This window comes from Pleuronectes platessa, chromosome 21 (genome assembly GCF_947347685.1).
Source record: "Pleuronectes platessa chromosome 21, fPlePla1.1, whole genome shotgun sequence".
Taxonomy (NCBI): Eukaryota; Metazoa; Chordata; class Actinopteri; order Pleuronectiformes; family Pleuronectidae; genus Pleuronectes; species Pleuronectes platessa.
In genome coordinates this window covers 16,931,917-17,051,554 of record NC_070646.1, presented here as the reverse complement: position 1 = coordinate 17,051,554, position 119,638 = coordinate 16,931,917, and the positions used below count along the sequence as shown (strand labels likewise).

The 119,638-nt window shown below is 41.6% G+C and overlaps 7 protein-coding genes, 1 non-coding gene and 1 pseudogene across 14 annotated transcripts in view; 3 read left to right on the top strand and 6 right to left on the bottom strand.

Annotated features, from left to right (window-relative positions):
- Positions 1–1,668: 1,668 nt before the first annotated feature.
- On the bottom strand, positions 1,669–53,954 carry LOC128426693 (caskin-2). Of its 4 annotated transcripts, XM_053413717.1 has the most exons (22): positions 53,863–53,954; positions 49,357–49,830; positions 45,483–45,709; positions 42,828–42,894; positions 31,886–31,937; positions 27,009–27,106; positions 24,781–24,926; positions 24,219–24,314; positions 22,712–22,845; positions 16,183–16,291; positions 15,751–15,859; positions 15,476–15,570; positions 13,799–13,916; positions 11,253–11,381; positions 9,990–10,111; positions 9,599–9,680; positions 7,562–7,635; positions 7,373–7,483; positions 6,113–6,214; positions 5,864–6,002; positions 2,441–4,955; positions 1,669–1,911 (listed from the first exon to the last, which is right to left on the bottom strand). In XM_053413717.1, exons 4-22 carry the CDS (start codon positions 42,844–42,846, stop codon positions 1,815–1,817), a joined length of 4,347 nt encoding a protein of 1,448 aa, XP_053269692.1. In that variant the 5' UTR covers positions 42,847–42,894; positions 45,483–45,709; positions 49,357–49,830; positions 53,863–53,954; the 3' UTR covers positions 1,669–1,814. The 4 variants fall into 4 exon arrangements, with proteins under 4 accessions (XP_053269692.1, XP_053269694.1, XP_053269693.1 ...); XM_053413719.1 differs by lacking the exon at positions 42,828–42,894; XM_053413718.1 differs by lacking the exon at positions 45,483–45,709 and having other exon boundaries at positions 42,828–42,897.
- A 727-nt stretch (positions 53,955–54,681) lies between these two features.
- Positions 54,682–72,187, bottom strand: LOC128426395 (zinc finger protein 91). 2 transcript variants are annotated; one of them, XM_053413243.1, is made up of 8 exons: positions 71,356–71,563; positions 69,665–69,867; positions 69,005–69,106; positions 68,769–68,864; positions 67,762–67,872; positions 67,551–67,674; positions 66,119–66,229; positions 54,682–55,841 (listed from the first exon to the last, which is right to left on the bottom strand). In XM_053413243.1, the coding sequence occupies exons 1-8, from the start codon at positions 71,378–71,380 to the stop codon at positions 55,801–55,803; spliced, it is 813 nt and encodes a 270-aa protein (XP_053269218.1). In that variant the 5' UTR covers positions 71,381–71,563; the 3' UTR covers positions 54,682–55,800. The 2 variants fall into 2 exon arrangements, with proteins under 2 accessions (XP_053269218.1, XP_053269217.1); XM_053413242.1 differs by lacking the exon at positions 54,682–55,841 and having other exon boundaries at positions 60,792–66,229; positions 71,356–72,187.
- A 140-nt stretch (positions 72,188–72,327) lies between these two features.
- kdelr2b (KDEL endoplasmic reticulum protein retention receptor 2b) lies at positions 72,328–78,019 on the bottom strand. The gene is made up of 5 exons (XM_053413244.1): positions 77,752–78,019; positions 76,230–76,330; positions 75,821–75,979; positions 74,721–74,973; positions 72,328–73,624 (listed from the first exon to the last, which is right to left on the bottom strand). The coding sequence occupies exons 1-5, from the start codon at positions 77,840–77,842 to the stop codon at positions 73,590–73,592; spliced, it is 639 nt and encodes a 212-aa protein (XP_053269219.1). The 5' UTR covers positions 77,843–78,019; the 3' UTR covers positions 72,328–73,589.
- A 5,818-nt stretch (positions 78,020–83,837) lies between these two features.
- Positions 83,838–88,717, bottom strand: mettl9 (methyltransferase like 9). 3 transcript variants are annotated; one of them, XM_053413886.1, is made up of 6 exons: positions 88,483–88,717; positions 88,063–88,305; positions 87,065–87,255; positions 86,778–86,987; positions 85,411–85,595; positions 83,838–85,304 (listed from the first exon to the last, which is right to left on the bottom strand). In XM_053413886.1, the coding sequence occupies exons 2-6, from the start codon at positions 88,237–88,239 to the stop codon at positions 85,075–85,077; spliced, it is 993 nt and encodes a 330-aa protein (XP_053269861.1). In that variant the 5' UTR covers positions 88,240–88,305; positions 88,483–88,717; the 3' UTR covers positions 83,838–85,074. The 3 variants fall into 3 exon arrangements, with proteins under 3 accessions (XP_053269861.1, XP_053269859.1, XP_053269860.1); XM_053413884.1 differs by having other exon boundaries at positions 88,063–88,717; XM_053413885.1 differs by having other exon boundaries at positions 88,144–88,717.
- Positions 88,718–90,404: 1,687 nt separating this feature from the next.
- Positions 90,405–93,010, top strand: LOC128426840 (vacuolar-sorting protein SNF8-like; annotated as a pseudogene).
- A 1,344-nt stretch (positions 93,011–94,354) lies between these two features.
- LOC128426997 (zinc finger protein 135) lies at positions 94,355–101,548 on the top strand. The gene is made up of 7 exons (XM_053414075.1): positions 94,355–94,543; positions 95,719–95,921; positions 96,683–96,784; positions 97,624–97,719; positions 97,900–98,010; positions 98,296–98,419; positions 99,141–101,548. Exons 1-7 carry the CDS (start codon positions 94,516–94,518, stop codon positions 101,171–101,173), a joined length of 2,697 nt encoding a protein of 898 aa, XP_053270050.1. The 5' UTR covers positions 94,355–94,515; the 3' UTR covers positions 101,174–101,548.
- A 799-nt stretch (positions 101,549–102,347) lies between these two features.
- Positions 102,348–102,420, bottom strand: trnar-ccu (transfer RNA arginine (anticodon CCU)). Its single transcript has one exon. It is a non-coding gene; the product is annotated as a tRNA-Arg (tRNA).
- A 585-nt stretch (positions 102,421–103,005) lies between these two features.
- On the top strand, positions 103,006–112,431 carry wdr45b (WD repeat domain 45B). Its single transcript, XM_053413805.1, has 10 exons — positions 103,006–103,422; positions 104,563–104,637; positions 106,308–106,409; positions 106,976–107,063; positions 107,459–107,553; positions 107,753–107,943; positions 108,062–108,147; positions 109,381–109,482; positions 109,627–109,748; positions 111,401–112,431. The coding sequence occupies exons 1-10, from the start codon at positions 103,356–103,358 to the stop codon at positions 111,505–111,507; spliced, it is 1,035 nt and encodes a 344-aa protein (XP_053269780.1). The 5' UTR covers positions 103,006–103,355; the 3' UTR covers positions 111,508–112,431.
- Positions 112,432–115,698: 3,267 nt separating this feature from the next.
- LOC128426965 (forkhead box protein K2) overlaps positions 115,699–119,638 on the bottom strand; it is a 9,766-nt gene continuing 5,826 nt past the window's right edge. Inside the window, exons 6-9 of the mRNA XM_053414025.1 lie at positions 119,600–119,638; positions 119,256–119,513; positions 118,952–119,149; positions 115,699–117,340 (exon numbers count right to left, since the gene is read on the bottom strand). The exon at positions 119,600–119,638 is cut by the window's right edge and continues 164 nt beyond it. Coding sequence (XP_053270000.1) covers positions 117,126–117,340; positions 118,952–119,149; positions 119,256–119,513; positions 119,600–119,638 — 710 coding nt within the window. The 3' untranslated portion in view covers positions 115,699–117,125. The remainder of the gene's footprint in view (positions 117,341–118,951; positions 119,150–119,255; positions 119,514–119,599) is intronic.

Sequence of the window (119,638 nt, the reverse complement as noted above, 5' to 3'; positions counted from 1 at the left end):
CGACTCCCTGATAAAGTTACAGTTCAGCTACATGTTCTCACGGTAAACGTTGGGGGAGAGGTTTATGAGAGCAGTTATAAAACAAGAAGGTAAATCAGGGAGTGCAAAGAGATGAAGGAATAAAAGAGGGTTCGTGGAAAAGCAGTGGATTCTCTGTCAGCGTGATGAAGAGGAGATGGACCGATGGAGGCAAGCAAAGGAAACTACATGGAAGCAGAGATATCAACTCTGTGATAGACGTGGCCTGTGTAAACCTGAAGAACCTGTGTCACAGAGCTGCTTCTGTTATTACATCATTATTTCATCAGGCCAATTAGAGACTCCACCTCTAAGCTGTGTCTAAGTGACGTTTTAATTCATTCTAAGACTCTTAAGTTTCCTGCTTTAAAGTTCACATGTCTACGTGTAGCCATTGCTTATATTCAAAAGGGGACTTTTATTTTGTAGGAGCATCTTCGATACAATTGCGTCTTTAAAGATAAAGATGCGATTGTGTATGTGACCCCATCCTCATCCCTGACGTTGAGCCTTCTGTGATTGGTTAGAGGAGCAAGGCTCCCTCAAAAGTATCTCGACGTTATTAAAGAGACACACTCTTGTTTAAAGTTTAAGTTAACATAAAAACTGTAAATGTTAAAGCAAGAAACTAATGCATAGTGACACTGGAATAAGTTTGGCAGACACATTAGTAAAATAATAAAACACAAAGTTACATTACATTTTATAATATACATTTTGTTACTCCATTTTAAATAAAGACTAGGGAAATAAAAATAAAATTTCAGCAATATTTACTGTTAAGTTTTATAGTGTCTCATTTTAATGCAGTATAAATTCATCTGTTTACAATAGTTTTTTTAAATATAAAAATGGACTTTACATATTCTGGTGGTACGTGACACAGTGCACACGCAGCTCCTCTGTAGAAACTCCTCCTCTCACAGTGCATGAGTCATGTTTGAATAGGGAACGTGTTCGTTCAGGATGTTGACCTTCCCTGAAAGCGTTGGAGAGCATCTCCCGTTCTTTGGAAACAGCACATTTACAGTAAGTTCTCTCCGCAGCACCCTGAGGCGAGCTGTGGGGAGGTGGGCGGAGCTCCACAGACCCTAAATCACCACTCGAAGAAGCAGAACTTTTAAAGAAGTTTCCTCACACAGAAACGTCTTGATGTGCCGGCAGCAGAGGATCCCAGACTTTGGTAAAAACGTATCTGCTACATACACATATATGGAATACATTGCTTTTACCACAAGAAAGATATTTTCCCATCTTATTGACAATAAGCAATTATGGGAAAGTGGTCTGAAACTTTTGGAACCCAGTGTATATAACAATTCTAATATACACCAGTGCTTTAAACACTGGGTCAGTCAATAGGAACGCCATTTGTTAAAAAACAAACATATAGAAGTATAAATATATTCAATATAAAGATATCTGACTACACACATACACAGTGCCACCATAGATTTATCTATATATTTACAGGTGACGTGAATTAAATGGACCCTCTTTCCCTTTTAGTGTTAATGTGCTGAACATACACACACGTCTGGAGGCTGATGCTGCAGCCACTGTCTGTTATCGCTCCAGTAACATTCCCAGGTGTGTGTCCTCGGGCGAAGTGCTCGCGTTGAGAAAAAAAAAAGGGGGGGGGGGGGGGGGGGGATGATGCTGAGGAGAGGCTCGGTGGGGGGGGAATCCTCACATGTGCACTTTAATGGTCCGTCCAGAGTCCTGCTGCGGCTCTGAGCTCCTCTCTCTCCGTGCTTCTCCTCTGTTTTCTCCCTTTGAGGAAAGAGGCCGGGAGGTCACTCCAACATGGCGTCCAGCTGGTCGGCCAGGTCGTCAAACATGTTGCTGATGTCGTCCAGGATGTTTCCTGCTGCCTTCACGGTGCCGTTGCCGCTGAGGAGAAAGAGACAGGACAAGGTTTCAGATACAGAACGTAGAGTCAAGTTGTCCTACAACAAGTTATTGACGTAGAAAACACTTTGATGTTGAATTTTCTCCATTGTGGATTAGAGCTTTTTTGTGTGATAGTTATTCACTTTATCTGCTTTCTTGTATCATCTTTCTTATTCATGAGACATCTTTGAGAATAATAATTCTTTTAATACATATCAGCTGATATATCACAATAGGAAATGTATTTGTTATAACCATCAGGCTCAAGTTTTATAAATATAGTATGAAGAAATACATGAGCAGTTTTAGGCCTCTCTCTCGTCCAGTCCCTTGCATGGGAACGTCAGTGGTCAACATTTGTTTAACTGTCCCTGAGAACAGAGGTAAGCTTCACTGCTGTACTTTAAGACGCCTGTACTCTTCACGTTCACATTTCCAGTGATCTACATGACCGTGACAGCCATTCTGTAAAGCAGGCCTACCAACGTGTGTGTGTGTGTGTGTGTGAGTAAAGATCAGGAGTGTTTACCTGTCCACACTGCTCCCCTGTGCCAGTTTGTTCTCCACCACTTTGAGAGCAGCCTCCAGTGACGTGCTGGTCTGCTCCAGCCTCTTCTGAGCCAGCAGCTCCAGACCAGCCACGCCGGGCTGAGCGGCTCCTGCTCTCCCGATCAGGCCCGGTAGTGCCGAGGCGGAGTACGAGGGGGCGGATGAGGTGACGAACCCGGCACTATGGCCCATACTGAAGTTCGCTGTTGATGGTGAGGCCGTGCTGTGCTGGGCGAGTCTTAGAGGAGATGCACACACACCGGCAGCTTTCTGTGGACTCTCAGGCTTGGACCCCATTGTCTGAGGAGGTTTCCCAGCTTTAGGACTGGGTAGACAGGTGTGTGTGTGTATGCTGCCACCCAGCTTGGGTGAGACTGTATGAATCTGTATGCTGGTTAGTTTAGGAATGGCTGTTTGTGCGCTGGCTCTTAGTGGAGAGGCAGGTGTCAGTGGGGTGGTGGGTCTGCTGTTAGCGGCTTGTTTCAGAGGACTGGATGGTTTAGAGAACACTGGCGGCTTCGGGCCTTTTCCAATGGAGCCAACTCTCTGGAAAATGCTTCTCAGAGGTTCTTCATCGCTCAGCGTCCTCAGGTCCCCTCTGTTGGGAGTGGACGCCTCCTCTGGCGTGGATGCGTCTTTGTCTTTGTGCTTGTGCCGTCTTTTCACTGTGTCAGACTCCTTCAGGTTGAACTCGGGGACCTCCAGGCCGTTTGGGCTCTGGAGCGGATCCTCAGGAGGAGTCTTAAGATCAGCGTCTGCCTGGGGGACAAGTGCGATCCTGGGCCGCTGTTTGATGGTCAGGTTACCCTCCTCAGCGAAGGGCAGGTGGTCACCTGAGCCGCGCTTTGGAGATGCATTAGCACTCTTTGATATTCTATCTCTTTTTCTGTCTCTCTCTTTCTCTTCAGGTGTTCCCTCTGTAGTTCTGCTTCTTTGTCTGTCAGCGTCTCCTTCTGCCCTCTCACTTCCTGTCCTCCTTAAGCCACTTAGGCCCAAGGCGGGCACAGGTTTTGTGTGCTGTAGAATGATGTGAGAAGGAATCGGAGAGGAAACAGGGCTAAAAACAGGGGTGACGGGGATGTGGGTCGGTGGAATGTCTATCCTCCTCGATGGACTGCTGCTGGCGCTGCAGCTTCCTTCTAGCCTGGCTGCGATGCTCCTCACGCTGCCAACGCTCTCAATCTCCACGCTTCCCATCCCCTCTGGCTCCACCGCTTTCCAGTTTCCTGTTTCGCATGGTGGGCTGCCGCTTACCGAGCTCATCCTCTTCGGTGGAGGCGGAGGCGGCCCTTTGCGTCGGGAGCGCACAGCGAAAGAATGGCTGCGGTTGATTTGCCGTTGGGCCCCCGTGGTGCTGGTGTGCCCGCGTCCTGGCCTGCGGGACAACGTGGCGTAGGAAGGCATGGCCACAGAGGAAGCAGTTGAGCTAGATGGAGCAAGGTCGTCGTCGTCATCTGGCTCGCCATCGGACAGGGCGTAGCGTGTTAGGCTTTGGGCGCGTTTCTTGTGCGTGCCCCTCTGGGCGCCATCAGCTTGGACCTGTCCAGGCCTGGGCCCCAGCACGGGGATGGCCCCTGCCAGAGTCTTTGAGAGGCCCTGTGGAGCCCCGCCGACGCCTCCTGCCAGAGCCTGCAGGTAACTGAAGGCCTTCTGTGTGGGGGATGGCTGTGGAGATGGAGAGGATGGTGAGGAGGACGGCTGGTGCTGGGGCTGATAGAGGCGGTTAGACTGGACGTGTTTGGCCTTGGGTGGAACAGCTGGGTAGGCAAAGCGAGGCATTTTGCTAGGAGTTAGCGGAGGTGTGAGAGGTGAGAAGAGGAGTTTGTTGGGAGTCGCAGACCGACTCTGGTGATCCCACATCTCGGTAGGTCTCTGTCTACCTCTGCTTCCAGGACTACTTCCTCCTCGCTTTGCCTCCTCGCCTCCTCCACTCTCCAGACTCTCCTCAGACCGACTGGCTGATGACGGCATGGCATGGTGCTCATGAGAATGTCCAGAAGTTCCAGAATTCCCAGAATGCTCAGAGTGCCCAGAGTGCCCAGAGTGCCCAGAATTTCCAGAATTTCCAGAATTTCCAGAATTTCCAGAATTCCCAGAATTCCCTGAGCCACGTGACCGCATACTAATGCTCTCCTGACTCACGGACATGGCCGTCATGGCTGCTGCGGAGCTCACACCCCTGATGCCGAATGCTTCTGTGGCTCCTCCACCCGCCCTGCCCATCATGGCACTCTGCAGCTCAGCGCTCAGCTCGCTGTCCTGGAAGGATAGGAGGGCCCTGGGGGTGCGAGGGGAGGAGCAGCAGGTTTCAGACGGGGCATCAGAGCGTACGTGAGCGTGCACGCTGTGCATTGGAGGGTGTTCGATAGCCACCAGCTCCAGAGCTCCGGGGGGCTTACGTCTGAGAGTGCCACCTCCGGTTCTGTCAGCATTGTGACGAGAGCGCTGAAGGTCAGAAAGTCTCTTCACCGCCAACATGAGCTTCTTCTGATGACCTGAAACAAACGGATGACATTAAAGCCTAAAGCGCATACAAGTCAGGTTTGTGTAATGATTGCTAACTAGTAGGCTCTGTGAACCTGTTGGCCTGCAGTGCCTGTCTATTTGCCAGTTTTTCATCACCACAGCTTAATTTGCGACGTTATTGTACGTAGATGTCAAATGTTGGTCCTGTGATTGTCTGGGGACCTGTTCAGTGTGTACCCCGCCTCCCGCCCAAGGTCAGCTGGAATTAGCTCTAGCCACCCCACAACTCTAAAGTAATTACCAGCATAGATAATAAAAAATTGTCTGGACCTAAAACTACTAAACAAGTATCACAGTGTGTGTTTTGTGTGGGGAAACGTTCGACTTGTGGCACAAAAGAAACTAACCGGACTCTAAACACTATTTGGCACTGATATCCACTGTCTACACCAGAAACCACTAAATATTGGTCGTAGCCCACGAGGCTATCAGATGGAAGGATGGTAGAAGCCCTCTTTGGCCACAAGTGGAAATAGCAGGATCATTTCAGAGTTTCATTGGACTCCTTTGGGCCAGTTGCTTTAAAGATTACGCTCTTGACCTTGTACAGTAGTAAAACTGTGAGTTTACTGAATTAAACATTATTCTTTTTTCAAATATGTGTTATTTCTCTTGTCAGAATGTACAGTTTCACTTTAAACGTAGTCTATTCAAATTTCCATGTCTCTAATGAATCTGTAAGATATTAATTAAGACATGTGATAGACACTAGTAAGGTTCGTGTCTATCAGAGGCTTCAACTACACTGTGTTGTGTGAACTGTAAAGTTTGTTCTTGTGAAGTTGGTAAAAAGTAAAACTGCCTCAAATGGAACATTTTCATCTTTTGATCACACCATTGACATCTACAGGAAATATCATCTGGTCTCATCCCTCACCTAGTTTGGTGATGCCTATCTCCTGCAGGTCCTCCCAGGTGATGTCTTTGACAATAGTGATGGAGTCATAGCCGTTGTCGCACAATCTCTTCTGGTACTGAGGAAGTCCAATAACACTCAGCCACTCCCCCAGATCCGACTGCCACAACAAACAACAGAGACATGTTCATCCTGTATGTTGTGTATTTATATGACTGACCATGAGGGCAGTTAGACAAAAGAGAAACTAGAACAGAAGAGTTTTCTCACAGGAATGTAATCAGGCAGCCACTCAGGGATACTGAGCTTTCCAATCTCCGTAGAGATCTTCTTTCTGTGGCCAGGTTTGGTGACTCCGATGGCTGTCAGGTCCTGGAGAACAGATCACATGGAAACAGCCAGTCAATGAACAACTTAATAATAACAACAGAGGAAAAATTGCGTTTTCATTTTATTTAACCACCACAGCAGTTAATTGACTGCTTTTATATCACTTTTTTATGACAACTCAATAAGCTTTACAAAACAATCCATCCAACAATTGTCACGCTTTTCTGTCACACATCATTCACACACTTTAACGTAAAGTGTCTTGCCCAAGGACCCTGGGGAGTGGAGGAGCTGGGGATTGAACCACCAACCTTCTGGGTAGTGGACGATCCGACCTAACTTGTCCATGTGTTACCAAAGAGCTAGAATATATACGAAGCTGCTAAACAACACGTTTAAAATGTGGAAAAGCCAGAGACAATTCTTCCAGTTTGCATATGAAGTCACAAACATTTGATGGAGGGTAGAAAGTTTTCTTCTTCCCAAACCATTATTCATGTCATCGATCCAACTGAAAAACCAAGCGGAGTGTTTATCAAATACCAAAAGTTGTTGCTCATGAGGGAGAACAATGCAACAATTGGATTCTGTCCAATCACAAACAAGAAGTGTTGTCCCTCTCTTTTCAAAATCTTAACTTGTGTTAAATGTTGTTTTGTGAAATGCCTTTCTGCGGTGCTTTCTAATAGGATTTGGGTTTTGATCCTCAGGGCCACCGTGGGAAGATGAATCAAAACATGTCATATTAGGTTTCCTCTAAGTAAATGAATTGATCTTGATTTACGAGAAAAGAGGGAAAGAAAAGGAGCATTAAAACAATATGGTGATGGAGGGTGTTTAGAAGTGGGCAACAGAGAGTTGGTATCACGGCAGAGGGAGCTCACTATCCAGTATCATCAATAATATAATATTCATGCAATTAAAAACTGAAAACTAAATTCAACATCGCCAGCTTCTCTGGGTCATTGACATGAGGTTGGCTTTCTACTGCATGTTATGTATATTTGTCAACATATTTATCAATTTGGATGTTTTTCCTTCTTACCAACAATCTTTTATTTTAAAATCACTTGGCTTGTCGACCTAGGGTTGAAATGCTTTTCTTCATTTGCTTCTGTGCAGTTATTATTGTAGAAAAATAACCAAGTTAACAAGCTATGCCAATAATTGCAACATGCTCAATGTGACTCTGACACACACCTCTGGGGTCATCCTGCTGATGGTGGGCACATCATATCCTGAGCTGATGAAATTGGATGTGTAGTGTTCCAACTGGAACTCGCACAACCACTGGTAGATGGCCTCTGAGTCCTATAGAGGAGGGAGATGTATGAGACTTAACACACATACACACACATAAACACAAACACTAAACTTTCCTCAACGCACCTTGCCCTCCAGAAGGTGTTCTGGTCGTACGAAGCCTTTCTGAGGAGTGCCATTGACCTGCCGGCGGGAGCCACCTACAAAACACACATGATCAATCCCACACGGCGACAGATGCTTTATTTAGTGAAGGAACCAATAAAACACTGTTGGCAGAGCAAAGACTTAATTAACATGTGTCATATGCACAAGCAGTTAAGTAATACAAAAGCATACACCACACAGCTGTCTGCAAGTGTGTGTGCGCGTGTGTTAGATCTTTACTGGAGACTTCAGTTGTGTTATCTACCTGATCTGAAAGCTCACTGAAGCTCAGTCAGGACACACAACTACACATCTCTGAGGAAAGCACCTTTTCCACCATTTTCTGTTTCATTGCTTCCTTTTGTTCAAGGAAATGATTCGACCACAGCATTCTCTACGTGAGTATGTGGGTATATAATATTTTGCATATAATTGTTTTCCACTCATGGACAATCTCTTGGCGGACAGCACTCGAGCACAGTCTTGTTGGAGTCTCTGTTTTGCTGCTAGGTCTGGAATTAAACCTGCACAGCGTAGGTCAGACAGCATCTAATGAAGAGAGGTATTTGTCCTCAGGGTGAGAAACAAAACTTCAGAAACTTCTGGGTTGAGGAGAGAGTCTGCTCTTCACAAAGCCCGACACAGAGAGGAAACCATCAAGTGGGTACAATCGACTCATGTCAATATTATACAAAAATATTAGAATCAAATTCATAAAATGAACCTTTAGTTATTTTCACTTTCAACCAGAAGACAGATCCTATTAAATTCTACACTGACGATCGGAACACTGAGTTTAATCTTCACTGTTTCCACTTTGTCTCGACATTGTAACAAAAATATTGTAAAATGTTAGTAGCCCCCCGATAAAAATATAAAATATCTCCTCAAATCAGTACATGACTTCTTACCCTTCAGGAAGAACAAGAGTGGCAGAGCTCCTGATACTTGGCCCTTCATCCTTCCTCCTGATCTCTCACAACTACTTCACACTCCTTCCACTTCCTCAGTTTACTCAGTTTACCTGCTCCTGTTTTCTGTCCTTCTCCTTCGTTTAACAGACATGTTTTGCCTCTTTTGCTTCTGTTCCTGTCTCCTCCCTCTGACCACCCCCCCACTCCACTCCTAATTTCTCTTGTTCTTCACTCCTTCAGGCCTCTTTCCTGTTTTTTATCCCTAGTTCAGCAGTGACCTTTGGCTACCACTAGCAAATAATTTTTTTATGTTTGCAAAGCCCCCTCTGTAGAAATAAAGGCTTAAATACGGAGAATACCACTGTTAACTGGTTCGTAGTGTTTCCTCAGAAAGACAGGCTGCGTCACAGGGAGAAACCAGTGGTTTTATTGGTATCTGTGGTGACGTGAGGTTAAGTCCATTCTCTCTCCCTCAATTTCATTTCCTTTCAGTCAGATGCCAGTAACAACTCAATCTGCAGAACAAATGCACTCGTCCTGCACTGCATTCCTCAGGTGAAGTGATGTTAAAGATCGAGTTACTCACCACAATGTAAACCTCAATCCTCAAAATGCATCTTAGTGTCAAATAATGAAATGGTGTCTATATTGTCCTTCTGAGCTTTTTCTTTTGCAAAGGCAGGATTTCAAGATAGAACTCAATGTTTTAACCCTTCAGAATAAAAATTAGAGGTGCAATGGATTATGAAGACCACTCATCACTGAGTAAAATGTCTGAGAATTCAAGCATTTAAGGAAAGTAAATTATTATAATTAACTTAAATCATAATAGTAAAGAAAACAGGGGAAAAAAATCTAATTTGAAAAGCAAACAATAAAGTTGTAATTTTTCAAGACTTAAATCAAAAATGTTTATGAAAGTAAAGAGAAACTGAATACTTTGAGAATGAATTCAAACTCTTACAAGAAAATGTCATAAACATGACGAGAGAAAACTCTTTTTCAAAAGGAATCTAGACAGACAGAAAACATATAATTTGAATAAACAGTGTTATTATCACACTGAGGAAGAAAATGAGTGATATTTCTTTCTGTGACTTACCTGCGGATCCATCAGCCTGTTTGCTGCGATCTGCTCCTGAAAGGTGGATGTGGTCTCCTGATTCACCAGCAGAGGGAGTCAGCTGCATACAGAAAACATGGAGGAAGTTGACATGAAGGTGAAGGATTGAAAATATCCACATGGGCAAGTAGATACTAATCCTTTATTTTGAAAAATCACTACTTTATACTAGTGAAAAGAATCTGTCATGTTTCTACATAATACAACTGGGTTTTAGGGAATTTTTACAACAAGCAAAAGTGCATTTGAAGACTTGTGATGGAGTGAATTCAAGATTGAGGTATCAAACATCTGACATGCAGTGTGTATTATAGTGTTACAAGACTATAGAGATCTATGGCTTGATCTTGTTCGCAGGTCATGTCAATACCTTGCCAGTGTCAGCGTTGTGGCGAGTTCCGTTCTGTTTGTGGCTGCTTTCCGAGCTCTGGCCACTACCGGCGCTGCGACTGCTGCCCACACTGCCCGCACTGCTAACACTGTGTCTGTCACCTGAGGGAGAAATGACGGAGGGGAAGCAGAAAACAGAGAGAGGTTGTAGGGTAAAATGAGAAGAACAGAGAGAGCACGACTGTAGCGTGTTATTCACTGACAGAACTCTTCCATTCTTCCCAAGAGATAGATGAAAAGATTGAGTGTCTGCGTGCACCTATGGGGCTAATACTGGGAGGCAATCAGTTTAGTTTAGCTTAGCTTAAAGACTTGGGGCAGGTGCAAACATTTTCTCTCCAAAGTTTAATAAAGGGGCAACAACTCTACAACTCAAGTAATATATATTATTTAGAGAAATGTAAACAGAACAATTCGTGATTTTTTAAATATTTACATTTGCCCCTTTTAAATGACCTTGTATTTAATAGGAACCAGAGGTTGCCTACTTTCTGTCATTATTAAAGTAAAAATGCAAAAATAAAAACTACAACCATACATATCATAACTTACCACTGTATGAAATTATTTAAAATTATTAATGTAAAATCTTCATGGTGGAGGGAGGCACACAAGCAGCCCAAACATTAACTTGTGAATCCGGTAAATCAGAAGAAACACAGAAGTTAAATGATGACTGTTCACTTACCATTATGTCCTGCTGCAAGAAAACACCTATGGTTACAGTTACTGGATCATTGAGGGTGCGGGTGGCAAGGGTGGGGATTTGCAGGGTGACATCATAAGGTCAAGACTTTGGGATATAAAAGGATAAAGATGGGAATAAGCTTCCTTAAAGCAGCCCTGTTAATCAGAACGGCAGGGACGGAAGCTGGTGAGGTTCACACAGGGTCAGGGTTTGGGGGGATTGCAGGGTTGTTTGGGGCCACACACTCTTACCAGAGGGGGAGCTCCTGAGGACCCAAATGTCCTGAGTGGGGCTAGCAGGACTGCCAGGTGATACACCTAACAAACACACACACACACTTTAGGCGCACACTCACGGTCACCCTGCACTCACTGCAGAGCCGGGAGTGGATCTATGAAGCCCACCACAGGACTGATGGAGAGGAAGCTAAGATCGGGGGGGTTGTTCGGAAGGGAAATGTGAAAACTGGGAGGGCTCGAATGTGTCACAGGTGGTGAAAAGAAACTCGGACAACAACAGGGGCGTGTGTGTTTGTGTGTGTGTGCGTGTGTGTACCTGCTGGATCATAGCCAAGGGTGAACGAGTCGTCAGACTGAGGGGTGGAGCCATGGCTTGAGGGCGGAGCTCTGGATGCAAAGTGTTGTCGGTGGCAAGGCAGTGATGCTTGACGGACGAGAGTGCCCCCTATGGGTCATGGAGACATGGTTTTGCTTGAGGTGGACATGCATGAGTGAAGGAAAGTCGATCATGAACATGCGTGTGTGTGGGTGTCAGTTTGGCGTGCATGCATAGGTATATGAACATGCTGTAACACTGCGATGAAAGCCACCTTCATTGAAGCCCGGAGACCACTCGTGAACTTTATCACGTGCTCTTGTTTGTTGAGTACATGGAACAACAGCTGAAAAAGGGCAATTCACTGTAAATCCTCTCTGGTGTTACATAAGAAGCTGTTGAAAGAGAGTGTAAGATCACCAACGACGCAGAGAGGGCTTACTTTGTTGTTGGTCTACGGCTGCTGACACCACTGACATTATCACAGAGCTCAGGCACGCGCTGACACACACACACACACTGCTGAGTTTGCCTCATGAGCAAAGAGCCTGTCGCCGACTTTAAGTCAAACTCTCTTTCTCTTGTATCTTCTCCCGCAAGCATGAGCATGCGCCCACACACACACACACACACACACACACACACACACACACACACACACACACACACACACACACACACACACACACACACACACACACACACACACACACACACACACACACACACACACACACACACACACACACACACACACACACACAGCACATAATATCCCAACGTAGACTGTGAGGGTTTTAGCACTGAGCTGACACTCGGCAATCTGGCCATAGTAATCCTATTAATGTGTGTGAGTGTCTAATATGTCTGTGTGTGTGTGTGTGTGTGTGTGTGTGTGTGTGTGTGTGTGTGTGTGTGTGTGTGTGTGTGTGTGTGTGTGTGTAGCCTGGCTTGTTGAGGAGCTAGAAGTGATTTATCACGTGCATGTGTGTATTTGTGTGTGTCTATGTATGTTGCTGTTACTGAGGCCCTCACTGTGCTCGTCCCACAGTTTGAATGTCAATGACTTTGCAGCTGCAGAACAAACATAGGGCTCATATTTCTTTTATTCTCAGGGATTAAATCTTTACAAGCGCGCTGAACCCTCCAGTGATCACGCATGCCAACATGACACAAAGCACTGGTGGACAAGTGGTGAGATACAGTATATTCTTAGCCCAGATATAACCATTGACATGGGTCAAGTTGGCCCTGTCAGCTCAACCCCCCGATGAACGAGTCTAATTTGGCCCTAGGCCCGAGTATAACGATTATCTGTAACAAGCTGTTTTTGTGTACCTGCACTGTTTCATAGTATTTTTTTATATCACCCAGCAACCATGTGAAGTATCCCAAATAAAACATACCTGCCTTGTTGCTAATGCTAAGTGCTAAAATACTGATGGTGGCTCCTTCAGTTGTGACTTCATTGATCACTTGTACCATCAGTGGGACCTGCAGCCCCTTCCTGCTGTTACTGTAGAGCCGATTCAGCTCATTCAGTGTTTGAAAACACAGTGAGAGCAGAGGACTGAGTGGACTCGTTTGAATTGAATTGAGAAGGACCAAGAAGAGACGTTGGATCTAGAAGAGATGGTGGAGGACTTTCCAGAGTGCTGTTCAGACAGGTATATGGAACACTTTGTGAAAAGGAGGCAACTACTGTGTTGCCAAGCAACCAATGATTTTGTCAGTGTTTGTCAGCTGCTGTGGAGTTGTCCTCATTTTCTCCACATTGCAACATTTTGATTTATAAAGTTCATTATTGCTACATTAAGCCTACGCACACCTGCTGTGGTGTCCATGGACTATTAATTATAATTAATGTTATGTATGTAGGCTGGAAGGCACATGATTGGAAATCCTTGTTTGTATAAGATGGAAAACGAATATGCTTTGAAATACCAATGCATTAATACCTGGTGGCCGAAGAATATTTTATCCTTTAATTTATTTAATACATATTTTTCATGTCTTTCTCATATTTTGAAATCCATGTTAATAAGCTGTTAAAATCTTGTTACTTTGTACAGACACATGCTTCCGTGGACCCCAGGTCTGTCCTTTCTTCATGTAAACGTTGTATTCGTACCTCATTGCATCTTAAGCCGTTTTCAGACACGAACTCCGAACTGAACAACACAATCAATAAAGTAGAGTGTCCAGGTCAGATGTGCAACAACAGAAAAACAGGAGCATTCAGGTGAGGGTTGGCTGCTCGGTAGAACAGGCAGGACATAAGGTATAAATTCTGCTGCAGAAAGCACATGTTTTTGTTCACAGCACATCAACATTGGCTCTACGCATATGCCCCCTCTGTTATGTATGCTGATATTTTGTATTCCTTTTGTGCGTTTTTCCATTTTCACGTCCGTCACATTATCGCGGTAAATCCTTCTGACATTTTCTTGTTCTATTCCCACATGGGCTCACCAGAGTGCTCGCAGGGAAAACTCTGAGAACTAAAAGTCTGTGCAGATGTTGTGTGTGTGTTGTTGTTTGTCTACCTGCTCGTCTGCTGAGAACCTCCACCACTGAGGGCGGGAAGAAGCCCACTCGGTCCGTCCCCCGCTGCGTGTCATGGACGTGACCTTTCCACCGGCCGTCTGCGTGCTGCTCCACGACCTGACACCAACAAATCATGAGCATCAGCTGAGACGTGCGCGTGTCACTGAAACCAGCATTACAACATTGCAACACTGCACAATCACTAGACTTTTATAAATATAAACAACCCCTGTAAAAAAATTCAATAGTAACTATAAGATAATTAACATGACAAAATGAAGGCCGAAATTATAGTGGAACATTCTCCCTTTGTCAACTGTGCATAGACTCTTAAGAATGCATGTAGTGCATGTGACTCCTCCAGGCATGCTTTTAAAACCATAATGAGAGAGCCAATGAGAATACAGATTATATTCATTGTGAGTGTTAACAAAATGCCACCTCTGCCCGCCTTCTCACACAATACTGCACAACAACGCACAAGTTCATACAGGAGTCAGGGTCGTTACAAAGGCTTGTATCAAGATATCAAAATACACATCGGTGAGCAAGTAAACAGACAAATGTTCACCCACGTGAATTAGTGCAAAACTCCTGCTTGTGTGCACGGAGGGAGTGAGCAAACAACACCGGTAATGAGAGAGTGACAGCAACAAGTCTGTGCCCGTTTCTGTGCTGTGTTCTCCTGCTCAGGGTACACAAAAATGATCCTGCAACATCCCACACCAATCCACCACAACAAAGTCTGCATCATATAATCCTCACGCTGCCTGTGATTCTCCTGCCACTGACAGAAGCAGCCGCAAGAAGGAAGAGAGGGAATTTTAGCCCAAATGATTTTCTCAGCAGCTCCCAAGGACATTATATGTACACTGTGGATAACTCCTACAAATAGAGCTTTGTAGATCTGTGTATCATCAGTGTTGCTGCAATTACCTATAGTAGCAAACATTACCAGAGCTGAGGCCATATATATTTTTTTGGATCTCTTAACCTAAAACTTCAAGTGCAAACTTTCTGTCATCATATTAAACAGATGTTTTTTATTTCTCAATGACTCAGAACACACATTATCTTTTCCTCTGTAATTTCTTTTCTCTCTGATTTAATCGTTTTCGGCTCAAGATGCCAAGATCAGGCAGTGCAGTATCTTTGTTCTTTCAGATGATGATCAAACAGTCGACAAATTCTTGGTCGACAGACATGACAGCTCACAGATAAAATTACAGCTCACTGTCTTTCATAACTTCCATGGCAGAGGTTTCTGGTGCTGTTGACTTCCGCCACAACCACAGTGACATCAATAGTTTACAGTCGAACTCCTCCGGAGGTAATATCTGAAAATGGTTTGTGTAACCCATATTATCGGGTTCTGCCTGAGTCATTTTTTCAATACCGCTGAAAAATTGTGTAGAGCACATAAATGAACTGCCATCCGGTCTCCTGCTTAATGTCTCAGTGCTCCAATATGTTTCTGCTTTACAAATAAATAAGGCAGGTAAGGAGCCACTGTTCACAATTTATCTGTTTATCTAAAGCAGCAGTGTGAGTCTGCAGAGGAAACTCATCAAGCAAAACCAAGAATGCTGCAGAGTGACCCTCCTGTTTCCTGTGCTAGACAGCCAAAAAAGGGACCTGCTCAAACAAACATAAACAACGCAGACAAAGACGTGTACCATAATGAGCTCTCCAGCCCGGAGGTTAAGAGCCGTGGGGTCGTGGAGGTTCCAGTAATCCTTCACCGCCCTGACCTGTAGAGAACTTGATGCCTCTGCAAAGACACAGATAGATATAGAGTCACATTATCATCTTATTTTACTATGTTCTGACACCTTTTCTCTGCCAATTATCATCCATTTCCTGTCTCTGTCTTAACCAATAATCCAAATTTCACAAAAGCACTTATAACAAGCAATGTATCAAACACACATTGTTACGAGGAGCTACTCACCTCTGAGCAGCTGTTTGATTTCCCTGCTGGCTGTGGAAGTGGTGAACTGGTTGACAATGTCCAGAGCTGTCTGGTTGTAGGTGTTGCGCATGTTCACGTTGATGCCAGCCTAAATAACCAATTACACACACACACACACACACACACACATATACACACGCCCACACACACATTAGGATCACCGTGGGTGAGATGCACTTTTAAAACAAGCCCTCCCTTAAAAGCCTCCCTCCTTCATTAAAGAATAACACTGTGTGCGGTGTGAAGTTTTGAGCTTTGTCTCGCTGCACCTTCAAAACTAAAATATCACAATCAGCCTTCAAAATCCCACAGCAGCTGAACTGAACATATATTTGTGTCGTCTTTGCTTCCTCACGACCCTGAAACAATAAGCGGTGTAGATACTAGATGAACTGATGGACTTTCACTTACATCAAGCAGCAGACGCACAACTTCAGTTTTGCCGTAGAGGGCAGCTTCATGCAGCGATGTTCCTGCTTTGGTGGATCTGTTGATGTCAATACCAGCTTTCAGCAGCAACCTATGAAATCAAATCAGAAACATGTATGTGTGAGGGCCTGGGGAACACTCACAAACAGATTAGTCCACTAGACTGTTGCAGACATCTGCTAAATCTCATTAAGACCTATACGCCCCAACTTATCAACCCACCCCCACACACAAGATAACTGATGCGTCTCTGGTCCTGTCAGATGTAGGAATGCTGATCGCGTTGGATCCAGAGAATGGTCCACGCGGAGGAGGAGAAGGTCCTGGACTTGCTATGTGAAGGTTGCATCAGGTTATGAAGACGTAAACAACACTGAAATTCTACTTTCAAGTTATTATCCAGCTTCATGCGTGTGCACGATGTTTTCTTTTCTGTGCATGTTAACTGCAAGCACATTCAGGTCACAGGACGCTACCCTGCTGTATCTGCTTTCTTCAGAATTACAGTATGTTTCCAGCTGTCAAACTAATTACAGTTAGACAGAATAAGTCACTTTGTTAAAGCATCAGTTACAGGCTACAAAGCAACAAGGAACATGGAGACAACATTGTGGTTTTTGAAAAAGTCTTATGGCCACTTAAAGTGAAAAACAATAGTGTTTGAGATTAAAGAGATAATATTACCAGAATAAAGTTGGAATTTAACAAGAAAAAATGTTTTGGGGAAATATAAGGAGAATTCCTGCTTCCCAGAATTTCCCTTTTGATCGAAAATCTTGGAAAAATCTCACTGTTTTTTGAGACACTATGACACCACTTTGAATAGGCAAATCTGTGTGGTCCTTTCTTCAGACTAGACAATTTCTTTCCCAATCTTTTCAAAGTCCTGATACTTATGATGTGTAATGTAACTTTATTCTTGTAAATTTCCAACTTTTTTCTTGTAACATTAAAGAGAAATTATAATAATATTGCAACTTTATACTGTGAACATTACAACCAAATTCTCGTAAAATTATGACTTTTTTCTCAGAAGTGTAAAATATGTTCAGTAATATTATGACTTTTACGACTTGACTATTCTCTTCTGAGATATTTATTTTCCCTTTAAGGGTGGGGTTCACATCTGCTTGACATCTGTTATAAGGGCAACTGTTAGTTTAAAAAAAATAGTTTAAGAATAGTTGGAATGCTGTGAGACGATGATGAAATTATTACTTTAGGGCAAAGAATCATGAATTTTTCTCACAAACTCAGCAAAGTCAAAATTATGAAACATTACTTGTAATTTTATAACAATCCATAGTATTACGAATGTGAGTGGAAATTGTGCTTGAACTGTCTGTGGTTAAAATGTCTACTGGTGACTAATGACATATAAATGTAGCTTCACATGACAAGATCTCACAAAGTAGGGCACCTAAGGAGGGTTGGATAGATAGGAGAAATCTTAAGACGTGATGCAGTGTGATGAAAAAGGAGACCGAAGCGAACCTTTTGTAGTCGGCACCTTCTTCTTTTGCTCAGCAGCAGCAGTGTTAATCTGGCTGATGTGAAACCTTGAGAAGGCTGACTGTCTGAAATGTCTGTCATTAAGCTTAGACTTCTTCTCTGTGCTGCAGATAAGCAGTTGGTTTACTCTCATGCTATATATTCTACAGAAACTGCACTGCTTGTCGTGGAATGCCATCAGGGCAAGCAGGGCAAACAGTGCTAGACCTGTTAAAGGAGTAGTTCACCCAAACATGTAATTTCACTCAGAAGGTGGTAAACAGAGGTAAACAGCGTTGCAGTCAAATCAGAGGTAACTGGTGACCACTTCTTCAAACGTAAAAAAACAAAAAGCCCAGACATTCAAATTCGACTTGACAAGGCATCAAAAGCAGACATAAGTACGCCAATATGGAGGAGAGGGGCGAGCAGCATGTTGGGGACTTGCTGACTAGTTTATTGCACACGTTGAACATTTCCCCACACAAAACACAAACAGCGATGTCTTGTAGGTGTTTTATCTCCAGACAACACTTTGGCTAATCTCTACTAACAGCTACAGTCTCTATATGGAAGCAGTGGGATTGGTCAAATTAGAGACAGAAACTAGAAGGCTTCCAGCCCAAAAATAATGTCGCTCCCCTACAGATACACATTCTAATGCAGAATCTGTTTATTGAAATTATGGTATTGCACACATTTGTATATCTACAGTTGCAATCACAAATATTCAACCCCCCAAAGATTTTAAGGATTTATCAATTAAAGATGACTTCTTTATGAGTTGAGTGATACAGAAAATCAACACGGAAAATGCATGATGTAGTATTTGTGTGCAGCAGTATATTTTGTTAAGATAGCCATGTCACAATTGTTGTTTTTAAAGCTGAGTTGAAACATTATTAAGCCTTTGGGAACTCTATACTGATCCTTAATTTGCTTCAGCTGTGATGCATATATAAACCCCACCCATGAAGGGGAGTTGCATCATGGGAAAGACAAAGGAGCTTCCACAAAAGCTGAGCGAGGAGATTATTTCATCACACCTGAAAGGCCTTGGGTAGAAGAAGATTTCCCCAAAAATTATATTCCAAGAGACACAATTGGGAACATTATAAGGAAGTTTAAAACTGATGGAGCAGCTCCAAACCTGCCTGGCCGTGGAAGAAAGCCCAACATTTCATCAAGGACCCTCAGCAACTTAGTCAGAACAACTCAGATAAACCCCTGTGTGACTGCAAGACACCTACAGGATGACCTGATGAAGGCTGGTACAAGTGCGTCAGTGGCAACTATAAGACGTGCACTGAATAAAAAAGACTTCATGGCCGGCTTCAAGACACACTCAGCTCTTGACCACAAGGAACATCAAAAGTCGACTCGAATATGCCAGGAGGAATTTGGATAAGACTACTGAGTTTTGGGTGACAGTTCTATGGACTGATGAAACCAAACTGGAACTGTTTGGACGTATGGACCAGCGGTATGTCTGGCGTGTGAAAGGCCAGGCTTAGGACCAGCAGAGCTTGGTTGACCACCAAAGCTGGTTGAGAAACAGATCCTGGAACGTCCTGGAGTGGCATTCACAGTCACCAGATTCAAATTTGATTGAAAATCTTTGGTGGGATTTAAAGAAGGCAGTTGCAGCATGGAAGCCATCAAACATCACTGATCTAGAGGCTTTTGAACTTGAAAAATGGGCAAAGATTCCTATTGAGAGGTATAAGAAGCTTGTCCGCACTTACCGAAAACATTTTTTAGAAGTTATAAAAGCTAGAGGATGCGCCACAAAGTACTGAAGCTGGGGGGTTGAATAATACTGCACATGCACATGTGTTGAAAGAGTTACATTTTTCATTTTAACTTCAAAGTTAAGTCAACTTCTTTTGTCAAAATAACTAAAATACGCATCGATAAATATCTTTTGTTGTTTGATGAGTTTTTTTTGTCATTTATTGTCATTATCTGTCATCCACATCACTATAATGTCTATTGAGGTGAGGGGGTTGAATATTTCTGATTGCAACTGTATGGGCAGATGTATGTGGAAACTATCCGCACGGATTAGAAAATTGCGATTTGTCATCTCTGTGTAAGATCTGAACTAAATTTGAGAAGTTTCAGACAGAATATTGTGACACATGTGGTGCAGCAACTTCAGGGACATTTCAACATGTAAGACGTGTGTGTGTGTTTGTAATGGGTGTGAGAGGGTGAGGCTGAAAACCAGAGCAGAGAGTTAGAAGTTAGCAGTACAGCCTTTAACAAGCAGTGAAATGCATGAGCAGTTAACGCAGTTTCTCAATAAATAGAAGACCCAAGCCAAGATTTCTGTGAAATTTTGTTAAAATTAGCGCATTAATGTAAAATCATGGCGAAAGACATATCATGTGAGGTCACAGGGATCTTGAGCTGTGAACAACAAACACTAGCTATGGTGCTCCTGAGATATTTTTTTCACGAGAGTGAGACAGACAATGTGAAAACATAATGCCTCCAGTTGCGGCTGTTGCAGGCACAGAGGCATACAAACTAAGTAGAAGTCTATTGCATAAGTATGGCAGTCTTTTAAGAGACATAAATCCCTTAGTGGGAGATGGCAGGGAAATTCTGCTGAGTAAACTCTGAATAAACTTCTATTACTATTCAACATTCCAGTTCAGGGGAGGCAGATTGGAGGATGAGGAGGGCGTAGCAAAAGTCTCCTGATAATTCAGCGAGGATGGGAGTCGTTAGCTGCATGTCTGAGAGGCAGGGTGGAGTGACTTGGCTAAGTACATATTTTCATATATGCTGGCATAGAAAACACCAAGTCCCTATAAGCTGCCTGAAGAGTGTTAAGACACATTCTACAGAGTGGTATGTTGAAGCTTGAGATTGACTGGGTTTGCTACTTGAGGAGAAATGTTGAGGACCTGCAGCTGTGCATCGAGGACTGACACACATGTTTTTTTGTGTGGTATCAATCATAGTAGCAGTATTTATCATAAGATCAGTGGTAGTAATTGCACCAGCTAGAGTCCAAGCTGTTAGTACTGTAAGTAGTTGTAAAGGGGATGTAAAGTAGTAGAAATCATAGTACTGATGGCACTGACGGCCCTAATCATAGCTATAGTGGTAGAAATAGTTGTCGCCAAACTAGAGGTGGTTTAACTGGCACTAGTAGCTGTATAGTATTGTCAATGGTAGCAGTAGTTGAAGTAGTTGTTTTAGCTGGAGTGTTGTTACTATATAGGAATTTTTATAAACAGACTTTCCATGTGACTAAACAGAATCTGTGGGTGAGGGACAACATTTTGGGGCGGAAAGCCCTCTGGTTTGCATTTGAAGTTTGCCTGCTCAAAAGCTTGAGCAGGAAAATGCAGGTAAACAATCCATGTGGAAAGCAAAAGATTCAGAACACATTGACTGAAATGCATCAGCCGGAGCCCCCAGAGGCTAATTCGTCATCAGACGACAGCCAATAAGCTGTGAGATTACCGTATAGTGGCACCGATAGCAGTGGTGGGAGTAGCACTAGCAATAGTATATGTTGCAGTAGTATTAGCAGTAGAAATTATATAAGTTCCAGTTTTAGCAATTTAACATATAGCTGCTTTTAGAAGAGCACTGAAATGAGGACAATCGCCGTAAAAGGCTGTATGTTAGAACAAATGTCTGAGTGAGAGGATTCAGACTTTGTCCGGATTTTCGTCTGCCAGCCCCCTGGTGAAAACTCCAGATAATGCCCATGCCCATGCAATAACACAGCAGGAGATCCTCTGCAGGATTCACCACGAGCAAGTAGGTGTTTAAGACGGTTCTGTTGATGACCCAATTGTTGGGACGTTCTGAGAGTTCATGCCGAAAACGGCCTGGGTGACTCTAGTGGGGAGTGCACTCGAAAGGTCGCAATGGTGGATCCAGTATGGCTGATTCTATATCTTGCGGGCTGATCGTAGTGGTAATGGTGGATCCTGTGTCGCGTTGGCATCATATAATGCTGGTGGACCACGACCAAGGTCCACCACTGGACCATAGACTTAGGTGGACTATAGTGGATCCGATCTGGATGGCGGATCATGATCTTGCTGGCTGCTGACCATAGACCATGATTGCAGCAGGACCGTTTGACATATAGTATTGAAGTTATCCTTCAAGATGTTGACCCTCATCAATGCTGCTAAAAACTTTAATCTTGATGATGTTTTCCTACACTTGACATCTATTGCACTTCTGTCCGTCCTGGGAGAGGGATCCTCACATGTGGCTCTCTCTGAAGTTTCTACATATTCTTACCCTGTTAAAAGGGTTTTTAGTAGTTTTTCCTTAATCTTGCTGAGGGTTAAGGACAGAGGATGTCTCACCAATGTTAAAGCCCTATGAGACAAATTGTGATTTGTGAATATGAGCTATACAAATACAATTTGATTGACTGATTGATATTATGGTTGATAGTAGCAGTCCACAAGTTGTTGTATAAGGAGCAGTCATATCAGAGATACCACCAGGTCTAGTAATAAAAGTAGCAGTAGTGGTATTGATAGTTATTGTAGTAGCAGTCTTAGCACAACTAGGTAGTAGTAGGACTAAGAGTAGTAGTATTGATGGTTGCAACAGTAGTAGTTGCACTTACAGTTGCAGCAGTAGTACTAGTTTTAATTGCTTTAGCAGTAGCACAGGTTGCAGCTGCAGTAATATATTATTAATAACTATTAATGTGGCAGGAGTAGCATAAGTATCACTGGCAGAAGTAGCAGTATTGGTAGTTGTAGAAGTATCAGTAGACGATATAGGAGCAGTAGAAGTAGCATAAGTAGAAGATCAAGGAGCTGTAGTAGTGGCCATAACAGTAGTGGTATTAGTAGCAGTAGTGGCAACAGTAATGCAGAGGAAGGACTGGTGGTAGCAGCAGTATTGATGGCAGCAGTAACAGCTGTATTGGCAGTAGCGGTAGTCGAAGTAGAGAGAAGCTGTCAGAGAGATGAAAGGGTAGAGAGACGTCTATTACAGTGCAGACTGCTCCTTCCTGTCATCTTACTTGATGATGTCTTTGTGTCCATTCCTGGATGCCAGGTGGAGGGGGGTGGTGGTTGGAGAGTCGAGGCTGTTGAGCCCTCCGTCCCCTTCTAGCAGCGCGGTCACCATGTTACTGCTCAGCAGCAACTGAGTCACCTAAAGACAAATCAAGCACACCTAAATGAAGAGTTGGCTGTAAGAAAAGCAGAGTGGCAGAATTGGGGCAAGACTTACAGAGTTAGCGACATATCAATATATATGCAAAACCAGGCTATATTGGGTGACTTGTACTGTATATGGGGTCAATGTAGTGCAGAGGAGCTTATCCGCTACTCAGCAGCTGTCCAAGGGTACAACAAACACACACAGAAACACACATACAGACACACAGACAGACAGACACAAACACACACACACACACAAACAGACACACAGACAGACACACAGACAGACAAACAGACAGACAAACAGAATGGGTCAGAGCCCCGGGTTTCTGTTCTTTCACAGCCAAACTACAAACTTATACCAGATGAGAGAACGGTTTAACAGTCATGGTAAGAATGTGTATGTGTGTGTCTAACTCTGAATTATAGGGCCAGCTACACATCTGACAGCCAAGCTTATCCACCAGTGTGACAGACATCGGTGGATATGTGTGTGCTTGCGTGAGTGTGTGTGTATCGAAAAAAAACGACTGAAGTCTAACGCCCTTTCATCAAAGAAGCTTAGTTTATCTGGGTTGCTTTATCTAAGCCGTAGTTCATGTTTGAGATGTTTAACGTTCCCCTCAGAAAATGACTAAAAAGGATGTTTTCACTTGCAAATAACTGGATTAGAATAACTACATGAATAAAGCAAATCATTTCATTGAGGTTAAGTCTCCCAGTTTGCAATGAAAAGAGCTGCAATAGGACAACATTCTTCATCGGGCACTGGGTCTCTATAGAGGCTTTTCTGCCTGGAAGTTTATACCAATTAATATCAAACAGGTCCAACAGGTCTATCTCAAGAAGCCATTTCCAGAAATACTGACTAATTCAGATCGGATGTGGTGGCATTTTCATTACTATAGGTATTACATTTTGGTGTATTATCATTATTATTCCATGGTTTCAAATATGATTATTGTCTTTATATGTTTGTGCATCCTATTGTACACTTTGTATCTTAATAAATAAACAAATTTAGTCTCATCACATTTTTTTATTTATAATTTTAAATTAATAATTAATATTAGTTTATTATATTACATCAGCCTCATCTTGTATTACTCTATTGCCACTTTGTATGTGGAAAATAAGAGATGTATGGTTTCTGTGTATAAACATGGTTTATCTTGCACCTAAGTTTCGATATTGATGATGCTGACACGACACCCATCAATCTTATCAAACTAAGGCTGTCTAATACATTGTGTGGATTGTACAAAATGGCACAAACTTACTTTTTAAATGAAATATCAACATTCTTATATGTTACAAAATGAACACATATGCACACACACAAACTTCCCACAAATGTTTTTATACCTTTAGTCTCCCAAACTCACAGGCCAGATCTAGAGGAGTCTTCTTCGCCTTGTTCGTCATGCAGGGGTTGGACTGATGCTGCAGCAACATCTCAGACTGAGAATGGAAGAGAAAAAAAAGAACAACATAAGTGACATCACGTCATGTGTGTCACATTCCAGCCTTCCCAAAACATTGTGTGTGTGTTGATTTTTTTTTTCTTTGAACAGAAGTAAAGGAACACGATACTTCTGGTCTAGCCTGTGTCAGTATTGAGTTTGTAGTACTATGGAGGTCAGGGCTGGCTATGGCTTACATGTTGAGGTGTGTGTGAGTGTGTGAATATGTGCATCTTTCCGTTAAGACATTCCAGGAGCCCAACAGATGAGGCTGGAAGGAAGGAATGTGTGTGTTCAGAGCCTGTAGACCCTGGTGAAAAACCTGTGGCACTGCATTAATGGTATTACTGGTATTGTTGGTGGACAATACAGGCTGAGACACAAAGGGGGTAGATTTCAGTGAAATGTGAGGACTGGCAGGGCCTTGAAACTTTGCCTTTGGCTGCTGCGGTGTGTGCACTCACCACCTCATAATGTCCATACTGAGCGGAGAGGTGTAACGGTATCTGTCCATCATGGGAAGAGGAGTTGACTGAAGCATTGGCTCTTAGCAACAATAAGACAGAGTCGGCTTTACCCTGCCATGCTGCATAGTGGAGGGGACGCATGCCTAGAGACAGGAACAAGATGATCCAATGAGATAGGAAAGAAAAAACAGTGAGATATGCAATACTGATTTTAGATGTCAAAGTTAATTTAATAGTCACAGGGTGAGCAAGCCCGCCTGTGAAAACAGTTGTCATATGTCCTCTGTAGCTCTAACAGTGCTTTGACCTGATGATGTCATATGACATCACCAGGGCTATCAGGTTATCTTTGTTTAGGCTTTGAAATTACAAATGTTTAACCCAAAAAATGAGTCACAAAGTTGGGGCATGAAGTTTGAAAGATGTCCCTGTCTACCAAGTAAACTAATGCAAGAAGCTGTTGAAAGTGAATTATTAATTGCCACATCTGTCAGTTGACTGGAATGTCTTCATCCACCCATGTACATACGGACCTCTATGCAGACAACTGCGCACATCCCAGAATTTGTGACCAGGCTGACTGTAAGCGTAGACTGTAAATGTGCCACGTACATTATATCCACCTACTGGAATGTGGGATCAGCTATGCATGCATGGACCCCCATTTAAGAATTAATGGAACCATGCGCATGTACGTGTGACCAGACGGGGTACACAACTCTCAGCGGACATGGAATGCAGACAGTATGGTCAACCCTTTGAGCAGTATTGTGTAGGATGTAGTGTTTTAGAGGCTCATTTAATACTATACTAGAAGTCAGGATATCTCTACCTCTGCACCTTCAATTTTGAGCATTAATTGAAAAAATATTATTAAACCAAGGAGATTGTGTTTTGACTCACATCAGATTGTTCTGTCTTTTAATTTGTCAACAGGATTACGCAAAAAATGCTGAAATGATTTGACACCAAACTATGTGGAGTGATGAGGCCTGGGCCAGAGATGAACCCACTATACTTTGGTGTGGATCCAGTTAAAAAGGCGGCTCCAGGAACTGTATATCACTTTCCATAACATCGAAAGATTGACATTTTCAACAATCTCTGAGTAAGTAAGATTCGGATTTGATGTATGGCAATATATGGTGTTAAGATCAATGAGTGCGTGCAGTCTGGGGCCGATCCAGATAATAATCCAGATCTGACAAACATGTGCAGGATTGTTCAGCCTTGACGGAGATATGCGCTCTACTGAGTGTCATTTCAGTTTACTTCCCCATCATCACCTAAATGTAATGCTAAACGGTTTGGACAAAAATGGAGCACTATTGCACGGAGGGATACGACAGAGATTTGCATATGCACACAATGCATGCAGATAAAAAATATAAATTGTTCGTTTTGACATTTTCCTATTGACGGAGCAAAATGTCACCTTCTCATTTCAATAGATAAAACCAGATCATTTTGAAACTCGCCATTTATTTGATCCTCTAACTCTGAAAGGGAACAATGGAAGAGATAAATTGCTCACGTCATAATTTCCCAACTGAGGGTCTACATTTCATCTTGCTGCTCTGATTAATTACCACAGAGTCTGATAAATCTCCACACATCTCGCCCTGGGAAGTAGTTAGTAAAGTTACAGTGGGCTCACTCCTGAAATGACTGCTTTTACTGTGGAATATAGTGGCTCAGCTCTCTTTCCCTGAGGGGTTAATGTCATATTTCATTTAAGTGTAATACTTTTCTCTGACATAGGCAATTTTTATTTTCATGGTGAGGCTGCTGTGACAGGCTGCAGGAAACCTTCGAGTACGAAAATGTGACAAGTTGGCATGGAAGTGGTAAAATTAACATTGATAGAAAGGGAAACTATTTGAATCTATCGCTGACCTCACAGGCATCAGATATTTGGTTACGAGCCCTGTATGCCTCTTTTCTCTGCAGCTGAGATGCCACTCCTGCACAAATTCTATTAAATCTGTTCCATTTGAGGTCTGGAGATATTTGTCGCTGCACTGCTGTCAATAAATGGAGGCAGACTTCAAAGTAAAGCATATTTATTCGTATGGGTCCAACTTATTTTCAGCTGAGAGTGTCAGAAAGCTATTGAGATAGTTTCAGGGTTGATTTAACCTCAACTGACTTCTCAGCCATGAACTTTTAGTTATGGGCTAGTCTGGGGACAGTGGTTCAGCTGGTCAACATCTGCATCATTCTACCATTGATGTCCTTGATGTCCACCGTGGCCTGGGCCTCCAGCAGCAGGGACAGCAGCTCCGTGGTTCCCGTCAGTGCGGCATGGTGCAGGGCGGAGAAGCTGTGGATGAGAGGGAGATAGAGACAGAGGGGGAAAGACGTGAGAAAGAAGGATAGGAAGAAGGAGTGGGCTTATAAATCACACTTAATACTTCAGAGAAGGATTCTAGAACTCAACACTGAGTGTTTGTTTCTGTCTGTCTGTCTGTGTGCATGTGTGTGAGTTCATCTAAGCGACAGAAATTAAATGTGCATGTGTTTGTCTCCGGTTGTCTGTCAGATTGCAGCAGGGAGAAATTAAAGACATAAATTCTTGGCAACAGATTTTTCTTTCGCTTGGAGCGACACAGACAACGTGAGTGTTCAAGGGAATGTAACCCTCCGAGGCAACACAAGAGCAGAGCCAGAGCTAAAACACACTTCCCTCAAGTCGGAACAAAATAATGACTAACGTAGAGGTGGGGGGGCTTTCAGGTGAATTCGCACAGCCTCAGGACCCGAGCTCCCGAGCACCAGTGGTGATAAACAGCTCGGCTACATTTGAGGAGAGAAATTACTGTGATAGTCTCAGCCCATTATGAAACTTTTACTGGAAGCAGCACCAACAAACAAACATTCCATCATGCTGTATGTTTCAGTGAATTGTTGTAGCTCATGTTGTAATGTATGTAAGGTATTGTGAAACTTGTCTCAGTTAGGGTTGGATACCCAACTCTGCCCTTTTCAGGGGACCAACCAAATTATGTTGGTCCAAGCAATTCGTAATTACAGGTACACTTTAAATTAAACAGTGTCACATTTGTGTTAGTTAATCTGTGGTTAAACAGCTTCAGTGTTCGAGGTAAAAAAGAGAAAAGCCGGCCAGGGCAACGCGTCTGACCTGAGGAAACAGAGCATCCCCAGCTACATTAGCAGGTCTACAGCCAGTACCACAGAAGTAGAACCCTCCATGGACAATGAAACATTGAGAATTTTGATCAATTAGACGGTTGCATTCAATTATTGTTGGACATAACTGGGGCTTTTTTCCCACTGCATGGATGATCGCTTAAAAACACTGAAATCCTCTCCACACCCTGATTGCCATCCATGAATAAAGTTGTGCGTCTGTGGCCCTCACAGGACTGTAACAAACACAAACAATCACTTCATCCTAACCGACCTGCCTACCTGTGCTCTCACTGCACATGACAAGAGCCTTCAGCCAGAGACACATACCCCGTCTCGGAAAAGTCAACTTCTAGCAGATGCTAGACAGTTCACGTGCATGTGTTTTGGGTGCATAGCTTTGACGAGAGGGCCGGTGTAAGGGTGTGAGATGTATCAGTTGCTCATTTTCAGTGTATCCTGCTCTTGTTTGCTTTTCCAGGATCGCCAACCAACATCTTTGCCTTTTGCACAATGGGCAAATGGCTGTGTCCAAAATTCCTTACCATGCTATTAAATACACTAAAACAGCATGTGGGATTTTTTTTATCACGTCTTAAACCTAAGTATGAAGCAAATAGTACGTAAATAGCACAGTATTTATGGAGATATATAACAGAATGCACTGTGGTTGTGCAGACAACAACAACTAAACAGAGAATGCTGCACCTATAGAGAGAGTATAGTACTGTAGTACAGCTGAATTCCTGGTACAGGTAACGGGTAAAGCTAATGAACTCTCTTTACTTCTAAAGGCTCACAGCATGGATTTAACCGCTGTTAAGAAATAAGTGACAAGTGCAGACGGTAAAGGGGGACATGTGTACAGATGAATAATACAACTTTGCCATTGTGTTGCTTTTGGACATAGAAAAGGTTACTCACAACAAAAAAAAGAAATGGACCTGTTTAGACCTGGGTTTAACATCGGTCTCAGGTGCTCTGATTGTAATGACAGGTATGAACCCGCACAAGACGCATTGAGACCGCATTTGAGATTCATTCACTCAGGCCATATTCTGAGGTGGTCTGGTTATATTTATTCTTCCCTATGTTTCAGATACATCAACAGAGATTTTCATTGTATTTTCAATTTATTTCAAACAAAAAAAAAAGACTTCTAAAAACATTGCATTTGGAAACAATGTAGCTACATGTGTATTTGTGTATGGAGCAGGGAAGTGAAATTCGATCACAAGTGCTCATTCTAATGCCAGGTGTGAACAGGGGCCAATGTCACAGTGTTTCTGTGGGAAGTCAATCAATGATACCAGAGTGGTTTCAAGACTGAAGATGCCGGCTGTATTTGAATGAATATATGCAAACCCACCTTTTTCTGAGAGTTAAATAAGAAGTTTAATAAAAATACAAGTACTGAGCTGGAACAGGAAATTGGTCTAGTTTACCCTATAGACTGAAAGCAGGTCCAAACAGCAAGACTGGTTCTATCCTGAATCTACCGATAAATGAGTATCTAAAGCCGCAGTTCGGTTCAGATCTGGATTTTGAGCCAAATTTGGTCATGGCTTCCTTTTTTTCTTATGTGTTTTTTTGTGTGGGTGTTTTATGAAGTCAGGTACTCCCAAAAAACTGGTTTACTAAAGTGAACTCCCAGTGTGACGCAGTGGGATGCCAGGAAATTTAGAGATTATGAAGATGTGTCTGTACCGTCATACAAAATCTAAGGGATCTCCAGACAGTCAGGTGACTTATCTTATCAGTCACATTGTTGAGGCCTCGATGCTGCTCAGCCACAAACACATCTTAATTTATCATTTTATCTCCTCTCCTTATTCAGATACTGAGTCAAACTTTACCAACACTTACTGAGACACGCACAGTCTGAATCTGTCTCTCAGGAATGATGTTGACTCAGTGACAAGTGACTGTTTGCTCACCTTCCCCTCTCCTCTAACCCCCCTTCCCGCACTGATCTCATATATCACAGGTAGAACCCTCCTCTGTATCACTCTCTCTGTCTATCACTTACACACACCCTCATGGATGGAGATGTTTAATTTCAACACCCCTATTGTGTATCACCTCCCACACACTGCATTGACCCAACATGTAGACACACGCATCCGGCCTAAGTCAACACACGCACACATTGCACATATGCCCACACACAAACACACACGCACACACGCACGCACGCACCAGCTTGCATGGGGGATTCTGCATGCTTGATGGCCTACCTCGATAGGTTTTTTAAAAAGTACAGAGGCTGAACACCTTGAATTAAGATTCTCTCTTTGAAAAACATAAACAGAGTGGAAAATGGGTCGGACCACAATGAAACCGCTATTAGTGATTACAGGGCAGGTTGAATTGACTAATCACTGGCTATTCCTGGTCAGTGGTTAGCAAAGGGCTCTTGACACAGCACACCACCACATGTTAAAGGAGTGTACACAAGTTTCTAGTAGATATCCCATGCAAGAATGGACACCTTGACAGACGTAGCAACAATAGGGGATGGACCTTCACACTGTCAACTGAAACCACTCCAGCTACCAGTGGTGAACCCCGAGTGTTGAGAGCTGGGCATTCAACTCATCAAAGTACTCCAAGCTATAAATATGTGAAGTTCATTGCTGACTCTTTGGCATTCATTTCACTCAACATGAAAATGTGTTTGAACATGAATCTGGAAAAACCTAAAGCTTGCTTTTTTTTAACCTATTTGTCTATAAATTTTTGTCTTGCAGTGTGAGAGTTGCAATTTATAAATGCGGCAGAAAAAGTTCCCATTTTACTTTTCAATGTTCCTTCCCCCAAAGGGACTAGACCGAATTTCTGTTCAAGAATCAGTGTTTCACCCACAGGAAGATAAAGTAAACAGGCTATCACCTCTTTAAGTGCATATTTTTGGGGGGAAAAGTAAAATCGTGTCTCATTAATGCACCATTTCTACACTTATTTACTTTATATGAAACTATTTTAAGATACGTATCGTCTGTTTTGAGTCTTTTTATTTATTTATTCATTCAATGAAAGAATAATCTGATTGAATGACTTTTTCCATGGTTTTAGGAGAGTAACCTTTTCACTTCTGAAGACAACGTGACTGAAAATGAAGATAAGTTTAAAGGAGATTAATTATAAAATTGGAATTTTGCAGAGAATGATAATTAAAAGAGAGAGATTAGATTGAATACTTAAAATGCTAATATATGTGGCTTTCTCTGAATGACCTCCGGAAAATGCCCCTGCAGTCGGGGACGGACCTTCTACATATGTAGATCCCTGCAGGTGATTCTTTGGTCAGACGCATTCACAACAACAGGAAATCTGTGGAGTGTACAGGTGAGGGGTGGTGAAGCATGTAGGAGGCAGTAACGTATTAATTCCACTGCTAAGGGCCTTTGTTTCATAGTTTGCTCTTCCAGTCACTCATGATGAATGCATGACTTTATGTGGAGTTTTTACCTGGGGGCTGCCAGGGGAAACTCCAGAGAATTTCTTAAGTTCAGTAAATGTCTGAAAGCAGCTTCAGTTACAAGTTTCTTAAGAAGAAAGTGTAAAATGAGGAGAAGTTATGCTAAATTTAATTGACATTTTACCGCAGAATAAAGTGTGCCTCTCAAATTCTTATTTTTGACAGGGTTGTTACACAAATTCTTGGTTCTACCTTCAACAAAGTCAATTTCCTTTAATTTACTACATTGATGATTACTCTGACGCACTATGTGTCAGTACATGTGTGAGTGTGACTTGGTTATGAGTCACGCTGTGGAGACTACAGATGAACAGGAGACTGCCAGCCAAAGGTAGGGCATTGTTTTTTGTTTTCAAACTGCACGTCAATCAGGACGTAATGACTCTTGCATTGCATTCTTTTGACTCAGCCTCACGCTTATCTCACAAGCTGGGACACACATGAGCACATCCACACGTACACTCCTCTTACCCGTCTGAATCCTGGTAGTTGATGTTCAGCCTCTTAGTAGAGCCCAGCAACTCTGGAAAAAGACAGAGAGGGAAAAACGGTGGTGAGGGGATGATGACCATTGGCATATGGTGACATATTTGTCTTTTCATGTGAGCTCTACAGAAATCCCTAGATCGCTGCAGGACACTGTGTGTTTTCTTTCCCCCGTGTTTTCTTTTCCATGTACTTCTCCCCATCATCACTCCTTCATTCAAACAACCTGACAACCCCGACGGGATGGAAAGCTTTCCTCACCTCCTGCTGCCTCACACATCCTTCTCTCGATGCGTCTGACACGCTCATGGCAGCTCAAAGATTCAAAAACAAATGATCGTGCCTTGCAGAAATGTACCATTCCGCCTCATTTACACTGACATCTTAGATCTTTAGAGCTGATAGTGACTGCCATGAAACACAAGCATGCCATGACAAAACACACATATTACCATTCATTTATATGATGTTTTTTCCCTTTTCCAAAGCAGTACTTATAAATAGGCAGATATTGAACAAATTGTTTTTCACTCACCGTGGAGCAGACAGACTGCTACTTGTCCCATCACCTCCTCATGCATTCTCATCTCCAAAAGAGAAAATAATGTAGTCTCATCTCTTGACTCTAACTAGTCCTGCTTCCACATACCCTGCCACATTAACCAAACTTTACAAAAAATAGGTGGCTAATAAAGTTCAATACAATATCTTTTTTAGAAATTCTTGCTCAATGTCTCCAAATTAGTTTTTTTTAGACGAAACTAGCTTCCTCTTCTTTGTGCATAATCCTCTTTCCCCCCAACTATCCAGCTCCAGTAAAATCTGACCATCATCCCAATGCCTTACTCAACCCTTAAATCCACATGTGAAATCATATCAAACCAGTCTTCCAGACATCAAATACAAAACATCTATCTCACACGTTCATCTTCAAACCCTGAGGAGGACTGGAAACACACTGCTAAATATGCTTGGGCGTCCCACATCGGAGATCTACTGTAAAGGCCCTACTGTGCACTGAGACCCACACAGGAACCAAACTGCCAATTCAGAGCCAATCATCACAGTCAATCTCCCTCACTGTTTTCTCCCACATAGGTGTGGAACATCACAGCACTGTTCCAAGTATGTGTGTGTGTGTGTGTGTGTGTGTGTGTGTGTGTGTGTGTGTGTGTGTTTCAATGTGACTGTGTGTTTGTGTGTGTAGGAGAGAGTTAGGTACAGTGAAGACAATTTGGTACAAGTGCAAATTAACTATTTACGCTTCTTGTTCCATTAGCGAAAGAGCCAAGCTAATCAGCTACCAAGCCTGATAACTTTCTGGTCATCTAGCTACTCATTGTTTTGATTCCCCTTAATTGTTTTTTGGGCTTCTATCAAGAACTCCGATATATCTCTTTTACACCGAAACGGGTAAAAGCAGTCACTGACGATCAGGGCCAGAGCTGATTAAAAGCCATATCATCTGACCCAGGAGTGAATGCTCCTTGCATCCATTCCCTTTGGAGACAAACGCCAAATGTTAGTCTGTGTTAGTGGCTTTTGGCCAGTGGACAAGGGGCTTTACAATTATTGTCCATAAGAATGATGGCTGAAACTATGAAGCCTCACTCGATTAGTAATTAATCAGAATGATCTTGACAGAAAAATGGATTACGTAATTTCAAAAGGGAATGTTTAACAGCAGCAGCTGCAGAAAAAGGCTTCTTATGAAAAAGCAAACTCTTGTGATAAATATTCCATATAAAATGTGGAGAAGAATAAAAGAATATGAAGCAGTTTGCAAATTCATTGCATATAATTGGGTTCCCACTGGAGCCCCGATTAAATATTGAATTATGTTCTTTCTGGTTTATTGATGTTACTTTCCAGCTCACACTGGGTAAAAATACTCAGATTTTCAGTACATTTGGGGTTTTGTGGACTGAAAAACACAGGACCCTGAGTAAAAGCACAAAGAAAGTTTTGACAGACCCAAAATAGATAAAAAAGTGTTATATTCAAGGAACTTTGTCCTGGAACTCAGTTAATGAAGAATGCAGTCTCACTCATTACGAAATCAATTCCCACTGGAGCCTCCCATGTCAGAAATGCAGAGATTCACGGCACTGCAGTGGCTTTTCGTGGAAATTATCTGCCAAATGGCAACATTAATGTGCACAACCTGGATACAGCCATGCTTCATATTTGAGGTTATCCTTTTGCGGCAGTGGAGTGAAGTTTACCAACAGGCCTGTGGTAGAGCTGTTGCAGCTTGAGACTCAACTGCATAAAAACAAGAGCCTGAAGGCACAAAAAGCCACATTGATAACGAGACAGATAGAGGGGTTGGGCGTTGGGCTGCCTGCCAAAACGGGGTCTAAACAGTCCCAGTGGTATGGAGAGAACAGGGCCCTTTCAGGAGTTCTAGTTACAACATGAGCCGACATTCCTCACATAGCACACCCACCATGCTATCCTACTCGCTCGTTGTCTCTCTGGCTATGTATCCACAAGCCTGTCAACTACCTTTTCTCTGCACTGCTTGCTGTTCCCTCCTTCCTGCTTCTGCACAAAACTAGTAGGGGGGCTCCTTCTGACATCAGAATCAATTAAATTAGCAGCATGCTGACTTTATGTGTGTGTGTGTGTGTGTGTGTGTGTGTGTGTTTGCATGTATGTGTGTGTGTTTGCTTGTGTGTGCTCCCTCCCCTCAGCCATTGGAGCCGGTGCAAACAGATGTGTTGTAAATCTCAAGCATTGTGTTTTCTTGCAGAGACAGGGGAATTATAGGCTCTGCTCGCTACTGAAAGCTGACGTCCCTGCAAACAAAAATGATTGCAGGCTAAGAGTTGTCTGTTTGGAAGCCCTCTATTGTCTTCTATGGTTACAACAAACAAAGCATCGAAACCTTGAGATGCTGTGTTTTTGATAGCCTTATCAGATGCCTATGCAGCGATTCGTACTACTGTTGTTGTGCTCCCGATGCACCTTCGCATTAACAGCTGAGGCGTCCCGGACAGAGAAAAGGGATCTTGAGTCTTTGATGTGTAGAGTGTAGTTAACGGCGCACAGAAATAAGTGGAATAAAGAGAGGAGGAGGAGAAGTCAGGGAGAGAGGGCGATCTATTCCTCTATTGAGGAGATTAGAGGGATGTTTTTTGGCGTCAGGTGCACAAACAAAGAAAACATGCAAAATACTGAAAACGTGAGTGTGCAAACAGCCCCGAACCTCTACAGAGGGAGAACAGCAAGCGATGGGAAAACCTGGGAAATGAACATAAAAAGGAAAAGACAACCAAAAAGAGAAAAGACGGCTTGCATTTGTTTCGTCTCGAACAAGACTCCAGCTGGCAAGAAGAAGCATGTGTTGCTTTGGTTTGCTCGGCTGCAAAGCTTATTTCAATATGTCTTTGATCGTGGTCCACAAAAGCGAAGAACTGAAGGGGAAAATGCATAAAAATTAAAAAATACATAGTGATCAGAGGAACAGAGTCGCATCAGAGTTGTGTGCTGCTTTTGACTACAGGGAACACGGTCTACAATACACAATCAAATATTATTAACATTCACCCCTGTCCCTTTGTTGGTTTGTTTGATTGTGAGCAGGATTACACGAAAAACTATTGAATAGAATTTAAAAAAATTTCGGTGGAAGGACAAGGGCAAGTAAAAACACATTCAATATGGCACTGATCTGAAGATTTTTTTTTTTGCTTCCTTTAACATTTTGAGACCTCCAAGGGAACAACACATGGATCACGATGATACAAATATGGGGACTAATATCTGTGAGTGTGTGCAATTTGGTGCACGCTAATCGAATTTACCTGAACTTTGGGGCGTTGGCGGAGATATGTGTTCTACTGAGTGCCATCCTAGTTTTTAGCTAATATATTACAAAAATGGATTAGTGCAACTCTAAAGATGTAATACTGGTGAGTCCAACTGTCTCAGTTAACAAGGGAGCAGAGCAACAGTAGGCTGAAGTAATGAGTGTATTTACATAAAAGTCTCCACTAATGCATCCTAAATATTGCTTCTGTGTTCTACTGATGATAAATCAAGTGCAGCAGAGTGCAGCTTGCAGACATTTGCTATTTCTTTAACTGGGTGAACATATCTGAAATGTTTGTCTCTCGGCTACTTGTCTTGCCGAGTTCCTTAGACATGCTGTTCTAAAAGTGGATCATTCACGTATCAGGACTGACTTCTGTACTTCAATGTCTCTCAGGAAAAGAGAGAAAAGCCTTTGCACATCTGTTAATAATAATAATAATGTAAAAATACAAGATATAACAGTAGTAAGTTGCAGACTTTGGTCTTTGAATATTTTTAAAATGTTCATTCTGTATCTGGAAAATATTCCTTGTAGTTTTACCACAGGGAATCCAAACCCACTTCCACCCACACAGGCTTCTCATTAACAAAAGCAGAAAAGGACATTGATTCAGATGCGGCTTGGGACGAGCCCCCGCACCACAAAGGGCAGGCGGTAGCCGGCATACAAACGGCAGAGCCACGGCGGCCTGGAGCGAGACCAAAATACAGGGGAGGGAGGAAAGGGGGTAATTTAAGGTCATCATCTGTCTCTGGCGATAACTGGTTTGTGGTCAGGTGAGGACCTCATCAAGGGAAACACTTATCCAGGGAACACATCCATCTAACTACACTGATTACTGAGAGGGTAAACACAGCGCCTTAAACCAAACCAACAAGGCAGAGTGGGGACAGAGCTTTCCTCCAGCTGTCCCACATAATTCCTAATAAGGCTCCAAAAACATAAGGAATGCACACAATTCTCCCTTCAGCCCCCTGTTGTTGTTTCTCATAACGTGGACGACAGTAACAAAGGTTAATGCTAAATACAAATCATACAAAATGAAGGAAAGAATGAGAAAAAACAACAAACAAGTTCCATAATCCAGGAAGGCGTCTGCAACCTTAAATTAACTTTCAAATCCCAGCTGAGAGTGTCTCCTGCTTGGCTTCAGCAGCGCCGGCGTCCTTGGCAGGAGGTGAGGTGGTGACCAAATCCCTGTAGGAGTGTGCACGGCGCAGGCATGTGTATGATCGTAAACGATGTGATCAGACGTGAAGTGACACCGAGTTGGAGCCATCAGCCACCTCTTTACCGCAGATCCAAAATAAAAGTCCAGATCTAGTGGATCTACATTCTAGATTCTTTGTCAGCACGTAAAGGACCTATATGACGGATTATGCTACACAATGTACGTCTGAACAGGAAAGAACTTGTCATTGCTAGCTTACTACTCAGATCACGATATGGTTTCTGTCATCATGGATTAAGTGTATCTATAGTGTGTACAATAGCTATAAGGCTATAAGGAATAAGGAGTTCAAGGGGACAGTTGGACCATGGTGGAGGTAAGCTCTCTACTGAGTGCTATTCTGATTTTGCAAAGCAAATGTTTAAACTGCCATAAAATACTAACTGAAGTTGAATTTTGGCGCTGTCTGTCAGAAATGTTCGGAAAGGCCTCTCATTGTCAAGTGTAATCATCTGTAATCCTGCTAGGACATAGACTGATATGTAATGCATGTTAACGCAGATAGGTGAATGGAGGCCCAGCACAGCTGCCTACAAAGGCAAAAATAAGCCCTAGAGCAAAACTCAGCTTCAGTCTTTAAATAAGTGAGTGAGTTGCAGCCAAATGAGGCTCCCTGACATGGTGCCACCTGCAACAGAGCACCTTTTGTTTTACCTTATACCAAGAGACTATGAGTTGTAATGCCAATAAAAACAAAAGTGGTTGGCTTGTATGCGTGTTTCTGTGTGTTTAAAACAATGTGTTGAAAGCGTATTGTGGGCTGTGTGCATGTGCAGTGTACCAGTGTTCTCCTTAAAACTACAGAGGAGATGAAGACGGTATAAACAGTGCACACCAAACGCCCAGGGGCACACAAATACACCAAATTCACAAAGTGACACACTTTAGCATCATCAATTCTTCATCAATTGCTTCATAGCTGCATCGTTTGCTATAAGAATAAACGTTGGAACTGGGTCTTGAGAAAAACCCTTAACATCAAAACAGACCCGGGATGTATCATCCAATAAATTTGCTCCATTGTTAAAAATGTAGAGAATAATCTCCTGTGGTGCCGCTGGCAACTAGGTCAGACACATTCAATATTCGCTGACAATGAGCCAGTGTGAAAATGAAACAGATGATCTGCAGTGATGTGTTGCGTTTGTTTATAAGCGTGTGTCTGTGCACGTGAAACATGTGCATACTTCCTTTTAACCAGTGTAAACACACCTGCCGGTTTCATATTACATAACATGTCTCAACCCTGCACCTTAGGGATCAAATCATCTGTTTACTCTGACTTATCCCAATCACTCCTTTATTTCCATGTGCTCTTTCTACTACACATAATGCGCTGGGTTGAACAGTTTACTACCTCAGTAAAATAGCCTTGGAGCCAACAAAAAAACTGTGATGTTAGTAACATCTAACATTCACTCTGGATTGTACAACATGATGCTATAAACTTGAAAGACAATATAGATTTGGCCAGCCATAATGACCACAATATTAGATTTTTATATAATTTCTGTATGTTGTGGAAAAGGATTTAACTCTTCTCACTAGCTCTTGCAAATATTACATGTTATTTGGCAATACAAGTGGGAAGCTGGTGAATGATCAGGTATATTATTTGTAACTCTAAGCCCAGGATGCTCTTTTTCTGCATGCCATCATCTTGTGACGTCAAAAGGCATATGGGACAATCCAATTCTGAACAAAGTACACACAGTGTGTACACATACATTTTGTTAAAGTAGTCAAGTTTAAGTGCAAACCCCCACCACCCTCCCAGGCACATCATGCACATGCATTGAGACAGTCTAGTCTTCAACCAACGGGGGCCCCTCTCAGCTCAGGGCCCTAGGTAATTGCCTGCTTTGCCTTCACTGTTGCAACAACCCTGATAGTGAAGTAAAATGGATTGAGGTGCATAGGAAACCATTTCAAATTAGAAAAAGCTACAAATTAGATTTCCTCAACACTGCCTGAATTGATATTTTTGGTCCAGGATTTACAATTGGGGTGCTTGGGGTATATTCATGTACTTTTGGTACAAATGGTGGTAGAGGTAAATGTGATACTTTGTTTTACACAAACAGTTTCCTAATTGTTTCCCATGTTAGAATCAAATTACACATAATATAACCAGGAAACCTCCTCTGAAATTAGAGCACAGCAGGGTTAAAACATGTGTTTACTATAATAGGATACTGCCTTACCAACAGGTGTTTATCCTCCAAAAGGCTCAATGAGAGTGTAACACATAATGTCCTCATTCAAACAAGCTCTCCACTCAAACATTTTATAAGACTGCTACAATCAATAATTATATTAATCCCACGTCAAACACACAAACAATAACACCATCCATTTTAGTCTAATGAGATATTCCATTCCCTTTTTCATTTCTCTGCGTTTAGCAGCAAGGTGACTGAGAGATGGCAGAAACCAATCCCTCTCCCATAACTGCAGCTCTTACCGAAGAGGACTGGGGTGCAATGAGAGGAAATAAGACACAGGTTCATGAAGAGTTCACCTGCATGGAAAACGTTTGTGTATTTGTCACCCAGCTTATGCAGTCTCATCGCTGTCTGCTCTTTGATGCTATGGAGTTGTTTCGTGTACAGTGTCTGCTCTCACCTTTTGGGGGTTTTAATATCATTCAAACAAAGACCAAACTTATCAAACTCACTGATGACTGTGGGCACCTCGCCATGGGATTTGTTTTGTTTTATATTGTTGAAAATGAAGTCGAGCTCGACTCAATCATCTGCTGTGTCATTACCCCTCCAGACAAAGTCTTGGGTTTCCAAATAGTTTAATTATTCCCATTTTAAAATAGTGGACAGAATCTAAATCTTGATGCCATATCTGATCATGCTGCTGAAGTAAAAAAAAACGATTGACTTAGCATGTGTTACTTTTCTCACTCAACCGCTGCAGCGAGTTAGTGAACTGTTATGTGATTATTGGACTTAGGCAAACACCAGCATGAGGTCACACACTCTAACGTGTGTGGAAAAGTCATTACAATTCTCAATTAGCCAAAGAGGCATGGATCAATACACTCTTGCCTACATACCATTATATGCTACTTGAAGGTTCGTTCAGCACAAAGGATACTCCCTGCTCATGGATTATTCTAGTTTTATCAAACACCAAGACCTACAGAGTGGTGTAGTAATTACTTGACTAACCTCATTCAACCATCTCAACACAACGCAAAACAAAGCTAACCCTAACATAGCGCTCGGAACTGAGTCTTGATATTTTTTGTTACCAACCAAAACCAGGACATTAAAACTATAATGTACGGTTGGTACTGATGGTCTAGTCACATTCATGGTCTTGTTACTTTGATCAGATCTTGAGATGTTGAGTTGAACCCAATCCTGGAACACAAACACCACACCCTCACATTGACACCATGAACAGCAGGCACACAGAGAGACTCACAGGACCACTATAAATATTTTACAGTCCATGGATCCACCAATGTGGTGTCCCTCTCAAATTTGTTCAGGCAGTCCCAACAGCCAGTCGGACAAATAAGAAATTCATTTGGCATTGATTATACCTGCCCAGTTATCAATATAACTGAATCTGCCTTTATCATAGCACTTATGTCAGGGTTTCTAGATGAGGTTGGTATTCACTCATAATTAATAGGTTCTTCCTTGGGACATGCACCACCCCTCTTCCAAATTCCGTGGAAATTGGTTTTGAATAGAGCTGTGAAAAATAACGCGTTAACGCGTTATGATTAAATTACAGGATTAATTCGTTTTTTTTTTTTTTTTTACGCATTTAATGCATGCGCAGAAGGACCTTCCAATTCCGCCGCCTCTGCACTAGTTGCCGCTCTAACGCCGGGTTCACACCGGACGCGGAAGCGACGCCGAAGCGTGGCGTAAAGGCAGAATAGTCCCGCGACTGCAACCGCGGAAGGCAACGCAGCTGCATCGACGGACTCATTTTGGTTTATACTTCTCTAACGTGCTCTCTTTTTATCTTTATGACTGCTTGTGTGGCTGTAGTGGATGGGCAGAGGGGGACATTAAATAATGTGGTTGGTAAAAGTGGTAAAATTAAAACTCCAAGACAACAGAACGTGAATACAAAGTATGGGATGCATATTTGATCATTTATATCATATAAAATATGTCATCTATATCGTTTAAAATCATTTTTCAGTGTGTTTCCTGTCGCGATACGCTCGCGTCAAGCGGAAAAAATAGACTCGACGCCGAAACGATCGCTTCACGGCGCTAGGCAGCCGCGGCACAACGCTACGCTTCAGCCTCCGGTGTGTTCAGCGCTGCGGTTTAACATGGGAGTGGATGGGAGCCAGAGGATTGGCGCTGCGCTTACGCCTCGCTTCGGCGTCGCTTCCGCGTCCGGTGTGAACCCGGCGTAACCACCGCAACGCGAAGCATGTGTTGGTCGGCGAGGGGCGTTCAAGTGGAATGCGCCAAACCAGACTCACTCGCAGGACACATTGTGCAAAAGAAGCGGTCAGCTTTACTGTCAGAGAATTTGAACAAGTTAGTTTGCCTCACCAACTGGCTAAAGACCGAGTAGCTAAGAGGGCCTTTAGAGGCATTAGATTGTATCATGGTGTGGTTAATGGTTGTGTGACAAAAAATATAAAAAATGTCAACCATCCTATGGCTAAGAAGCTCAAATAATTTCTGTTTGATTTAAAAAAAAAAAAAGTTTTATTCAACCACACAATGGCTAAGGAGCCCGAATATTGTTTAGGATGAAGATTATATTAATGTTCCATATGGAAAAGCAATGATAACTGCTGAAGAACTGTTGAGTTGCAGCACAAAAGAAAAGTTAAATGTCATAAATCTTGTTTTCACAAAAATATTCCGAGAAAATCGGTAATGTGATTAATCATGATTAATCCATAGAAACCTGTGATTAATTTGATTAAAAATTTTAATCATTTCACAGCTCTAGTTTTGAATAATCGTGCTAACTAACGCTAATGAAAACAATAACCTCTCTGGTGAAAGCATTTCCCACAGAATTAATTAAATCTAAGTTTACCGTCACGCCCAACAGATTCTGAGAGATAGGTACACAGACTACCGAGTAAAAGAGAGTTTCTCATGAGAGAGAAAGACTGCAACTGCATTGCAGACCACAAGTGCAGCTGAAACTCTGAGGTCTGACTGTCTGCCTTTACAGAAAATACGTTATGGAGCATAGCACAGGCATGCTATAGCTCAAAGTAGCGCGGCACACACCAAGTTAGAGATGTACTAAGTTAATATGAAAATTCTGTTCATATTGAAACTGGCCAGACAAATTAGAATATGGCTAACCATCAGTATCACCATGTAAAGGAAACAAATTAAGTTAAAAACAAAGAAAAAGAGAGATTTTGATATCAACTGATATTAAACCACTGGATTGAAAAAAAAAATCAACTTTTGCGAATTTGACCATTAGAGATGCTTTCAATGGATGTGTTACATCTTAAAAACCTTCATACAACCTGTTTCGGTCTGCAGAGAAGCCAAATAAGCAGACACTAATTGAAGAAAGGTTGCAATGAAAATCTGAAAAAACATCAGTGAAGCCTTCTCTGATTCACCTTGTTCGCTCCATATTTGCCTAACATAGACACACTGATCTGTTCACAGAGTATCATCCAAGACTCTATGAATAGTGTCTTATTATGAGGCACAGTCACTTATCAAACAACTACAAAGCCAGGGGATATGAAGAGCCACCACGGTTGATTGTTGTTGATGGTGATTTCTATTCGCATCCAATTCAGCCTCACAGATGGGAAGAACAGGTGAATGAAATGAAGGGATAAATGAAAGAAAATATAAAAGACTGGGATAATGTAGAAGATTAAAGTCAACACCAACCTCTCCTGCTGTTTCTCATTAGTGCTAAGAGATACTGATGCAACCCAGTTCCAGATCAGTAGACACACTCCTCACACAAATATGCAACACAAGAACACAAACAAAACTTCCTTGTCAGATAATTACATTATCAATGTCTGTACATGCATAAAACCACTTCCACGAGTACTCAAAGTACTCCGCCTACAGATATCTTTATTTTTGTTATTGTTGTATCCATCTTATCACAGAGCCAAATCCAAACACATGAATAAAGTTCGGGAGCATGTAGAGGCAGGGCAGAACTCAGTGACACCGTGCCTCACAGGCTGAAGGCTACATTCATTCACCTGCCTGACTGACAGCTTGTTTTTCAGTAAAAGAGGCAAAGAATGATGCTAAAGGAAGATCAGCGCCATACTAAACTATGTGCACCCCGGAGAAAGTAATAAAATACTGGTCGGGCTAGATCAAATGACACTGTGGATTGACTCTACACATACACACAGCTTAATTACTTCAGTAATTTCCTCGACAATCCGAGACAGGCTACCCCATCTGTCAGGAGGAAAGGGGTCAGGATTAATGTGTACTTTCGTGTGTGTGTGTGTCTGTGTGTGTGTATCTGATACCATGCAAGAGTAGTTCACACTGCTTGGCTGCTAACCAACTGTCTGGCTTTAAAGTAGAAGACTGATTAGCCCATTTAGCAGGTTTTCCTTATTGGGTTTACACATAAATTACAATACTGCTACAGAATTGTAAAAACTAAAGAAAAGAAAAACAATCTATGGATCTGTTTGGACATGTGCATTATTTATAAGTGCCTAGAGAATGCACGTACTGATATTGCAAACATATGCATAAGTACACATCTCCTTAAGTACCTTACCGACTTCTAATCTGACACTAGGCCAGATGGGTTATCCCTAATTCAAGGTAAAGGAATGAAGGCGGGAGGGAGGCCAAGATAAAGGATGGGGGTAGGGGTGAGGGTGTTGCTGAGGAAAAGACGGATCTGCCAAAAGAATATCCTGCACTGAATGGGTTAGGATTAAAAGAAATCAGTTCAGCATTTACACTTATTAGCTTTTTTATTAGCTTCTTAATAAGATGAGTGTCCAATTCAAGCTCCTCTTCTGTTTCTGACCTATAGTGAGGAATAGTGCCCAGTGCATTGTTGTGCCAAATTTGAAGATATTCCCTTAAGGTGCTCCTGAGATGCTGCATTCATGAACACGGGTTTGACATATAGCCTAGAAACACAATGCCAATGGCAACATCTTTCATCAGTGCAACATTAACATTTAACTCATCTCCATAAGCAGATTGTTGATGTGAAAATCTAGAATCTGTAGCGAGAGTCAAGAATTTGGGGCTGAAGGCATTTCCTTTCTAGTTTAACCAATCACATTTGAGTAGGCATTGGTTGCCTGCAGGTAAACAGTCCTTCTAGAAAGCAGAAGTGGTGGAACACACTGACTGAGATGCAAAATCTTTTGTCTATTTATCTGCCTTCGTGCAGATAGCTGTTAACAGAGATTAGCCAACAGGAATCATTCTTTGTGTTTTGTGTAGAGAAACATTTGACTCATGTGGGCTTATCGGACTTTAAACAGTGTACACCAAACGGAAGACAGAGTCTCAGTCTGGATATCCACAGTCTGCACCAGAAGCCCCAAAATATTGCCCGTTGCACCGTCAGTCTAATTCATTGTTTGACTGACAAATAACTTTATGTATATGCTTAACCACTGACCATAAATCTAATACCTGATAAATTAATTTGTTGATTAACACCAACAGTTGGCAATGCCTGTGTCAATTAATTCATCTTTAAAGTTTTAAACTGTTGGGTATTCCCCCCCCCACACCCACCCACCCCCGTTTTTTCACAAGCAGTCATCAGGGCCTCTGGTGATTATAAAAAAGAGGGAATGTTATTAGGATATGTTAATAAAAATGAGCTGTATGAATCAGCTTAAGTTGCCATCCTGACTTTATGGCTTACTGTGTGTCAGCTGTATGTCTGGTAAAAATGTGCCAGAGATTTGGGAAGTTCTGAGTCATCAATATACTATGTATGGCTTATATGGCCAACACAATAGATGTTCAAATATGATCTTTTGCCTTTGTGTCATGGCTCTTTGTCCATCTGCCCATTGAGAATCCCCAAAAGGCCTCGTGTTTAGCGTGACAGAAGAGAGGGTTGGGCCGTGGGTCAAGATGAAAGAGAGCATGTGTTGCAACAAAAGACATTGTAATCACAGAGGCCTTTGAAGAGCCTCTAGTCTCTAATGGACCCCATTGAGGGAGGGTCCAACAACACCCTCTTCAGGCAGCGCCAAGTCAAGAGGGTGTGAGAGGGCAACACTTTGGGCAAGATGACTTTATGAGTCAAGCTGTCACTCTAAATGCAACAGAATATAAATAGCTAACAGAAGCCTTAGCCTGCTTTGTAACACACATACATTGCACTCTCCCACCTGGACCACAGGGATGATATGCATATGATACGATATTTTATCTTAATACTTTAGTTTTAATTTATTTTTATATATTTTTTTAAGTTCATTGCCAGTGACTGCTGAATGTAATTGTTGTGCATATGACAATAAAGAATTGAATCTTGAATCTTGACACCACTGTATCTCCTGTATACACACCGCCACCCACCTGACTTGACAGCTTGCAACAGCTAGGCAAAAACAGGGAGACTGTTTAAGGCGACTTAAATTGACTGAGCACCCAGCCTGATGTCAGCAGATGGCTGATTGGAGAAGAAACCTCCCATCTCAGCTCCCCGTCCATCAGCTACAGTAGCGCTGCTAATCCCTCCAAGTCTCCTCTGCCACCTTCCAGCCTGCTCAACAATTGGGTTCCTGCACCTAAGAGAGCTCCTGCTGTGTCAACACAAAATATTGTGTTTAGGGCTGATGCTGGTTTTATTATGATATCCTCTTTAGCAAAGGTCAATATTTGCAATATAAAATTCCAAGTCTCTTTACTTAAGGCAAAATGAGATAGGAGCTACGTCTGTTTGCATTTTCATCTCATTTGTAGAATTGTTCAGATTAAGAACAGGAAAAGTTATTGATAAGGACATATTTCTAGTAGCTCAGGAAAGGCTGCACTCAAGCACAAGGGGTGCTTTGAGCTTAAAGAGAATGTCAACAAGTTTAGTCTTTTTTCCCTCGTTCAGCTTTAGTATGCTAACACTGACAGGAACGTTATCAAGCCCCCTTTCCAATGGTCAAAAAACTCATGAACACCCACTAATATCTGGCTTTTGTCTGTTATGGCAATGGATCAAATCAGCATTCACTCCCGAACAAATGACTCAACCCAGACAAACGTTTTTATCGGGTTTGGCTTCCTCCTCTTCCTCCTCCTCCTTCTTCTTATTCTTCTCCCTATCAGCAATACATGTTTGTCTACTTAATTGTTTTTTGCTTCTGGGGAACAATGTGCAACAGCATTTTCTTGGTATTGTGCAAAATGAAATGATGCAATGCTGGCAGGGAGTTGAAAGAGCTTTTCAGATTCTGGTTCGTTTGTGACGTGGAACATGACTCAATCGCAGTGTGCCCACGTTTAAAAAGAACTTGCATGAACTCGCTAAATTTTTTGTAAAAAAGGTAGTTGTTACATCCATCAGGGTGAGATCAGAGAAACATGTGTTTTTCTGTGTTTGTCTGTTTGTGAGTAGGAGTATGTAAAAAGTACCAAACTTGTTGGGGCATGGAGACTGGGAAGAACCAATTTACCTTTGGCACAGTTTGTATTCATGTATTCTGTTAAAAAGTTAATAAAAGAATAAACCAACTCGATATTTCAGTCTTCTGAGACTACAGCCTTTTGTAGCATCATACTAGGATGAAGCTTTAAATCAGCAATCTCAACCATTTCCCAGATAAGGAAGGGACAGGAAGCAATCTATCGCAACATACCAAACTAGGCAAATATTGAATATTGGTAATTTTCCTCAACTTTGAATAATTACTCACAAATAGTACTGGACTATCTCCAAGGATCTCTTACACTATCGAAGTGTGAGTTTTCTATTATGTAACCCAAAGGTTATTTCATGCTCCCTTTCTCTTTTTCTCTTAAGTCCTATGCATCCAGTCAGACCAGATGACCAGATGCCCCTCTTCACCAACACTGTTTTTGTCTGTCCTCCACATGCTCACTCCCTCCCTGACCCCCAAGGCCCCCCGCCACTCCCTACAACTTCAGGGTGCAGTCCCAGGGCAGGTGCCTCCCTCCTCCATCTGCACCCAGCCCCGGCCCAGGGCTTAGCCTGGGGCCTTGGGAATGTCCAGCATGTCGGCCTGACACCAGTACAACAGCTTAAAAAGCACCTGACCTCTACAGAGGATTTTCAGTTATGAATACGTTTTGTTTGTAATCACAATGTCACTTAAACTCTCTTACTGGTCACATAAGGCTTTGAGTGTAATCATACGCAATCACAATCTTTGTGTTCGACAATACAAGAAAATACCAATAAAAGACACTATAGGCTGTAATGCTGTATTTGTGTTTTGCCATGTTTTTCCTAACAATACAAACATGCTGGAAAAAATAACATGCTAAATATTTAATTTCAGCAGGCGGCCCGAAATGTTACATTTGTCCTTGGGTGCATGGCACAGGGATCATATAAATGAAGTATTTTTCTTTAACGTATCATTATGAAGGAAATGTTGATTGCATAATGGGACCACTAGAGAATTATGATGTTGTGTTTAGATTCCTACGCAATTCTGTCTGCCACTGGGTATGTTATTATGCAGAAAAACTTGGACTTGATTTATGGCACATACGACGTGAATCGGCCATCTTGCAACCAAAACAGCAAGAAGGAAGAACTTTTGATCTCTCTGATTGCTATTGTGGCTTCACCGTATGCGGTGGAAATGGCAGAGGGTGGAACTATGGAAAATAGTCTATGGATTTCTGTGCTTATGTGTCTGCTGCTGACAATAAAGTTTCTTTCAGGTTATATATTTGAGGACAACATCTGCTTCAACTGGCACATTTATCAATTCGTCTTCCATGAACTTGAACTTGAACTTGAATTTCAGCTGAATCTACATTAAAACTCCCTCCAGCAGTTTCATTTAAACTAGTTCTGAAATGGACACTTCACCTTCATTCACGTGCTTTCACTTAATCTGAGGCTACATCCATGTGCCTACATTTTAGTTTAAAAACAGGATTTTCGGACTACAACAATCTCCGTCTACACAAGCGTTTGGCACTGAATCAGTTTTTACCCCCGTCCATACTAACACATCTGAAAACGCATATGACATGACCCTATTCGTATGATGGTTTACACAAGAAGCATTTGGTTGTTAATTGCAGAAGAGGTATACTACCAACCGAAAAGACACAATCAGCAAGCAGTTTCTGCCCTTCCAGAATAAAACGCAGCCAAGGAGCTTTCAAACTGAAAAAGGGACCTATAACTTCTGGCTCTATAACGGTAGGTGCATCCATAGCAAAGTCGATGCGTTTTCAAACTGAAATGTGGAAGTGTGGATATTAGTTACCAACACATACACATCAATAAAAAAAATTCCCTGTTTCAATTAATTTAATTATTGATTAAAGTATGTATGTATCTTTTTCAATATGGGTTTATACATTTTAATGGAAAAGTCATTTTGAATCCTCCACAATACCCATTTTTGAGCCGCCCAGTTCAACCACAATGTGCTGCTATTCCGAAAGATATGAGGTGCCTTGCTCAGGGGCACCTTGATGGTGGTTAATAAAACAGAAGAGAACGTTACTCATTTACTTTTCCAAGCCAGTTTGGCAGCGATTCATTGTTCCCAAACCAAAGTACACACACACAGCAGTAGAAAAACAGACAATATCACTTTCAATATTCTCTGCCAAGCAGCTCTCACTCTGTGTAGTATGTAACAGGCTTTTTCCTGACAGCCACAGCTTTGTTCTCAGGGCTTGTCATTTAGCATCCAGCCATGCTGATGAAAGCCCAGAACAGATAACGCCACAAAGAGAGGTTTCAACTTCACAGCCTGCTTGGCCTTGACTTTCCCTGGGCTTGGATAAGGGAGCATCCTGTCATTTGGGACAACGCTACTGTAAAGAGAGCTCGCCTGTCGCCTGACTTGGAATCTACGTAGATAAGGAACTCTGAAAGAAGAAGAAAGCCCCCTAAAACCCACACAGCAAGACATGCGAGCTGCAGGGGTCTGCATTTAGGAGATAAGTCTGTGTTGTGCCACAGTTTGAATCCACTTAGTTTCAAATTGTCCCTGACCTGTCTGCTGCGGGGGGCTGTGTTATGTGGTCGACAGCTGAACCCGTTCCTGTGGTTATCGCAAAGAAACTGCACTTGGTTTAGAAGCAACGGCATAGCCACTGGCAATAGCTCTGGCTCTGCTATCATTGTTCTGTTTCACAGTGGAAAGAATCACACTCCCAGGCCGGGAGCACAGAACAAAAACAACATTGCATAGAAATAATAGAAAACCAACAATCCCCCTGCCTCTGTGGGCTCCATACTTACTGGTTTTGTTGCACTTGACTTTGGAGAGAAGCTTGTGAGCCAGCAGGAGATCCCCGCTCTTCACTGCCACCAGCAGATCCTGTTCTTTTCCCATGATTACAGACTCAACCGCAGACGCACTAACTGCTCACAGTCGGCAGCCTGGGTCACTTTGGTTTGACTTTTGAATGCTCTTTCAGGCGGACGGGTTCATCAAACGTTTGTCAGGAAGTTCACAGACAGTTGCTGAAACCCAGCCATGAGGTGGAGTTGTGAATACTGAGCCTCAGCAGCAGCTAGAGAGAGGGAGCATGAGGCAAACTGGCCCAGGAGGTCTTCTGCCTCACGTTGTTGGAGTGTGGATCCATTCTCTGGGATGATCGTGGTCTTGGAGTTATAGTAGAACTGCTGGAGGGTCAGTTGCCTGCAGGGCTGAGAGTATGTTCACAGTGTGCCTCCTTCAACCTGGAGGCAGCAGCCAGACCTGCCGTTACACTACAAAAGAGACACAGAAAAATCAATTTGAGTCTCTGTGTGATCACAGAAAAATATTTGTTTTAACTATGAACCCAGGGTTTTTTGTCACCATATGATTATGTAAGACTGGGTATCAAACCTCAATACTTCTTCAGTACTGACCAAAATACTTCCTGCAGCAGAGACTCAAAATCTCAAAAAGAATCAGGTTGTTTTTATAACTTAATCTTTGATCACATATGTTCTATTTAAATCATAAGAATACTAATTTCAGAGCATTTGAATCAGGCACAGGTTGTGTATGGCTGTTTGTTTTTATAATTTATTATCTATATCCCACAAAATAAAGCATCATTTGATTGGCTATTGCCTGCAATTAAAGCAAAGCAACGGAGTCACAGTACATTTCGGCAATGCATGATGTCACTGCATTCAAAGTGAAGGAGCCGAGTTCTCATTGAAGCCTCTAACACACGTGTGAGTGCTGCGTTAACTCCTAACATTAATATTGGCTCGGCCTCAGTAGGCCATGACAGTGTGGTAGTGAGACAGCAGGCTCAAATCCAAGAGCCTGAAACTGAAGCAGCTACACCGAGTCCAGATATACTCCATTCTATTATTCACCCTTTGCCTCTCCTTGTGTGACACATCAAAATGACTGCTAAAGAAAAAGGCTCATAGATCATGAGCTATCGACCAATGATAACATTCTTAAGATACATCAGTGTCGATATATGCAACTGAACAACAAAGTTAAGAAAAGTTCCATCCATCAATCCGTTAACCACACAGCTTATCCATTTTAGGATGGTGGGGGGGCTGGAGCCAGTCCCAGCTGACTTTGAGTTAGTTACAAGACGTTGTAGCACAAAATTGTCGAGTCGTACAAAGTGTCTCATAATAATACATGTGTTTTGAGAGAAAACTGACTTTTTACAATGTAAAATATGTCCTGCTCTCTGGTGCTTTAAATTCATTAAAATCTATATCATACCTGCCTAACTTCAGTATCAGTTGGGCAAAGGTATTGATTTATCTATTTTTTTATTTGTTTTTTAAAATCAATGAATAAGTTGTCAAACCACTGGAAGCTTAAACTACACATGAGGCCTCAGTGAAGGAATGGTTTTTTCTCCCTTTTGTTTTACTCAAACCTACGTCCATTTTTCAGTTTTCATCTTCCCCTGCTGCCTGAAAACATCAATGTTGATGGCTTCAGCCGTTTTTCAGACATGAACTCCTGAAAAAAATCAAGACAATTTGGTCCGGACATTGTCCAGATTTGTCCACCATAGTTTTCATACATGAGGAAAGCAACAGAAGATTTTCTGACTCATATATCTTCACAACAACAGAAAAATCTCTAGAGCATTGAGACGAGAAGGGACGTCTGAGTAGAGCATTCAGGGGACAGGACATGATGTATTAATTCCGCTGTGGAGATCACATTTTTGTTCACAGCACATCGACACTGGCGTCGGCCCAAATCCTAGTTGACATCTTTGTCAGTGTCTTCCATATGAATGCCACATCTTTTTCATCTCTTTATTTTTTTTTTTTATTATTATTCAGTTTCACATATCCTGCATGTTAGAAACATCAATAACAGGCCTAATTGCTCAAGATGAATCCTCCGGACATTATTCTACTCATGGGTTTTACTTGGAGGCCCGAAGGACAAACTCTGGAAAATGTCTGCAGCTACTGACTCGGACAACCAGTCTAACATACAGACCCTTTTTTCAGGGAGCTTATCCGCAGTTTAGTGCATGAAAGCATCTTTAATAAGCAGCTAAGGACTCTTCATTGAGATCCAGATTCTGTAGCTGACATATAGATTTTGCCCCGACTTGTGCACCTCCATCTGCAATGGCTCTATGAACCAACTCGACCCCCCCCCCCCCCCCCCCCCCCCCCCCCCCCCCAAGAGTGCATGGGAGCCACTGGCTTTGTTTTTAACATGTTAGTAAATAGTGGTGTTCCAGCACATGATGTGCCAGGCTCAAATTTCCCTTTGTCTGACCAAAAGTACAAAACAAGATATTCAAGATATTCAATTTACAATGACTTAAGTGAAAAGTAGCAGATCGTGCCATTTAAAAAGCTGAAACCAGAGAATGCTTTCTTTGTTGTCACTCTTTACTTGACAAATGACAAACAGTTATTTTTTCCACCAATCAGTGCAGCCCATTCAGCAGCATGAGTGTCAAGCTGAAGTGTTGACCTGATTGTGATCATCAAAAGAGTTTTTTGATGGATGATTGATGTCAGGTTCAGGCCTTCGACTTAAATTCAACCCCAACTATTGTTTGTTTTCTCAGATCCAGGAAGCCCAGTCCCTCAGGAGTGTGCAGCTAATCTCTTACTCTTCCCGGCAGGAGTAAAGACTCTGTCCATTGATAACACTCCTCCTGAAATATAAGGAAGCGTCTTTTACCAGTCAAGCTGTGTCTGGCACTCTGCCAACTTATGTCTTTGGAAAAGATCTGTTTTTTTGTTCTCTCCAAAGAAGGAAAAGCGAGGCACAGATGACTTCTGCTTCAGAAGCAATTCAGCTGAAATCGCAGTCGCATGGGACGACGGATGGAGAAACAACACTGACGATAAGCAAAATAACCAGAAGACATTTTCTCATGCAGGGGAAAAACAGTCCCTCTGGGTTTTGTCTGATTCTAGCAGTGAGACAACATCACTCGGGCTGTGTCACTGAGACACACAGCCTCCAATCGCAACAGGAGATCAGGAGCACTGTCTGTCCTGTTCCTAGCAGTCCTTAATTTCAACTGGATTTGTTTTGCAATCCTCAAAAGCATTACTATTCCCTTTGTCATCCCAACAGACACGACACACCCACTCAGGTGAACACCCTTCTTCAACCCGTGCTCCACTTTGCAAGTCAAAAAAACACGAGGAGGCTGTTTTCCACTTCCAGGCCGGTTGAGGCTGTTAAGACAGACAGTTCAGTTCGGTTCAGTTATTCCTCAGGTCTAACTGGGGTCATCGTGCAGCCGTGTGGCCCAGCAGCAGATTCCAAACGCGTGTCTTTGCACTGACATATGATCTAAAACTAGCCAGGCACCTTGCCAGCCAGTAAACAACTGCATAGTTGTGCAGCCCCTCACCAACACCAGACAGAACATAAACAAGGGGTTCAAAAAAGGGAGGGTTTTGTCGGGTTTTATCTTAAAAAGCACAATCAGGAGGTATTTAAAGAGAGAAGTGGGAGCAACTCAATTCACTGCCACTGTTTGTTCCGCACATTTCTCAATAATTGGGTTTTAATGTCAACTAATTTGTTAAAAACAGGCTCACTTAAAGGATTTAGAGCCTAGATGAGGGGGGGAGAGGTGGATGGAGAAGAAGGGGACCGAGGAGACGCTCTGTTCAATCATGCGGACCATATCAGACCCAAAATCTCATATTTTAGCAATTTAATCCCATGTTGCGTGTCAGCAAATAAACACATCCACAAAAAAGACATAGAGGCCATCACCACTGTTGTTAATAAATTCGTAATATTCCAAATAAAGAAAAGATCGAAAGCAACACCTTGATCTCCCGACATGTCCCCTCGGGATTATGGCAGATGAGGTGAGAGAATTACATGTTCGTTAAAAGAGGTGCTGTGTTTGGGTGATTAAAAAAATTAGCTTTTGACTTCTTGTTTGTAAACACATGACGGGGCTTTGATATTTGTCCTCTGAAGTGTAGTTGTTGAAAACTACGGAAGCTCCACACAAATTCGGCCGGTGTGGCGGCACCAGTTTAGGAACGAGCGTTGGGCAAAGTACACACAAGACTTCGGCGTTTTCCTGAACACGGTCCTCTGTAAAGTTCGTCCGCTGCCATGTCCGCGGTGTCGACCGTGTCGCCTCGGTCCGTCGCTAAACTTGTCAGCCGGCCTCAACTGTCAGAAGGCTGCTCCCGCTCCAAAACACGCGTCCGTCTTTCGGTACCGAGCCACTGACAGTACAACTACAGCCAGGGTTCGATTCCCCCTCAGCTTTAACTTCAGAATGAATGTGTATGAGGAGATGGAAGGCTTCTCACCTGTTGTGGCCGGTGCAGGTGCCGACGGACACATTGACATCAGAGTCACTGCGGGAAGCAGCGCCGGACAGCACGAGAGCGAGGAGCGGGCGTCAAGCGGACTGTGGGACTTCAGATCACTATCCGGCAGTGACTGTCAAAGTAAAGCTCGACTCATTAACGTTCCTGCAAGATCTTAAAACCCTTCATTGACATTGTTTTATCCTTATTGCATTTGTGGTCCGTCATATGCCATCGTCTGCATATAAGCGAATTATCCGCACGGAGATTTCGACTGTGAATTTCTGGAACTACTGCGCATCAACCTTATTGTACTGTTGCCAGCCACCCATTTAAGGCTTTTATTTTGAAAGCAAATTTACATAACCTCGGCGAATCTTGACAGTTTGTTGACGGAACCTATTTCTGGATAACTGGGATCAGACAAGATCACAACAACTTTAATAGTTAAGAGGGAAAAAAATACAATGCTTCTAATTTAGTGTTTGAAGTTTATTTTCGTGTTAATTTTAATTTCTTTTAAACATGTATTAATTTCTTTTAGAACAAAAAAACACCCTACAAGAAAATTACCCTCTCTGGAATTTGAACGTAAAAGTTTTTGTCAACAATTCGGAAAAAATTAATTGGTTTGTCTCCCTGCACGGGCGGATTACTTATAAAAAGCACAGGCCCCGTGGAACCTGCAGCCAATTCCACTCCGGAGAAAGTGTGGTTATCTTGTAGCGCCATCTGCTGGTGTTAAAAATGCACTGATATAAGTCATAATCAAATGTCATGCTCTCTTCTCCTGTTATTGCATTTCCAACAATTATACAATTAACTTAAATCTATTTTTATTTAAAACAACATATACACGATAACACAATTCTCAGGTTTTATTTTGATCACCTTAACATTTTCAAAACTTTAACTCGAATGGCACAAATTAAAATGCTCTAGATTTGTATCTGGATCCGCAACAAATTACACACACTCTTAAATATGAGCCCCCTGACTATTCCTGTTATTTTTTTTATAAATCAAGATACATGAATTATTCTCTGAGCAATAAAATAAAATGTTTAAATATCTCACAACGTTAAAGAAAGTGAAACGAAATTCCTGAGTGTTTGTCTGAGAGGTTCACAGGCTTTGGTACAATTATTCAGCACACATTTGACACGTCTCGAAAGGTCATACTGGAATTGAAAGAGTACAGGTTGCTCCCCTGTATCTGAGTCCTCTGATGCCCTCTCATATCTGATGCACGACTGTATGTTTTACCACATGTGGGACACGTCCTGCTGGATGACACATCTTGCGGGCCCTTTTCAGACACCTCATTCATTGGTGTTACTGAAAGGTTTTCCCATCTCTGGATGTTGGTACTGTCTAAGTGGTCTTTGGGCTGCAATCACAACAGGTGTATACAGTGCAGGTAGCAGCATCCCCTTGGATATATGGTTTTTCATTCTCTCATCAGTAATGTGCTGGTTCTGACCTTGCTGTCATCTTTTGTACATTTGTTGGTCTTACGAGGGGTCAAGACTTTGTGAACACTTTCATATGCGGCTCTGACTAATACCTGGACCTGCTCTTCCTTTCTAATATCTATTATTCGTTGTCCAACAGAGGACTTGTTTTCTGTTGCAATAGCTTCCTTCATTTCAACATAAGAACCAACTTGAGCCTTAACCGCACAAGAGTCTAAACTCATCTTATCCTCTTCCAAAGACTCAACAGGTGGAACAGTGGCTGGAATCTTACCCCCTAGTCTTTGACCTCTGTTAACATTAGATTCTCTTGTTTTTGATTTGTCATTCTCTGTTCTGGCATTTCCTACGTGTTTTCCCAATGCAACAGTCTCTCTTGTCAGTTCTTTGTTAAATGCATCCATGTATTCACTTAGCACAGTTGCATCGGATACGCTCTCGCCTTGTTCTGTCAAGGCCGCTGTCACAGGTGGCCGACAGACAGCTGAACAAATGCAGGGTTGGCTGAAAGATTTAAACACGTAGTTAGTTATACACATAATGGGGATATCATCGACTTAAAACATCAGATCTCCACCCAAACTGAACTGCATGCTTTCATCAGTTCCTGAGAGTGACAGATAGACTGCATTCATTCTGGCAGTACCCACAGCACAGCGCTGATCATCCAGGCCACCTGTTTGTGAGAAAGATAAAGCAATGGAATTCTCAAGTTTTCTTGGAAAAATGTATGATCCTTTAAAAGAGGAAGATGAGAAGGTAGTCATCAGTTCATGTGTGTTATGTCCAGAGCTGGAGAAAAGATATTATCCTTTTCTTCACCATAAGACTGCAGACAGGGAAACAACTAAACAGGCTCTGGTCAGAGTTCAACAAAACTAGGCCCAAACCTAGTGTATAGCTGGGCTGTGAACAATCAATGTAAGAAATTGAGGATGTCGTTGAAAATAGTTGTGGAACAGCAGTACTCCAAATAGCGTTTTCATGACATCATTGTGTGGTATTTGCATTTTGAGTTGTTTTATTTTTTGCGTTTTTGTCATATTTCTTTTTTTTTCTTGTAAAGTACCACTTTGCTTTTAAAGCTGAACCTTGATAAATCAGGATTTGGAGAGAGGATTGGAAAGATATTAATGCTGTCACCGGAATACAGATAGACCTGTTTTTGTATTGATCAATGTCCAAATACAGAATTTACTATGAATGAGATGAGTAAATTGAAATCATAATTAACAGGCTACAATCGGATGAACGGTTTTTATTAAAAGCTGTAGCTGTAAAACCATGGAACATGTGACACATTTAATAAGTAAACACCAGTATGTAACACCTAAAGATGGTCGAAGATTTAGTCTCTCATCCTCAACATGTCCATGTGTTTAAAATCTCTGAGACATAAATACAAATTTGCAAAAAAAAAGATGCACCAATAAATTGTCGTAAAGCAGTCTGAAATTATTTGTTGTTTTTTCTTCAATTAAAACGTTATATGAAAGGATTAAATGTTACACATCTAGTCAGTAGTCAAGTATGCGTAAGAGCCCTCGTTGAGTGTGTTTAGATTCTGTTCTACATAAAAACAATTCTTAGAGATGAAACTATTGGTGAATTTCTAAATCTTCGTAAAAACTGCATCAGTAGGTTGTGGATGTGTCTTGAAATCATCTAATGTGAAGCAAAAGTTATTTGAAGCTCTACCAAATGTCCATCTTCTAGTATCACTTGATCAAATTGATCAACAACCCACTAAACACAAGCCACACCTCATCCTAGAAGTCAGGTCTCTCCTGAATGACTTCTACCTCTGATCAATTTAAGGTGGTATAATAATACATTTATATCCGACACTGCCTGTAAATTCAATTACATTTGTTTTGTATTGCACCAAAACACATTTTCTCGAGGCACATTACATCATGTCCATTCTCAAATAGAGCACGTGACATCAAAGACTATATGTGCTCATTGACAACTGACAGAGTCAAAGGCATCAAAGCCACTTATTTACAATGAACCAAACAAAGACTAGGCAGTAGATGGCGGTAGTGCACAAACGCTGCAGGAAATCGAACAGAGAAAAGCACACAGCAGCCGGCATGAGTAGACAAATTCTGGGTTCTTGTTCTTCCTCTTCTTCTTGTTCTTGTTCTTCTTCTTGTCCTTATTCTTCTTCCTCTTCGTCTACTTCTTCTTCTTCTTCTTCGTCTTGAGGTTAATGATGGTACAACAACAGTCAGGTGATGGAAATGGACATTGGCGAGGAATATGATCGTGATAATGTGTCTGTAGCAGACAGTCTCTATCAAAGTACAGAATTATATTCTCTGAAAGAGGGGAAGCATGTACTCAGCCATGGCTCCAACATATTAACCTTTTATCCAGCAGAGATCATGGCAGGCAGAGTTATGATGGTTAGAGTAGAATGTAGATTATTATTGATTATTTTCACCACAGAAGAAGAAGAAGAAGAAGAAGGGGAAGACGACATTAGATAGCGCCAATAAACAAAACAGAGATGAAGATGCTAAAAGTGAGTGGCTGAAAAAAGATTAACAACACTTTGTTTTAGAGAACATGTTTTTGCAAACATGCAAAACATCTGTCCCTACCAGGGGTTCAAATACACTTCTGGTCAGGAGTGTTACAACACAAATTTTTCAACCCCTGTTCAATTCTTCATTCCTCAGTGTGGATGTTTTTAAGAACGATTACACAAAACAACAGATTTTCTCAAAACTTAGAGGAAGTATGCAGTATCTTGGTGCAGATCTGGAGAACAGGGTGGATCCAGGATTTTTTTCACCTTCCTCAACATTTCATAAATTTCACTGTATTCCCAGAGAAACAATTCATGGATAATTCATGGACCTTAATGAAGAACAATCTGGCACACACAGGGAGCTGATATGGGTCTTTTAGATTCATGAGTCCCATGCTCTTTATATACAGTCTATGGTTCCATGTTGTCATTACTCCTGTTTGGCGAATACAAATTAAAATAAAATGTAAAAGGAGGAATGTACCATAAAGTTAAAAACATCCAAATCTTGATTAAAAAACAAATAGATATCAAGTGCCAGAGTCAGTAGATTGTTTTCAATTAAATATAGTGAGAATGCTATTAACATTTTAAAGTTACACTAGGACTGTCTTTATTATACATTTTCATTGGCTTCATTGAGTTGCTTGTATTCTGTGTTGTACACTGTCAATCTCATCACCCTTTCTAAATCCATAATATAACCTTATGACCCATTTTGGAGGAATGAGTGTGCTTGCCTTTTATAGTTTACAATTAGTGTGTGCAACTATGCATGTTGTCGCACATGGTCTCCCCAACTGTCACTATAGAAATTAATTGCATGCACATATAATCATTTATAAATCCAAGAATAAAAACAGATGATATCTGTTGATATAAATATCAGATCTCTTTTTAATTGTATTTATATATCCCATAGATTTACCTAGACGATTGTGTCATACTAAACATTATAGCTAAGGTGTTCTTCACTGCTTTGGAAAAGGGTGGGCCTTTTGGCCTTAGCATTTCTCCTCTCATGCCATTTTAAGTTTTTAAGTCCTGGGTTTGGTTGCTCTCTTTAGGTTTAGACCCAGATATTGACAGTGGCTTGGTATTAATTGCACAGGTAGGTTGCTTTGTTCTGTAAACTGCAGCTAACTTTTGCATCTTGTTGCAGCTGACCTTTGCAGCCTGTTGCCTCCGAGCAGTTGTGGTCCAAGGTACTGGAGAAATGGGGGGACATGCTGACCACAGAATTGGTTCTCTCATGCCAGCTGCTGTGTGCTTTTCTTGGTTAGATTTCTTTTGCTGTTCAATCTTCTTGGAGTTAGCCCATTGAATGGTATTCGTCTCCTTACGGTTTAAGTGCCTGTTTTTTTACTCTTCTGAGGTTTAGCCCTGGAAATTCTAGACAGTGGCTGTAGGGTAATAGCAGAGGGAGGGTGCTTTGTTCTGTAAGCTGCAGCTGACTTTTGCTAGCCTGGATGCCAGACGAACTTAGCCCCGCCCACAACATTTTGGTCGGGCAGTTCGGTCTGGAGTCGCTCCATTGGGAAAAAATTATGGGGCGTGTTTCAACTGACCAGGAAGTAAAATTCCTCTTCGCTCAATTGGATAGACCTACAACCAATCAGAGCAATGTAGTATGTGACGTATGCTAAGCAACGCATTGTGAGTTATTTACTAACGCCGGGTTCACACCGGACGCTTCAGCGCAGCGCCAAGCCTTAAATAACAGCTGGCTCCCATCCACTCCCATGTTAAAACTTTGTGCCGGTCACACCGGAGGCTGAAGCACCGCGAGGCAGCCTTGGTGCAGCGCGGTGCTTCAGCCTCCGGTGTGACTGGCACAAAACCGTGCAGCGATCTACTGGATCAACGGGTGATATTATTAGTGCTGCCCGGCGGTTCAGCGTCGCTTCAGTGTCCGTTGTGAACAGCCTAGCGCCGGGGCGATAGGGATTAGCGCGGTGCTTTGGCGTCGCCTCCACGTTCTGTGTTCCTCTTTCAAAATGAATGCGCTGTCGATGTCTTCTAAAACAGACTCAATGGCAGCATCTACACATCTCAGCTCGCCAGCGGCAGGCATGTTTGTTGAAAACGAATTCAACCCGAGGGCACTGTGATGACGTGGTTGATTACGTTACCGTTGATCATCTGTCAATCATCGTATAAAGCCCGCCCTGACAATCTGATTGGCCCGGTCGGGCCATATTTTTTTCCCAATGGAGCGACTCCAGACCGAACTGCCCGACCAAATTGTTGTGGGCGGGGCTAAGTTCGTCTGGCATCCAGGCTAGACTTTTGCAGCTTGTTGCAGCTGAGCTTTGCAGCCTGTTGCTGCTTCGCAGTTGTGGTATCAGCTACTGTAGAAATCGGAGGGTTAGCTGACCCCAGAATTTTTCTACGCTGCTGTGTGCATTTTCTTTGTTAGATTTCCTGAAGCGTTTGTGCGTTACCGCCATCTACTGTGTCCTCGTCTTTGTTCTAACCCTAACTCTAAATAAGTGGCTTTGGTACCTTTGACTCTGTCAGTTGTCAATAAGCACATAATGTCTATGATGTGATGTGCTCGAATTTACAGGCAGTGTCGGATATAAAATTATTATTATATCACCTTAAGTTGATCAGAGGTAGAAGTCGTTCAGGAGAGACCTGACTTCTAGGATGAGGTTTAGTGGACTGTTGATATCAATTTGATCAAGAGATAGCAGAAGATGAACATTTGGTAGAGCTTTAAATATCTTTTGCTTCATATTAGATTTCAAGACACACATCAAGAAATGTCCTCTTAAAACCTACTGATGCAATTTTTACGAAGATTCTGAAATTTACCATTATGTCTTCTCTAGGTTTTGTTTTTATGTAGAACAGAATCTACACACACTCAACGAGGGCTCTTACACACACTTCACTACTGACTAAATGTGCATCATTTAATCCTTTAATATTGCTTTTTAATTAAAATAAACAAATTAAAATAATATTTTATCATTTATAATATTTAGCTGGTATGTTTATTGTTTACAAATTATCTCAAGACTGGAAAGCATCATCATTTTATTTTTACTAATTTGTATTTGTCTCAGAGATTTTTAACAAATAACAATTTTCATCCAACTGTAGCCTGTTAATTTTAAAAACCAAGTTTTGAGACGAGAAATTAACCAGGAGATGGAACCACTGACACAGCACCCGGGTATGTGTCCAGATCAGAGCGTGGCTTGGGCCACATGCTTCTGTCTGAGTGGTCCAAGCCAGATGCAGTTTAAGTGAGCTGCACTGAGTTAGTGTTACTCTGTGCCTGACACATGATTACAGACATGTGCAGTGTAAAACATCAGCCCAGCTAACATAACCAACCCGATCGTTTCAATTTACTCATCTCATTCATAGTAAATTCTGTATTTCGCATTGATCAAGAAAAAAACAAGTTTATCTTTATTCCGGTGTCGGCATTTATATCTTTCCAATTCTCTCTCCAAATCCTGATTAAGCGTCTCGAGGAATAAAACAACCTTTGCATGTTATATGTGAATGTAGTCTACAGACTTTGGAACCTTTCATACATACACTGTTTTACTGAGCGTAACTATGATGCAGGGTTAATGCGGTACAATTGTATGTATTAGCTTTTTGTGTCGCTGCATGCTGTAGAGCTTAGGGAAAGCCTTTCCGCAGATGTGGCAAACAAATGGCTTTTCTTCCGAGTGTATTTTAGCATGCGCTTTGAGAAAACACATTTTTATAAAGCCCTTTCCACATACATCACATTTATACGGTCTCTCTGTCGTATGTTGTATAAGGACATGCTTCTTCACTTCAGAGGTTGACCTGAAGAGCTTGTCACATTCGGGCACGGTGCATTTAAAAGGTCTCTCTCCCGTATGGATTAATTTATGTCGAGCGAGTGTCGACGTGGAGAGCATCTTTCCACAGTACGAACACGGATGGCGGAATAGTTCGTTCAAGTGTTTGCTCCTCTGGTGCTTTTTCAGGGCCCCTTTCTCTTTAAAGGATTTCTCGCATTGGGAGCAAGCATGTCTCTTCTTCTTTTGACGCTCATCATGGATGACATTCAAGTGCCGCAACAGATTGGAGTTCAGGGAGAAAGTCTTGCCGCACTCCGGACACAGGAATGGTTTCTCTTTCGTGTGGACCCTTTCGTGATAAACGAGATCTGAGTCCGACTTGAATCTACAGCTGCACCGGGCACACTGGAATGGTAGGTGCCCTGTGTGCGTCCACTCGTGTAGGATCAAAAAGCGCAGCCTGGTTAAAGTTTTGGGACAGCGGTTGCATTTAAACGGCCTGCTTATTTTATGGACATTTTCACAATGCCTGAGTAAGGGCATAAACAGAGTAAAGGTCTCCTCACACCGGGTGCACTGGAACGCCGTGTGTGAGACCTTGTGCCTCGCCAGTGTCGCGGTGTCTCGTAACACCTTCCTACACACACTGCAGTACAACTCATCGTGTGTCAGTCTGTGTCTGTCTAGTGAAACTTTGAACCTGAAGGCCTCTTTGCATTTGTCACATTTGTAAAGATTCTGCGCTTCGTCCGGCTTCTCCGGATCTACTTGCTGCTTACCGTACTCATAACAGGTTCTGAGCACGTGCATCTTCAAAGATGAGAAGAGTTTAAATCTACTGTCGCATCCAGGGCAGGCGTAATCGCCTTCAGGAAAGTGTGTTTTCATGTGACTCCTCAGGCTTGTGTCTATATGCTTCTTGCAGAGAAAGCAGTAAACTTGATGGACTTTCTTCGAGGTGCTAGCTTTGACGTCCGAATCCACTTTTCTGTATGAATCAGCCATACTGGGACTTCCACTAGTGGTCTTATGGAAGGAGTCCTCATCTGAGTAGTAAGACCCTGAGTCATCTTCACTGCAGTTAGTGATAGGAGCCATATATGAGGAGTGGATTGAACTCTCATCGTCGGACACCCCTTGGGGAGTCCTGCTGGGTGATTTAGCTTTTCTAGAAGAAGGTTTGCAGACCGGGAGGGCCTGGTCACAAAGTCCTCTTTTCTCTTTCAGCAGAATCTGTTTCAGCTTCAGGCCTCTGTTTCGTCTGACAGGTCGAAGCTGCAAAGATTGCGGCGTGTCACGTCTTTCGAGCTGAACACAGCATTGTTTTACTCCAGAAGCATCATCCGCTTGACTTTGAAGGTGGCTAACATTTTCTTCACGTCTTGTAACATCGCCCTTTCCACGTACATCACATTTATACGGTCTCTCTGTCGTATGTTGTATAAGGACATGCTTCTTCACTTCAGAGGTTGACCTGAAGAGCTTGTCACATTCGGGCACGGTGCATTTAAAAGGTCTCTCTCCCGTATGGATTAATTTATGTCGAGCGAGTGTCGACGTGGAGAGCATCTTTCCACAGTACGAACACGGATGGCGGAATAGTTCGTTCAAGTGTTTGCTCCTCTGGTGCTTTTTCAGGGCCTCTTTCTCTTTAAAGGATTTCTCGCATTGGGAGCAAGCATGTCTCTTCTTCTTTTGACGCTCATCATGGATGAGATTCAAGTGCCGCAACAGATTGGACTTCTGGGAGAAAGTCTTGCCGCACTCCGGACACCGGAAGGGTTTCTCTTTCGTGTGGACCCTTTCATGGTAAATGAGATCTGCGTCCGACTTGAATCTACAGCTGCACCGGGCACACTGGAATGGTAGGTGCCCCGTGTGCGTCCACTCGTGTAGGATCAAAAAGCGCAACCTGGGTAAAGTTTTGGGACAGCGGTTGCATTTAAACGGCCTGCTTATTTTATGAATATTTTCACAATGCCTGACTAAGGGCTTAAACAGAGTAAAGGTCTCCTCACACCGGGTGCACTGGAACGCCGTGTGTGAGACCTTGTGCCTCGCCAGTGTCGCGGCGTCTCGTAACACCTTCCTACACACACTGCAGTACAACTCATCGTGTGTCAGTCTGTGTCTGTCCAGTGAAACTTTGAACCTGAAGGCCTCTTGGCATTTGTCACATTTGTAAAGATTCTGCGCTTCGTCCGGCTTCTCCGGATCTACTTGCTGCTTACCGTACTCATAACAGGTTCTGCGCATGTGCATCTCAAAAGATGAGAAGAGTTTAAATCTACTGTCGCATCGAGGGCAGGCGTAATCGCCTTCAGGAAAGTGTGTTGTCATGTGACTCCTCAGGCTTGTGTCTACATGCTTCTTGCAGAGAAAGCAGTAAACTTGATGGACTTTCTTCGAGGTGCTAGCTTTGACGTCCGAATCCAATTTTCTGTATGAATCAGCCATACTGGGACTTCCACTAGTGGTCTTATGGAAGGAGTCCTCATCTGAGTAGTAAGACCCTGAGTCATCTTCACTGCAGTTAGTGATAGGAGCCATATATGAGGAGCGGATTGAACTCTCATCGTCGGACACCCCTTGGGGAGCCCTGCTGGGTGATTTAGCTTTTCTAGAAGAAGGTTTGCAGACCGGGAGGGCCTGGTCACAAAGTCCTCTTTTCTCTTTCAGCAGAATCTGTTTCAGCTTCAGGCCTCTGTTTCGTCTGACAGGTCGAAGCTGCAAAGATTGCGGCAAGTCACGTCTTTCGAGCTGAACACAGCATTGTTTTACTCCAGCAGCATCATCCGCTTGACTTTGAAGGTGGCTAACATTTTCCTCACGTCTTGTAACATCGCCCTTTCCACGTACATCACATTTATACGGTCTCTCTGTCGTATGTTGTATAAGGACATGCTTCTTCACTTCAGAGGTTGACCTGAAGAGCTTGTCACATTCGGGCACGGTGCATTTAAAAGGTCTCTCTCCCGTCTGGATTAATTTATGTCGAGCGAGTGTCGACGTGGAGAGCATCTTTCCACAGTACGAAAACGGATGGCGGAATAGTTCGTTCAAGTGTTTGCTCCTCTGGTGCTTTTTCAGGGCCTCTTTCTCTTTAAAGGATTTCTCGCATTGGGAGCAAGCATGTCTCTTCTTCTTTTGACGCTCATCATGGATGAGATTCAAGTGCCGCAACAGATTGGACTTCTGGGAGAAAGTCTTGCCGCACTCCGGACACCGGAAGGGTTTCTCTTTCGTGTGGACCCTTTCATGGTAAATGAGATCTGCGTCCGACTTGAATCTACAGCTGCACCGGGCACACTGGAATGGTAGGTGCCCTGTGTGCGTCCACTCGTGTAGGATCAAAAAACGCAGCCTGGTTAAAGTTTTGGGACAGCGGTTGCATTTAAACGGCCTGCTTATTTTATGAATATTTTCACAATGCCTGACTAAGGGCTTAAACAGAGTAAAGGTCTCCTCACACCGGGTGCACTGGAACGCCGTGTGTGAGACCTTGTGCCTCGCCAGTGTCGCGGCGTCTCGTAACACCTTCCTACACACACTGCAGTACAACTCATCGTGTGTCAGTCTGTGTCTGTCCAGTGAAACTTTGAACCTGAAGGCCTCTTGGCATTTGTCACATTTGTAAAGATTCTGCGCTTCGTCCGGCTTCTCCGGATCTACTTGCTGCTTACCGTACTCATAACAGGTTCTGCGCATGTGCATCTCAAAAGATGAGAAGAGTTTAAATCTACTGTCGCATCGAGGGCAGGCGTAATCGCCTTCAGGAAAGTGTGTTGTCATGTGACTCCTCAGGCTTGTGTCTACATGCTCCTTGCAGAGAAAGCAGTAAACTTGATGGACTTTCTTCGAGGTGCTAGCTTTGACGTCCGAATCCAATTTTCTGTATGAATCAGCCATACTGGGACTTCCACTAGTGGTCTTATGGAAGGAGTCCTCATCTGAGTAGTAAGACCCTGAGTCATCTTCACTGCAGTTAGTGATAGGAGCCATATATGAGGAGTGGATTGAACTCTCATCGTCGGACACCCCTTGGGGAGTCCTGCTGGGTGATTTAGCTTTTCTAGAAGAACGTTTGCAGACCGGGAGGGCCTGGTCACAAAGTCCTCTTTTCTCTTTCAGCAGAATCTGTTTCAGCTTCAGGCCTCTGTTTCGTCTGACAGGTCGAAGCTGCCAAGACTGCGGCGTGTCACGTCTTTCGAGCTGAACACAGCATTGTTTTACTCCAGCTGCATCATCTGCTTGACTTTGAAGCTGGTCAACATTTTCTTCACGTCTTGTAATATCGTCAGAAGCTAGTCCTGTTTCATTTTCCCCAGGAGTCCAGTTAGTTTTTTCAGTCTTTATTTCACTTGTGGGATGCTCTGTGAATGAGTCAGTATTTAACTGTGCTGTATGAGGCGGCGCTAAATGTTCCTCATCCACATCTGATGTACCTGTCAGCACATAATCCAAGATGTTGGCTTGTGCTTTTTTCTGTGTCTCGGTTATTTTTGCAGAGGGAAGTTTGAGCGCTGAAGTAATGCAGGCGCCATCCAGGGAACCATCTGAAAAGAAAAAAAACAACATTTTAATTAAAGAGTGAAAAAACACAAGATCCTAAACTCTTTCTGCTACGTGTAATTAACTTGTGAAGCTCACAGAGAAGGTAACAAACATATTTCATAGAAAACTTTGACTTGTGTTAATAGATACATTTGTATTTACCTAAATGTTCGGTAACAAGGGTGAGGCCCAACAATTCAAACACACAACAGTAACAATCTAACACGTTAAAGATGCTATGGTAAATGATTTTGCACATCCAGCAACATTAACGTTAATCAAAGGTCGCCTGTTTCTAAAATTGCCTCAGGCTACATCCATGCTAACACACTTTGGTTTTAGTTTTCTGTCCAGTTGAGTGTTTGAGCTTCATATCAGTGGTAAACTCTTTGATGGAAGTTTTCTGGAAGCTGGTGAATGGAGAACTCAGGCAGCAGCGGTGGTTCTGTTACTAACAGTAAGGGTTAGCAACTCTTTGCACTCACGACTCGTAGTCGAGTTGTGACTGGTAGGAAGAACACATGGGGGACTGTCTCAGGGTTAACAAAAGTCCCAGTTTCTAACTAAAAGAGTTTTCAACTAAGAATGGGCCAGCAGCAAGTCCACATTCTCAGCTTTACTGGCTTGGAAACTACTAGAGTGGTGTGGATGGCAGGTGCAACCTGCAGGTGCAACCATAGCAACAGTGATCTATATTACAGCTTAAATGTGTGGATTAGTGTGGACGTAGCCTACATCATACATCTTAATATACTGAATATCTTTTGGTTTTATGAATGTTGGTTTGACAAAACGAGGCATTCGAAGAAAGCTATATGGATTCTGAAAAGATAGGTGTTGACTTTGCATCTTTTTAATTATTTTCATGTTTAATTAACTAATTAGTAGTCAAAAATATATTTTTTAAATCTAATTGACATGTTAATGGTTACCTGAAGCTAGGATGCAGTAATCGTACAGGGTTCAACATTTGATGCACTCCCAAAGGTTTTTTTACAGTTTGAAATTGAACTGAGCTGCAGAAAAGCCTATGATATTTCCTGTTTATCAATAAATGATCTAAATTATTTGTATTTCGCATAGCAACATTTTCCCACTCAAACAAAGTACATGGTTATTCATACTGTAACATCAGTCTACTCCATGAATGACTTCTCGTAGCACCACATATTACACTTGTAATGGACACCAATCATTCTATAGAAGATCTGTATCAGGTTGAGTGAGGGTGTCCTCTCAGAAATTACAATGTTGACACACAACATGTGGAAACAAGGGTGATAAACTGAGTAAACCCATAAGTCAGGAACTGTAAAGACTTGCCATTGTGATCCAGTTGGCTGAGGTCTTTTTGATACCGCAGCACGATTCGGAGCTCCTCGTACTGAGCGACAGACTCCAAACAGTCCTCCAGGACAGGGGATGCCTCATCAAACATGGAGGAAACCTGGAAAAAAGGAAAAGAACGTTGCCTCTATAAAGAAGCAATATTCAAAGCTATGAAGGTGATGTATGTGTTGTGTTAAGTATGAACCTGTTGGAACGGTTGTAGAGGAAGAAGCTTTTCAAGCCGGGACAGAAGCAGCCACGTCAAGGTGTGAAGTGCTTCATCAAATGTCGCACCAAACTTTTCAGGGAAAACGTTCTGAAAGAAGAAAACAAATGTCGTTACTTAAAAACATACAGAAAAATCACTCAGTCATTTAAAAATCTGAAATAAAAGAGGTTATAAGAAAGACACGAGACTAAAGTTTGTGTCCCAGCTTAAGTAACTCACACTATAGTGTCTTGTATGGACAGTAATGCACATTCTCAGCTAACAGGTTTAATTTACAGTGAATATTGATCCCATGTAATTTCTTCATCACTAGTTGAAATGTGTTGGATCATCAACTGAAATGTCGAGATCAGAGACTATAAATAAAGATGGAGGACATGACAGCTACCCAAAAGTGAAGCCAAAGCCTCTTGATTGCCCCCTGGTGGCTGGCTTCAGTGCAGGTCATAAACCCTGCCTCCTCCGTGTTAGTGGATGGTATATGGATCATTTTAAGTATATTTTTCTACAAGATGTTGTTTGTCATTTGACATTTCTTATCACACTGATGTTTGATCAAGTGCTATTTTTCCAATCAATTTGTTCTTATCTACTTATAGATATCCTAAAACTGCTTATTATGAAACGTCATGATTGACAGTTGAGACTGACTTGTGACTGGTCTGGGGCATGTGTCGAAGGAAGGTACTGGCTCCAAATGATGTTTTTGGTACAAAGCAGCAGTGTTCGTTTTTTGGAATATATCTGGAACGTGGGAATGAAGTGGAGAATGGTCGTCCATCTTTATATATAGTCTATTGTCTTGCTACAACTACAAATAAAATAAAAGTCTGTATCAGAAACTTACCAAAACAAAATGAGTGACCATTCCAGTGGATGACAACATTTTTACATAATTATTATAAGGAAAACTACTAGCAGATGGTTATTTCCACACATTAGTTGCACTCTATGTTCTGTACATGTTCAACAATAACACTGACCTGAAAAAAGTCTCCCCTCTTCTCTGGATCTTTCAGTATGTTCTTAACAACATCCACAAAGTCTGAGTTTGGCACTTCCTCATTAGTGGCTCCAGCCTGCCAGACATGAAAAAGCATATTTTACCATGGTATCATTCAAATTACATTATTCACCTTAAATGGGATGGTCACTTCTAAAAGCTAATTTCCAATAAAGTGTTTATATTGATTTTGAAATAAAGACGCATTGAACTCACCTCCACTAGCCATGCCTCGATATGGTTCTGCATCCTGTCCAGGTGTGGCCAGACAGCCGCAAAATCTGCAGTTGCTTCAAACTGACATAACTCCAGGATCAGCTAAAAGGACACAAATGTAATCACAGTTACAGGACACACTTCCTCCAAACCTCTTTTCAAAAATCTAAATTCCATGACTTAGATTGAGTCTATTAGCTCCACAGCTTAGCATTACTGCATGTTCATCTATATTTATAGACTATAAACATAAACTACAGTTCATATATGGTAGAAATTATGTAATCATGATGTCACATAGTGAAGTAATTCATTAACTATTGCAATCAAAAACGTTAGACAAACAATAAACAGCTTATTTATATCAACCAATCATTGTAATCATTTTGGGAAAATGATGTCCTGATGCCCGATATACCTTTTAATGCTTTGTATTAAACAAGTGTTACATTCCTGAATTGAAAGGACAAAGCAGACCAAGAGGAACTGGTGGTTGACGAGATCAATTCCACAATGTGTAAAAGGTCATTTGTTTTTGAAAAATTTCCCAGTTGTAAGTAATAAAACAGACACTGTGTTAAAGTCAATCTCAAAGGCCCCAATCACAGCCGGTATCATATGGTAAATATTAGTAGTTAAGTGGCTACTGCGCCTTCTCACACGTGCTCTGAGGCCCAGGGTGAGTTGGAATTTCTGGCGGGTGGTGAGCAGCTCCGGGACGATGTCTGTGACCGTGGAAACAAACTCCTCCAGCATCCCATAATTGGCCACAACTTTCTTCTGGATGGTCTGCCAGACAGCTGCCGAGACCAGCCGAAGGGGAGAGACCAGGAGGCGCAGAGCAGAGAGAGTAGGGCAGGAACCTGAGCGCAAATGTAAGCACATCATCTTATCAACAAGGATTATTTCCTTCATTTGTTTGTCTGTGAAATAATTGTGATATATGGGTCAGATACAAATAAAAATCTGGATCTAGTGAATTGAAATATGGTTTCATAACGGGACTGTTGGGCATTGGCTGAGTACTTAGTGACATTCTAGTTTTGAATGATCCTACTTTTATTTATTTTTAAAGGCACCATATCAACTGGAGCATTAACAAACTAGAATAATCTGCCCACTGAACAGCAGAAAGTGTTACAGACATGCTAGAGCTACTGACTCTTGGTCACATACTCATTACTCAAACAACTTGGACCTGAATACTGTCTAAACATCCTCAAACTGGAACATTCATTTTATTTCATTACACACTCTTTTATGAGGCAAATTCAAAGGATGTCTAAGGTACAACTCAGAGCTTCCATAATATGCAAACACTCACTTTCATTATCAATGAGAGATGCAGCTAAAAGTTTAACTCCATCCACAGCTTTCACTTCAACTACTGTCAGTGTCTCAACAGGTTTCAACTGCTGGTTCAATATTTGCCTTTTTGCATTTTGCCTCTGTCTGAGCCTGTTCAGTCACTCTTAGTAAGTCTTACTCAAACAGACCTATGTTGTCCCTTTGTATTGTTTGTGTGCTGGACGTTGTGTGCAGAGCTTTTTTAATACAATCTATGGTGCAGAGTGCTCGTGGTTTTCATCCTACCTGGTTCATCTGCAATGAAGATTTTATAGTCAATATATTTAATAAAATGAAACTTGATTAAATTGATTATATACATTTTATTAATACTGCTGAAGGCATTGCATGTTCAAATCTCACCGAATTCGACCCTGCTCTTCTTTGGGCAATTTTCAATGCACATGCCAAGTGTGAAGCCGAAAAGGTGATAAGGTCTGTGAGATATGTGTTCCACAGTAATACGGTAAGATGTTAGAGGAATTAGTAAGTAGGGGTTTGTAATTTTGAATTCAACACAATATATCTATAAACAATCTTCTGGAAATGTAGCTTTCTTGTAAATTCTGTTAAGGCTGAGAGATAAATTGTTACTAAACATACGAACATTCTCATTCGGATTCCTGAAAAAAGCAAGAAGCTATGCAGTCCATGGTGGAGATTTGTGGAATTTCCTCCAAAGAAAAACTTATATTCACATTGGTAATACATAAAATACTATTCTGCCATCACTCCCATGCTGAGCCACTGACTGGAATCACAGTGTGGTGAGATGTCGGCATCTGTTTCAGACAAATGATATCAGCAATTCATGTGAATGGGTAAAATGATTGCTAAGTTATCTAACAATATATTTAAAGTTATAGATATAAACAAGAGGGCGCGTGTTTCTGGATATTAATAATCACCAAGCTCACAATGTTGACACTGACTGAAGTTTCAACGGTTAGCTTACGTAGCTAGCTAGCAGTGTTTCGAGTGTTTCTTGGTGAACGGCTACTCACGCTCTCCTTTTGAATTAACCTCCATCTTGATTATTCGCTGAGGAGATAATTAATTTAGCCAAGGATAATCTCTCTTCTCTTCTCTGTGTTGTTTGTTTTGTTTTTTATTAGTGATGTGTCCTCCCGTGTCGAGTAATCGAGGAGGATTTTTTATCATGTGACGGAAACTCTATTGGTGCGACGCTGTTTTTGTTCCGGGTTGTCTGTTGTTTTTTTCACGTCAACTTTATTTAAAACTTGAAATTGTATAAACATTTACAAGAAACTGAATAACCTGGTGAAGTGACACATCCCCACTACATGACCAGACAGGAGGATAAATAAATATTAGGCTGACAAAATAAAACAGTACGTATATACATACAAAATGGTCAAATGTATTTAGTCTATCAGCAGTCAGTAAGTCTGTCGATAGCCTAGATTCAGTTTAGAATTTGTTATAACTAAATTTCAAGAATACATGAGGTAATGTTAATTGGAGATTGTATAAATGAGAGCGTACTGAAAGCAAAATTATTTTTTTAAGTGTCAGTTCAATCCTTAACATTTTAAAAGTTTAAATTACATTTACATTATGTAAAATCCTTCAATTGAGTCCAGAAAGTAATTTTTAATATCTAATAATGTTCAATATTTGAACATTTTAAGAGATTAGTTGGATAATGAGTTAGTGAAATTTTAACGTAGACTTCTTTAATCGTATTGGTGAGTCGGAAGTTATATGGTAATGTCCTCTGATTTGTACCTGCAAAGATATTCAGGGTTTTCTGAGATGTTCCACAGTGCCCAGTTATGTCATCCAATCCAGTCCTGACCAGTGTCCAATCTCAATTCCATCTTATACCCCTTTTAACTAACGTTTCCTAAACAACAGTTTCATACCACTGGAGCACTTGTCCTTTGATGTGTAACTTCCACCATTACACATATGCTCATCCTGTTTCAGCTCATTGTCAACACAGCAGACAAATATTTCCCAGTAAGTCTTTATTTCTGGTGGCAACATCATGCAAAAGCTCTGGTGAGGTATCCAAAAGGAAACTTGGAACGTTGTGCATAAAAATGTTAATGGAGGCACAAGTGTCTTGAGAAAGATTTGTTTGGTCTTCTGTAAAGATCGTGCCTCTCATCTACCCCCCCAGCCCCCACGAGTAATTTCCAAGGGTTCAAATTATGCACAGCACGTGGACAATTCTATGGACTCTGTTTAATGGAAATAAGGAAGATAAAAAATAAATACATCTGCACCTAAAAGGAAAAAGAAAATCAAATCTCTGTAGTGATACTTCACTCTCAGCACATTACCAGTGAATTTACGCATTTCAAATATTTAAATGAAACATTTAAATTAAATAGGATGGGGAATGAACTTTAATTACAGGTGATAATTGGGTAATGAAGTGACTATACAAATGAAGAATGCCATCTACAGTGGTGACAGTTCATTGCTGTCCTATTCAACCCTTTGCTTTCAGTTTGTGTTTCTTCCTACGGGGTGCTTCGCTCAATATGGTAAATACCACAGAGGCAACGCATACTGGTTAAATTTAAAACTCAAAAGTCTTATAAAGTGGTAAATTACGCCATCCATCGTAAGATGTATATTCCACAGGGCATCAAGGGAAATTAAAAGAAATAATCATACATGGGAATGCATACAGATTAGGAAGTGAATGACTTGCCCACCAAAGTTATGAGGATTCAAAAAAGTCCTCCCCAAATTGATTCAGGAAAAACAAAAGCACATTTATTTCCATTGCAAATACTATTACAAACGCTGAAGTCAGTAATATCCCACCACAAGAAGTCCGCCTCAGTATCATACAATGCCAAATCATAGGCAATTTTGTATCTTCAGCTCTTATTCACCAATGTGTCAAATCTTCATAGATTGTATTTTTTATGTAGAAAACTTTTCTTGTTTTTCTTTTTTTCTTCCTTTATACAGAGAAATAAAAAACAGTTAAGGCAAGATGCGTCAAACAGAAATCCAAAGGAGCAGCCTCTGCAGGTGTTCCGACTCCACTGACTTTGGGTCAGAAGAGGGTGCAGTCAGCAGCTCCCACTCGCTCTCTGTCTCAGGCATCTTACTCTGGCGGGAGGGGAAGAGGAGGAAGTGGTGGTGGGGGTGGTGGTGGGAGAGTGGGGTGGGGTGTCAGAGGTGTCCACTAGCACTCCACCTCCCCTCCAAGTCCCCCCACTTTGAGTCTGCCAAAACACTCCTCTTTGGCACTTTAGGCTGGCAGACTCAGCTTCTTTCCTTTCAGTACTGGAATGAGATAGGGCCGGTTTATGTTTAACGTGACCACATGACACACAAACAGCATGCTATAACAACAAAAATACAAAGTGTAACAGCCCACAAACCTTACTTACTGATTCACAATGGAGTTTGCACTACATCTTAAAGGGTGGTTTTACCAAAATAAAAAAAGTATACTTTTGGTATTTAGTATAGTCAAACAGATAGTTCTTGGGTGTTTGCATATGTGTATGTGTGGAAAACACACTAGTTTAGGGACCATTTCTTTGGTAAAAACAGTAGTTGAGTGAGATCTCTGAATTATTCACAGTAACAAGGAAAATAAAATTCGAGTAGCAAAAATAAAATTTCATTCAGCTTCACTCTCCTGTGGCAGGGGCTGAAATCTAATGATTTCACTACATTAGTCAAGACTATTTGCAGAGCTGATTACCATTAGGGATGGGTGCAAAAATCCTTTGTCATAAAGTTTCAGTGGGTTTTGCCTCCCACACATGTCTGCTCTTCATCTCCGGTTCCTTGAACTCTGGGTCTTCTTCTAAAATATATATTTCTGAGTTTCTGTGACGAATGATTGAATTTGAAGTGGACATCTGAATTTTATTTTATCTTGATGTGTTCTACTTGCATAGAGCTGTTTATTTACAATTAGCATTACAATGACTTGTTGGTATTAAAGAAGCTTCCTAAAGGTTCCAGTATGAAAAATGTTACTATAGTTGGCAGAACCCTGGAAAAGGTAGTCCAATTCAAATATGGTGCGAGGAGCGTACTGGTTCATGTCGGGACTCTCACAATTAGAACATAACATTCGTTATGATGCTGACTTCACTTGCAGGGCAATCTCCTAAAAATTATAATATTGACATGCACACTGGAATATAAATGTATTTTGATTTCAGGTATAAGACTACAGTAAAACAGTAAGACAACATTGGTCTTGAAATGGACAATTGAATGACCACAGAATTTTAGAATGTTTTTCTTCTTTAACTCTAAATCAGCATTACTTCAAACCTAACAAGCTAACGGACCCACACAAAACTTCTGAACGTTTTTTACACTGCTTTATTAAATAAGAAGAAAATGCAGCGGCACTCACCTTTTGTTACATACAAATAGAAGAAATCGCAATAGAGGATGGTCTGCACCACTCCAGCAACGATGGCGATCATGTCAAAGAATCCCTCGAAGTAGAACCTCCATATCCAGTTGATGAGGTAGAGGGCTCTGTAGAGTCCCAAGAAGAACAGGTAGTGGGTGGTGATGGTCTCGGCCTCGCCAGTCTTGCTGATCATGAAGAGCTGGGGCAGGATGGCCACCGACTCCAAGTAGATGGAGAAGGTCCAAAGGATCTGGGAAACAGAGAGAGGAGGACATGGTTTTGTAAATACATAAAGAGCGATGAAGTGTAATTTGACTACAGCAACGACCAGTGATTAGAATGACTTCACAAATATTTGCATAGATTTCCTACCAATCTTATTGAGGTCATATTTGTATATATAACTGTGTTATCCAAATTAAGCACATGTTCAAACCACATCTCTTTTTCTATACGCACAGAGCAACAAGTACACAGGGCCAAGTCAGGTATTAACCCACATGTGATGATACAAGTCCCGCTCAGGGACAGCTGCACCAGCTGTGTGTCTGTTTAACTTTATAATGATGCGAGTAGACACACATCATCACTTGATTAAGTTGATTGCAAAACAAAGTATTTCTCATTCCCTCTCAAATATCTAATATGTATCTCCTACTTGGTGTAGCTGATTGTTATTAATAGAAGCCAAATAGTTTGCTTTCTCCTGTTCAGAGTGAAGATTAGAGGAGCTGAAGTGGAGAAGGGTCATATCTAAACAACACAATAAATGACAAATTGAAACAATATGCCACTAACTGACAGAAGGTTGGTGGTTTACTCTAACTATCATGAATGCCACTAGCTTTGAAAAACATATTTCTCCATGTAAACATTTACCTATACAAGCTCATTACATTATTTGGCCTCCTAGTTATAGTTACGATGCTCACTGTTTACATAGAAGAAATGACAGAATTGAAAATGAAACTTGATAATTTGATGATGAGAGGAAAATCTTCATGCAACTGTTCTGGATGTTGAATATACACTCAGAGACGTATGCATTTCTGCTGTAAATAAGGGGTATGGGGGTGTTTTTGGTGGTCATTTCTTACCTCCAGGGGAGAGAAGTCGTGGTTAACCAAAAAAGCCAGACCACCAACCGGGACCACCAGGAACTCCACTCTGAATGTGTCGTGGTTCCCGTCGTACGTCGCCTTGAACTTGGCGTAGATCAGGTACACGGTGGCGTACGCACATCCAATGTAGATGACCTGAAAGATAATTACAAAGCCAAAAAATTAAAAAGGTGAGCATCCGCTGGTGTAGATATCTAATAGTCTACCATGAACACATTCAAACAACACACACAAATCTGTTGCATCATGCTGGACAGGCTTTGTCTTTTGGCAAACACAGGTGTGTCGGCTCTGTGCACTTGATCAGCATCAACACTGTGTGTTTAGTGCTTGGGAAGAAAAAAAAACTACTACAGGGTGTGAGAATGAGAGTTGAGTGTTTCACCTTCATCGTGGTGTTGTAGAGGGAGATGAAGGATGTGAGCAGGTCCAGGTAACGAGTGGTGAACACCAAGGCAAACAGGACCTGACTCTTTCCAGATATACCTGTCAGGAGACAGCAGAGGGCACTGAAACATTTTTAAAGCCAGGAAGTGATTGTGTACATGTAATGTCCTGGCTTCTAAAAATGGATAATATGCTTTGATAGTTCTCTTATCCTGAGGACAGTCTGTCCACCCAGACTGTTGTGTCTCAGGTGTCTTGCCTCAATTCACCTCCAGCAGTTCAAGCATCATTATATTTAATTTGTGAAAGTCCAAGAAACAATGTTCTACAGGCACAAACCAAATAATATACTTCACAGTTACTTAGTGGAAACAACAGGACTTACACACTAATCACCTGCCCACTTTATCTCTGCAGGAGGAACCAAACCATTCATTAATTCATCAAAGTTCAGCTTGTGCACAGATAACACACATGAAACCCAAGGGGCAAGACTAGGAGAGCAGAAGCTAAAATCACAAGATAACGGTTTGTTTATTGGTTTGACTGACTGCAGCCTGGTGTGAAGAGGCCGGCAGTCAATGGATGTCTGCTCAGCACCACACCAGACTTCAACCTGCTCTGTTTATCTGGTGTGTTGGCAAGTGACAACACGCTCTCCACGGTCACACCCACAGTGACAGTGATCAGCGATCACCACATCAGTGGTAGGACATTTCCTGCTGTTGACAATGATACGTCAGTTAAAGGACCGTCACTGTTGGAACTCGTACTGGCGACCACAACTACTGCAGAGCATGAACAGAACTGACGTGCACGCGGAGCAATCAGGTTTGATCCTAAGCAAACAGCATTCATGACATAACCCAGGGTGCTGGGTGTCTTGCAGAGGCAGAGACTGACCTTTGACCGTGGAAAGAAGACATGGAATCACAGTAAAGATCCATCAGGATAAGGCAGCAGCTGATTACTCTGAACGTCGCAGGTCGAATGTTAAAGCATGCAACTGTGGACTGGCTCCCCTGCTGCCACGTCAGAGACTTCACAGCCGGATAACGCAGCACGAGAGGCCAACGTGCAACTACCTAACCCCGAGAAAACGACCTGGTCCTGGGTGTTGAACTGCGTTGGCCCTTGGGTCCCCTCGTCTCTACCCTAAAGTTGGTGTGGGGCCCTCCGCACTGCCAAAGCTAGCTAGCGAGACAGTTCCTGGCTGGCTTTGCACTTAACAGACACTTCTCCCGTGCAAGAGTGTTAATTAAGTTTCACATCACGTGCTGTCATGTTAGCAGCAGTCACGATGTCAGGTGTGGCTGTTTATATATGTGATGACAGGACACGCCGCTGCTGTGGACAGTGGTGTAGCCAGCGAGCTAACGTTAGCCTTGAACCGGGCTAATGGGTTGAAATAGGAGACCCAGCGCAGACCTTGTTCAGAGAGTTTATTTACATATGCGGACACATCCTGTGTAACGCAGGGGGGTCAGACCACCTGTGAGTAAGTGTGCGGCACTACTCACCGGCACAAGACCTGGTTTTCCATATCTTTAGCAGCAGGATGATGATGGCTGCGAGGTGGGAGAGATCACCGGTGAGCCTGAAGACGTTCATGTTTGTTGGCGCTCCAGCTGAAGCGAACCCGACGTTAGACCCTTCTCAGAGCTCAGCTCGTTACCGGCGGCTGTTTGGTTTTCAGAGCTGACAGCGCTGGACGACACGGTGACACCAGCTCGGGCTGATTCTGGCTCCACAAGACGGGAAAATGGCGAGGAAAGCGCGACGTGGCCCGGGGACGTGGCCAAGACGACGGCAGCCAATGGGAGACGGGAAGCCCCGGAGCGCTCGGCCAATCAGAGGCGAGAGAGGCTTCATTTGCATAAACTACGCTACGTTCAAGCTATGTGGAAAAGATAGTAATTCCGGTTTTCGGTTTTCCCTGCACACCGCTGCCGTGTACAAGGAAATGCACCAGTGAAAGAATTCACCAATCACCAATGGTTTCATAATGGAGGACAGAAAATTGGAATGTTCCTTTAACAATGAAATAAAACTTATTTTCTGTACAAATGTACATTTATAAGAGCCATCGGAGATACTCAGTATATGTGTGTAAGAATTGCTCTTAATTTAGATTCTAAACTTCCAAAAAGTCTTAGTATTAAATAAATATTTGTCAACAGTCTCATAATTTACTCCAAAGGCTGAAGGTAAATTAGATTTAACCCATATTGACAGCCACTGACAGACCGTGAGGCCCTATTGAAATTGTAATTATTAATAAGGCCCGAGAATTTTTCTTTTTCTTCTTCTTCTTCTTCTTCTTCTTCTTCTTCTTCTTCTTCTTCTTCTTCTTCTTCTTCTTCTTCTTCTTCTATTATTATTATTTCCCTTTTCTGGCTTTTTTTTTTTCAGTGCGTGCGTAGACATAGTAAGAAATTCTTGAAACTTTGCAGGAAGTACAAAGCCCCAAAAAGTAATTGCATAGCCAGAACCCTAATTTGCAACCCTAACACTAACCCTTCACAAATTCGGGTTTTCCCTTCCGAATGGTACCAATAGATCGGGAGTGCCCGCATTAGTGGGGGTAGAGCCTAGTCGCAAGTCTCTACGATCTTCTTTTATCCATAACCCTAACCATAGCCCATAGGGGAGAGCGGGCAATTGTGGGACATCGGGTAATGTGAGACACCCCCTGTATCTAGGCAACGGAACACATTTGTGGTCATTTGACCATTATGTTTTCAAGCCCCTCCCATTCCCCCCTTGCGATGAAGGAGAAGTTGGTGCTGGTGCTTTGGAAAGTATGTTTTTTCACAAAATTTGTTTTTTGCATGTAAAAGCAAATTTTCTTGCTTTGAACTTAATCAACTGTTTTGTCAAAACAAATTGATTCGGGTAGAAAAACTTATATCATACATGTTGATGAACTTCCAACATATACAACCATGTGATTGATGCTAGCTGAATATTAGCCTGAATTGCTAAGAGATGTTGTTTTTTCTAAAACGGTGGCTGTGGGGTAAAGTGGGACACCATGAAGCACAAGTTAAGTTTAGTCTTAAACATATTTTAGTGTTATATTACATTATATATGTTTTATTTTTAATGTCATAAACATTGTAGAAAAGCCATCATGCTAAGAAACAACACCAGGAAGACAACCTGGGGCCAAATACCCCTCGCAGAGATGGAGAGTGCAGCCACTGAGGTCATGCAAGGAAAGAAGTCCTTAAGAAAAGCTGGAAGGGACAGAAATATTGACAAGACAACCCTCACAAGATTCATAAAGAAAAAAGAGAAAGGGAAAGTAAAACCAGTAGCCTGGGGTTCAGTAGCTGAGGTAAAGAGAATATTCACAGATGAGATGGAGGAGGAGCCAAACACTTGAAACAACTAGCTGACCAGTTCCATGGCCTTGTTCCAGTTAAGTGCCGTGAACTGGCATTTGAATACGCAGAGAAAAACAATATCCCTGTCCCTGCCAAATGGACAGAGAAACAATGTGCAGGTAAGCTAGGGTGTGCAAGAGATCACATGAATCATAATAATCATAAATGTGCTTAATTGACCAATCCCCATGATTCTGTTACTAGTCCGTTATTAGTTTTGGAATGTGTGGTTGTCAATTTAGCTGTCGGGATTTTAACTATTACAACATGTGTTGTTATGGTAGTTTTAAAGTGGAAAAAGTAAGTGGACCACTTTTTTTAAAACAATCATATTTTCACTGCCCTTTATCCTGAAGACATTGTGATCATTTCCATTGCTAGATAACATCCTGAATTAATGGGAAATGTGTAAATTTTAGCTCGCCTAGAGGGGAGCAAAGAAGGTCCCACATTACCCCGCTCTCCCCTAACCCTAACCCTAAAAAGATAGATATTTTAGATGCATTAACTCTCACTGGTAAAGGGGTTCCACAACTTTTAAATTCCGCAAAACATTTTATTCCCTCACATACACAAATTTGTACATTTGTAGCAGGAATGTTGCACGGCATTGACGTGAAGGCATTGCTCTGTTATATAAACGTGAGTGTGCAATTACATATTGTTCTTAACCAATACCAATGAATAATCATACACTCAATATTCACCAAAATGTTTTACCTGAATAACAAAATGTGGAAATCCATATTAGAAATCATACTTTGAGCCATTTCTATCTTTATTTTTCTAATAAATGATGAATTTGCTAAATGGTAGATTGGTTTGTAGCCCACCTAGATCACCTCCAGAGTCCAACTGTGGGCAGTCAAAGTATGTGAGTAAAAGAGGGAAGTAAAAACATAATTTTAACGTGTGCCCTCTGCTGCCCTCTGCCGGTGGTCTTCTGTTTCCACTCCAGACAGGAGGGAGCTCAGGCCTCCTCTATGACGTAAGTTATCAGATCAAAGTTCACCTGCACGTCCTGCTCCTGTATCAACTTTCAAAGTAACGTCTTCCTGCTTCTACATTTTGGACACAACATTGTACACATTTTAACTGTGTTTTAATGTATTTGTTTATCTTATAATAAACATAATCTTATTATAATTTGTATTCTAATTATAAAAAGTACCAGACACTTTACCATCCACAAAACTTGGAGACTGAGAATTAAAAAGCTTAAATAAATGTCCAGTCTTTACATTACTCCGACCAGGATTCAAATACGTCCTTTAAAGACTGGTTCCGTGTGATGTACAGAGGAAACGTGTGGAGGTGACTCGGAGACTTGAAAAAATTGCCTCTTTTATTTCGTAATTACGGTAATCATGATTTAGAAAGGGAAGCTACACCTTCCTGTCTGAGTTGTATTTACTGAAAAGTCAGAAATTATTAATCGGTCATCACACACACAAAAGAAGGAGATCGTGCAGCAGAAAATAAATATTTTATTAATTACTATCATTTTAAAGGCCGAACCGGGGGGGGGGGGATTCTTCCCTTCATGAGTCGACCTCAGTCTGCCCTCCCCTTCTCTACTGTTCTCATCATATATCAACCCACTGTTCATCCCTTTACTGGCTATACTAGCCCCATGCACAGACTTTCACCTTTTACCACTTAAATATTCTTATATATTTATATATTTATATATATATATTTTGTTTATTTATATATATATATATCTGTTTGTACTATACACTCCAGCAGGACAAGAACACTTTCATTGTAGACACTGACACAATCACTTCATTGCATTCTATACCATAGGGTCAGACACATTCATGTTCTATCTGCAATGTTCCAACTATGTGTTTTATGTATGTATTTCGGTTAAGTGTATAAGCTACTGGATGACCTAAATTTTCCATGGGATTAATAAGGTATCCATCTATCTATCTATCTATTCACAGATCAGTCGATCAACAGGAAATCTGCAAATATCCTTTATAATCTAATCATTTTTCTCGGTCCCGTCTTGAGCAAAATACCAAATATCTGCAGGTTTCTGTTTCTTTTGTGTTTGGATTTGATGCTTTTATTTGTCTTGTATGAAAATAAACTCCTGTTCAGACAAAACAAGACATTTGAAGATGTTATCTTGACCTCTGGGACTTTTTATTCACTATTTCACTGTATAGTATTATTACTTTCTTACATTTCTTAGACAAGATGATTAAGGAAATGGACAGATTCATTAGCTGCATCCCTGGTGTCCTGTATCTGGATTCAGATCATCTGATGGATCAAAACAAACTTGTTATTATAATTATATTATATATGTTCCATTTAATTGTTGTTAATAATAAATATATGAATAAATAATATACAGGTATTGAGCAGATGGAGTCTCCTGCCTCACTTCTGTTGAAGTGCCATATGGACTTCAACCCCTTGACTCAACTTGTGGAGTCTGCAAAGGCCAAAGAGAAGGAATTGGAGAAGGAGCTCGGAGAGATGACGATGAGGAAGAGCTGGTTGAGACAGAGTAATTCCAAATTGAGCAGAAAGAGAAATTTGAATCTCTGCTGGAGACCTGTGAAGAGAAGCTGGAGCTCAGCATCCTCCAACATTGGGCCAGCTCCGAGAAAAGAGAGGATCTGCAGAAACAGATGAGAAAGTCGGAGGAGAAGTCGTTGATCGAGCAGGAGCTGTCGCTCAAGAGAGAAAACAAGCAGGAGGAAGAAATATGTGAGAACATTGAGCTTCAATTAAGTTCTATCATTTCATTGTGATTTGAATCTTATGGATCGTAGTTTTGTTTGAGGTTTAGAATGAGTGAAACTCATATTGTCTCTGTCTCTTCAGGAAGTCGCCTTGAAGAATGACAAGCAGAGCATGAAGAAGGAGAAGAAGAAGCAGGAGAAACAGGAAAGAAAGAAGTTGGAGAAGATTGAGAGGAAAGAAATGAAGAAGATAGAGAAGCAAAGAAAGAGAGAAGGAACAATGAGGTGGTGGTTCTCTAGTTTTCTCCTCAAAGTTTGAACTCATCCTAATATCCCCTCCCTCTGACCTGTCAAACATCACATCCCTTACCCCTGCCCCCTCCCTTTCTTTACCTTCACTTCAGACTGACTTTTTTTTTCCGTATAGATATAGATATTTTAGATATAAAACCCAACATTTATATAAAAAAAATACTCAATACCTGTATATTATTTATTCATATAATTATTATTTGAACTGAGAAACACTCATTCTCCAAAGCTGCACTTTCCCCAGATTTAATTCTATTCTCTTAAGAGAAACTGACTGATCACATATTTACTGAACCCAGGTACATTTACTTTGTTTTCCTGCTCATGGATCTGCATCAAAATACACAGTTTAATTCACAGTAATTGGATCATTTGTGTAACCGTGGACTGTTTTAAACAACAGCTTTACTTCCTGTAAGGGTTAGTTAAAATCAGTTCTGCAGAATTTCATGTCAGACTCATCCGACCTTTGACCTTTATCCTTCTGCTGAAGCAGTGATGAAGCTGAGTGTTTTCCAGAGGTTCATACAGATGTTTATAGACAGACAAGAGTTCATGGAACTGCTTCATAGTTGGTGTTGAATCATGATGCTCACAGGCTGCAGGGAGGTTTATGGTCAAAGTATTTTCTTGTAGCTGACAAAACAACAGAAAATATCTGGAAAAGTTCTTTACCTCTGTGTGAATGAAAAGTCAATGGTTCATAGATTTGTAGCCTCACATCGACTTGAATATGATTGACAGATATTAGATTATTGATCCTTTGAGTCAAAACTGTAAACGTGACGAAAGTGGACTCAAACCTCATTCTATTTTTTGTCATAATAATTCTTATAAACGTGTCACCCAACCCGGATCCACACGAGGGGCCGGATGCAGGATTTATTTTCCTTAACATTGTTAGATTTTTCATAATTTCCCTTGATTTCTCCGAAAATAATTCATGGATCTTGATTAAAAAATCAGTCATTTTTCTAGGATAAATACCAGTGTGTGTTATTTAGTGCAGATCCAAATAATAATCTAGTTCATATAAATGTGGATTCACCAACAGACTGCTGGACCTTGGTGGTGGTGTGCGCACTAGGGTTTGTTAACTATTCACGATATTCTTCTATGACTTCTGTAAAGATTTATTCTGAAGAACGACACCTCACGTTCACGCTGTGACACAGAAAACAAGAGTTGAGAAAAGCATCATAAAATGTATCGTTTTTATTGAGTTGTCATCATACCATATCATATCATATCACACTCTCTCAATGCAAATGTTGCATTAATTGTGGCACATTCCAAAATCGTCCACTGTGCAGTAACATACGAGGTGAACAACACTGATATAAAGCGAGACCATGTAACTATTTGGAAGAAACAAAATCTTTCTCTTACAAAAAACGGATGCATAAACACAGACACATCTTTGCTTAAGGTTGAGACTCAAAGATTAGCTGCGACATCCATAGTTGTTCTGGTAGTTAAAGCTGGCAAATGTTAGAGTACTGTGGTTAGATATTGCTGTGTTTGCCTTAATGGCTTTTTACCACTTATGTTATCGTTACACAATGTTTTACCATGAAACTTGCACATAACAGCATTTTACAAAGAAGCAATGCGTCCAATGAGTTTATTTAATATGAAAGTTGTTCATAATTGCTATATTTGAACTGTTGTTGTTTATTTCCAGCCCAAAAATTTACTCTAAACAAAGTCCTTTCCAGCCACAGCAATGAGCTGATCTCAGCTTAAAATGACAGACAGACCAATCTAGCAGCGATGTGGTAAACAGTACAGTAGTAGCTTAAGAGCCAGATATGTTTCTCAGGAGATGGTGGAGACCAAATGGCCAGAGAAACAACTTAATACATCTCTAAGCATTACTCAGTCGTTGTCACTTGTGACCGCAGTAACTGCTGTTCCAAGTTACACAGGCTCGCTTTAAGAAGGCCTCATATTACACCTGTTATCACTACTATCAAATTTAAAATGAAGCATTTCAACACAAGGTGCTCCATTCACCATGTTTGTGCATACACTGGTCCTTTGCAATAGATGGACAGTTAATTAATTCAGCAATGATTCTTCCAAGTATTAATACAGAAGGATAAAACACTAACAGTAAACACTTCCCACAAATAACAGACTTCAATTGAATACACATCTACAACATGATGATATGTCTTAGAAGACTTCATCTTCTGTGGCATCTCAATAGCGGTCAATTGCCACTTTTGTTTTTTTTTGCTTAAAAAGGTAGAGGTATCACTGTCACACAAGATGGCTGGTAAACGTAGGAATTACAGAACCTGAGCTTCACATCTGACCCACACCGTTTGAGCAAGTCAGAAATACCGTGTTGTACGAATGAAGCTTATGAAAATTGCACTAAAACCCATCCAAGATGAAGTTAAGAGCCTCAGCTAAGCAGTGGATTTGCTTTTCACTGAGCAGCCTCTTCGCTCGTCTCTGAGGCCTTGAGAACAAAAACTGCATCATCAAGCATGTAGTAATCGTTGTACATGTCCCCTTCACATAGGTATGGCAACCGGGTCACCGCCTCCACCTCAAACCCCGCCCTACTGAACACCTCATCCGACATGCTGGTCACTTGCTCCTCCCATGTCTTTCCTTTTATTTTGAGGTGTTCTGAGGGACGCTGCCATTGTCCTCCTGCAAAGAAGGAAGTCTTTTAATTGATGCTAGGCAAGTAAATTAATATCTACTGCAATTTCTATCAATATTCTTCTGGAATATGACGCACTGAATCCCAACTCACCGACTTCCACATAGGGCTGGAAGGGAAGCACCGCGGCCAGGATGAGTCTCCCCGTGTTGGGAACGAGCGATCGCTTGATCTCCCGCAGGAGAAACATAGGATCGTTGCAACGGTCCAGCAGGTTCAAACAGCTGATGACGTCATAGTGGAAACCAGTCTGCTGCCACTCGTCTATATCCAGCACTCTGAGCATGACAGGACATGAGAGAGAAAGAGAGGCATTTGTAGTCAGAAGTGTTCTCTGTCTGATTCCAGCAGTAAAACAAAAATGTTATTGTGATTAATCGTGATACTCAACATCATCATGATGATATCAGCCTTCCCAATCTTAGGGGACATGATAATTCAAAGCAGTTGAGCCCAGACAGTATGATATCACTCTGCAGTTGGGCTGATATAATTAGTGCTGTGGAATGTCGATCCATCCTTCAGCTTGAACACTTCTCACAAGTGAACACTCCAGAGATTGTTCTGTTGTTGTGAATGCATCTAAGATAATCTACTCCTGCGTTCTTCATATATAAAAGGCAAACACTGGAGAAAGTATAATTAATGTCACACATTCGATACAGGGTTATGTGTTGCCATATTATTTTGATTTCTAATAAATATTTTGCTTGATTTACGTTTTGAACGTCTTTTTTTAACTAAACTGATAACCGTGGTAGTTTTGGTCACTATAATCACAAAATGTTCTCAGTCTACTCTGAGCTAAACTGGAGTTTGAACCAAGAACCGTCTTGATTTGAGGTGCTAACCACTTTACCAGTGTGCAGTGTCCATCACTTCAAATTTACTGAGACAACATAAAAAAGGAAGTTTGCAAAGTACAAAAACACAGTTATATCGTACTCTGACTGCTCTTGTCATCAAGTCTGAGATCATTTGAAGCAGTTTTCACTCACTAATGAATTAAAATCCATCCAGATCTTTGCTGGAATTAAATCAGCAAGAAGTAATGATATCCTGCTACACTGTTTATCTGAAACATATGTGCAGTAACTAAAGTTTCATTTACAATATCTTACCATCAACATAAAAGTTGTTAAACCGAGGAACTGAAATTAATAATAGTATACAAAAGTGTGGTTCTATAAAAAAGAGGGATAAATACAACATGATTCAGCACATCAAGACAACGGGTAAACATGGAGGTAGCTGTGAGTTTGCATTTTGTGCACACTGCATGAACAGCAAATTAAAATGTAGATCAGACAACCGGAGAGATCTCAATAATAAATATATTATTACTGGTGCTTCTTCAAAAACATCTTTTAATGTTGTGATCGGAGCGCCAAGCTAACTAACTTAATATGGCTCAAGATTTGAAAGAGAAACAAAACAGAGAAATCAAACATCCCACTCACTTGTAATTCCTCCTCTGAAGATGCCATCTCATTGGTGGTGACACCTCAGTTGCATAGACCTCGTTGAAATGGGCCCCCATCACCTCTGTGACGCCTCCATCCCCAGCTCCGAGGTCCAGGAGCCTCTGTGCCCTCCACTCCGGCTCAATCCGGAGTATCTGCTGGAGCTGCGACGCGGAAAACACAAACATGGAGCCACGGCCCAGATACCTGAGAAAGAAAACAAGCACTGCATGAGGATACACTGACGGATGAAACAGGGGCAAAAACTTGGCTGCACTGCTCACCCATTGATGGAGGTGCGCGAGACCAGAGGGCTGAGGACCGTCGATACGAAGGAATGGTAGAGCTGGGTGAACATCCAGCCAGACTTCTCCACACTCTGCTTCAGAAAAGCCCTGGTGTCCGAGTCCAGGTGGCTCTGAACAAACAGGGGCCTCAGAGATTCTCCGAGGAGGTCAGGACAGCACCGGTACCACTTCAGAGAAAATGAAAACAAAGTAAAGAAACCATTCAATGCCGTCTGTGAATTTCCGCTTTTTATTTAATATGTACCCAGATAGGCTAGAGAAATCAGGCAGTCGTTATCAGTCAGGATGATAAGATGTTAGATATTAGATATAAGTATCAGTGTTGCTGCTTCAAGACGTCTTGGAACACAGCGTTTTACTTTCTATATATTATATTTGCATTACTCGGGAACTCCCCTCACTCGGGGAATACAAATACATTGATGTACTTATTTGTATAACTGAGCACTCACACTATTTTGAAAAGTTGCACAGCTGTCCACACCTGCTTTTTTTTTTATCTCAAACATCTGTATATTGCTTGATGTTATATCAGTGTAACTATTATATATTCATATTTATAACCAAAATTTACATTTTGATAGTTGTAGGTACATTTGATAGTATGCATTTTTTATAGCTTACAAATACGGGATTTTACCTTTGGATATTTTTCGGTTCAATATGTTTATAGTTGAGGTGAACAAATGATTTCTGGTAATAAAGGCAACGCTGTGCTGAAAAATCAAAGATCGCACTCGATCTCATGGTAAATGTGGTTTACAAAAGACGACTTCAAAAGTGGCTAAACAGCCCTAACCCGTAGAGGGTAAGTACAAAGAAACCACAGTGAAGAAAACAGATCCTGTCTACATTTGCACCGGTATGATTAGCCTCGCGCCAAATCCCATTGTAAATACTGGAAGTCTAACCTATGAGCTCGGTTATTTGGAACAATGCACACAGATGTTAGTCTCTAGTCTTCATGGAGGTACCGAATGAAATGAGTCTGTCCGATCGGGGAACAGAGTGTGACCATGCAGCTTCGCACACCGCCGATCGCCAATCTTTCGTACCTCTTCAGTGTCCGCGGCGGCCGCGTCGCCCTCGCTCACCATGTTGGAAAACAACGAGCGGACGAGCGGACTGCGGACGTACTTCCCCGTCCACATCCTCCGGATGGAGAGCAGGAAGACGACGTAGCCCAGCACCCAGGCTGCAAAGACCAGAGTCCTCAGCTGCAGGTGACACATAATGGACAATACTCTGAGTGCGGGAGGATCGGTCTCTGAGGAGTCGAGCAGACTGGCCGGCGAGATGTGCTTAATATTGGATGATACACAGGGTGATGGCGGCCAATTGTAAAACAACACGCCAGCGCATGTCTCCCGTTCCAAGACAAGAAACAAACAAACCTGAGGGTGCGGCGGCTTTGACACAACCCGCTGCTATTTACTCTCCATCTTAGTCGCTTGAAGCCATTGTCTGATAGTAAACATTGAGACAGTGTCTGAGCTCCTCTTCGTCTTCTGCTGATTTATTGGCGGTTGGCAAACCAGCTTATATGTGAATATGTGAGCGCACTATACAAACCGTCTATAGCGCTACATCCACTCACAATGCAATAGGGTTCCTCTGCTTCCGGGTTACTTCCGGTGTTCTGCCGAGTTCTGCCTGCATGAGAATCGCATGTACTTCGCGGGAGCGCGCGCATCTCCAGCGGGCTCCCAGAAGCCATCGTCTCCACTTCAGTGTCCTGTTTAAAACCTTTGTTGGTGTTTCTTAATGATGATAAATGATCCGGTGACTATTGTTCATGATTGTTTAGAATCATCAGTGATTGATCAGAGTCAGTTGAAGGCGCGTTTCCTCGTGGTTGGCGTTAAAATGTGGAAAAATCTCCAAGTGCCAAACACAGATTAACTTTTAGTTATTTAGGGGTGAAGGTCTGAATGTGTGACTCCATCTGCAGAACTGCTGCCTGGTCAAGTAATCCAGCATTAATGACTCCACAAATAAAGTTTTAATTGTTTGGCATGAGTTTGATTAATTGCTGAGATTGTCATCATCCTAACAAACCCCTTAACATCCTGATGGCTCGTGATGACAACTCTTCCTGTTTATTATACTTGTATTTAACTGGTATAATCCATCACACAGCAACAACAACAAAAATGATTTGAGAGTGATTTAAATACATGGCTTTATACTGTAGATCAGCGATTGAGAGTCGCTGTTGACTTTTTAAGTACAATAAACACAACTTTTATTTAACTTCAGTGATCTGAACATTATTTACTTATAACAGCATATGTTGTGTTCAGGTCAGAAAGTTACCAACTCCCAAAGTCACAACACGTATATTATTATTTTATTAGTATAGAAGTAGAGGTACTGGGAATATTTCTAATTAACTAAAGTAAAACTAAATTTCTGCGATTTTATTTTATAAAATATGTTTGACATTTTGTATAAATGTAAAAGTGTCCCGACGCTAGGGGGCGGTATGACATAAACTACTCACTTCAGCGACCAGGAAGAAGTAGTTTAATTCCTACCAATCAAAATGGAAGCGCTTGCACTTGATTACCTGTAAATATCCTAAAATATCCCTTAATATTTGTATTTCTCTAGCCTGTCCTGAGTTTAATATAACAGCGGCATTTCTGCTTGTAAAATGTGTTAAGCGATTCATTAATTATCAAAATAGTTCGATGATTTAATCTACTTATATTTGCAGCTCAAGAGAACAAATGATGACTGCAAAATCTGTTTGCCTAAATGTTCATTTAAAAATATATATTTATTCCAAAATATTATGAAAAATGAATTCCCATCTTTACACAATTAAAGAATGTTATGTAATTTCATGATGTTACGGCTAAAAGTCACAAATTTATATTTGCCATGTAATGAGTGTCCATGTGTCAGTTGTTCTGCATTGTTTGATGAAATCATTTTTTATTTTTTTCCTGCCAGATGTCCAAGCAGTTGGAGACATTTAAATCAAACCTGGAGGAGTTTGCCAGCAAGCACAAACAAGAAATTCGAAAGAACTCACAGTTCAGGGTTAAGTTCCAGGAAATGTGTGCCACCATCGGAGTTGACCCACTTGCCTGGATCTTTCACTATATAATTGAATAAGAACTCTTAGGGAAGTTGGCCAAATCATTTGTTTTATGGTCATATCTTCTCAAGTTGATCACAATAATTCATCTTTTGTCCACAGCTGGGAAAGGGTTTTGGTCGGAGATGCTTGGAGTCGGTGACTTCTATTATGAGCTCGGTGTGCAGAATATTGAAGTGTGCCCTGAAACCCAGAAACTGAGGTCTGTAATTTGTCAATGAAACCTCTGTCACGAAAACCAGTTTCTGTGTTTATGTGAATGCTCTGCTCCTGCCTCATAACGTGTGTTTTCATTTACGGCTCATTACGTTGGACGAACTCCATCAGAGAGTACTGAAGGGACGAGGTAAATACGCTCAGGATGTGAGCCAGTAAGTAAAACTACTCAAACACACACAACATTTATTAGCGGTCTAGCGGTTTTCTCTATCTTGGTTTAATATAATTATCTCCAAAAAAGAATGTCTGTCTCTATGTATGTGGACATCATATCTCTCGAATCAGCTTCGAGCTTGGAATGTCTATTATAAAATAAAAATAAAAAATTGTCTTCGTAGAAAAAGCACATCTTTCATGTTCTTGCTGTAATGTATTATACTCTTGAAAAGTTGTAATGATAGTTCTGAAGATTGTGTCTCCTACTTAGAAGACCAGTAATTGAAACCAACCACACATGTGAACAGTAATAAAGAAAATTCATTTTCAATTTATGAATAACACTTATAATAATAAAATCTTCATTTCAGACAAAACAGGTAGGATGAACACAACGTTTTTTAACTTCACTCTGCGCCATAGACTGTTTATAAAAAGCTCTTCAATAAAAAGTGACAGTATATTGTTAAACTGTTTAAGGAGGACTCACTAAGGACAAGGAATAATTCTGAGGTAGCTCTGGAGCATCAACACTGGACAAGAACAGGAAGTTCTTTATTGGTCCAACATCCTATTTGTATTATGAATGTCCATGTCTGGTCTGAGTTGTATTTCAATCATCATGATTAAATATGTGCTTCTCAGAGACGACTTGATCAGAGCCATAAAGAAGCTGAAGGTGATGGGGAATGGTTTTGGGATGATTCCTGTCGGTGGCTCTTTTTTGGTGTAGTCAGTCCCAGCAGAGCTTAACATGTATCACACTAGTTCTCCAGTTAGCTGAGGTAACATGCAACTCCTTGGTTCTTGGTTTAAGGTTTGGCCTAGGTAGAGCTACTTTAGCTACGTTCTTGCTCTGTATCTGTTTCCATCATTAATCATCACCCAACATTGACAAAATATACATTTTATCTGATTATATCTGTGGAAGTCATTTTAGTAGGTCTATACCATTGCAACAGTTTTGTGGCTGTAGTTTCAAAGTTTTTTTGTCTCCTAATTTCCTACCTGAGTTCTTTATATTCTCCTTTTAATGCAAAAACGTGGACCCCCTGTAACTTTGGTTCAGTATCTCTTGAGCCAAATCTGAGTTTTGGGCTACAAAATATGAAATAACTATCTTTAAAGGAGACCAGAGTTAACGGCAATCAAAATGTGGATGTCTGGTTCTGGTATAGATTTTTTTTTCAAGTTGCATCGCCACAGCTTTCTTAACGTGTTCATAGCAATTTTGATCACATAATCTTTGTCAGTGATCACCCCTCTCAGTCATGTAGCTAATTAACCAAATGCATTTGCAATGTCTGTCTTAAGTTTGAAAAGTGCCAAAGTCTTGATGGAAGTCTCACAAGATCAAATATTTCTCTACCACTTCCAACACGGCTCAAGTCTGAAATGAATGCAGGGCCATTGCTTTAAGGCACGAGGTCAAATAAAGTGAGAAACATTATATTGGAACCTTGTTCTTCCTTCTGTGGGCACTGTACAAACTACAAACTTTATTATTTATTATTATGCATTATTTTATTATTGTATTATATGTTTAAATAGACAATAAATTTCAAATAGATAAATCATTTAAATTTAATACCAAAAGTCAGTCATTAGCTTAACCGATAGATAAGACAGCTCTATAACCGTGTAGCGTAATTTTGGTCAGAAAAGGGTTTAATTATAGGATGTGCCACTGTGGGAAATACTGATGTCTGCTTCTTTCTATGTTCATTTGTAGTAGAAGGGATACGTCACAGTCGGTGAGATCAAGGAGAGCTTGAAATGGGAGAAGGAACGGGCTTGTCATGTCCTGGTAAGTGTCTGTTTATTTCACTACATGGCAGCCAGACTCTACCTTCTGTAGTTTGAATAAAAGCTACTCCTTGAAAAGACATTGAATTCAGTTATAAGCTGTGTGAGCCCTGAAGAGAAACCTTCGTTCTTGTGTTTCTAGGATCCGCTGCTGAAAGAAGGCTTGGCCTGGTTGGACGCTCAGGCTGCTGGCGAGGCACAGTACTGGCTACCTGCTCTCTTCTCCGAGCTCACATCCTGCGATGTCACACTGGAGGAAGCCAATTCAGATGACAGCCTAGACAAAAGTAAATGATGAGGTGGAGGTTGACCATGAGCTGGGGACAGTTTAAGAGACATGTTGGTGAAATAAGACATTTCTGGTGGAAAGACTGGTGTGATGGAGGTGGCTGGGTCCCTGGAGCTGGCAGGTTGAACTGCCTCTGAGACGGTTTTCTGGGAGGGAAAACTCAAGAGTGCAACCAATGCACTCAGGTTATTATAGAGTCACTGAAAGCAGCTTTGTTTGTGTTACACTGCATATGAAACTCAGTGTAACTCCTCTTGTCTTGTATTCATGTTTGACGGCTTGTGTGTGGTTATTATTATTGCACAGAGCATGTAACTGTTTTAATTAGCATGTATAAACTAAAACTTTGAAGGTAAATAAAATATCAGCGGTATTTTACCTTTTGGCTCCACGTTTTTATTATTACAGCGAGACCATATTAAATGTGCCAACTGTTCAAAAGTTGGTACAAATTCACTTATTGTCATAGCTCAGTCCCTCCCACATCAACAATTCATTCAGTCCTATATGTTTTATAAGCTGATTAAATAAACACTTTAATCGATAGATCTGATCACAGTAGTGCAAAGTACACAGTGAATGAACAATTGTTTATATGTCGTGCGAAATCAGCTGTCAGCTTCATCTGAACATCATAGCATTGCTTTTTGTATAAAGAATTATGAAGAGGATTAAACATTTACACAAGAAGTATTTACATACTGACTGACAACACAAATATTTGCTACAATAATGTACAACAACTTCTACAATAACAAAACCAATAGATAAAACAGAAAAAGAAAGAAAACGAACCAATTGGGTGTGAGGGGGTAGAGGGGTTCAGATCAATATTTATACGATGAATAATGCATCCCATTTTTCCAGATATGATCTTATAAATAGCCAAGGCCCATTGTCTCCATGGTGGGATTCAAGAGGTTCCCTGAAAACTATATCCATGACATCTTAAGGCAAATTCTTCATACTAAAGCAATTTGATTTATGTAATATCAAATTCATTGTAATAATACATTTTTCTAACAAAAATAAAACTAATGAAAGGATCCTTTGTGTGAGCATGAACTTTATATTATCTAACCCTTTGCTCATAAGAGGCATACTAATGGTTTTTTGTGTATGTTCACATCCATCCACATCTGTTCTTTAAAAGAAGCACATTTAAGATGGATCTTTGTAAATAGGATAGAAATTCCAAATCTCTTGAATCATACATATTATCCAATTCATTAAAGTGTACCCCTTCACCATCCTTCATAATCTGTCTGATTTATGGCTTGACACTGCTATGTATTGTTTGTCAGTGATCTCCCTCCAGAGCTTAGTAAAGGATACTTTCATATAGGGCATGATGGGTAGGCTGCCCCGTTAAGGGCATTGTTTGGGAGTCCAACATGTTATTAATAAATCAGATTTTTCCTTATTTAATGTACAATCCTGCCACCTTCTAACAGAACCCTAACAGGAAGTGGGATCTGCTCACCTCATAGTCCCAGTTAACAACAGAATAAAAGATAGACTTGTACTTTTCTTAATGAATAAACAAGTACATAAATTGTACCAAATAAAACGAGTAATACGACATTTAGCAAATGTGGGAAAATAGATGACTTTTTTTTATTTATTTTGAGCTTGTATACATTATTCACGAGATGTTGATGCGGAACCATTGAACAGTCGCGGCGTGTCGTCGGACTGGTTCAGGTCGGACCGCGAAGTATCCGTTGACGCACAAAGATCTGCTGTGCATCTTCGGTCATTTCAACACAGTCATTGAATCATTGAGTTTGACTTTGTCCCGCGACATACAGTGTTCCCTCTGACTGTGATGTCACAGTGCTGATTCACAGGATGGACGGAGACACTTCTGAGATACCAGGTGAGTTTAAACAGCTGGTGAATATTTCTGTTTGGCTAGGCCGCAACACAGCCCGCGCGCGGGAATAGCATTGCTAGCTGTGTAAAGAGCTGGTTTGACATATGTCTCTACCCATCGGATTTAGATCTAATTAAGACAAAATACTGAATCCCCTTGGTTCACCAAGCAACTGAAGCGGGATGTTGTGGTAAAAGTTGCATGTATAAGTGGAAGTTTGGTGTTCCGGGCTATGGCTGGTATAGGCTTTGCCGTCTTAGCTGACGCTAGAGCTAGCGGCTGGCAAGCTAGTGGAGCTGAACTGGAATAGTTTGTTTATCCTTCTGAACAATGATGGTCAACACATGTATCTGCATTCTGTGTATTTGAAACATTTGCACTTTCTTGTGTATTTCCACATACCGATAGAAATGTATTCAGTCATATTCGTCTAAACCAAGGATTAAGGGGAGGTTGCATAGACAGAAACAGATCCTCAGTTTTAGACTGGTTTGGTCATCACTTTATAGACTTAGTATGATGACACAGTAATGAAAGGTCAACAACAGGAAACAAATGTCGGTTGACTCCTATATCCAAACAACATGTTACTGTGTGACTTCAAGGCTTTAATGGGTAGCTGGGTAATAACTGTCTGAACGTGCTATGCTCCAACAGCAACAAACTTTATTGTAAATATAATTAAGGTGCAACTTAAACGTCTTCCCTGTTTGTTTCTCTGTACATCTGAGACAATAACCTCTTAGCATCCAATCTGGCAAAGTTGATATCCTTGACAGGCCTTTTGATAAATTGATTAATCCAAACAAAAATATAACGTGGGATTTCCCCAATTTTGTTGTTTAGTATCTTCCCAGGCAGATAGTTATGGTTTACATAGTTTAGGTTTGGAGATACCCTGAAGGCACCTAATTTGGTGTCCTGGTTAAAACAAGGAGATGTCTAGTTTGTAGTGCACACAGCATTGAAAATGAAAGAAGACGGCATCATATCTTTCCTGAAATAAGATGTAACAACCATCACATATTGTATTCCTAACACTGTCTATTGTTAAAATATTCTATCTGGGGTTAGATGTTCATCTCCTTTATGGCACACCTGAGAAGAGATACTGCCATGACTCTTTGTTTTAGTGTCTCTTTTCAGCATTAAATTGAATTTTGTTCCCTTGGGCGCAGGTCCTTCACTCTCCCTCTCCACTTTGCGCCTCCTTGTCCCACCTATTCGACTGGTCTCTGCAGCAATCTGGCAGACAGTGGAGCAGAAGATTGTGTCGGACTATGGGCTGCTCGAGGAGTTCGTATTCATGGTCACAGAGATTGTCCCTCAACTTCTCTCCACGAGGCAGCGGGCTGAACTCATTTTGGGTCTAAGAGCACGGGTAAGGAAACATTTTTGTGTGTGGGAGAGTAGGACATAGTGAGTGGACAGGTAATAGTCACAGAACCAACACACCTTAATCAATAAAATTTGATTTCTAACGCCCCTATTCACAAATCACAAGTTGCGATATTCATAAATCTCAATTTGCGTCACAACATTTTAACCTAGATGAGTTGCTGATTACTTTATCAGCTTTTGCTCTGATTCTGCTATTCAGAATCATAATACATTAACAATATCTACAATGTCATTAGGACAAGTCGGGCCTTCACTGTGACTAGTACGAATTTGAATAGATCAATAACATCTTTCTGAATTGTCAAAACAACATCTTTGATAAACTTTTAATTACAAAACTCAAATTTTCAACATCTCTAACTACATAGTATGCTCCTCTTCACTGGTTCTACATGCTTTAGGCAGAACATTACAATTTAGTCCTATTGCAAACCGAGTGTTGTCGTTGTGTTGCAGTTCTTTATTGTGGTTTACAATCCTAAACCTTGCATGCAAAGACCCACATATTTATTTTAACTTCAGGGAAGAAAATGCATAAAGTATGTAGATGGCTGAAATTTTCAAATGTTAGACATAACATTTTGCAGGTGTGAGAGGACCATTATTCAGAGAAATTTGTTTGCTCATTGGCATAAAACAGCTCATTATTTTAGACATGGTTGATAGGAAAATTTAAATGAGCGTTTACGCATATTTCCTCAGAATCACTCTTTCATTATTGCTGCTGTCTTCTGATTGTAGCTGATCCTGGAGTTATGTCGCTCTGAGGAAACTGCCGACCTCCAGATTATTCAGCCACACCTTGACCGGATGCAGAACCTCAGATTTCTGTGGAATGTTGAGGTGAGTCAACCTGCAGTCTACAATGGTGTTTTTCTGTAGTCAGGATTTTACATTTGTTTACATCACTTTTATGTGACCCCTATTGATTCAACTGATTGCCTTTAGTAAGGTGTTTTTATGTGTCAGAACAGCCGTAGCCAGGCTGATTTGTTTTGGGCGTCAGTCATCCACATTCTCTTCTTCTACTATCTGAGGAACACCTCAAGCAAATGTCTTCAGGTTTGCTACAAATCTTGACTTGCACTTGAGAATTAAGTGGTTAGTTTTATCCCTCGTATCTTATTTGCAATATTATTTTTCAATATTCACGTATTTAACACAACTGTCTAATTAAACAAAGCAATGGCATTTATATCCTAACATTCAAGGGGTCATCTTCAGTGATATGATTTACTGTAAAAACCATTGTTAGAGCCTTTAACAACATAACGTGTAAGAGAAAGATCATTACCATACATTCTGTTACTTGACCGTTTGGCATAGGCCATCAAGCACATTGTGAGAATTCTAGTTTTCTCTTATTTTGGTACCCTGACTATTTTATTATTACATGAATACTCAGGAATCATGGGACGGTCCACACTTCACATTTGTGAATTCCATATCTCCTCTACCAAGGAGCTTATATTTCCTCCCCTGTACCTTTGTTCGATTGTAAGCAAGATTAAGTGAAAACTACTTGATGGATCAACATTCAACTTTGTGGAAGGATGTGGTCAGAGTCAAGTTAGAACTCAATAAAGTTCTGTGCGGACTTATGATATTTTCATCACTTTAGCATCAGTGCCATTTTCATTTGTTCCTAAACGACACCTGCATTGAACCATCTTTTGTTCCAGACTGAAAATGCAGAACAAGACACTCCTGACTCGCAGTTCATGAACCTTGTTCGCAATCTGCTCCAAGATCCTGCTGAAAGAAGCAACTTCTTCCAGGTATGTTTTGGCTGTATACTGTGCACACAGATGTTTAATATGTTTTATGTAAATCTATCAAATGTGATTAATGTTTAAATGAGAATTCTTAGTTTTATGATATGCACTTGATTACTCTCTATTGAAAATGTATGTCTTTTATGTACAGTTCAGAGATGTATAGATTTCTCTGTGTTCCAGGATGTTTTCCCAGCAGACTTTGGCCCCACCTATGACAAAGCAATCCAGACACTGATGTGGCTGTTTTTGTCCAGACTTGAAAAGCTTCTTCCCGCTCAAACTCTCCAACAGGTACGCTGAATATATCACTTCAGGTTATCACATTTAACATATCTCTATTGTTGCCCTTCATACTCCTCCAATATTGACACTTTTCTCTAGAGAGTAGCAGATTCTCTATGTAGCATTCTGAAATTCCCATTTGTGATTTTTTTTTATTTTTTTTTTTTTTTTTTTTTAAAACAAACAAAAAAACGACTGTCTTTTTGAAACTGTTTCAAGTGTATATACAAAAGTAATTTCACCTCACATTGATGATTTGCTGGGTTATCTTACGGTTTTCTTTCCCTTTATCAGATTGCTTCTTTGCTCAGCAACGCCTCTTCTGTTCTGACTGAATGCATGGAGACTTTGGCTCAACCTCAGGAGCTCAAAACCCTGCTGGACTCTCACAAAGACCTGAGTCAGCTGGATGATATAGGTGAGCTATGACCCATGCACACAATATAATAGATATTACATGTTTAATAATGCAGTCAAATACAGTGTGGTCCAAAAATCCTAAGCCCAGATCGCAGACTTACGGCCCCCCTTTACCTGATGACCATTTGTTGTCATTCCGCAAAAGTGGTTTCAGTAACGGCATCTAAACATCTACGTACTAGATCCACAAACTTTGGTCTGTTTTACGGTCTGTATGTAAAACGTGTCTCTTGTGTACCGTTTAACCAATCAGCTTCCCACTTGGCTTGTGTATTGTCAATGGTCCAGTGAGTTTGGTGTGATTTGTACACGCAACTATTTCAACATTAATGAAAAAATTATAAGCAAGCAGTCATGGCAACAACTTTGATAGAATAACTTCCTTTTTGTTTTCGTAAGTAATAGCACAATATTCGTTTTGTTGCTGCTATGCTTTATACTGAGTGGGAGCAGACATTTTATTTTCGAAAGTTGTGAACTTGTTTCTAGTGCGCTAACAATATAAAGTGACAATATTTTGTAGAACTGGTTATGGAGGACTCATTAACGATAAGGAATAATTGTGAAGTAGCTCTTGAACATTAACACAGGACGAGAACAGATCATTTCAAACAGGCAGGTTAAGAATAGGCACTGTACTCGTAGTTTTTAACATGTTATATAGTATGTCTTTCATCTTAATTGGCTTCATTTAACAATTGCCATGATTTCCTTTTCAGATTCTTACATTGTCGATAGTGGCATCTTGTCAGCTCTGTGTCTCCCTCCTGTGGAACGAGTTGTGATCGTCAATGAACAAACAGAAACCGATGTGGAGAGTGGACTCGTCTATACAGTCTGCACAGAGATGGAGGTGGAATCTGAGAACAAAGAGGTGTACGAGGAGGGAACCGGGAGCACAGAGGCATGCGTCCAAGCTCCGTGGTTCGGTGTCAGCAGCGAAGTGAAAGCAGAGATAGACTCTGTGGAAAGCACGGAGGCCACTGAAAGTGAAATGGCAACCGATACCCCTGCTGGCCAATCGGAAACCCTGATAATCGGTGTGGACGGCCAGGTTACAGTGCTCGAGGGCATGGAGAAGAAGCCAAAGAAACGAGGGCGGAAAAAGAAATGCCCTGTAGACGAAGACGTTGAAATGCAAAGCAGAACCAGGGCGAAACAGCCAGATGTAAGTGTTTTGTCGGAGAGACCTGTGAGAAAGAACCGTGGGCTCAAAATGAAAGGGTACCTGTCACAGTGGAGAAAATCAGGAAAGGAGGAGGACACTAACAGTAGCCCTCAACAGTTTACCACAGCTGAAAACAAAAGCAGTGACTTGGACAACAGAACTTGCAAAGTGTGCGGCAAGGTGGTGAGTAAGGCCAAGTTCTTGGAGCGACACATGAATCGACACTCGGAGGAGTCCCCTTATTCTTGTCCAACGTGCAAAAGGATTTATATGAGTTTGCGCTTCTTGCAGCAGCACAAATGTCCAATTGTTCCAAAAGCCAAGGCTGGCAGGAAAGCCAAGGGACAACAGACTGAGGCAGATGAGGGTGAACAGTCATCCAGCGGGATTCCTTGTGAGGCAACCAACGAGGAGCCGCCGCCTGACGACACAGACCACGACCCCGATTACGATCCTCCTGCACAGAAGAAGTCAGCCAGAGAATCAGTAGAGAAAAGCCCAGAAGAAGAAAAGACTTTGGCGGAAGGTCCATTCTACTGTCCCCACTGCAGCGCAGAGTTCAAGTGCAAACAAACTTTTAGGTTTCATTTAAGAAACATCTGCTACAGTGAGCAGCAGGTGGACCCAGACAAGGCTGGGGATGTCAAGCATTGTTTCAGGTGCACTGAATGTGACAAAGCGTTCAAATACAAATCAACATTGGAATCCCACAAAATGACTCACAACCCGCTCTACTGTGAGGTGTGTATGAAACTGGTACGTGACGCCGAGGCACTGGCGATGCACAAAGAGTCCCACACGCCATTTCAGTGTAACCAGTGTGAGGAGAACTTCCCAGTGTTTAAGGCCCTTCACAAACATTACATCGATGTCCATCATCCCACCGAGCCTTTTACCTGCACCCACTGTCAGACCTCTTTTCCCAGTTTGAAGCGTTTCATCAGACACGAGTGGAAGCACACCGGCTACCAGCCATTTCAGTGCCCTCACTGCAGTAAGCGGTTCAGATCTTACTCTGACCTCGTGGAGCACCTGAAGAAGCACACCAAGGCATATCCATTCCTCTGCTGGGAGTGTGGCAAGAAATTTAGGCATGGCGTAACGTTGACGAGGCACGTGGAGCGCGTGCACCACTCCGGCGAGCCCATAACGGAGAAACCCTTGCCCACCTTCACCTGTGCGCAGTGCGGGAAGACCTTCACTTCCAGAAGATGCCTTATGAAACACGACAATTTCCATCACAAGGGGATGCGGTTCCCATGTGAGCACTGTGGGAAGGGATTCTTTGGCAAGGACGCATTGGTGAGGCACACTTTGATTCACACGGGCGAGAGGCCTTTCAAGTGCGACGACTGCGACAAGTCCTTCAGGTCCATGGCGGAATTAAAGATACACAGGAGATACCACACGGGGGAAAGACCATTTAAGTGCAACATCTGTGAGAAAGGTTTTGTCCAGTCCTGCTTTCTGACCTTACACATGCGAACCCACACAGGGGAGAGGCCATATGTTTGTGCAGTGTGTAGTAAGGGCTTCTCAAGCTTGCATGGCCTAAAAAGACACAGAAGGCTTGTTCACGCATAGATAATATTAACCCTGATGCAAATGCCTGTTTGAATATTCTCTTTATTTTCCGCTTGTTGAAGGAGTTCAGAGGGCCGAATCAGTTGAAAAGCAGAACTTGGTTGAGGATTTGACCTCTTGTTCAAAGACACTTAGTTCAGGTTTTATCAGCGGAAGGACCATTTTGTTTAAGATGTCAGCAACATTGTTATCTGTGGCTGTCGCAGCCTGGATTGATAGGAACTGTGTAATTGTATAGTGGCTCATGAAAATGTAACTTTGTATTTTTTACAGACAAATTTGCTGTAGCGCTACATAAGATTTGTATGTATAAGTGATAAGAACCTTAATTCCTTTGGGAATTCTTTATTCTTCTTGAATAAATCTGGTGTTTAACTCCAGGTGTCATGTCGTTTACTCAAGAGTGATGTTAATTGAACATTTAAAATGCTTGTTAATGTATTTTCTGAGAGAGAATGTTTAGCTAGATTGAAACGCGGGTATGGATCAATCAAGGGGTTTTATTAAAGCACTACATTGCAAATAAAATGAGGTTTTGGTCTTAATATGTAACTTATTGTCCGTGAACAATTGTTGCTTAAAGTTATAGGTAAGAAATATCAGAGCTCAAAACAGTCCTGGCCATTATTATTCGAACAGGGAGAAATGTTTAGTGGTATTCATGACTAGCAATTAACCAAATGGGGTTTGATGTCATGTTTTATTTGCTTTTTTCAGCCGGAAGGCATTTCACCTACTCCAGACATTTCGACATTGTCACTGTAGCAAACCCACAGGTCTAAGATGAATCCTTGCTGAGTTCCATTTGATTGGTTTAGCTTCAGGGTCCTCATGTTGTGCTCGCGACCCCACAGACAGCGCTTTCAAGGACACATGCATAACAGAGAAAGAAGAATTTGGAAAATGTTAGCATTGCATCCAAAGCCGCATTGATCCTGAAATTCTACTATTCAGGTCATTAGTACGTCATGCTGCTTTAAGAATCAAAAGGTTCTGTAATGAAATAAACAAATCAATAAATTGTTTCCAGGTATTTGGCTCTCACTTGTTATGGTTTTGTATTTATATAGCCCTTTTCTAGTCTTGATGACGACCCAAAGCGCTTATCTTTATCTAAGTTATTAAGTAGTCTGTTCTTGAAACATCTACAATCAACCTTACAAAAATAACAGACCACCCCAGATGGGACTCGAACCCACAATCCCTGGCTTAGGAGGCCAGTGCCTTATCCATTAGGCCACTGGGGCTAGATGGGCTCATTCCACCGTAAAATCTGTTAATAAATCTCTTATTATATAAATTGTATTATTTATAAATCGTAGATGGGCTGACTTGTCGACACCTGACGTACGTGAACGTATCCGATGGTGATGTTGTGTAGTCAAGGCAGCTTCAAACCTCCGACTCTATCGATACTTAGTCCTTTAATCTTTTTTGGGGCCAGCCCAGCTTGTCAATTAAATCATAAACTCTAGTCCAATTATCTTTGACCCCAAAGACTAGACACTGTGATGCACTGATCATTAACACGTCCACTATGGGTTCTGACCAGTTTAAACCTTTATTGTATCAGTGCTTGTTTCACGTTTATTATGTGTGCACCAATGCATGCACATATATTATTATTACCCATACTTCTAATTATGTGTGCAGAAATGCAATGCATGCATATATATATTGTTTTTAGTTATTCTGCCATAAATGTGTGAAAAACAGGTTTCAGTGGTCATAGATCCAAGCAGTCTCTGATGTCTTAGATAGTTACAACGGTGAACGATTTCACCTTTTTCAAGCGGGCCAGTAGACTCGCTCAGTATCTCATCCTCTCTCTCTTAAACCAGCCAGCCTGTCCGTGTCTCTCTCTCTTTCAAACTGAAACAGTCTCTGGATCCGGCAGGAAGCACGCTGCACATATTCCAAATTTCTCGAGAGGAGAAATTTCTAGTTCCTATTTTGGAACGTCAACGAGGATAATACATGATTCCGCCGTGACACGTTTGCTCAGATGTGCCGGAGCCCAGTGTAAACTCCCAGTGCTCCTGACTGCTGACAGGAACCTCTCTGTTGTTTTCCTTGTCTCTGCCCCGCACACTCCGGAGGAATGGTAGCGAGTTAGCTCGTCACACTGGACACGCTGGATTCACTCGTTAACTTCACACCTGAGGGCTCGGTTGAGAAAACAATGAATTTACTACCGACTAATCCTCACGGCAACAAGCTCCTTTATGCCGGATTTAACCAGGATCACGGTAAGAGGCGGCGCTGTTATGCTAGTTGTTCTCCTCCCGAGGAGAGATAGGCAGCGTCGCGGGTGCAAGGCTAATGCTGCTAACCCGTTTACTTCTCATATAATTCATTAACCACATCATGTAACAACCACAACTTTGTGTTTAACATGATTGAAAACAACTCATAGCAACGCCGTAGTGGCGCTGAACAGTTAGTAGATGCTAGCTTTAGCTGTCATGTAGCACCGCAGCTAGCCAAATAGCTAACTTAGCCTTTTCATTTTCAGTCACCGGTTAAGGCAGTAAACTCGCTAACGTTGGGTCAACATGGCAGGGGTTGTTAAATAAAAGGCGAATGCGTTAAGCTGTACATTATTATGAACCACGCTCAGGTAGTTGATGAAAGGTTACTTGGCCAAAAGCTAATGTTGGCTAAATTTCCTCGACTGTCATACGTGCCTTGGTTAACCCAGGGGCTAGCATTGGCTAGCTAACAGCTAGTTAAGCTAAGTTTGACAATACCGCTGTTTTTGGCTCATTTTATGTTACTTCTTTCCAAAATAAGCTAACTCGTATTCAGATTACTGGGCTTAAGAGGTACGGGCACATATTTATTCGTCAGTAAGGTTACAACAACTGTTATTCAAATTTTACGTTCCTCGATTCACACCCACACATTCACACACGCCGTCAAGTATTTCCCTTCACCGACTGTCTCACTAAACATCGATGCAATGGACAATAATAACTACAGTAATGTGGTACCGGTGCTGATCAGCCGTTTAAGAAGTGACACGGGTGTAACGCTATCAAGTGACCGAACACCTCACGTGACCCCTCAGAGAAACTATGGCAGCCGACATCAGCAGTCTCGTATAATCCCCAGCAGAAGTTAATCATTTGTTCCATGATCATGGTCAGTCCTGCGGTTTTTAGAGGCTGCTCATTCTGAACAACTGCACTGGGGTCTGTGTTGTCCAAACACAAAAAAGGCTTCACGTGTCATCACTGCCATTACTGTCAAGACTGGTGGTGTGTGGGTGATATCATTGGAATTGGATTGCTATGGCAAACCCTCTTGATACTTCAACACATGTCAATGCTTTTTGTAGTTGTTGGTTCATGTCTGATCACTGCTCTTGTCTTTGTGCTCACCTCCAGGATGCTTTGCCTGTGGAATGGAAAATGGATTTCGTGTGTACAACACCGATCCTCTCAAAGAGAAGGAGAAGCAAGGTAATAAAGTCTTTATCAGTCAGTAGTTAACAGTCAGTAAAGTTGATGTATATTATTAATACGTAAGTTTAGTTTAAACTGAAACTTGACAAATTGAAATGTGATACATTTTCTCTTATAAAACAGCAAAAAGGCCGTAAAGGGGGCTGCATGCTGCCGATATAGAACAGCTAACATAACAATAAGACAATTTATAATAACAACTTTAACCAGAGGCAAGTGAGAACTTACCTGGATGACACATACTGTCTGTTGTAGTTGCTATGTTATTATTAGGCTCATATTCATAATTAGTAGCAGAGTGATTTAGGTTAATTGTCAGGAGATCAGCACAGCCTGTGTTTGTGTCTTTATCTGTTCACTACGACCCTTGTATGGTTCACATAATTGTGCTTTTGTATTATTAAAGTATGAAAATCATTGGGTAAGCACATTGTTTTAATAAAAATAAAAATGATTGTCTATAAGGTTCTAATAACAGTCTCTAAAGATCATTAATATGCAATGCTCAGCAGTCGACTTAAAAGCCTTTTTTCTTTAAAGCCGAGTGCAAAGCAGTGCAACTCATTAAATATGGAGAGATGCAAGAGGAAGTTAAAAATGTCTCTGCCTGAGAGTGAGTCATTGTGGCGTCCAGACTGCCCTCAGTCAGCATTGGAGGATAGAGAAGTATAAACTGTGACTTGGCTATAATCTCGGAGCCGTCCTCCACTCTTTCCTCAGCTCAGTTTCTGATGCTGCTGCTCCAGTTGCTCTTCGTCACCCTTGTGTTCCTCAACCTCTCATGGCTTGTTCTCTGCTCCTGCCATGCTTTCTGTCTCTCTGACTGGGCAGACTGGATTTGAAATCATCATTGTCAGTTTAACAACAGATGTCAAAACAGCCTAACTGTTCCAAAATTCGAATGCCAGGTAAACCTGTGCCAAAAAGCCCTATTCCTAAATCCTGGCAGGTTTAGCAACGCAGTGACTCCTTTGCTGAGTTTAGATTTATTCGAGGTGACTTTGGCTCAACGAGAGGGTTGAAACTTGGTTGTTATTGGCCAACGAGCCCAGTCCCAAGACACACAAATGCAGCATGCCCTTGTGTTCACCCAGGTAGTAGGCAATCAGAAATGGATGGTAAAAAATGTGTAGACTTTTTCACATCCCCTCCCTGGCCACCGATGCAGCAGCCGATGGGGTTCCAGAATTCTCGATCGCCAGTCTGACTGGGGAAAGAGGAGGAGGGACTGATGAGTTCAACTCCTTGTTTCTTAGGAGATATTCGGACATCCCAACTCTAATATGCTGTTCCCTATTTGTTTTGGGTATCATTTCAATGGAGGGCCAGGTTTTATTAACTCTCTCTTGGTTTACTTTGGAGTAAACTCATTCAAGTACTCAATCTGTGCTGAAACACTTGCAAGCTTTCAAGCATGTAGAAACTATTTGCTGCTGGTGTTTGGCATGTTAAACACAGAGAGGCCAGTCTCACTCTGTCTTGTCATTATGGTCTGTCGTCTGTGGGGAGCGGAGTCATCACAGAGGTAGAAAAAAAGAGTAATTATAAGAAGGGTGCAAATGTTACATATTTGAATCACAAGCACACTCACATGTTATATTATCTGCATTTTCCTCTGATATTGATAAACAGTCCTACCTGTTATTAATATTACCATGAACTTTCAGAGTTCCTGGAGGGCGGAGTTGGCCACGTGGAGATGCTGTTTCGGTGTAACTATTTGGCACTAGTGGGAGGAGGGAAGAAACCCAAGTATCCAACTAACAAAGGTTTGTGAAGCCTACTTAAGGTATCTATTCTGATACAACAACATGAGTAGTAAAACTGACCTGAAGGTATTTGATGGTCTTATATAGATTAGTTTGCTTGAGGGCATTTAAACTCTTTAGCTATACGCATAATCTTATATAAATTATTTTGCCTGTCATAGGCAGTGATGTTAGTTCTTAAATGTTGAGCATTTGTAGACTAAAGGTGGGACAGTTGTGACTGTGGGTTCTTTCCTGGTGGAGTTTCAGTGATTATAATCCAACTTGAAGCAAACACAGTCACTAATCCTGGCTACAGGAGACTAATCCACTCTGCATACACATGTGTTAATTCAGCAAAAATTATAATTAAACAGTCCAGGTCATAGATTTAATTAATCATGTCTGAAGGAATTATCGATATTGACAGCCAGAATTACTGATGTTGTTTAAAAGGTTGTCAGAAGGTGATAGATGTAACTTGATTAAAGGGTAATCACTACAGAAACTTCTGTTAAGTATTACACTTATTGATGTGACTCAGTTGAACGTTTTAACTTATTATTTGTTTTGCTTGGTACCTCTAGTAATGATCTGGGATGACCTGAAGAAGAAGACAGTTATTGAGATTGAGTTCTCAACAGAAGTTAAGGCAGTGAAGCTTCGACGTGACAGGTAACCAACTTTGTGCTGCTTCATCTGTACAATAATCATCTCCTTTCATTTTGTCAGTGGAAATCGTTTCATTAATCATGACAAAATAGGTGTTGTGCAATGCATTATTGAGTAGATGGGAGGTTTATTCATCTGACAACCATGGTGTGAAGATATTTTTTTCTCTAGGACAAACTTAATCACCTAACAGTACTGTGGCAGTGGGATGAGGACACACGGTGACAGTGCAGCCTCATTTGTATTTTGTACTTGGCATTCAAAATCTTGATCCTCTTGTTGTCAGTGGAGCTGCTTCTGGTTTTATCACTGGAGCTGTCAGAGAAGTGGTAATGAGAAGATTTTCTTCAATTTTAGTTACATTTGTATCTTGAGTGTTTGTTCTCATCTGTTCTTAGGATTGTGGTGGTCCTGGACTCAATGATCAAAGTGTTCACCTTTACCCACAACCCCCATCAGCTGCATGTGTTTGAGACCTGCTACAATCCTAAAGGTCTGTTCACTCTCCAGGACCTCTTCATCCACATCTACTCTATGACTGGTTCAACTTTCAAATGTTTCAGGTTAATGCTGCAGCCAGGAAAACAACTGGCTGCAGCTTTAGCAAATATTTGGAGCCATAAAATAACTTCTAAGTCATACACAATCAATTATAACCGGCCCGTTCCTTCTCTTTCTTCCATTCTCCTCAGGTCTGTGTGTGCTGTGTCCTAACAGTAACAACTCTCTGCTGGCGTTCCCCGGGACTCATTCAGGCCATGTGCAGATTGTGGACCTGGCCAACACAGAGAAGCCCCCAGTTGACATTCCCGCCCATGAGGGGTCGCTGTGCTGCATCGCCCTCAACCTGCAGGGCACAAGGATAGCTACTGCATCAGAGAAGGTATGTCATACCAAGACACTCGATGTAAATAGAGAAAGAAAAAAGCACTCTGGGACCTTTTCAGTTTTGTGGTTTGTTTCTTTTGTTGCTGACTTGTGTCTAATCCGTGTTTCCACAGGGGACTCTTATAAGAATTTTCGACACGTCTGCAGGTCAGCTCATACAGGAACTGAGACGAGGCTCTCAGGCAGCTAACATTTACTGGTGAGAGCTGAGCAGCAATGCTTCTGACATCTATACCTCTGCTACACCAAAATCTGTGTGTATGCATGGGTTTTTTAAACGTGGCTAAAGCTGGCAATTGAGCAAACTGAGAGGCGCTCTCATTTCCCTGTCTTGCCCAATTAGTGCATTCACACGGGTGTCTTGTTTACATCACTACCCTATGGAGCCACAGCCGATTGATACCCATGTCTTCAACAGTCATTTGACTCGGGATTGAAGGCAGATTGTATTAATTCCCACTGCAGACAAAAGCCGGATGTTTGTGTGTGTTAGAGTTTTTGTTCAGTGGGAAAGAAGCTTTAGACACACAACAGACATTTGGTTCATGTATATATCATCAGATAAAAACTTAGTAAGAGAAAAATATATTAGGTGTAGATGGAGATGATTGCTGCAAGCATCTGCAAATTTAAAAAAAAGATCAAGGCAGGCTCACTGGTTACATTTGCCCCTTCAAGCTTTTCCATGACCTTTGTCTGAGTCTTTCCCACAAATATGTGAAGTATATGGACAGATTACAGCTGCAGTGTGAATTTGTTCACTAGACTAATGGACAATCTGAGTCTGAGTGCTTCACTCCAGCACTCTGTCAGATGTATGTTTGACTTACTCTTGAAGATTGGCTGTGAGAGTGTGGGGGGGAAGTAACATAACATGGTGACCTCATGAAAAGAAACACTGCATGTATTGCAATAATGTTTGTATGTCAGTATGTCTGAGATTGAGAAGATCTGAATATATGTCCCTGTAAATTCAATCAGGCTGCACCAAATTGCACACTCACAGACCTCAGTCCCCTACATATGCTCCCATTTTTTAAAAAAGACCCATGAATTAATCAGTACTTCTGCTTACAACAGTTTCTTATTCTGTTTGTACAAAACTCGACCATCTGCAATGTGCAGCGTAGCCTCTGAAATGGCTGCAACTGGCAATATGAATGCTGTAAGAGGGTCACCTGATCAACAGAGCTAGGGTCAATAGGCCTACTTTTACTATAAAGTGGCAGGTCATGACCAGCGAAAGAGGATTTCAAAATAAAAGCAAGGCTCCAGCAGAGTCATACAGTCAGCGAACTAACTCGGTCAAAGTTCCTTTATTTACTGAATGAAGCAATAGTGGGTTTGGTATTTTTATTACTTAAAAAAAAAAAAAAAAAGTTTCATAATCTAAAGTCTTTTATCTACTTTGTCCCGTGCTTTGTCATCCCAGCATTAATTTCAACCAGGACGCGTCCCTCATCTGTGTGTCCAGTGACCACGGCACAGTCCACATCTTTGCTGCAGAGGATCCCAAAAGGAACAAACAGTCGAGGTCAGTTTCTGCAGAAAGGTTCCTTCCCCCATCCGCTGAATAATAATTCAAACCGGTCGAGCAGCGGAATGAATTCAATTACCAAAACAAAAGTGTCGATATGAATGAGTAAAATTTGTGTCCTGCGTGTCCCTCTCTACCCAGCTTGGCGTCGGCCAGCTTTCTTCCCAAATACTTCAGCTCGAAGTGGAGCTTCTCCAAGTTCCAGGTCCCCTCAGGTTCTCCCTGTGTGTGTGCCTTTGGTACGGAGCCCAATGCTGTCATAGGTGAGTTCAGTTTGGACTGTGATGCTTCCTTGATATGTCTCATGAAGCTCTGTTATTGACTGTTGTCTTTACTTTAATTCTTTTTACATAATTTCTCTTTACCGGAGGCTACAACAACCTGTCTGGTGGCTCATGTTTCTAGCTGGTAGAGTTCATGATAGATAGATATTTAACATATATAAATGTTCCCAGATATCTCCAAAAGCTCTGCTGGGTTCAGTACTATCAGTGATGACCAAAATTACAAACATCAGACCATATTAAGAGAAAAAAGCAATTATTCTTTTAAATAGACTGACACGGAATAATGTGAAGCATTTCGTAGGAGTACACGGAATGTGTATTACAGCTTTTTCACATTGTCACAGGACAAAAACAGATTCCAGTCTAAATGTGGAGGGAGACAAGCTGTTCACATGTTAGAGCAAAAACAACAAATGAGAGAGACACACTCGGTTGTTATAGAATTAGGTCCAACCAGCTCAAAAGAATGCTGTCTATTACATCAGTCATCTTCATTTCGCTTTTAATGTTCAGTATTTCTTCATAGCACTTGTGCGTATCTGTAAATTCATTCATTTTGAGATCACTGTAGAAGCTGGAGTTCGACTTGCTGTGGTGTTGTTCTGCTGAACTCTGGATAATATCCTGTAGTTTTTGAAGGGGCTATGTGTGTGATCGAAAATGTCAGAGTGAGAATTCTCGGACATTCTCTAGGTTTTTTTCTGGCCAGCCCCCTCTTTGAAAAAAAAAAGTCTGATTGAGCCATAATGAGAACTCAGCAGAAGATAATCTGAAGGTTTCACCACAAGTGTGGGCGTGTTTTGACGATTGGATGCAAAACTGAAAAAACAGAAAGTATACAAATATCTCAGGATGAAAGAGAGGTGCCATACACATAGGAGACACCGACCTAGATGTCAGCTTGGAAAGACAAAAAGATTGGTGTCGATGTGCCATAAACAAAAACCCTTTATCTGTGTGTACCTTATGTCCTGCTTACCAAACCGTTCCTCAGCTGAATGCGCTACAGACTTCTTAACGTGTCTTAACAGAATTGTGCATGAGGAGTGAAAGGCAAACAGACCCCACGTTTGAAAATTACTCTATTTATCTGACGATGTGATCAAACTTTATTTGAACAACAGAACATGTTCTCGTAAGCTGGGGGGTATTTATCGTCACTGCTGAGGGGCGGGGATGAGATCAGAGCTTGTATCTCCAATTTGAACACTGCATGTTTCTACAATTACATAATTATCCATTATACAGGAGTTGGCTGTCTGAACTGAATTGTCGTCACTGAAAGCTGCAGAACTTCTGTTTTCCTTGATGTTCTGTCTCCCGTGGTCTCATTCAAATCTGACCCCTGGGATGTTATAGCCCACAGTGTCAGACAATGTATTACAAATCAAAGAAACGATTTTCATCGAGTACCGAGATTCTTGGCTGTGCTCGGGGTTTGAGATGTGGATCGTGAAAGTCAATTTTCATCTTGGGGCCACTCGTAACATCATGTTAAATGACGTTTGAATATGATTCTTCCTTGTCGCATTCTTATAAAAACCGGACTCCCCTTGTTCTCTGTGTCCGCTCTGTGTTTGCTGACTGACATTTACTGTCTTTTGTCTCTCCCTCTCTCCGCCGAGCAGCCATTTGTGCTGACGGCAGCTACTACAAGTTCCTGTTCAACCAGAAAGGGGAGTGTTCCAGAGACGTCTACGCCCAGTTCCTGGAGATGACGGATGAGAAAATCTGATCTCTGACCCATCTGCAGACCTGCTATTACACCGCCTGTTCTCTCCGGTTTCTTTTTTTTCCGTTGCGTTTAAATTGTGGAGGAGACAGGAAATGTTCCCCGTGGCACTTCTCCTTATCTTGACAGACTCTGTGACGGAGCACGAGATGGAGGGAGGACAAAGAAAGAAAAGCACAGACTCTGGAGGAACTGTTTATGTGGACAGATGGAATCACCGACAGGGATGCAGACTTTTGTCTCACAGTCTCATGAGGATTGTCTCTGGACAGAGGGACACACACACGGCGACTCTATTTCCCCCCCCCCCCAAACACAACCGAAAAGAGGGAAAGTTATTTTTTTGAAAGAACGACAGCTTTTTAAGACGTCTTCCCAGGAATTTACAAAGGATGGCTATTTTTAATCACATAGATGATTCTGATAGTTAGACGGATTGAAAATATTGAGATTTTTGTCAACTAACACCACCTAACTATAGGGAGTGCCTCTGAGACTGGAGAGAATCTGTATGTGTGAACATATTAATGTTGTCATATATACACGTGTGTGTTTGTGTATATACACCGATGTACCATATTAGGTGTTTGCAAAGCAGGATCAGAACGAGGTGAATGGTTTTCTCCACCTCTGCCTTTACGGTTCAGGAACATTGGAGCAGGCTGATTCTGCGATGTGAAACGCCACGCTAGTATTATTCGATTTTCTTATATTCACTGTATAAACACAATGCGCCAGACTGAACTTCTAAATACTTAGAATTGTACAAAATATTAGCAAAAAGAAAAAATAACATGTATTTTTGTTTCCGTCTTCCTTTTTTTTTTTTTTTCATACGTTGTGCAATATGTGTTCTGAGATGCTTGTGAAAGTTGAGTGTTGTTTCCGCCCACATAAGAAAAGCTTAAAGAAACAGTTAGACTTTTATTTGGAAATGCGTCTGCTTCACTTTCTTGCCATCTTTTGTTCCGGATCAAACAAACGAGAAAGAATGTGGTTAGTGAGCTTTAGAGATGCTAAGCTTGCTTCCCTGTTTCCAGTCTTTATGCTCAGCCAAACCAGACTTTATATAAAGATAAACAACACATCTCCACTTCCTGTCGATGTACGGAAATTACCCCAAATATCGGTGCCGCCATCTTGCAGTTTTGACGTGATTTGGAGCCGGAGTCTGCTCTTCAGTGATGGGGAAATTCAGCCGCAGGATTGGGCTGCTTCACGCTCTCAACTGATCGAAAGTCCGTCTCAGCTGTCAATCATGTCATTTAACAGCATGAACACTTGAAGATACATCAATGTGAAAATGACAGTACCCAAATTATTTGACGAGTATTTTGACTTTTTAGTTTGATCAGCATCAGTCCCATCTGCAAATATGGAGGAGGCAGGGTTTATGACTTATTCTGCAGCCAACCACCAGGGGGCGATCCTGTTGATTTGGCTTCACTTTCAGGAAGCTGTCACGTCCTCCATCTTTATATACTGTCTTTGAGCCAAAGTTAGCTTAAAGGTTCAGTGTGTAAAATTTAGTAAGCTCTAGTGGTGAAGTTGCATTTTGTAGTAAAAACATCACTATTATTTGTTCAATTTCTGCCAATAGATCCCTTTCAACTAAATCTCACACACTGAACCTTTTAAGCTTCACATTTCCAGACATGATATCACTTCTGGCAAGAAAGTGACTCAGCTTATCTTTCCAAACTACCGAACTACTTCTTTAAAGTATTTGTAAAAGTTGAGTTGGTTCTTCTGCCTGAACGGGAAAGCTTCCGAGCCAAATATGTGCACGGTTTCCATCTTTCATCACAAAACTATAAAAAACAATCGGTTCGAGACTGCACTTCATGTATGTTAACACACAAATAAGCCAAGATGATTAAATCAAGAACCTCTGATTGGTGATAAATAGTTCTCTTGATACACTTTTCATCGACCGGTGTGGCTCTCCAACAGTTTGTCCTGAGTCATGTGTCTGTGAACTTCTCCCTGCTACTGACACCATCCACACTTACTCATGTTAATCAGGGAATCTGAAGTGCTCTGTGGAACCCAGGAGACGAGTGTGGATCCACCACAGCATGTACGCAAAACTGTTAATGTGTGGTTAACATAGTGTTAATTTTTTTGTCGACTCAGTGCAAAAAACACATCACCTTTGTGTTGCTCTCTACATCAGATTGTACACGTGCAGGCCTCACTTTTGTTGAACAGACACACTCGCAGCACACAACCACAGTGGTGACGCTGCACAAACTGAAAAGCCAACCTGTTTCTGACACACTCAGAATGATTGTAAAACCTGCGTGTAAACTTGTGAATAAAATTTAACATCTGCTTTTACAGTTAAAATTCAAGGGATCTTTCATCACGGGATAGAGGTGTAGTTCTGTCCAGTGTGTTGAATTGAATCATCTTTTTCTAAGTAAATTTAACAGTAAATGGACTGTATCTTTATAGTTCTTTTCTGGCTTGGTTGATCACTCAAAGCACTTTACAGGACAAGTCGCAAACACACACATTCATACGGCGCTTCTTTAACAAACACTTTCTACTACACACAATGTGAGGTGTTACCCTGGTAGACTGGTTTGAAGGGTTCAGCATGTGTGAAACAAACTCGGACCGCGTGGCTGCATCCCACTTTGTGTTCTCAATGAAATTATTTGTACAAATGGAGGCAACAGCTCCTGGATTCATGTGCTGTACCTTTATTCCATTTGATTTCTATAGCATCACATCCCAACACACCTTGTCTCAAAGCAATTAACATGGTGCACCTCTCCATTTAAGTTAGATGCTTTATTTTCTCATGAAAATTGTTTCGTTGATGTTACACGTGACATTTATTGCACTTCTGTCCGACCTGGGAGAGGGATCCCTCACTTGTGACTATCTGAGGTTTATGGGGTTCTTCCCAGTTAAGAGTTTACGGCAGTTCTTCCTCACTTTTGTCGAGGAAGTCACATCCTGTACAGATTGATTTGCCCTATGGGGTAAATTGGAATTTGTGAACATGGGCTATACATATGGGGCAGCTGTGGCTCAGGTGAGGGAGAAGGCCATCTACTAAACGGAAGATTGGCGATTAGGTCCCAGTGCCGACGTGTCCATGGGCCAAACACTGAATCCCAAATTGCCACTGATGTCTGTGCCAGCAGTGTTTGAGTGCATGATAGAGAAAGTGCTGCACAGAGATGAACAGTGAGAATGTGAGGATGGTAAAACTACTGTAAAGCACTGAGTGGTCATCAAGACTAGACTAGAAACACATTTAGATTGCTGAGTAATGCTGAGAACTCCCAGTAATGTGAAGAACACTGAAGATAGACACACAGACGTCATTTTGATTTGCATCTCTATCAGAAAACCAGAGTGCGTCACCATCTGATATAAGATATGATAGAAGTCTCCATTGTCCACCATCAGCTCCAGAGCAGTAGACAACTGTGTTTCCCAGTACAGGCTTCCGGGTGTGTATGACGCAGGATGGAACGCCCTTCACAAAAAAAGTAGAATGCCCCCTGGTGGAATAGTGGTGAAAACATCATGAGCTTTCTTGATGTCCAGTCAATTAAATTAAATCTATTAAAAACTCACTGATCTCCAGTGTTCAATGCATGTCTGAAAAGGGCTTTACGTACTCTAGGAACCAGAAGTGTATTCAGGGAGTGAAGTGATCTGATGGGACAATACAGTGCTATGACCGCTTTCATATATGATGGTGCTTGATTACTAAGGGCCCTTGTGTGTGAGGAGCAGGATTTTGAATTCTATTCTCGATTAAAGGGGAGCCAATGCAGAGGATATTTTTAGAAGCCTCATTTTCCTTTTGTTTGGCTTTAACTCCATTTGTATGAGCGCATCTCATTGAAATGACTTAACATTTAACGTGGTCGTATGATACTTGATACATTTTTTTTTAACATTTTCCAGTCCTCAGATTCAAAGGAAGCTTTTCCGACCTGTGGTCCACACACACTTCCTGGAACAGCCTGAGCAAACAGGCTGGAATGCACTCTGAAAACCTCCTTTAACACAACCTCACAGCAAGTGATGTCTCTATTCCAGATGTTCACTCTTAATGAGACACATGAAGAAACATTCATGTCGTCATTTCATCTGTCCGACCAGACAGATTTGGACTTTGCCCAGCAGAGAAGGCCCCTTTTACTCAAATGAATACAAACCAGGATGTTATGTGTTTTAAATAAATTTATATATAAAAAGAAAAGAAAAAAGGAAGCATTTACCAACTGAAGCAGAACAAACACCCATCACTTGTTTTTCCTCATGTAACATAGAATACAATCTGAATAGACTTAATTTTTTGTAGCCTGAACAGAATAAAAATAATCGAGCAAAGAGACGTCCAACTTCAACACAAAGGTAACAAAACAACCAATGATGACCGGGGGGGGGGGAATACTGAGAGCAAATTAAAATACTAAAAAATAAAAAATAACAAAGAACTAAGAGGGTTAAGTGCAGCACTGGTCAGAATCATATAGCGTAGATTCAGTCTAAATTTTCTTCAGTTCCATATTCAGTTAAATCTGCTCAAGTACATTGTCTCTAGATCCGTAACATGCAAGCTCGATGAAGGATATGGTCAAATACGCATGGGAATATACTTTTTTTTAATCTTGTAGGATATTTGTAAAATGTGAAAAAATCTGCAGATGGTACAGTGATAAAGAAATTTCGTTTTGCATGAATGAGCAGAGAAAAAAGAACATCCACTCCATAGATAGTTTTCTTTAAAAGAAAAAAAAAGAAAAGAGACTACATTCATTTCACTGAACAAAGAGTCCACATACAAAAACAAAACAAATTAGGATTCCCAAAATATTATGTTTCGATGTTTAAATGTTCTTAAAGACCCCATTTATAGCTTTTTAGTTATCTTAATTATTACTAAATAGTATCTGTGCCTTGGGAAACGGAGAAACACTCAAAGATCCACAGATACACTTGTACAACGGAATACTGCATATCTACTCACAACTGGGTTAGGTAGGTTGACGTGGAGGCTAGCTGCCAGAGATGGGAATGTCCACACGAACGTACACACAAACGTACACACACTTCCCTTATCAGAATACACTACTGGTGATTTCACTTGGTTTGACTTCTCTAATCCGACACACAGCTAAGCACTTGTCTTTAATGCTACCAGGACCAGGCTCCTCCCTGTCTTTGGCGAGGGTCAAGGACTCCTCGCTTGTCCAATAAGTCTTTTTTTTTTCTCTTCTTTTGTTTTCTTTTCATCTAGCGATCTGGATTTTTCAAACCTGTGTTTCTTCCTGCCATCTGGGTCGCAAACTTCCGGGCTTCACAGTCATCAGCAACTCGTCTCCACTTCCACTTTCAATTTGGTCTGTAGTCTTTGCATCGTATTTGGTGGTCTTAAATATATGGAAGAGGAGGAGGGGAGGGGGGTCAACGGGGAGAGAGGTTTCGCACATTCTTGTTAGTCCCGTTTGCTTTTCCACGTCTCTTCTCTTTTTGGCACCTTGAAGTAGATGATAACCAGGTAGGATGGAGGGGGCGAGGGTATGGAAGGTGTGAGGCTCAATGTGTACAGGAGAGCGGGGGGGGTCAGGAAGTAGATCGGGGAGAGGCTACTTGTCGCCGACCTGTTCACAGACCCCTGCTACTCCGGCTCTGTCCGTGGTGCCGTTGTTGTTGGCGGTTGCTGCGTCTCCCTTCTCTCCCTCCTCCGTTTTCAGTCGCTTCGATGCAGCCTGGTCCTGCAGATTTCCGTTCTGCCTCTTGGTGGGGAGGGACGCGGAGGCCGAGGCGTGGGTCGCCAGCAAGTGGAGAGGGTTTGCAACAGCTGGAAGAAAGAAGACAGGATTTATTTAAAGACTACAGGATGAGGTGAAGGGGTTCGAGTAGCACTTTCTCTATATAGAGTGCTGAATGGTGTTTCTAGCTCACAAAAATAATCTTAAAACTACTACAAGTAATTAACATTAATACACTTAATGAAGAGACACACTAGAAATGTGTCTGTTGGAATGTTAGAACTTGGGTTAAAAATGTATGCATCACTGTCACTGTTAATTCTGTTTGTCGATGTCCCTCCTCGTTGCTTTACTTTTATTATCAGACTAAATATTTGTAAAGCATTTGTTCAATGCAAATTTTTTCAGACCTGCAGCAGCGGTAGTGGGTCAGGGTAACACGATACGAGATTGTGGACGTTCGTATCATAGTCTTAGTCTAGGTTTCTGAATGGTTAATAAACTGGTAGATGTAGAGCTGGCTAAAGACTCACATCTTTATTTAATTAATTTCTTTCTCTTGAAAATGCAGAAAGACTAAAGCCTTAAACACTAAATAAATTTGTTTACATAGGCGGTTAAATAGTTACATTTCAGACAATTGGGAAACAATAAAAGACCTGAACTACATGCAAGGGTGTAATGAGTGGGCAGAGTAAGTGGGACTGAATGAATTAATTTGAAAAGATTTGACCAGTTCAAAGTATATACTGGTTAGCAACTTGCCACAAGTGTATCACCTCTGAATGGGGTTTGCAAGATGCATTTGAGGTGGATTCAGACCACTGTTGATGGGATCAGTCAGGACAGATGTTAATATGAAGTGTGCATGGGGTCACAGAGAGGGCCTCCGACTCCCACCAACACATAACAGCTGGCTGCTGGTCCCTGGGCTGGACTTCAGCATTCACCCAGTGTTTCCCATCAATTATTTGGACTGTAGGGAATCACCATATTCTATATTCTATTAGGAACCAAATTGGTGTTACACTTCTCATAATAACAGAAGATATCTCTAACATGTGCAGCACTATTTGCAAGCTGCTTTAATGGTCCGTAACTTTTTACCGTCCACGCAGACAGTCAAACCTCAACAGCCTCAGCTGCAGTTTCAATTCTTAAAATGTAGTTGACTATAAAGGGAACAATGAGTTTGATTAGTAATTCTCAAATATCACTAATTCCGATGCCTTCTTTGTCATATACAATATTACATGTGATAAATAAGGAAACATCTAAGACACGTAGCTGCTGGGAGTGTCCGAATTCTCTACTGGTTTGATAGCAGACACCAATGCAACTGTCTGCACACTATTCAGGTGCATTATTTAGATGCAAACGCACACAGGGTTCCTGCAGGTTTCAACAAGAGAAATAAATAGCTGTATCATTAAGAAAGAGCTACAAATGGCGCAGGCATCATGAAATATGCACGCCACCAACACGTTTCTTAAAATAAAATAGCAGAAGTATTGTTAAATGAATGATAACATAATTATGATCAACCTTAAAGTATTGAAGACCTAGATTGTAATATTTCAAAAATATTTAAGACTTTTAATGTCCTGAAATTCTGATGAATTGTAGAAACCGTGTGCACAAGCCCAGTGTGAGTAGTGTGTGTGTGTGTGTGTGTGTGTGTGTGTGTTTGTGTGTCTCACCTGTGCTAGCAGCAGTAGTGATGGGGACCAGATGAGTCCCGTTTTGTGTGATGGCCTTTACTGGGAGCTGGTGCTGGCCGAGCGGGGCTTGTTGCACAATGGTAACTGTTGTCAGGGGAGCAGCCTGAGAGCTCTGGATGATACGACTGACTCCCCCTAGAGATGAGCCTGTGATGGACGGCACCTGCTCCACTTTCACTACACGGTGAGAGAAACTCACGTCAGACTCCATGTATGTATACAGTCACAGGAAGTTGCTCCAACAGACACGAGTGACACGACAGCGACATGAATCTGCTCTCACCTTTGATCTCTTGGTGCGCCCCCCCTCCATTCTGCTGAGGTTCTGAGTTCACTTTGGCAGCAGACTGTGCGGCAAGAGTTGTCATGGTGACCGTGGGAATCTGGTGGACAACGTGCACCGTCTGCATGACGGATGCGGAGTTCACCGGCGTCGTTACGATGGCTGGCGATGCCATGGTGTAGGTCACAGGCTTCATGGTCGTTTGAGGCATCTGGCGCTGCACGGCGATCAATACTGGCTGGTTATTCAGTGGGGAGCCTATCAGAGGGCAGGATTCAACGTCATTAAAAGGATATAAATTAATAAAAGGTGCTCCCCTTATCTGTACAAGCATTGTGGTTTACCAGTGGAGTTCTGTGCAAAGCGCGCCTCTTGGATGACAG

Excerpts from the sequence above, each read along its gene's own strand:
- LOC128426693 (XM_053413716.1), bottom strand. The coding sequence starts at position 49,450 with ATGGGAAAAGAACAGGATCTGCTGGTGGCAGTGAAGAGCGGGGATCTC. Across the intron at positions 31,938-49,356 it reads AGTCAAGTGCAACAAAACCA|AGTTGCTGGGCTCTACTAAG; the intron begins GTAAGTATGGAG and ends GTCTTTTTCCAG. Across the intron at positions 22,846-24,218 it reads GTGAGTTTGGGAGACTAAAG|GTGACTCAGTTGCTGCTGAG; the intron begins GTATAAAAACAT and ends ATTTGTCTTTAG.
- LOC128426395 (XM_053413242.1), bottom strand. The coding sequence starts at position 71,380 with ATGGAGGTTAATTCAAAAGGAGAGC. Across the intron at positions 69,868-71,355 it reads GGTTAATTCAAAAGGAGAGC|GTTCCTGCCCTACTCTCTCT; the intron begins GTGAGTAGCCGT and ends ATTTGCGCTCAG. Across the intron at positions 67,873-68,768 it reads AGAGGGGAGACTTTTTTCAG|AACGTTTTCCCTGAAAAGTT; the intron begins GTCAGTGTTATT and ends TTCTTCTTTCAG.
- kdelr2b (XM_053413244.1), bottom strand. The coding sequence starts at position 77,842 with ATGAACGTCTTCAGGCTCACCGGTGATCTCTCCCACCTCGCAGCCATC. Across the intron at positions 76,331-77,751 it reads GAAAACCAGGTCTTGTGCCG|GTATATCTGGAAAGAGTCAG; the intron begins GTGAGTAGTGCC and ends GTCTCCTGACAG. Across the intron at positions 73,625-74,720 it reads CTATTTGTATGTAACAAAAG|TACTGAAAGGAAAGAAGCTG; the intron begins GTGAGTGCCGCT and ends ATCTCATTCCAG.
- mettl9 (XM_053413884.1), bottom strand. The coding sequence starts at position 88,320 with ATGTGTCACCTGCAGCTGAGGACTCTGGTCTTTGCAGCCTGGGTGCTG. Across the intron at positions 85,596-86,777 it reads CTTCAGAGGAGGAATTACAA|AGTGCTGGATATAGACGAGT; the intron begins GTGAGTGGGATG and ends TGTCATGCTCAG. Across the intron at positions 85,305-85,410 it reads CCAGCCCTATGTGGAAGTCG|GAGGACAATGGCAGCGTCCC; the intron begins GTGAGTTGGGAT and ends CCTTCTTTGCAG.
- LOC128426997 (XM_053414075.1), top strand. The coding sequence starts at position 94,516 with ATGGACGGAGACACTTCTGAGATACCAG. Across the intron at positions 95,922-96,682 it reads TTTTGGGTCTAAGAGCACGG|CTGATCCTGGAGTTATGTCG; the intron begins GTAAGGAAACAT and ends TTCTGATTGTAG. Across the intron at positions 98,011-98,295 it reads CCGCTCAAACTCTCCAACAG|ATTGCTTCTTTGCTCAGCAA; the intron begins GTACGCTGAATA and ends TCCCTTTATCAG.
- wdr45b (XM_053413805.1), top strand. The coding sequence starts at position 103,356 with ATGAATTTACTACCGACTAATCCTCACGGCAACAAGCTCCTTTATGCC. Across the intron at positions 104,638-106,307 it reads CAAAGAGAAGGAGAAGCAAG|AGTTCCTGGAGGGCGGAGTT; the intron begins GTAATAAAGTCT and ends ATGAACTTTCAG. Across the intron at positions 107,554-107,752 it reads GACCTGCTACAATCCTAAAG|GTCTGTGTGTGCTGTGTCCT; the intron begins GTCTGTTCACTC and ends CATTCTCCTCAG.